Raw genomic sequence first — 117,154 nt, forward strand, 5'->3', positions numbered from 1 at the left:
CTAGACAATCTTTTGGCATTAGTAAATGTATGAAATTTAAGCAAAATTTTTGAAATTTTTTTTTTTTTGTTCACAAAAATCTTCATTTATTTAATCGCGTTTTTGGGTTCGTCTGTCGGGTGTTTGGGTGCGGTTAAAACGTGCGTCTGTCATGGGTGTTTTTGTAATCAGGGTGACGAGGGCGTCAGGATCCAATTATTTCTAGGTGGTTACCCTCACTAAATCAATTTTCAGAAAAAATGTACTTTTGATGCACTTTTTCTCAGCAAAGGCGCAGACACATGCTGGCAGACGTTCATTTTCGTCATCACCATGACCGGGACTTATTCTAATATTAATATGAATCGGTTACCTCTCACGCAAAAAATCTGCTCCCATCTCTCGGTCTATTAATAAGGAGTGAAGAACAAATTTTCGTATGCCAAAGCCATTCAATTAACAACTATTTTGAATTAGGCAAAACTATAGAACTTCATTATGCCATTAAAATAATTTTAATGGGCTTCATTTAGCTTTTATTCACTATCATAAAAATGAATAGATAAATGACAGTTTTTATATTCTTTTTTTTTAATTAAGCTAACCTACCACATATTTAGACCATCATTATTTCCCTCATTATCTTTAAAAAACCTTTTTGACCCCAAAAAATAAAGTTCCAACACTTTAGTGAATAATATTTTAATCAATCTCTCGTATAAAAAAAAAAAAAAAAAAACAATCAGGACATTCATCTGTTTTATATAAATTTAAGCCTTTGTTCACAACTTGTGTGTATGTAATTTTATTCATTTGTATCGTATTGTTATAATCCCCATTACCATCACCACCATCATCATCATCATCCATTCCATGATGGTATAGAAATATATTGCCCCGCACTTCGTATTGACATCAGAGCACGGACAACATGCCAACTTTCAGGGCCACAGAATTTATCATTTTTACCACCTACATTGAACGGACAGAGGCAACATCAACCATCATAGTCAGGCATAAGAGAGCTTCAAAGTTACCTTGTTTTTAAATTTAAGTTATTTCCTTTTTTTTGTTTTTGTTTTTTTTGTATTCATGGTGAAAAATCGATTTTCAATAAAACAAGAATCGAAAGATGATGGTGGTACACCTTAACTGTATTTTTATAACCATGATGGTTATATACGCTTTATTCACGGTGAATGCCTCCATGGAAGTCTTATTTTCAAGCCATGGCCTTAAGATACTCATTCAAATCTTGTGCGGAGATTCGGTAATGAAAAAATAAATTGTATTTCTTTCCGGGGAGTTTTGTTTATGCTTATTTACCTGTCATTGTATCAGGGGGCTAGTTACTCTATTACCCATCACTCTCAATAAGACATCTGTCAAAATTTCTATGATGGTTGAATGATATCCATCAAAAACCATTCTAAGATTTAGATACGGGAAATCATTTCAAAAAATCACTTTGTTTTTTTGAAAAATCTTCTTCTGTCCAGTTTTGTGTAACCTTTCACCTCTGACATCGATTTATAATTAATGTGCAGGCATTTGTTAACTACTCCGAATGGTCAATTTGTTATCATTAAGGGCCAAAGAGTGTGGAGATGTTGTATTAAAAAACGTTTAAATTCACATCGATTTATGTTTTAAAAAGTCATTTATCTGATTTTCGTTTTTGTTGTTGTTTTTTTAGACTACTTTGTTTAAAAAATTTTGACTCCCTTTGCTTTCAGTGATTTATTGGAAGGTGGTTTGTTATGGTGGTGAAAAATTAGGTAAATGAGGCACATGTGGTCGTCCTGAGGTATATTATAGCTTTAATTTATTTTCAACTTTAGGGCCTAAACAAAATGGAGCCTGCGGGTCGAGTCAGTAGATCGTATTAGCTTCTCATAATAATTTATTTTAGAGAACCATCAAATTTGATGGATTAAGCACATTAATTGATTGATGTCATAGATATTTTAATAGTTTTGCGTAAATTAGTGTATAATTATAGAGAAATAAAATTATGTAAAATATGACCATTGATTATAAAGCTTTGAGGTTTTTTGTCGAGACATTATCGACTTTAATTACTTTGTGGTATGAGGGTACATTACAAATCTTTGCGGATTTAATATTAAAACCAAATGCATCAGTTATAAGTCGTAGGTGTTTTTTTTTTTTCATTGGAAATTTGTACCTTGAACGATGAAAAGGTATTTTTTTTTTGTTATTATTAAAGAAATTATTGTTTTAGAGGCTGTAATTAAAATCAGTAATTTTTTTTTTGTGATTAATGTTGATGCTGTTTTGTATTTAGGAAACGAATTTGTGAATTGTGATTTAGTGTTAAGAAGAGTTTATAACACCTTAGTCTACTAATTAGGGAAAACTTGGGCGCGTAATTAATGAGAAATTAATATTGTGACTTCAATTGTTATTAAGTACTTTCATGACTATGACTTTTAGCCAATGTGTATGTAATTAAATTTTTTGTATAACGACATATTTTTTGTTATTTGAAAATAATAATGATAAATCAAGGTTTGTGTTTTGTATGGGCTTTACAAATTACTATTCGATTTTAAAGGTTGCTGTAAGCAAATGCGTTTTGATAACAAGTTGGAAAACGAAGTAGGTTCCCACCTAACATTTTGATTACAATATTGGGTTTTTGTAATCAAACAAGTTGATCAACTGATTTATTATTGGCTCCAATGAAGATGAAGAACTGTAATTTTCCTGTCCAGAAATATGCACATGAAATGAAACAGAGTAGAATGACCAACAGAAGAATAGAACAATATTCTATTGCTTTAATTATATCTTTAATGCCAAAAAATGTCCAAAGAAAGGTACACAAACCATCAAGATTGGAATGAAAAAAATTATGCCTTTTTGGCAAAAAATAACCCTCAATACAATGCCTAGATTGAATTGAATTGCCGTAACCAGAGTTGAATTTAAAGTATGGCATCGGTTGTTAACCCATTTCCGGCTAACGTTGAGTTTTTGCAACGTCATGTTTAAAGACTACTACTAGTTATATGATCTTTGGTGAAACCATAACGTTGCGTTTTCGCAACGCTCGCCGAAAGGTGTATCAAAATTTTTAAAATAATTTTTTTTTACATGGAGTATGAATAAATTTATTTGAGTATTTTTCGCAACGCTCGCCCTTTCACGCAACGTCAATTTTCAAAATCAAAAGGATTCCAAAAGAGGGGAACGAGAAAAATAAGGTATCCCAACTTAAAATTATAAAGAAAAAACAAATACAAAGTAAATATAAAAAAAAAAAAATATTCCACACAAAATATTAGGATATAATTGACGGTATTCACATTGGACGCAACATTTGAGGTAACATTTTTCCATGACATTACGATGGTAGAGAATGCCAAAAAAGTGGGTCCCGGACGTCCCACAGTGGGACAGAATAGATCGATTTGTGATATTAATTACTTCTACTAATAATAAGACATTTTTTGTCACTTTATTTGGTTTTGTAACTAAAGTTAACAGACTTCTTGAATTTTATGAACTTTTTTCCATTAAAATTTTTATTTTTCTCTAGGAAATTAAGTAAGGGGACAAAATATTAATACATTTGAAAAAACCTATAATTTTGAATTATGTTTTTTTCTGTATAAAAAGTGAACTTTATTTTAAGAAATAGTTCTTCAGTTTAACCTAAGAAAAACATTTTTGGGAAGGGCGCTGTATCACCCCTCGTTCCGGTGGGAGGGGCAATTTTCTGAAAATTTGACCTTAAATTAAAAAAAAAATACATAAAATCAAGAAAAAGACATAGAATACTGTGCAATAGCTTTTTTGAAAGCTTATTTTCCAGTCTTTCAAATGTTTTTTGATTAAAGTAGTTTTCGCGAATACTTTTTGTGAAATATAATTTCAAAGTCAAAACTTTGAAAAAAATTGTCAAATTTGATGTTCAAGTTATTTTTTTTTCAAATTTGCTTTGTAAGGTGGGACTTTTTTTTAAAAAACCTTATAGCCGCATCAATTTAATATGAAAAAAAATTAATAATAAATTAAATTAAAAAATATTAAAAAAAAAAAAAAAGTAAAAAACAAAAGCACTAACTTTATATAACAAATCACCCTGTTTCACGAAACTTCTTATTATAAAATAAAAATAAAACAACTTTTAAAAAGAAAAAAAACATTGTTTATAAGTTATCAGTGCATGATTGTCAAAAAAGAATGATTTTGTAATATATTTTAATAAAAAACAAAAAAGCACTTTCTTTAAAAAAAACCGTTTTTTGAAGTTCAAAATTTCATTAAAAATATTTTAGGCAAATATTTAGCAAAAGTGTTTATATGGGCTTATAGAAAAATTGCTTATCATGCTTTCTCCATTTTTAGACTTGCTAAATATTTGCCTAAACAGAAGATTTTGAGAAAAAACTTTAAGATGCGTTTCAAAAAATTCATTATTTTCTCATTCAATTTTATAATATAAGAAATTTTTTTAAATTTTTTTTGCAGAAGAATAGTATTTTACATACTTTTATCTATGCGAGAAATTTGTATTTTATTTTTTTTTCATATAATATTGAGTTTAAACAAAAAAACAAAAGAAACCCCTTTTTTTTATTACTTATTAAAAACTGAATTTTTGCTCTAAAACTCTCAACTTTAACCGCATGAATAAACATAAATCAAAGACTTTGAACAAAACAAATATGTTAATTTTATCAATTTTACTGTTAAGTTTAGAACTCGTGATCTTTTTTTTCGCATAGCTTTAGTTTAAAAAATAACCTTTATATCACCACACTATATGGGTCTGCCCCACTGTGGCGTCCGTCTGTCTGTCTGTCTGTCTGTCTGTCTGTCTGTCTGTCTGTATAAGGAGCTACAGCCTAAACGGTTGGACCGATTAATGTCAAACTTGGTATGTAGCGTTATTTGGCGACTTTCCAGAGGGGTTTTTGGAATTAATTTTTTTGGACCAAAAATAACTTTACTTGTCATATACCGATTTTAGTAAAATTGAAATATCTCAAAAACGGCTCTAACGATTTTGTTTAAAAAATTCAAATGTTAGTCTTAAGCTAAGGTCTATCTTCTAATGAAAAAATTGTTTTTTGAAAATCATTATTAACGGTACCTGTCATAGAACCGTTTTTTTTCAAATCCGATTATCTCCGAAACTACTTATTCGATTTCAACGAAACAAAAGTAAAATTTCCAAAAAAATAAATTTTGGATTTAAAAAAAAAATTTGAACATTTTTTTTTGAAAAATCAAATTTTCGAAAACGGGACATTGAATTTTTTTAAAATTTTGTTTTTTTAGTGTTGATTAGTGATTTCTACAAAATTTTATTTATTTTATTTTAAAACTTTTTTCCCAAAAAATTATTTATAAAAAATTAGTTTTTTAAAAAACGGCTCTTACGATTTTGAAATTTTTTTTTCTAAAAATGCATGTTAATATATCAATTAAAACTGCATACTTGTTTTGGAGGGCAATTTGATTTCAGATTTTATTTTATTTTTTTAAAAAACGAATTTTATTTTTTTTCCAAATTTCTAAATAAAAAGTCATAAACATTTAAGCAACTTTAACCCTAAGAGCAAGTTCGTGCGACCCAGTCGTGCATTTTATTTGACTTGCAGCAGGACATAACGGAATTGTAAGTCTATTTTGTACTGATGTAAGTTTCAAACAAACTTGCTTTGAAGCAAGGTATTGACAAAAAACTTGTACGGTTTTTCGAACATAAGTTTAGCCAAGTTATTTTTACAGATCCCGATAGGATGCAAAAATTCTTCATCAATCTCAATTTCTAAGCTGTTCGAAAATCATGGTGTGCAGATCTAGTATCGAACATATCTAAATTCTGGAAATGAGAAACTAAATCTTGTAGTTGAATTATTCCTTTTTTTTTATAATGGTAGGATTGAAAATTGCAGTGTTGTAAATATTTCTGGCTAGATTTTCATATTTAAAAATGTTGCTTTAAATAACAAAAGGGGCCATTTTGATTAATTTAAAGAAAGTTAAGTCCAGGGATCATGTCAATATAAATCAGTCAATATAAATGCGTTGCTCTAAAAGCCATGTGGCATGACTTCGGTGAAGGTTCGCGCAGTTTCATTTTTACTTGGGTTTGAGAGACTTAAAATATAACATACGAGTTAGATTCAATACTTTGCGTATTGTAAACTTTATATTGTTTTTAAAGATGGTTTAGTGTCAAAAATCAACTCAATTTTGAAACCTTGAAAATGCTAATAACTTTATTACCTCCATGTATCGAAAAGGCAGATTAGTTAACTTGAGTTTACACGGTAGAAGTGAATTAATTTTTTTTTTTTCAAAGGCCAGAAATATCAGAGAGTTGGGACGGCAAATACTGTAATATGGATTGTATGCAAAAAAAAGATTTCTTAACAATTTTCGTTTTTGGAAACAATAATATTTTGTAAACGATCAGTTGGTGGAAGTGTCAACGTATTTTGTATGGTTCGCATACGGTGAAAATTCCAGAATTGGTTTCAAGGCCAAAATATAAGATTTATGGAGTAGCCCGCACTTTGCCTGGATTGTTATCCAATTAAAAATCTTTGACGAGCCATTTCGTATTCATGTCCAAGTCCATATTTAATATTTTCTTTTAATAATATCGGATATAGGCACAACTCGCTTGAAGCCACATTTTCTAAATATGTACATATATTCTATATGTGACATTAAGAAGGCTTGCTAATGTCAAACAGGTCTTATGACTACTAGAACTATTGGGTTACCAATTCTTAGAAACTGCGACTTGATGACTCTGATAGCGTCATATAAAACCCAAACTGTGACAAATGCTAATCAAAAATATTAAAATTATTTCAACTTTATTTTTTTTTTTTTTTTTTAATTTCAATGTCAACCTCATAACCCAAAGGTTCCCTAAATCAATCATTTCTGAAACAAAAATCTTCAAACATGCCATTTCTAAATGCCCAGACGAAATTCTCGAAAAAGCGTTTCGCCCGAAAATCTTTACTCACATTCGACTCATTGTAACTGAAATGACAAAAAATTCCCTCTATCTTTAAAATTGAGGAAAAAATTTCCAACAAAGTCATCGTTCTCTGTCAAACTAATTAGGACAAATTTAAGCACCCAGAATAAAAGACCAACCTCATACCTGAACACTAACCCATTCATGTGCAGTCAACGCGACCAACAAGAGTTCTTAATTAAAAATCGATTTCCGATGATTGATCGCGGCGCAGCTCTGGCACCTGTTGGCTTCTGAATGCATGTTAAACATCAAAAACTCCACTGAGCCCACTCAAATGCAAATTATATCTACATACTCTCCTCGTATGAGACATGGAGCGTTCGTCATAGCTTGGTTCCCAGAAAGCTGAAAATGAAAAACTATCAAGCATGGGCCAACTAACAACGCCACCACTAAAAAGTGTCACTCACTGAGCTCCTATAATGTTATGACGACGACGATGGACGACGATTGCCTCAACGTTGACACTGTGACATTGGTGCTTGGCGGAAAAAAAAGTGTCACCATTTCAGGACCCAGGAGCAGAAAGGTGTGGGCTTCAGCGATTTGCAATTTAACTGGCAAAATGTCTTTCCAGCCACTGCGCATCACGTTAGCTGTGCCAGCGCAGAGCACATGGGCGAAATTAATAACGAGGGTCAGCACGGTGCGACGTTGGCAGTACCGAGCGACCAGCAGCATGTCACCGTGACAACTCAGGTATGAAAGAAACTTCTCTGACATATTCACAGATACAAGTTGCAATCAATCTCCCCTGTTGGATTGTGAACATGAAAACGCGCTTAGCCAGCAATTTATCATGACCCAGGATACCAGACGAATCACGCAGTGGCCAAAAATATTTTGCCAAAGTGTTTAAAGTGAAATGAATATAATTTGTTATAAATTTTTATTTAAATTTATTTCAGTTGAAAATAATTTTGGCATTTTACTGAGTTTGCGTTTATTTTGTTATACAAGTTGTTTTGTGGCGTAAAGTGGTAAATTTATTTTTCCATTAATCCAGTCAAATAAGGGTTTAACCTCGGAATGAATGTTAGTAGAAATTTTTTTTGCTCAATATCTTCCTTTTGTTATTCTATAACATATCTCAAAAGTCTAGAAAAATCTCATGTCCGCTTGTCGCGATTTCAAGGTCAAATCGCGAAAAGGAGATTTTCAAAATTAGCAAAAATAGGCTATGGTATTATATACACATATGATACATGATTTCAAGGTATTTTTTAATGCTGATTCCAAAAAATCTAAAATCAAGACAATCTGACGTCTCTGAAAAAAGTTATACCTGTTTTTCATCTTTCAACCCATATTATTATAACAGTTGCAAACTTACTACCGAAAAACCCTTAAAAGTAATGGTAGCGGAAAAATATTTTGCATGAGGGTTTTCATATCCATTATCATTAAGAATCAAAAAAATGCAATGCAAAAAAACATTTATATCTATGACAAAATGGTATTTTTTGAGAAAAGGGGAAATTTTGGAATGTGCATTAAAAAACACCCTGGTACAATTATGGAATCGGTGCTAATAGGCTAATTTTTTGTTTCTATCTTTGTTTGGATATTCTATAACTTATGTCAAAAATCTAAAAAAATCTCATGTCCGCAAGATCTAATTTTCCAGGTTAAACTAAGTTAGGTGCAGATTTAAAAAAAATAATAAGAAAACTTTAGATTCTTATATGTATACCAACATAACCCATATCATTTCAAGGTATTTTTTAACGCTGATTCCAACAAAACCCACAAACAAATAAATATGACCATCCCTGAAAAGTAATGTACCTTATTCATGTTGATCTGACACAAATATCTGAAGAGTACTTTTTCAATTTTTTCAAATCTGCACCTAAGTTCACACCAAGAAAATTAGGACTTGCGGACATGAGATTTTTTTAGATTTTTGAGGGTAGTTAAAGAATATCCAAACGAAGATTAAAATGAAAAAATTAGCCTATTAGCACTTATTCCTAAGATGAACAAGAATCTTCTTTAGTGCATATCCTAAAATTTGCCCCTCCATCAAAAAATACCATTATTTCGTAGGTATATATATTTTTTGTAATGGATTGTTTTGATTTTTAATAATGATGGATTCTAAAATCTTCATGCAAAATTTGGTTCATCTACCATAACTTTTAAGGGTTTTTCAGCAGTACGTTTGCATCTGTTATAATAATATGAGTTGACAGAGGAAAAGCAGGTATAACTTTTTCCAGAGACGTCAGATTGTCTTGATTTTAGATTTTTTGGAATCAGCATTAAAAAATACCTTGAAATCATGTATCATATGTGTATATAATACCATAGCCTATTTTTGCTAATTTTGAAAATCTCCATTTCGCGATTTGACCTTGAAATCGCGACAAGCGGACATGAGATTTTTCTAGACTTTTGAGATATGTTATAGAATGGCAAAAGGAAGATTTTGAGCAAAAAAAATTTCTACTAACATTCATTCCGAGATTTACCCCTTTTTTCTCCTTATTTTACTGTATTACATCAGTTAATCAATATTTTGTGAGAAGTATTATGAACAGTAGTAACTAGAAGGTATGTATAAAACAATGATGAGGTGGAGGGATAGAGCTATACTTTAAGAGAATTGTGACTTTGTATTTGCAATTTAGCACCTTTATGTGTCTGTCAATATTGTCAAAGGGGTTAAGTCAAAAAAATCGATTTTCGGATTTTTATTGCATTTCAATCAGTTTTTTTTTCTCTTTCGTTTGGTCCTATCGCCATAGCTCTAGCGTATCTCTTTCCGTTAGAAATGATTCGGTACAAAGGGTTTAAGTCAAATTTTTTTAAAAATTGTGTGGTACTAAGGGCGTAAGTTGACTTAACTCCTTTGTTTTTGCATTAATTTTTAATTTTTAAATAAAAAAATTGATCCAAAGGCGATAAGTCAAGAGGAAGACAGAAAACGAAAAGTCATTTTTCTACAAAATTATATTAATTCAAAAAGAATTCTCACATTTAAACTTCAATCTCATTTTTCTCAAAATTACCTTTTCTGACTTAACCCCTTTGTACCCGGCGGCGGCGGCGCCAAAGATAAATAGATGGATATTGGCAATGCGAATTTTGTACTTGATTTTAGTTTTTTTTTTATTTAACTTAACATAGGTACTTGGGTTTTTTAAAAACTTTTTTCATAATTGAGTTTTAAGCTCAGCTCTTTTGTTTAAATTTAGTTTTCATATGGATACAAAAATTTTTATAAGAAAAAACAAAGATTTTTGAATTGAAGAAGAAAAACAAAATATTTTTTTTTTTTACATTTTGCATCGAAAAACAAATTAAAAAAAATTTTTTAAGACAAGGTGCAACAGTTATAAAAACTTTTAACTTCTCTTTTAGTGAGTCAATTATTGTAGAAAATTATAAAAAAAAAAGAAATTTATAAAATTCATTCATTCGTGGTTGTGGTGAACAAAAACGTAAGATGATAAAATCTAAAATACACTGAACGAAAAAAAGTAAATATTTTGTTAACTGGTTGCGAAAGAAACTTTTTTTATTTGTTTTAAGAACAGTCATAAGTGTAGCTATTAGCCGTTTTAGGGTTATCCATTCTTTACCGGACATCCTGTGTGTGCTGTCTTAAGATATTTGTGGACAAACCATGTATAAAATAAAATGAAACTCAGTTTCAGGGATAAAATTTATCTACATTTACTATTTTTATTTTAATAAGGTGTTCAGGTGCCGCAGTAATTTTTTTGAAATTTAAATTCAGTAGCACAATGAAGTAATGAGAAATAGTAACCAAGTGAAGTTCATTTTTGCTGACAACAAAACTTGAGTTCATCATTATGACTATCATCGTGGACAAAAGTCCGATTCCGGGAAAGAAAAAAGGTTCAAGAACCCCGAAGAAATTTAGTGTTATATTTTTTGAAGAGTTTGACAAAACATATTTTTGAAGGCTTTAGTAATCTCAACTAGGGATGTTATAAATACATTAATGAAAGAAGATATTGTAGTAATAAATAAAACCAATTTCAACTGAGTTCACGATTTTGCTTGTATGAAGAACACACTTCATATTTACGTATGTGTATGAGTAGGTACAAGAACTAGTAGATCCTAAGAAATATATTATACAAAATATAAAATACCTTTTAACAAAATAAAATTCGTTTCAAAAAATTGGTAAAATAGATTATACCTATAACAATTTTATCAATTTTTCGAAAATAATTTGTTTCTCTGTATATTTGTTCAACTTTGTTACCAAATAAAATTCCATAAAAAAATCGTTCAATTTGGTTAAGGGGTATCTAAAAAATATCTTGTAGGCACTAAAGGAATAGTAAGAACATCATAAGTCACGTGTTGGGATTACAGGCATAGCATTTATGTGAATGAAAAGAAAATTGTTTTTCCAATAATAAAGCTTGGTCAAATTAGAAAGTTCAAATAGAGGTTCATTCGAATAGTTGCAATCGGTTTTAACGAAAAAGCTGATTTAACGAACGAGTTCTTTTTTATAAAAATTATTATCCTTTAAATCAATTTTTAGCCTTTTTTCTACATGTGTTTTTGAAATTCTTGAGTTTATGAAGTCTAGTTTTTTTTGCCAATGGAAAGCTTTGAATGTCTTGTTTCTAAATTGGGTACATTTTTAATCGGTTAAAAATTGACGCCGCTAGAATTTTTTTAATAACAGAAGGTTTTCTTTGCTTATCTTAAAAGTTATGTAATGTATTTTCAAGTAAGAAAATTAAATATTTCTAACATTAAGTGCTTAGTGTCATGTTATAAAACAGGATCTTCAAATCTTAAACAACATTACATCCAGTTAAACCTCACCAAAGTAGTATAATGATGTTATTAGGAAAAACAGCAGTATCTTATTGCAATTGCTAGGGCCAACGTAGAATGCTTTTTAAACCACTTCTGGTCTAGTCCATCTTCGGAATCAAAACTCCTAACCGAAAAAATTGTCCTAAATTAAAGATCAAAGTAGTGTGTTGATGCAGGCTTCAGATAGAACAATCCGTCCAGTGGGCTTGACATCATTAAACGTTCTTCAATTCAATATTAAAATAACACGTTTCACGCGACAAACAGCTATTCAAAAGTTTGTTTCTCAAGTCTCTTGTTTAAATAAAAAACAGTTTCTACTGCAACTCTTTTTGTCTTTTCTTGATAAACAAGTTTATCTTGATTACCTATGTAATGTATATCAAAATAATATAAGCAAGAAAAACATCCATTTTTACATTTTTATTAATAATTAGGTAGGTATATTTTGTCTCAATCTACAAATAATAAAATAAACTAATTATTTGGTATGGCACTTAACATAAGTGTGTGTTTGTGTGTGTAAGTAAGTATGTAATAATATTTAAAATTAAACAAAAGAGAAATTTATGTAGGTATCTTAAATCTATCCTGAACACCCTTACTCCAAAAATCACTTGGTTTTTTTTTGTTTTGTTTTTTTTTTTTGTTAATTATATTACAGTTTACAAATTTTTACAACTTATTTACTATTTTGAGTTCAGACAATAAAAACTAATGAGAGAAAAAAAAAAGTTAAAACCATTAACACCTACGCATATATAAATACAATTTTTACGTTTCTATTTTGACAAAAAATTAATCATCATCAATCATTTTTATTTTGTTTGTTTATTTTTTTCAATTTTATCGGAACATTATTTGCACTTTCGTGAGAGAAATAAAATGTTTACTTTTTTTTTTAATAAAATTTACAACAGAGTTACAAAAAGTTCAAAGAAAAGAGAAACAAACATTATGTTTTGTGTAGTTTACAATGCTAGAAATTCCTTATAAAACTCTCTTCAATGAATTTGACATCGTCCTACAGGGACGTCAGGTCATAATCCTGTTTTATATGACTGAGATTGGTCATCACAGGATGCTGATGCATTCCCGTGTGCATTTGATTATGTAGCGCTAGATTATTGTTATTATTGTTCGCTGTACTGGTATTATTGTTGTTGTTATTGTTACTAGGATGGTTTGTTTGATGTTGAGATCCTTGATAGGTTGGATGTTGTTGTTGTTGTGGAATTAAATTGGCAGCTTCACCACCAGCAGCCGGTATATATGGTGGATTCCCTAGAGATGAACTGACGTCGCCTATACTTTCAAGACTATCCGAACGGATGCACTGGAAATAAAAGAATCAAAATATTGCAGATTAGAAAAATGTGTAGGTTAAAAATCATAAATAAATATAATTCAAATAATTTTACATAATATATTCCCCAAGGATAGTTTTGAATGATTCTTCAAGAATATGTGATGGGTACACATTGATTAAACGCTCAATATAAAAAATAGTCCCTCATCTCACAAAGTGACAGAGAATACCGTTCATATAACAGATGAAAATTGCTTTTTTTTCAACTTGAGTGCCAGATTTGTATATTATTTGAGTAATTAACTTACTTATCAGGAATTTTTCTATTTTTGCAGAATCTAGATTTGGATACAAACAACGGTAGGCTATCATTTAATTTATTTTTTAAAGGGATACATTATGTAGTTGGAAAAAAGAAGAACAAAGTTTTCTAGCGACAGTTTTTTCCTGTTTCATTTAAGATTGCGAAGATTTAGGTTAAAGTATTTTTGTATTTTATTTTCAACTTAAAAAATAAATTTCAACTATACAATTTTTCAACAACATCATAATTTTTATAAAATCCAGTCTACGCTGAACGAGCTTTTTAACTAAAAAAAAATTACAAAGTTATAAGAATTTTTCTAACCAAAAGTATTTTCGATGTTTTTATTATGCTATGTATAACTTTTTATATTTCCTTTTTTTAATGCTTACCGCAAGTCGAAGAGACATAATCTAAACATAATCTTAGTTGCACTTTCAATCCTCTAAGACATCAAAGTTGTTTTTACAAAAACTCGAAATTCTTTTCTTTTTTTTGAGTTTTTAAAATGACCGCTAGGTCGCGCATTGTGAACATATTTTAAAAAAGAGTAAAAATAGTCTTTAAAACATAGCATTAGTTTTGTTGTTTTTTTTTGATTATTTTATAGATTTTTTCTTCTTTTAAAAGTCAAAGGATAGATGAATTTTTTAAATATCTTTCAATCCCAAATCAATTTTAAATAAAATATATTCCTAGTTTAAAAAAAAAAACTAAAAATACGCTTTTATCACGCACTAAAAACTACAAAATAATTTAATTGACTTATAAGAAATGGTTAGATCAGAAAGCGTATTTTTAGTTTTTTAATCTTTATGTATATTTTTTTTACTTTAGTTCTTTAATTTATTTTATATAATCTTTTAAGTATCAACCTTAAAATTAAAAACAATTAAAAAACAAGAAAACATAAGCTTTTACATTGCGATTTTACATTGTTTTTAGATTGTTATTGCAACTTTTGAGGGGGAGGGAGTATAATTAAATCGTTTATTTCAGAAACAACATAAGTCCATGAGCACTAACTTTTCAGGAGCAACAAAAATCTGTTTTTTTTTATGTTAAAGCTGCACATCACTTTAAATTTAGAGTATGCCGAGTTATAATCTAGCTAATTATAATCTCTTCATATATTTTGAACCTTTTCAGTTTTCGTATTTTCGGTGGTCTGACATACTTAACTTTTTTTCCAGAAGATGACTAACTATACATAAATGAGAAATTTCAAAAAAAAAATTGTTGGGAAAACTGGACTTATGTTGTTTATTTATTTATTTCGTCTATAAGTGGGGTACATGCATTCCCACCAGCAAGCCCTTCTTTCTTTTTACTTTTTCTAAAAATACTCCTCAAAACAAAAAATTCTTATAAAAACGACAAAAGCGTTTTTTTTTTTAAAACAAAATTAGTACTTTATTACATAAAATATTGAAAGAAACAAGTTCGTATTTTTTTTTTGCAAATTTTGAGTTAATCAAAAAAAAAAAAAAAAGTCAATTAAGAATTTCAAAGAATGTAGACACAAACACGTTTAGTTTAAAAACTTGTTTCGTAACATAGTTTAGAGAAAAATTGTTCACAGTGTTGATTACACTCTCACTTTTCCAAAAAGAAAAACAAAAAAAAAAAAACAAAAAAAACATTAAACCTCAACGAAGATTTATAAAGACGAAAATAAGCTGCGTGTTGCTCTCTGTTCTGAATTGTGTTGTAAAACTTCCCTTCCATCAAGCTAACTAACTGAAGAAATATAAAATAAATATATAACCTAAATAAGAGGCTGCTTCTGAAACTATGACTGAAAGTTTTCAACCCTTATTAATACAAATATATTAATTTTGTTCATTCGTGAAATAAATTTGTTTAAGAGTAGGTAAAGAATTGCAAAAAAAAAAATGTTGATCAAAAAATAAAGTTCGTTGCTCAGCTCTTTTGTTTAAAAAATGACAATTATGCTCGCTAAAAAGTGATTTTTTTTTCACTATTTTGTATCTTAAATCATAGATATTAAAGTAAAAGCATTGTTAAATGAAGTTAAAAGTTGGTTCGTTCATTTGTACACTAAATACCTACTGTGCGTCGGACTCACCATCGCATCGATTTCTTATTTTTTGCAAAGTTTAAAATCTACAATTCTTACAATTTATGAAGGTCACATGATGACGGTTCGAAGTAAGACCACCTCAACGTGAAGTTAAAAACCATCTCTGTGGGTAGTAAATTTTTTTTAATTTTAAAAGGCTCAATACAAGTCTTTCTAACTAGGATCAAATTTAGGATTTTTGTTGAAAACTTTTAAAGTTATATATAAAGTCGTAAGAAGCTATTAGTACAAATTTGGGATTTGTTGGATATATTTAAAAAATAAAATCTGTATGCAATTTCACCATTTTCTAATAACTAACTTCACAATGAAAAAAAAAAACACACACTAACCTCATTTTGCACAGCTTGTTGTTTCTTCGAATTACTCGTCCTTTTTGGTTTCTTATTCGGCACAGGCTGGCCATTTGCATCGGTAGTATTTTTCTTGCGAACATTCTTTGTGTTTGGCAATTTATTATCCTTTTTCCATTTCATTCGTCGATTCTGGAACCAGATTTTGATCTGCCGCTCCGACAGCACCAAAGTATGTGCGATTTCTATCCGCCTCCGTCTTGTCAAATATCGATTGTAATGGAATTCTTTTTCCAATTCAAGGATTTGATGGCGCGTGTAGGCGGTACGTTGACGTTTCGGTTCCATGCCCGGCTGAAATGATCCATTTGCTGCAAGAAAAACAAAATATACACATCATTAATTTTTATAAACATTTCCATTGTCCGAAATCGTTGTTGTTTTTTTTGTTTTGTAATATTTTTTTTTCTTGTGTCCCAATGCTTTCGACACTGAAATAGATTGATTTTTCTATTCTGATTGAAATATTGCTGGATGCTGCTGACTGGGGGGCAAGCTATACTACCATATAAAGTGTAGAAGGTTCTTTGAAACATGGGGGCAAGGATATAAATTCAATTTCACATAGACACAATCAAAGAAACAATGTTATTCAGCCTGAATGAACTGTCATCAGTTTGAGAAGTCCATTAATCTAAGAAAGCACAGCACTCTGCTGTCCAACTATTTTGGGATGGGAGGGGGTTGGCCTTGGGTGGCTCGAGGGCAGTTTTATTTGTAAAGGATATTTTATTTTTCTCTATTTTATAGAGGATTTTCTGAAAAAAAAACATGCGAAACTTGTAAAGTACAAATATTTTTCAAGAACCAGGTGTTTCATTTGGGGAGTTCATTTTTAAATTAATATACTTTTTGAAAAGTTAGAAGAACTGATGCCGTCGGTCGACGTCTTCGTCGTCTACATTTCGGTCTTTTCCTCTCACAAAACTGGTAGTTATCAACATTTTCATTTTGAGTTTGATTAATTGTCTCCTTTGAGCAGTTTAAACATCAGTCACCCTTTCCTATCTTATTCGTTCTGGCTTAGGTAGATGTATACGTGTAAGCGCGGCGGCCGGCGGCGGCGGTTAACATTCAATCGATTCTGGGATAACCCTTCTTTTAAGACAAACAACACAAAAAATATCCAACAACAAGTTGAATTTCCTTTCGATCCTAAAGGAACATGAAACAAACCCGGTTAAGAAAAAAAAAAATAAAAACGGAAAACTCCTAAAGTTGCAACATCTGCGGGAGCTATGTAAAATGTCCCTTCTGTGAACGCGTTTTGCTGCTTTCCCTCATTTTGACATTGACGGCTTGACATTGCGATGTGATTACAATTCCTCCTTTTTAATTGTATCTAAAATAAATTTTTTCTTTATAGTTTATCCGACCAAAAGAGTTGAAGAGGCAAAGTATTTATCCAATGAGATACAATTATAGAACTAAGAAGATACACTTTTTAGGATATAGTGTGACGGAAAAACGATTAATAATATTCATTTCGTGTAGTCGCGCGGGTGTCAGTGAGTTTTGCAAACTCGACCGAAAGCGATTGAGTTTGTTTCGAAGGAATAAAACTGACAGGACATCATATTTCAAGTAGAGCAGTTTTCCTCGCCTTATCTAAATAAAGTTTTTGAAGTTCTGTACAGAAAAAAAAATATGACAACCTAAAGCGAATGAAGAGATGGAGATTTTAAAACGAGGTGGCTATAGTAATTGAAGATGTATTTTATTTAAAGGAAGAATAGTTTTTAAGTTTGATGGTATTAAATCGTACAATTAGCAGAAAACTTGTCCGTGTTAGAATTTACAAATATACCTATATATTAGTAGAAGATCCGGCCATAGGACGACCTAACCTCATCGTTATACCAGTTGAGAGTTATATTTTCCTTAAAGTATAGCCTAAAGTTTTAATAAAGTGTTCGCAAAAAACAGTATATTTTTTTGGAATTGTGAATACAATATTCGAATTCCTTGGAAAATTCTACATCGATTTCATGCACGTATTATCTATAAAATATTTGACTTGAAAAGGTAAAAACCAAATTCGCACCCGTGTGCTTATCACGTTCTTTTTCTGCAGTAATTTGACTTCTTTTTTGAACACTTCGGTTGTGCGTCCAGCACTCACATGTACGGTTCACAATATTGAACGATGTACATAAATTATGAGAGGCAGCTGAGATGAAGATGCTTCATATGACAGCATGGAGTAACAAAGCTTGATCGAATTAGAAGTACGAAGATCCGAAGAAGATTTCATGTTAAAAATACCATCTTTCAAAATAAAGAAAACTACCGACTCAGTTGGTATTGCTATGTTGAAAGGAGAAAAAAAAAGTCAATATCATACAACGTTCTGATGTGGAATATGAAAAAAGGTAGGCCAACAAAATTCAGGTAGCCCTTCTCAATTTTAGTCGATTTTTTTAAACGTCTCTAACGATTTTGTTTAAAAGTTTTATTTGTAATGTAGCAAATAAGGTGGTACTTTTATTATACAACAAATATTTTTTGAACCGTTATTAACGGAAGCTGCCTTAGAACCATTATTTTTGTATTTTTTAGTTTCTCTCAAATTATGAAGCCGATTTCAACGTGACTTTTTATACAGAAGAGTTAAGGTATAAGAGTTTAAAAAAAAAATTAAAAAACTGGAAAAATGTTTTTGAAAAAACAATTTTTTGAAAATTTGTGGATAATTTTCTCATTTAATTTCGTTTTTAAGTGTTGATTAATATTTTCTTAAAAAGGTAGGGCTATTTTTTTTTTTTTTGAAAATGTTAGAACAAATTTTAGGTATTTTTAGGTATAAGAAAATATTAAAAAAAAGTCTCCAACGATTTTCGATTTTTTGTACAGGTACAAGAAACCAAATGGGATAGTTCGTTTTTTTTTTGTAAAAAATCATTTAAGACAGTGTTTAGGAAATTTTAAAAGCAAGTTTCACATATTTTGTATGCAATTCCTTATATAATTAAATTTTAATTATGCCTTAAATTTTCTCATAAATATCTATTTTTACCATAAGATCAAGAACGTGCGAGTCATTCGTGCATTTTATTTTCTTTATATATAAATACGTGACAAGACCCATCACTGCCAAATTCTAAGTTTCTAAGATAACTGGCAAGGTGCAGGGAAATAATTCCACGGGAATCTGCTCCACATGGGAATTTATTCCACTTCAAGTGGGAATCTATTACACTTTTTGAAGTGGAATAAATTCTCACCGTGGAAGGGAATTTATTACACCTATTTTTTTTGTGGAATTATTACCCACCAAAATTGTGGAAAATAGATTAATTTCTGAATATTTTAAGAACCATTTGAATTCATATTAATCAATACTTTATGTATACCTACGGAAATAGAAGGTTAAGTTTTGAAAAAAAAAAATATTTTATTTTTATAAAACGACGTTGTATTCTTTTTCAAAACAAACGATTATAGAGTTTTTCCTTCAACTGAAGTTGCTTGGACGGGATTCTTAATAAAATGTAACTACATCTTGTGGATGTAAGCAATTATATTGATAATGATGTTATGAAATAATGAAAATTAAAATAAGGCCAACATTAGAAGCGGAGCGGAAAAAAAATTTCTCACATGAGAATCTACTCAAATTTAACAACCCAAACGCCAAGCGGAGCGCATGGACAACAATGCTCCGGCCCGGAAAGTTTTCGACTCCAACCCAGAGGGACGGCGCAGTAGAGGAAGACCTCGTCTGAGGTGGCGCAACCAAGTGGAAGGGGACCTCAATCAACTTGGCGTGCGCAACTGGAAGCAGCGAGCTAAGGATAGAGCTGGCTGGCGAAGCTTGTTGGTTGAGGCCCAAATCCACAGCGGATTGTAGCCGCCTTACGGCGCTGGTTACCCTAAGTAAGTAAGTAAGTAAGTAAACGCCAAGCGGAAAAAAATTTTCACCATTTCAAAAAGTGGAACAGATTCCCACATGAGGTGGAATAAATTCTCATGTGGAGCAGATTCCCGTGGAATTATTTCCCTGCACCAATTAGCAATTCTCCATAATTTTGATGATCTGTCAATGAGTCAGCCAGTCAGTTAGTCATTTATGGTTTAAGTGACTTTTTTGAAGGCCTTATAAAAGAAACTAAAATATAAAGAATTGAAATTTGCTGAGGAGCTTGTTTTTGATTGGCTTCACAAATAAAGCGAGTTTCTATGAGTTGGAGAGGTGTCGAAAATGGTCTGAGTTGTCTGCTGTGAATAAGGGTGCAATGCCAAATTTGCTAAGGAACTTGGCTGAGCACTTACGTAACCCTTGATAAATTAAAAAACTTGTTCTGGTTTAGAAAGTATCAAGTTTCACCAGTTAAGCGGTATATCCCCATCACTAGTTTGCTTCAGGTTGCAAGTTTTTTCAAGTTAATTGAACCCAGTAGGCTTGTTGGTTGAGGCAGAGATCCATCCGACTTTGAGCACTATCTTAAGTAAGCATTATTTAAAATGCAGTCCGATGATCGTGTTGTTCCCGTGAAATATCTATAACTCGAGCCTCTAAACTTGGTTGTATATAGCAAACTCAAGTTGTTTTTTTTCATTCAAAATCTTATCAAAAACGTTGTTCTTCATTGGCTTTATGATCTTATCAGCTTAACAGCAAAATTATCAGAAGGAATTTAAGAGATTTTGAACAAAGCATACCTATCTTTATGCAAAATACTGGAATTCGCAATTTAATGGGTAGGTTTACAATTAATCCTCTTTTTCATAAATTTTGAATAAATTTAAACATGCAGCTTCCCTGCAAGTATGAAAAAGCCATACACAAAACCCTTCTAATTTTTCATAAATGTTTGAGTTTTCCCAAAAAAGTTAGTATAATAAAAAAAAAAAATCGTTTTTCATTCTTTGTAAATTATATAGCACTTCAATACCACTTAAAAAACAATTAATCATACGAAATTTTATAAAGATAAACTCAACTTAAAGCCCGGAAGTCGATTGATTTCAACTGTTCAACAATTAACCCGATTTAAAAGGGTGTTGCACACGCGTGTTATACCTACGAAACCAATCCATTTTGCCCACCAACCAAGTGCAGAAAGTGCAAGAGTAAACAAGAAAATAAAATTGATTAATCTGATATGGGCTACCTATAAAAAAAAAACAATCCCAAAGGAGCTCTATCAAAGCGGCTTTCACGATCTCCATCAGGCGCGACTACAGCGCGACAATGAAAAACTAAAAGTCACAAATGAATTATAAATCATTTTTCAGTCGGAATTGGACATGTGCTCACTGCACCAGAAATCCAACCAACTGATAGGACTGTATTGAATGAGTAGACCTGTCGGGGCAACCAGCCAGCCATGGAGTCCAGACCTCACCGGAGACTAATTCATGCCGAGTTGCCTCTGACCGTACCCACCACCGCTGATTGTCATCCCGCGCATTTAACCCGCCGAAGACGTTCAATTGTCCTTTTTACATTTCTCTCTAAGTAACAATTTTTGTAGTCCGCGATTGGTAGCCGTGATAAGATAAGTGCGGTGACAAAAGAAATTCATCATCAGTTGCACCGGGAAGTGCTTGTACAGCTCCAATAGTCAAAACAAGTTGGCCGGTAGTAGATATCTTGTTATGGAGTGGTGGAACACCCTTTATTTATTTACCATAATCGACAACAACAACAACAACAAAACTATCTTTTTCTTCTCGCTCGTGATCACACGGTTCACCTTGGCACATTTTATGAACCGGAAAGTGTAAATTTCAATTGAATAGCTCTCAAACACCTTCCAAACTGTGTGTGAGTGATTTTTTGTTTCTTTCATTTTTTGATTTTCATGGCAAGAAGGGGGTCGAAAAGTGGATAAACTCTCTATGAAGTTAATCTGTATCTTTACAAGAAACAAGAATATGTATTTATGGTTACTCAGCTGTTGTGTACAGCTAAGTTCGCCCAATGACTTGCGAGAAAAATAAAAACTGCTGGCTGGCTGAAGCTGGAACATGAGATCATATGGACCGAATTATATGCTCTGCGCAGTGCTTGTTCACAGTCTACACACAGCGTGTAGGTATTGTTGAATGACTTGTAATTTTTTTTTTCTTCAATATTTTGTTGTTAGTTATATTGTCAGCAATATGTTGCTTCTCTTTTGATTTTCAAATAAATATCGAATAAATAGGGAGGAACAGAAACTACAAGTCATTGCTCAGCTTTCTTTTATTTTTTTTTGCATATTCTGATAGAAGGGAGCAAAATAGAAAGAGATACACAAACACTTTATAATCCTATAGGTATGAAAAAAAAACACGATTTAGTCATGATTCGCTTTTTTTGTACCTACTTCCCCTTTTAAATAAGCAAACATTTTGGTAAAATTAAACAAAATTTGAGTCGATATAATACGTACCTAAACCTATCTTGATGATTTTTATTGAGTTTTTTTTAATAATTTCTTTGGTAAGACTAACATTGGAACGATATGACATTGATACAATTTCAACTTGCCATAAAGTGCATTTAGCGTGGAATTTTTGACAGTTGTGCTTTAAATTTTTTGAGAAATTTCAATTTGTATTCTAACTATTTTGCTCTCTGAAAATTTGTATCCCCCTCCTTTCAAAAATAGCGCGTGGAGAAAGAATACTCCGAAATTTGTGATTTTAAAACAATTTTTTTGAAAACACGAAAAAAAAAAGCAATAACAGACTATGTTTTACCTCTCATACTTGTTAATGCATTTATGTAACAAAGTGCAGTTTATTAAAGTACATAGGGGAAAGTGGCCTAAAATGGCACCCCAAGGTAAAATGGCCCCCTTGCTAGAAATCGTAGAATCGAAAATAATTAGAAAGTTTTATGAACGCGATTCTTTAATTTATCTGGCAAAACCAACATATACGAAATTTCAGGAACTTCAAGCCATTTTTTGAAATTTGACAGGTCAAACTGTCTCTATCCACATCAAAAAGTATACACTCGTTAAAATTTTGTGAAATTTTTTTTGCAAAAAAAAAGTATAAAAAACATTGTATTTTGGAAAAAGAAGTTAATGTGTGTACGCATGAAGTATTTCTTATTAATTTACTGAAATAAGTTTGTTTAAAACGATTTTAAATTTTTTGGTGTAAAAATTAAATTGAAAAAACTCAAAATGGGCAAAATGGCCTACTTAGTGCTCGGGTTAAATGGCATACCTATTTCACATGTGATTTTAAATTTTTTTTTCACATTTTCATTTTTTTAAAGTAAAAATAGTTGCTATTTATGAACGATGTACAGAGAGGAAGTCCTGAACTGAGGAAAGCCCTTGATTCCGTCAAAAACATGGAAAAAAGCATCCAAAACACTAAAAGTTGCATAAACTACAAAAACGAGACGAGCAACCAACATGAACTGGGTTTTGAATGACTCGATGAAAGATCTGGGGGGATTAAGCACCACCTGTTCCAAGAAAATGGAATTGCATTTAAAATCACGTATATGTTTGGACAGTGTGCCATTTTACCCGGGTAAATTTGATCAGTGAAATTTGTAGACGTCTTGAAAATTAAAAATTAAATACTTTTTGGAACTTTTTCAACTCGCAAATGAAAAAAATGTGAGAGTAATATATTAAACTTTGAAACGTATATAGCATTTAAGTTTGAATGCTACTGTTTTTCGAGATATAGGACATTTTCCTTAGGGGGGCCATTTTAGGCCACCTTCCCCTAAGTTTAACTTAAAAAAAAGCTAAATTTTCATGTTACCTACTTCTTAGGCTCAATTGACAAGTTTACCTTTATCTCTGACTTTTGATGTAGATCCAGTAGGTACAGTTGGTTTTATTTGAACAATATTTTTACAAAGTCTTTTTCAACTACATAAATGTCGTTTTCGAATGGAATCACTCAATGATTCACTCATTCTGAAATCCAATAAAAAAGTTCGAATCGCTTCCACTCAATACTGTTAGGTGAAAAATCAAAAAAAAAAAATGTTTTAGTTTTTTCACTAGGAGAATTTGTTTGACGTTTAATTATAATTTTGCTTTCAATTGGCTCTGCGGAAGCGTCCGGAATCATTCAGAAGCCTTCTGAAAGTCTTTTATTCGCACGAATATGGCAGACAGAACGCTATTCAGAATAAAAATCCTCTTCTTGAATTCAAAACAGAATTCACTCAAAACCACTAATATTTAAATAATAAAACCTCAGACCAAATTTCCTAGCAGAAAAGCAAAAAATATTTATTTGATTAGAGTCCCCGCACACTACAAACTTTCTATCGGCCAATAGTTTAGTCGGTCTCTTAATCAGTATGAAAATATATGAAAGTGCGCACACTACAACGATTAAATATCGGCGGATCAAAAAGTTTATTTGTCCGAAAAAAAAGTTTGTTTTGCTACACAATTGCCTCCAAACTAAAATATTTCCTACCTAACCGACTTTTTAGTCGCACACTAGGAGTACAACCCGACTAAACTATCGGCCGATAGAAAATCTGTAGTGTGCGGGGGCTCTTATTCAACAATACAGATATACAATTTCAGAATTGACTGGAAACGATTTAGACTGTTTTATTGGATTTAAGAATGAGTGAATCCTTGAGTGAAAGCACTCGAAAACGACATAAGTATGAGTGATTTTGAGTGAATTCTGTTTTGAAATCAAGAATAGAATTTATCTTCTGACAGGCGAGGAATTTTCGTGTGAATAAATAAATGCTTTCAGTAGGCTTCTAAAGCCATAACCATAATTGTTGTTGTTTTCTTTGTATTTTTCGATAAGTTTTCATCCGTCGAGTCCCGTTGCGATTGCAAGCGCTGTTCCCCTCCGTTTCATCCGACGCATCCGACAATTATAGTTCTGGCTTAACTATTTTTTTTATTCTTACACACAAACGTAGTTTTTATGAGAAATGGAAGAGCTGTCAATTTTTCAAGAGTTGGGAAATGAGCTCGGGAGTAGTAACTGCGTTTAGTTTCAAATAAATGAAAATAGTGGACAGTAAGAATAATAAAAACCGAAAGTTTTAGAGTGCAGTGCAGAGTGTTTTTGTTGCACCTACATATTTGCAACTATGTAAATCTTCATCTATTTAATTCTTTAAAGTACAATATTTTACAAATAACCCATTTTAATTTTGTTTTGACACATGTGATTACAGCTGAGCTGATTGATATCTATTCTTTTCGGTTCAGTTCTGTTTTTTTATTCATTACAGTCTGGATATCGTCGGTCTATTCTTTTCCATATCCGAAAAAAGAAACACACTCCATCTCCATACTACCAGCTAATATTAAGTAATTTAAATATAGGGGTGCCTTTGCAAAAATTAAATTGGTTGGATGAATATAAGCATTGCTTTAGTCTTTCAAAAGAAATTGGGGCGCCTTTTTCTTCAAAGATGAACGAAGATCAACTAAAAATTGGGGGGCGCCTTCATTCTTCTAAAAGTTTAGGACACAAAATAAGAACGCCTTTGAAAAAGTAAAATAGAAAAAATTGGGTCGCCTATGTGAAAGTAAATATATTTAAAACATCGATTGTATAGATTTCGTTATTTATATAGACTTTTGTAAAAATAGACTAAAACTAATAGCTGTCCGTCCATGCATTCGATCCGTATTTATAAAAATGCACATACACAAAATTGCACACAAAGCCATAAGGCTGCAATTAAAATTTATTGTTTGTGATATTTAGCAGATTATATTCAATTCCTCGAGGTCTGTTTACTTTAAAAGTCTAAAACTAACCAATTATTACGTTTTTATCGAGTTTTCAAATTTGGCTTACAACAAAAAAAGACATGAATAAAGAAATTTTATTTTATTGGGACAAAGTTTGGACGTGCCGGGTCCATGCCTTCTGATTTAGTTAAAAAAAAATAAAATCCTCAATTTTTTAACTTTTTTTTATTGATTAAAGGTTAGAATTTTGATCAAAAATAATTTTTAAAATTTGTTTACCACCTTAACTTGATAGAAAATTTAGGGTGATTTTGTTCACTAGAAGTTGAACATAACTTGGGGATTTTTATCTTCAACTTCTGAATTTTGTTTTGTTCACGCAAAGTTGACGTTTTTAACTTTCGATTTCAAACTCGAGAGTTGATAAGCTTTCGGTTTTCTCAACTTCCGGAAAAAGTAGAAGTTTGCCAACCAAACTTGAGATTTTGCTTCAAAATTATTTTTTTTTTTAATTTTCCTGTCAAAATTTAATTTTGCTGTTATTGTGAAAGCAAAATTAATGTTCCAAAGTAACGAAGTTTCGAAAAATAGGCCTATTCTTTTAAGAGAAATCGATACAAATGTTGCGCCGCTAATTTTAAGAGCAAATTCATAAACATTCTTTTTTAAACAAAACAAAAACCAAAACAATTTTTAAAAAATTGAGAGAATTGCATTATATATTTTCTTATGTATTTCAATAAAAAAACTTTAAATAAAAACATTCTATTCACGAAAATATACAAATATACAATATTTTCTGGTGGTATCGATCGATGCAATAAGGAATTTTTCAGGTTTTCTTTAATGATTTTTTGATAAAAATTTCTGTTTAAGATTACTGTCGACAAGGCGGACGCTAAAATGTTTTCACTTCCATCCAATTACATTTACTTCAGTTCAGTTAATTCGCATTTTATATTTTTTTTTTTAAATTAACCATGAATTCGAATGCTGAAATTAATTTGATTTGGATTTTAGACTTTTGAAAAATTCGTCATTTTGAACACTAGCAATGCAAAATAATACACAAACTTTAATAAAATTCTAACCGATGACGTAAAACATTCAAAATTTGATTATAAACTGTCAATATTTTTGTTTGTTGTCACAAATATCCCAGGGATATTTTAAAAACTAAAAGTTAGCCAACTTTTGTTTTTTAAACTCAAGAGTTAAGAAAAAAATAGTGAACAAAATAAACTCCTGCTCAAAATTAACGCACACATTTTTTTCTTTAGTTATACCCCTGCATCTTGTTTGAAATGGCTTTAAAATTATTTGTTGTATTTTTTTGTGTTTGCTTATTGTTTATCAAGTCAGAAAAATGCTAAATTGCAACAGTATTATTAACCAAAAAAAAGATAAACCAAATTTAGCAATTCAAGGTCTGAAAACTGATATTAAAATAATTTTTGTTTTTTAAGAAAAAAAATTTAAAAAAATGGAAACGCGTGACAGTTCTTTCCAATAATTTTTTTCAATACTTGGCACTGTCTCCTCTAGCGCATATGGTAATTTGGAGTCGTCTATTCATTCCACGAATTAAGTTTTGAAGGTTTTGTTGTAACTTTTCTTTTACTGCAGTTTTCTGTAAATCAAGAATGCTTGGAGGTGGATTTCGGCCGCAAATGCATTTTTTTCAACATTTCCTAGACATGTTCGATTGAATTTACATCCGGATATCTGTGTAGTCAATTCAAAGGTGGCACATTTTAATCATGAAGATATTCTCAAACCACTATAGCATGCATTATCGTGCATCAGACTGATTTGTGGACCAAGTCTAGGGGTGATTGGAACCGCATGCTGTTCGAGAATATCAGCCAAGTATCTTTGGGTACTTAAATTAGGTCTAGGAGATCTCACTAACTCCGTAGGTGTTGTGAGGCAGAGTTTACTCCATGAAAATTTATGACTCATCTCTAAAAGGTTCGCGGGTTGACAGATAGACTTCAGCATGCCTCTCCAAATCTTCCCCACAAACATTTTATTCCATACCTTCAATTTAAGCTAACTCCTGTCTTATTTGAGAAAATAACCACGATACTGTGAGATAAAGTAATAGTAGGACTTTTTTGTAAAATAAATATGATGTGCGTTAAATTTGAGCAGGAGTGTAGATTCTCAACTTTTGTTTTAACTCTCGAGTTTGAGTCAACTCTCAAGTTTGTTAACTTGAGAGTTTGCTTCAAATTGAGCAATAGTGAACAAAATCGCCCTTTGCTACGAAAAGTGTCCTTGTACTTGTACCATTTGAAAGTTATTCTTGGTTTTCGAGTTAAATAAAAAAAAATTGAAAACCGACCAGTGTTGCCGTTTTCTCAGAAATGCACCAATATATTTAGTAGCTCTTTTGGCTGAAGTATACTTTTATATGCCAAGGAACCATATTTACAATGAAAAGTCTTGAACGAATTTGTTCTATTTTTGCTCTGGTCTATTAAGGCCCATTTTCTTCACTATTGCTCAACTTGAAGCAAACTTGAGAGTTGGTGAACTTGAGATTTGACTTCAACTAGAGAGTTCAAACACAAGTTGAACATTTGTTTTCTTCACTTTTTTCTCAACTCTCGAGTTTAGAAAACAGAAGTTGGCCAACTCTCAGTTTAAAAAAATATCCCTAGGATATTTGTGACAGTTTATATTTGAAAAGCAATTTATGTGTCAGTTGAATGGAATCTTTGTGTTCAAAATGTCAGCTTTGTTTTGAAAATAATTAAAAATCTGTACTTCACATCGTTAAATTTTGTTTTTCGAGTGGTAAAATGATTTTTAAACAAATAAATTTATTTTAAAAATGTATGTGTGTCGCGTGACGTGTGATAGCAAACATTTTGTAAGTAATAGAAAAAAATCGGCGGGTCTTGTGTTTGATTTATTTATTGATAAATTCTTTATCTCTCTGCAATTGGAGAATCTGTTGCACATCCTCATTAATTAACTTTGAAGTGCAACAACAAGTGATTTGAATGTAATTAGTAATATAATATACTTGGATATATTTCTTTATACAAATGTCAAATCTTTTTGGAGCCATTTTTTTCATTTATTTTAATTAAATCCTAAATTTTAAGTAATTGTTCTTGTAAACCAGGCATGTCAAACCCAATGGTTAAGAGGGGCCAAAACAGCGAGATCAAAATTTGTATGGGCCGCAGAAAAATGTAAAATTAATGTAATGCTTTCCATTTACCATATTTTTCTCAGACCATCGTTAGTTAGGCTGGATCATATTATGTAGGTTACTTATTCCTCTTAATGACTGAAATATCTGCTTACATTGACAGGTACCGACTGTTAAATTCGCAAAAGATTTTACATACCTACATGGCAGTTTTCAAGTGTACAAAAATACTTAGCTAGTTTCATTTAAATGCCATAACTTGTTCACATATTCGTTATTTTATGAATTTTCCTTGCGGCTTTAAGTTTAACTCAGATAAATGTTTTGCTGCATCTAGGTATCATGAATTATAAACTCAGCAATCATTCTAAATAACAAAACATGCTGGTTTAAAAAATGTTATCATCAAAAACTAAAAAAAATCCCAAGACCCAGAATAGTTTGGTAGGTTAAATAGAATATTAACTTGCTAATTCACTTTAATAAATCACAGAACTAACCCTCATTTAAGCCACGTGATCTTACAAATTTGTACTTTTTAAGTAGGTACATGTTCTATATTGGTTAGAAAAAGAAGGAGGTGCATGGTGTCGAAAGCTGTGAACACAAAATCTAAATTGTAAACTTAAACTCAAACAGTGATATTTATTAGATTTTTGTGTACTTAAACACTGGGGAAAATTATAAAAAAATGTGGATAGGGCCACAAAGTTATTGGTTGTGGGCCGCATGCGGCCCGCGGGCCGCAAGTTTGACATGCCTGTTGTAAACGGATAGGCATTTCATTTTTCATCAAATTAAATGCTTTAAAAGGAAATAAAAAGAAAAAAAAACATTACATTTTAATGTAAAATCTCAAGTTTGCTCTCTCAACTTCTATTATTTCTCAAGTTGAGAAAATCTGAAGTTGATGAACTTGAGAGTTGAGAATCAAAAGTTGAAATGTCAACTTTGATTGAAGAAAAACAAAATCACAAGTTGAGGATAAAAATCCTCAACTTGAGTTCAACTTTTAGTGAAGAAAATGGCTCTAATTGCCATTTTTTTCACTATTGCTCAACTTGAAACAAACTCTCGAGTTTGCCAACTTGAGAGTTGACTATAACTCGACAGTTGAAACGCAAGTTGTGATTCCTTTTTATTCACTAATTATTTTCTCAACTCTCCAGTTGAAGATCTAAAGTTGGCCAGCTTCAAGTTTGAAAAATATCCCTGGGATATTTATGAAATATGGAAAAAAACCGTCATTTATTTAAATTAAAATTTTAATTTGTCATATCGTTAGCATATTTGTATTTTTTTTGTGTTTAATTTGTTAAATTGTGAAAAAAATATCAAATTATTATGACAAAACTAAAGAAGGGCACAAAATTTTGACAGAAAATAAAAAAAAATCTGAAGTTTGCTCGGCAAACTTCTACTTTTTAGGGAAGTTGAGAAAACTGGAAGTTGATCAACTCTAGAGTTTAAAATCGAAAGTTGAAAACGTCAACTTGGAGTGAATAAAACCGAATTCGGAAGTTGAGGATGAAAATCCTAAAGTTATGTTCAACTCCGAGTGAAAAAAATATAGATCTAAATAGACTATATAAAGAGTTTTCTACTAAAAATAAAATAGCTTTTTAGAACCCATCTTGAAAATTCCTTTTTCTCAATCATACAAATAACAAACCAAATCAGAACGAACAACTCACCACAAAATTAAATTCATCTCTTTAAATTTTAACTTCAGAAGGATGGCGTGTGAAATCGATCTTTAAAGCTTCCGGGCTTATAAATTTCTTGATGTATGGGTGTTAATTGGTTAAGATTTTCGTTCCTAAAGTTAAAAATATGCCCTCATTTGACCTTTGACAGTTCTCTTTTATTTTTACAAATTCTTTCGAAAAACCCGTCATAACACATGTATATGCATCAGGAATTCCAAGAACGGCAATTACATAAAATACGAGGACTTTAATTAGCATTTCCAATAAATCGCCATTGATGTTGACCGGTTGGCCGCTAATTACTCAAGCTGCGGGGTAATTCATTTCGATTGCACTTTTATTTTTTTTGTGTGTGAATTGTGTGAGTCTTGAGTTTGAGTCTTGACTGACACTGACCATGATGCATCATCGTGCCTCTTAACTTGAAGTTTAACATTTTTTTTTTGCCTCTGCTGTCTGTTCCTTCTCGTCGCGTTCACGAAACCTTTTTCAGTTTCTTTTTTCTTTCTACAATTTTATAAAGATGTGATTTTTCGCAAGTCATCCAATTGTAGTGTTTGTGAGTTAGTGTACATATGGACAGACTCTGTTGGAGTATGAATTAAGGCAGCAAAACATTTGCAACTATTCAAAATTAAAAAAAAAAATATATGCTTGTGGCAACGGTTTGTGTTATGATGAATAAATATACATCATGTTCGTGTGTCTATAGCTTAAGCGAGAGTTCGTCAACGGTAAGTGCTGCATATGCACATTATAAATTGCGTAAAATTTTATTTGAATTTACTTCAATTAATAAAAGCGAGAGTGTACTTAACTGAAGTTTAGCAAAGTGCTATGAAGACCTTGAAAATGTATATTTTTATGACTTTGGTATTTCAATATAACGTCGGTGATCAGAGAAACTAAAAGAACAAATAAGAGACTATAACAAAAAATATCAAAACGTTCAATGAATTAAGTCTTAAGGTCAAAATGCCATGAACACATTTTGAAGTGCACTTTTTGTTTGCACTTATGTTTTTTGTGTTCTTATATAGAGAAACTTTGGGAATTCTGCAGCGGTTCTAAGAAACTAAGAAGTTTCTTAGAAGCTATGTATTTTGTAGAAGTCATTGAAAGCCAACGTTCATTGCCAAACTATCCATAGGAACAATCCCATTTTATCTTTTTATTAAAACAAAATTCTTAAATCAATTTTTAACATCCCCACATTTTGATAATACCACCATTTTAAAGACCAAATTCTGAATGTTTCATTTTCCATATAGTAAACCTGTAAAAGTGAAACTTATGGAAGAAGAAAAACGCAAATGAAACAATAATTTTGAGAAATTAAATCAGAACACGCTATCAGTTCTTCATGTAATTTCTGATATTCTTTCATAAAAAGTGAAAACAGGCTGAAGTGTGAGAACAAAATCTGTGCCATATAGTTTTTTCATCGTTAAATACTTCGCAATAATTTTTTTGCGGTTTCGTTAAAACCAATTATTTCAAGATCTGCAACTATGTACTTGTACATATTTGATGCGTATGTTTTAATAAATCTCAGCATCCGAAGTATAATTGCTGCTCAAACCAGCATTAAATTATGTAACGTACAAATTTTGCATGTGGTTTCGTTCGGAAGAAAGTAAGTGGTATCTACCTACCGAAAAAAAGTAAGGAAAATATCGAAAGTAACCGCGAGAATCATAAATCAAGCTTATACTGCAGTGATTTAAGAATCTGACATGTATGGATTTTACTTTTTTTAAGCAAAACAATCTACTTCTTGTCATGGTCCAGAAATTTTGTAGGTATTTCAATTAAACAACCGCAATTTTTTTTTTTAATTTACCAAATTCTGCATAAACATTATATTTTCCTTACAAATTAATTTCACTTCTTGAAGTAATTTTACGCAAAAAATTATGTAATCACTCCTTTTTATGTCTTTTAAAAAATATTATTGCCATGGTAACAGTGCTTCTCATTTATTAAGGTCAAAAAAGTACAATTCGTTTACATACATAGTTTTCTAGCCTTTCCCCGTACATCGTCAAAAACATCGAAAATTTAGAAATTCATAATTAAAAAAAAAAAGTTTGCTAACTTTTTCAACGTTTTCTCAATACCTACATAACTAAAATTGTTATTTAAAAAATTCAAGTTCCGTTCCGAAAAATATCAAAATAAAATAAAAAAATAAAAAAAGAGTTCTCATTAGAGTTCGAGATAGCGCACAGTGTGTCGAGCCCATACAAAAGTTTATCATAAATACTTGCAGCTAAGTTTTTGGAGTTTTAATATCTTTTTTTGTGTTTTTATGGCAGGAATAGAAAAAAAAGTTACAAATTAACAAATTAAACAACCTATTACTTTTTTTTTTTAGTATAATTTATGAAATTAACATTTATTGAAGAAGACACTTGTGAGCAAAATTAATTTTTTTTTTTTATATATATAAACAATAATATACTTTTCGTAAGGTTTTTGGTGTGCTGAACTCGAATCCGAAGTCACAAAAATTCTATTATATCACGTTTTTGAAATATTCCCGTTACAAAATCTGAAATGTAGTTTTTTAACAGTTTTTGAGGTTATGTTCTTGAACGTGGTGATTTATTTTAAATAAATTTGTGACAGTTTCTAAAAGAACTAAATGTTTTCTTTTAAAGCCTGTTTAAATCTTTTCAATATTTTTTTTCTACTTTGAGAAATCTTAAGTTGAAGTCAACTTGTTTTGTTTATCTTCTCTATACAAAAAAATCGTATGTTTATTTGCGTTTCATAGCAAATCTCGAATAGTTTTTTGTCAATCGCTTTCAAATTTTGAAATAACGTTTTATTTGCATTTTCGTAAATTCTTATATCGGCGAGGTTGGTAAATACGCTATAATACACAGTAGAGCGTGGCCGGGTCAAGTAATTATATTAAAAATTTAGTATGCAGAAAAATATAATTTTTTTCTTGTTGAAAACAATATTTAAAATATTTTTAATTAAATGAACAGCTTTTTGTTACTTGTGTATGGCTAAAAATTATTAAAAACATCGATTTTTTCATTTTTGTGATCCCCTTGAAGATGTTTCTCAAAAAATGAATTATTTTGAGTACTTGACTCGTAGCACATAAATGTGATTATCTCTGGTAATCGCAAATAGAAGCAGACCAAACTTTGCCAATATTAAATATAGGCCTAAGGCAAAATAATATAAAATAAAATGCACGACTGGGGCCGCACGTACTTGCTCTTATGTTATCATACCTTTTATGTCAAAGCTTTTTTGTAAAAATATTTTGAATTGGTTATAATTTGATTTTTTAAGGAATTTCATAAGAAATGCAAAAATATGTAATTTTTTTTATAATTTCTTAAGCCATATTTCCGTTATCCGTATTTTTTGAGAAACACTAAAAACGCAATTATGTTAGATTTACGTACAACATTACGTGTGTTAAATTTAATCAAAATCGTTAGAGTCGTTTTCGAGAAAATTGGAATAACTCATTAACGATGCACGGGAAGAGCCGACATCGGTGATTTAAAAAAAATTTTAATATCATATTTTCACTATACGTATTTTTTGAGAAAAACTAAAAACGCAGTTTTGTTAGATTTACGTACAGTATTACGTGGGTCAAATTTAATCAAAATCGTTAGAGCCGTTTTCGAGAAAATTGCAATACCTCGAACATTTTGTATGGGAGGTATATGTTCTAAGCAAGATATTACAAAACAAAAAAAAACCAACCTTGGAAATTACGAAAAAATCATCTGTACCAAATTTCAAGAAAAACCGTTCACCCGTTTAGGCTGCAGCTTCATGTACACCTTTTTTTGACGACGCACAGACGCACAGACGCACAGACGCACCGACGCACAGACCGACGGACGTCATGACGAAAACCACTTTTTCGGACCTCTCCATCATCGTAATGTTAGTTTCAATTAAAACCTCGAATTTTTTTTTTGACACGAAACCAATACTTGCCCTATAGAGCAAGTAAAAATTATAGATATGATTTTATATGTTTTTTTTTTAATTAAGTTTAAATATTAAATTTTTTTTTTTGGCCATTTATCAAAGAAATTTTAATAACTCATATAATTTTATAAATTTAATTTTTTTTTGTTATACGTTTTACAACAACACTCAAATAAACAAAATAACATTAATAAAATTTTTCAAACAATTACCAAACGTGAAATATACACTCTCAAAGATTCCCATAAATTCCTGAAAATATTTTCGATTTCCGAGGTACTCATGTTTCGGAGCTTATTTTGAATACATAACCTGGGTTATTTTCTAAGATAAATATGTTTTCATATGAGTTGACACTTCTAAATTATATTTTAATAACAAAAATATTAATTTTTAACAAAAAAACAAGTGATTTATCATAAGGGGACGACACACTGAGTAACGTACTAAATGTATGAAAAAAGTGTTGGTCAAATTCGATGAAATTTTGCGATAACAACATTTGGTATTCTAATCGAAAAAGTATACCTACTATAAATATCTATATAATAGTGAAAATGAAAAAAAAAAATCGATTTTTCTACGCGTTAGGGTCTTTCCGATAATTTACTATGCGCTTTCTTTCAATATTCACGATAACAGTTTTTTTAACTGGGTTGCAAAAGTCGATACGATTGTACTTTATTCGATACAGTTGGCTTGGCTTAAGTACACAAATACCTACACTTTTACTAACTTCGATACAGTTTTGTCCTTCCGCTTATATCAACGTCAAAGGTATTCTGGATCAATTTTTTCTTTTCAATTTTTCTAAGATATTTTTAAAACTGCAATATTTAGTCAACTACACTTTTGATTTGAACAGAACATTCAACGATCAAGGGTGAATTTAAAGTCTCTATTTAATTTTCTTCGAAGAAATAAAATTTGCTCTTAAGGACATTACTTTTTTGTTAACATGTCAGATTTATTAAAAATAATTGCCACAGGTTAGGTTTTTTAATTTTTTTTTTTTTTTTTTTTTTTGAAAATTTACCTACATTTTTAAAATTTTTATAGCTATTGACAATAGGATTAAAGTCTTTATTTTGAAGTTTAATACATTTGCAATAAATCTGCATATTTATTCACGAAAGTTTAATTTATAAGACCAAAGTTTTGAGTTGTAATGAAACATCATTGTTTTGCAGTTGTAAACGACCCATTCCTTATCACAAAGAACAAATTCAAAAGTTTTTCCGAATTTTTTGAAAAAAAAAATTAATTTAGTTTTTGGTTTATCTTAAATAGTCCAGTAATTTTAGGGTTTATCTGCTGAATTATGTCTACGCTTGAAATCGCTCTATTCCGAAAACGGTTTATTTTACAGAAAAATGCATACCTAAGGCAAAATTTGTAGATAATTTTATGACGAACAATTTTTCTACAGACGTTTACTGACTTCCGAGCAACAGGTCGCGAGATATATGCGAAAAAGACCTTTTGACCTCTATAGCTTCTAATGCCCGGTGCGAATCAATGTCGATTTTTCACATCTTCATAACAACGCCGTAACGAAAGTCTATTCTATACCAAAATCGAGCCCAGTAGGAATTTTTCCGCAGATTGGTGTTAAAAATGCCTAAAATTACTGGGCTAAAAGTTATTCGTTCATTAAAAATAAATTTTTTGAATTGTTCTTTAAAAAAATTTGAAAGATTCAAAAAATACAATTCGATACACTTTTTATTTCACTTTAGATACAATACTCAAAGACGATTTTTCATTCCATAGAAACGTGCAGGTTGGGTTAAGACAAGATAATAATTGAATAGGACGGGGGTATTCCCCCACGTTTAACCGAGAGGTCAATTAATAAAAAACAATAGTTACACTTGTAATCACATTCTAAACCTTTCTGTAAAGCCAATATTTTTTCTTTTGTTATAAAATATAGCTGCTCTAAGGAATAGTTTTTGAAAATTTGATTTTCAAACTTAAAAAAAAAAAAAAAATAATGCACACAAAAATTTCGAACAGATTTTTTTAAAAATTTTATGTAAAAAGGTAAGCACTAATTTTATTTTCAAAATTCAATATTGTTATTAATTTTTCGTTTAAAACAGAAAACCGTATTTTATTATGTTTTGTCGTTTTCGAGGAAGTTAAAAAAAAAAAACCAAATCCAGTTTTTTCTTTATTTTTTATTTAATAAATTTTAAATACTCCTTTTTAAAAGTAACATGCTTTCAAGTTTACATTATCTAAATTTAAAGTAAGGTAAATTATCTTAAATTTTATACATGTCATCCTTTTCTAGTTTGGGTATTTGTATATAGCACGCACGTACCTAAAAAGTTGATGTAGTCCATGCTGTCATTCATTCTCTTACGTGACATTGTCATATTAATGTTATTTGTAGTAACGAAATAAATCCTTTATTGTCCTACCAAATCTAACAAAGGAAATGAAATTCTATTTGCAAATGTCTTACGAAATGTTACAAAACTGAAAAATTCTAAGATATTTCTCCCAAGGTATTATGTAAGGATACAGATTCCTAGAGAATATGTGCATTCCGACATGTTACCATTTCCCAAGAGAAATAAAATATAGATATCATTTGATTTCGCTTTAAAATGCTCTTTAAACCAAAAAAAAATTGAATTCTTTGTGTACATAGAATTTTAAAATATTTGCATGCAGACATGCAAACAGTAGGTATCTACTACTTTAACAGTACGTACACAGTTCAATTTGCATATTAAAGATGAAGACATAGACAAAAAGTCAAGCCCATCACTGATATTGAATGATTTGAATTTAACCCACGCAGATTATATTATAGGTTCTTTTATCAAAAAATTGGTGCAGAGTATTCGTATTAATCTGATGTCTTTACCTGTCAGCCGAGCCCCAATAACGTCTTTCATTCACAGGAAAAAATTATACACGAATTCGGTTATGTTCATTTTCGACACACCTTCCTTTTGCGCACCTCTCTTAACTGGAAGAATAACCTCACAACATGGCAACACACTAACATCTGACATAATAACGATTTTATCTATCTTTTATTTATAATTTTTTTTTTTTATTTTTTTTTTATCTTTGAGGTAGGTATTTTGAATTAAACTTCTGGAGGGCTTAACCTTTATGTATAAAAAACACATTTTGTATTGGTATAGGTTTGAAGAAGATATCAGATGATTAGCTTGATTAAAATATTTTAAGCAATGAGAAATACAAATTTGAAATATTTATTTTACTAACAAAACTTAAAGAAAAAATGAAATGACTGAAACTATTAAAGTTTTTTTTTGTTTACTTTAGTTAGAATAGGAAATGCCGAAAGTTATTAAAAGTCAAATAAGTTATTTTTGCTAAATAATTCAGAACTCACAAAAATTTAGTTCTTCATTTGTACGGAAATTCAAAGATCAAAAAAGTAAATAGTGTTTTATATCATTTTCATAAATCAATTGAAAAAATAATGCATTTGAAATAAAACAAAAAATTATTGCAACTGAAAAAATTTGCTTAAAACAAAATGTTATTGCATCTAAAAATATTTGCCTTGAAAAAAAATTTTTATTGGAAATGAAAACATTTTGCATAAAAAACAAATTTATTGCAGAGAAAAATTTTTCTATATTGAAAAAAAAAAAAGTCATTGTAAAATGTGCGTATTAAACATTTTTCTTTTTAAATATTCGATTTCTTACAATTTTGACATTTGGCCTTACATTAAATTCAATATTATAGTTGATAAATAGCTACTGAATGGTCGAATAGCCAAAATTGTACGAAAGTCGACGAATATTAAAAACAAAAATGTATGCACACTTTTGCATTGAAGTTTTTTTTTCAGTGCAAACAATTTTGTACTTGCAATAAAATTATGGCGAATAAATGCATTAAAAAATGATTTTTTACTACCCTCATAAAAGTTGGCAAAAATTTTACTTTTGGAATAAGAATCAAGGGTTTTTTTCGCGGGAGGGAGGGAGCTGGTGAAGGCGAAAAATAATGTTTATGCACGGTTAAAAATTCTGGAGTATTTTTTAATACAGCTCTTGTATTAAAGCAATTTCCAATACAAAAAATATTACATTTTAATACTTCCAAAATATTAAAACTATTTTAAATCTTTTTTGTATTAAATTTCAATATTTAAGTATTAAGTATACTACTTGTAATACAAAAATTATTAGAAAATAATCTCCGTGGGTTAAATTCTAATCTTGTATTGAATTTTAATACCGCTGTATTAGATTTTAATATTTTTGTATTATATTTGACTATATTGTATTACATTTTAATATAATTATATTACATTTAAATATAATTGTATTAAAATATAATAAAAATTTATTAAAAACTAATATAAAAAGTATTAAATTGTAGTACGAGAATATTAAATTTTAATCAAACGTCAGCAGCTACAGTACACATAATAAGGTAATATATTCCGAACGTTGTCACAATTTGTTTGCCAAAAATGGGAAGAATCTGTCAGGTCGCCCTTTAATTTTTATATTTCACAGTAAACAGAAAATTTGTTTTTTTTTTAATTTATAAAATATCATTTGAAAAAATTATAAATTAAAAAATAACAAATTTTCTTCGTGTTTTTTTCGCGGAAAATGGTGAATAATTGTTAACAAATTAGTGGTGTGCGTGGTTTTTCGTTTTTTGTGCGTTTTTCGTCGGTAAATAAAAGAAATAAGATTTACGGTAGCTGACATTGGTCGGCGAATTGTTATGTTTTTATTTGTACTGTGGTCAACAGCAGCCATTTTAAAAATGCAAAAAATCCATTGTTTGAGGTACCTTTTCTAAAAAAAAATTAAATTAAAATTTGTAAATTTGTACTAATTTGAAGGCGCTTTGTGTTTTTTCGAGGCAAAGTGCATACATTGCAGATGAATTTTGATCGGCAATAAGATTTTACATGCCACAGTTTGTGAAACAAATAAAATAGAGACAATATTATCACCATTATTATATTAGTTATGATAAATATTTATTTTCAATAATGAATTTAGGAAAAGAATACATATTATTGACTTTAAATACATTTGGTATTGAATTGAACTATTTTTGTATTATCTTTTAATCAAATACTTATTAGAAATTAATATAATAAGATTAAATTTTATTATGTAATACTTGAAATTTAATACATTTGGTATTAAATTCTAATATAAACTGTATTATTTTTTAATATTAAATTTTAATACATTTTCTATTGACCAAAAAATTTTAATATTTATCATGTATTAAATTCTAATACATTTCTGGTGTAGACCTATATGTAACCCAAAAAGTATTGAAAAATACTCCAGAGTTTTTAACCGTGTGGAATATAATCAAATGACACTTCTTTTTTAAATACTTTTAAATACATTTTAAGGAATACGAGTATTTAATTTCAATTCAACTAAATAAAGTTATAACTTAGGTGGCTTGGAATAAGTTTTTAATCCAATTTCCTTAAATAAAATTAAATAAATAAAATAAAATTGTTTAAGAAAACTGTGTGATAAATTGGCATTGTTACAAACTAGTTTTTTGTTGGTTTTTTTTTTTTTTAAAGGCCTAATTCTAAAGCTTGTTTTAAAAACAGAGTCTGCAAAATTATATTGAGAGAAACTGTGTTTTTTTTTCATACAATTCAGAATTAGTTGAGAAGAACTCTGACGAAAATGATACCCCAATGAAAATTGGTAAAATGTTTCTTTTACAAAAGACCAAGAATCTAAGCTGACTTTAAAAATATTTTAGGTAAAAGGATGTCTTCGCGATAAGTGCGATAAAACAATGATGTTCTTACGAATTTCATTAAAACTGTTGTCTATGCCATGGAAATGACTAAGAAAATAAGTCTATTATTTTTTTTCATGTGAAAGTGTGTTTTTTCGAGGTGTATTGGAAATGTGGGTTAAATGTTAAAACTATTGGTAGGATATAAAAAGTAATATAAAAACGGAGAACAAAGAATATGAGCTTAAAAAAAATCTCCAGAAAGAAGATAACACTGGTCGGTAACGAAAATGGAGCTACACAGAGAAAAATAGACCACATAAAATAGAACAAAAACAATAAGATTTCTCTATGGTTTTCATCCAAGAAGGAAACCTTATTAAAACAATGGGTTTTCCTTATTGTTTTAAAATCTGCACTTGTAGGGTTTTGAAAAGAAAAAAAAAGATGACCAGGCCGGGAATCGAACTGGAGAGTTCAAATCATTAGTCGCCCACCTTACCACCTGAACCAACCTGCCATGAAAATAATGATCACAATTTTTGTTCTAGTGCTAAGTTGCAACTTTTCAGTCAAATTTCAATAAGATTTTCTCTATAAAAATAATAAGAAATCTTCTTAAAAAAACCTTATTAATCGTTGATTTTAATAAGATTTCCTTATGAAATGTATGGACGGTAAAACAATATGGCAATCTGTTAGTTTTTAGCGGGTCATATTTTTCTCTGTGTAGAACAAAACCATACTTTTCTAAAGGATTGTGTGCTGAGTCCGAAGTTAAAATTTCACTGGCACGTCACGTTTTTGAAATACTTGAATACTGACAGGTCAAAAACAGTTTTTTTTGGGTACATTTGACTTCGAATTACACCACCGTAAAATATTTTCTTGCAAATCTTCTTATGCAATGTCAAAACGCAATATTTTTTCGTCCTAAATATATTTTTTTTTTCAAAATTAATTTTTTTCTCAAAGTTATTAGAAAAAGAAATTTATGATACTCGTATCTCAAAATGTTAGTATTTACATATCATAATTAATGGTTTTTTTTTATCAAAATTTCAGTTTGCGACTTATGATTTGGATTTTAAAAAGCAAAATATTAAGGAAAAATGTATTTTTTTGATTAAACATCAAAAAGAACTCAAAAACTAGACGTGATAGAACAAAACTGTAAACAGTTTTGAATTCAGCACACTTAAGTCAATTAGAATTACCTTACATAGTTCTTGCTACCGACTTTTTTTTTTTGTTTTTGCTGACTAGAGTAATTTAATAAAATTGCGAAAGAGAGCTATTTTGCACCAATTTTTGAAGCAGCTATTTTTAGCTCCAACATTTTTTAAATTGTGCTCCATTGTCTTATTTGGATTTGGTTTTCATCCATTTTTAAAGAAACAATTAAAAAAGTTATAATATTAACTGCTTCAAATTATTGTCATGTAAAAATTTGGTTCGTAAAAAAAAAATATTAGCGTTGTAGGTCATTCTAGTTTGTTTAATACTGTACACATCCACGATACATTAATATAAGCTTAAGATATGAGATTAAATATAGTGTGATTGATATGTATACGAGTTTTACCCAACAAACTACGACCAAGTACTGAGACTCAGTTGTGGAAATGGCATTAAATATTTAATTTTATTTAAGCAATCTTAAATGTATACTGGAAATTTGTATCAAATTTAAAAATCCGTCTTGACTACCTAGAACATTATTATGATGGTGTTACGGGTTAAAAGCCATCAGCCTCTAATTTAAGCATGTTCATTTTTAAAAGTCACTTACACATGTTTCTTATTTCATATTCACATAATTTTTTAATAAACTTGTTTCTGATACATTGACCACATCAACATACTGATGGTGGCATCAATCATTTAAATCAACTCCATAACACATATACACATTATTAAAACTTGTCCAATCTATCAAATTGGGTAAACATTTTGCATTTAATTCGAATGCAATTTTATAATAATTCCCATCATACATAACCTCTCCAATCAATACGACAACAAACAAATCACATCAAATCAATCAAAAAACCAACCGGTATAGCTCCAGCGTGCGAGGCGTATAGATCGAACTTTGAAATGCCGAAAATTCCTTTTCAATTTGATTGTGCCCTTGAGATTTCTCAAGAATCAACATCATCCAAGATAAGAGGTATAAGGTACTTGAGAGGAAACAATATTCTCATCGTCATTGTCGATTGCCGCCGACACCGACTGAAACTCCGACGACGCCAAACAAATAACGACAACGACCTACTGATGCGCTGATGCACTGAAGCCACACACTGATTGACAGGACATAAACATGGCATTGTCACTTTGAAGAGGCCTAATTAATAACAAACGAATCATGCAGTGCACACCGCATACCTCCTCAGTTCTTCGATTATAAATAGCCTCCTCATTACGGTCCACACTTATGTATATTGAACTAAAGTGTGCCAAGGAGTCATCTTCTTCATCATTTTACGTTCGGCCTCGTCAGTGCAATTATGCGAGATCCGAACGAAACAACAACCTTGACATTGATGGAATGCGTCCTTGTACCGGAGACAATAAAGTACCAATAAACACAAATTTAATATCCTTGCCAATAATCCTTCTTCTTCATTTGGCAAAGGTCACACTTTTGTGTTAGGAAGTTTTATAGTTTCGGGTGTTCCCAAAACTCAAGTCAAGTACCCTTAATCAAGTCCCACTGGGATAATGTCAAAGAGACGACTTTTGAATAATGCCTTTAGGCGAGCAAGCCACATGAAACATTTGCCTGATGTGTCCGTGTTCGTAGTCATCTCTTCGTTGACGGATGAGGCATGTCATCCAAAGTTAATGTTTTGACATTCATCATGTAACTGTGTCGCTGTGTCAGTATGATAGTTGGGCTAATGCCTGATGGCACATAGTGTCGTCTCCTGTGTTTCTGTGCGGTCTTGCTGTCTATTCTTCTATAACCATTGATGATGTCGCTATTGGAAGAATATACATCGAGAGGACCAGAGTTCGACAAGACCATCAAAACGGAGATCTGTTTAGTTGTTGTTGTTGTTGGTTGTGATGAATTACCATCAATTTGTTTCGAATCTTTATGTTTTTTTCCTCGTTATTGCTTTTTTAATCAACCAGAAACGACAACCAGCAACAACAACTTAGAGAATGTGCGTTTTGATCGTGCTGTTTAATAAATTGGACGTCTATAGATTTATATCGCTGTGCTATAGCAGCAATGCTTGTATACCTACTTTCGATTTCAAAGCCCAGAAGTAATAGCAATTTGTTTGCTCGCTTATCAGAGCATTGACAATAGTAGTTTTGTGTTACTTTATAAATAAAAGAAAATAATAGTTGTATCTTTTCTATGACAATCGAGTGAAGGTGTTGTTAAGTGGCTTTTGTTGAGTCGTATTGTAATAGCTTATGGTAGCATAACAAAATAAAGGAACGCCATTTAAAGGTATTCAAGGGCGTTTGTATAAAATGAGAGAATTCAAGTTGATATTGGTTCTCTAAAAAAACACTCACACTAATAAATAGAACATTCTAGAAATATGCATTATGTTTTCGCCTATATTAGGAAGTGGAAGTCTCTCGAGACATTCTAATACTGTGACAATCTTTATTATAAAATATATATTTCGTTAAAGTGCGGCCTAGGGCTCTCCGACGGCAAATGATAGCAGAACTATAGGCAAAAATGCTTTTTAATTGAGCGTTTAATTCGAAAACTTTTATTTTCTAGTTTATAGGCATGTTAAAAAGCTCAAAATACTGTTGGTAATTTAAATAATTATGTTTGTGCAATTCAACATAAATATGTTGAATTAAAAAAAAAATATTCCTTTATATCTTCAAGATAATTCAATTTTAAAGTTCAAGTGACCTCAACTCCAAAGCAAATATACCAGTCCAAATTAAGGGGTGAACCAACCACTTTTTGAAAATTGTATTAATTAAAGACGAAGATCGCGCTAAAATTGATCTCCCACTCCCATACAAAATTCTCTCCAAAATTTGAGTCGAACTAAAATCAAGCTGAGAATTTAAGCCGTAAGGTATGCAGTTCCAGCCAGTTATTAAATTTATGTTTCCATTGTCAAAGTTTAGTAAAATTCGAAGATGAAATTTCGCAAATGCAAACTTTTTAAATTCCTTTTATCCACAAAATTTCATATTTTAAAATTAAGCGGATGTTTTGAGAGAAAAAAAATTTATTGAAAATTTCTCGCAGTTTATTTTACACGTTTTTTATACCACCTTCACTTTTTCAATCACATAAAAATTAAATACATATTTTAATCCTAGTTTACGGCACGCAAAATAATGCAATAACCAAACTTGGGGTTCGCGCGAACCCCAGCTTTTATGCACCTCTAATTGTTCATTATCAACAATTTGATGAATTGTCTCTTTCTGTTATTGATTAAGGTGACAGTTGCGGTGTCTTTTTATGATAACACGTGTTTGGTTTTCCCAAAATATAATAAAAATTGTTGAAAATAGTCCATTTTAAGTCTTGGGGTTCGGATGAACCCCAAGTTTGGTTTGTGAATTTTTTTCAGAAAAAAATTCCAGAAAATTATATAAAACCGCTTTTATGGAAAAAACAAAATTAATTTCGTTCACTGAGTTTTCATCCCAGGTCAAAAAAACGATTTAGAAAAAAGTTATAACCATTTAAACATGCGTTGGGGTTTGCACGAACCCCAATCCGTAAACTAGGGTTAAGAATTAAACCTATTTAAGTTTTGACCAAAAACGAAACATTATTGTTTAAAATCCTCCATTTCATTTAAATTCTAGTTTAGGTATTCTTTTTCAAATATCGGAAATTGCGAATACCGAATGTGTTTTTTTTTTTCAGGCCATGACTAATTTGTCAATTTTTATATGTATTGTGAAATTCCGATTCATCACTTCTATTAGCCAAATATTATCTATGTTTTAAAAGTTTTTTTCAGATAATGCATCAAAACATTGTTTTTTCAGAAAATATAAAATATATACATACTACTTCCCAGTTTTTCACTGCCAGACTAATCTCTGAATCCAAAACTGCCCGTGACACTTGAAAATACCCTTTCTTTCAAAAAAAAAAAAAATAAAATCAAATACATAGTAGGTAGGTAAAAATAGGGAGCGTATCGGAATCCCGCTTTTTAAAATCCCGTTTTTCGAAAATCCCGAAAAAAAAGTTTCAAAATCCCGTTTACTAAAATACCGCTTTTTTAAATCCCGTTTTCTAAAATCCCCAATTTTAAAATCCCGAAAATCCCGATTTTTTTTACAAAATACATGCTTAATTCACAAATAAAAAAAAAGAGTGTGTGTACACATGTACACGCGACTGAAGTTATACTTCTCATTCAGTAGGTATATGTAAATGAATTTCATTTGATATTTTTAATTTCTATTATGAAGTAATTAATCCACACTTAGTTTTTTTTTTACATTTTTATCAAGTGAACAATAACACTGTGCAAGTCGAAATTCTTGACAGGCGCGCGAATAACTGTTTCGCCCTATTTCAGACCCTAGAAATCCACTGGCATCATTAGTTTTTCTATTTATCGGTACGACTTCGAACAAAATTTTTTTTGAAAGTTTTTTCAATTACATATTTTGAGAGCTTCCCACTGTTTTTAGTCATTTTTCAACCAAAAACAATATTTATATTGCTAATAATTCTGCTCAAACGTTATTTGCTACCAGTAGAAAGACATTATAAACAATTTTGAACAATTTATTTGAAATTTTAGTGATTTTTTTCTTGAAATTGAAAAAAAAATTGAAATTTTTTACTTTGTTTATCGTCTTTTTCGCTGTTTTTGTTCTCTTTGCACAAAAACATTGCATGTTTTCCATTAAAAATTAATTTAACTGTTAATTTAGTGTTGGTTAAACTTCAACAGTCTATCGATAGCATCCGGTACAATCCGGTTTTTCGACTTCTTTCAAAATTCCGAGAAAATCGCGTTTGAAAGTTGGGGTAAACTTTTTTTTCGAAAAATCCCCGAATCTTTGAACGCTCCTGGAAGCTTAACCGCTTGAGAGCAATTTTTGGGAGTGATGCCAAATGATAGCTTGTGTCATGGGCCTACGCTTTGCACATTGTCAGATTTTTAAAAAATCGCCTTCCATGTTAAACCGCCACATCATGCCTATTTTATCAGAATCGTGCCTAATTTTTTATTACTTTTAAGTTCTCCTGGTTTGAGAACGCGTGGACCTACAGAGATGGGAGTTGTACCCAAATGTAGGTGAGAGTCCTCGCTACCTTTTGGCATCAAACATTTTTATTTTCATTTTCTTCAAAATTCCGAGATATAGGCGTTGGAAGTTATGGGCGCTCACTTTCAGCTCAGCTCAAATGAGCTGAGCAATGGTACCTAGCTCAAAATTGAGCTAGCTCAAATTTGAGCTGAGCTGTGAGCTGAGCTGTGAGCTGAGCTGAAATGTGAGCTTTTTGCAAGCCTGGCAACTTGCCACATGGAAATTACCACATGCAACTTGTCACATGCAACTTCCCACATGCAACTTGCCACACGCAACTTGCTACATACAACTTGCCACATACAACTTGCCACATGCAACTTGCCACATGCAATTTGCCACATGCAACTTGCCACATGCAACTTGCCACATGCAATTTGCCACATGCAACTTGCCACATGCAACTTGCCACATGAAACATGTAACTTGCAAAGTGTTGTGTGTTTTATGTTTGCCGTACTGCGGCGTACTGCATTTTTAAATACTAAAGTACTGCCTACACTAAAGGTGAAACGACAGCCCTGCTACCCAGGGTGATCGCGTCATAATCCCTTTGACATTCTTGTCAAAAAGTAAATTTTCATACTCACCCTCCCATAAGAAGTATAACTTCAAAAATCATGAGAAATAGACAAAAAATTAGTAAAACTGATTTTTTGCGTTGTACGCCACACAATATGTACCTTCAACACATTCTGAAAACGGTATTTCTTTTATAAAAACATAAAATGATTAAAGCCTTAAATTGAGTTCACAAGTAAAAGAAATTTCATTTATTTAAATATCAAAATTGTTGAAATGCATCCAAATATAAGTTGAAATATATTTAAATGAAATTTCTTTTGATTATGTAGTGTGTACTTAATCTAAGGTGTTGTGATCATTTTAAGTTATTATTAATCTATGGGATTAGCACGATTTGATTGTTCTTCTGAAACTTCAAAGTAAATATTAGTTTGTTAATTGATTTCTTCATCACATTCCTTACTTTTTCTTTTTTTTTTATATATTATATTTTTTGTTAAAGGTTTTAATTAAATGCGTTTAGAAAAATCTCTCATTTTTTAATTTGTTTTAGTATCCCGATTTTGCAAGCAAAACTAGTTGTTTTATTTAAAAAAAGATTTTTTAAAATAAAACAACTAGTTTTGCTTGCAAAATCGGGATAGTAAAAAACGGGATTTTAAAAAGCGGGATTATAAAAAGCGGGATAATAAAAAACGGGATTTTAAAAGCGGGATTTTAAAAAACGGAAATATAAAAAGCGGGATATCGAACCCAACCCGTAAAAATATTTTGCTTTGACAAGTTTAATTGATCAACATTATTATAAAAGTCTACCTATTTAAAGTTTGTACAGTTAAATGAAGATTTTGAAAGGGGAACAAAAATTCACTGTACAAGTGTCCTACACGTATCGATGAAATGATCTATATGTATTAGGGTGGGTCAAAAAAATCGATTGCTAGACACCTCTAGAATATACACACCAAATATGAGCTCTTAATATTAATGGGAAGGTCATCCGATTCGCAATTTTCCATTTTTACATCAAGCTTCTACTAAAAAAAAATCATTATTTTTTAAATCGACTTTTTAGCAAATTTCTTTACATATTCTTGTAGGAAATTGAACGCTCGCTCTACAAAAAAGGCCCTAAACACTTTTTTCGTTTATCTAACAGTTTAATAGATATTTGAGGTCCAAAAATCAAGATTTCATGTAACATTGATTAATCTTACGTTTTTTGAGTAATTAAAGTGTAAATTTGAATAAATAGGCCAAAATTGTAAACAATGATAAAAATTTTTTTTTGAAATCAAGCTTTTTTCATTTTTTGAATTTTACTCGAACATGTTCTATAGTATACTAATGTAAAATTTTTTTTACACCATCAGAAAATAGACATTTTAACGAACGAAATGCCCACCGACTTTTTGAAAAAAGCTGATATTTTGACACGTGAATTTTCGATTGAAAATTAGGGTGTTTTTTTGGTATTAAGTCAAAATAAGGTGAAAAAATTAATATTTTAAATCAAATAAATTACAGTGTATTTGGGACATAATAAGGTAAGTTTTCACCAAATTTCGTAGAAAAATGTTTGTTTTTGAAAAAGATAAAAATAAAAAACCAAAAACTCGGTTTTTTGAAATTTTCACATAAATTTTGAGGTTATGTGAAAAATTGTTTACACAAAAGTTGTAGATCTTTTTATTACCTACAACTTTGCCATACAACTTTTTTCTATAGGATTTGTAGTTTTGCCGGAAATCGAGATATACCATTTTTTACCATTAAAAACTCAACCCACCCACTTCCCGAACTCGGCTCGCCCGTAATTTATTTTTCCTTTAATTTTCATCATATTCACCTCCTTTTCCAATGGGTTTCATTCTACTATGATTTTTTTTGGTTTCAAAAATTATCGACCCTGGTCTAATAATGTATTACAAAAAATCTGACCAATTCTTTTACAGAAATTATGATTTTAAATCCGAACTTTAATGATGAATGTTATGTTTGGTCATTTTTGATGAGTCCTCGAAGTTCCTCGAAGTGAGCAATCCTGAGATGAGCTTAATATTTGAGTTGGGTTGGCTAAAATGAGTTGTCCCAAAGTATTAATTTTGTTCTAAATCGGATATTAATGATCGCTGGACAAAATTTACTTTTTGTGGGCTTTTCTTTAAACTTAGTGTTTTAACAAGCTTTATTTACACTAATTTTATAATTAAAGACAATTTTTTATATAGCTCTTCAATAAAAACGAAATAACTTTTCGTTTGGGAGTTTTTGTCCACATTTAATACAGTTTCCTTTTTTTTTTTATTTTTGAGGGTCACTGCGGCGTATGCGCATTTTTTTTTTTTTTTTGAAAAATCTTTACGATAAATGAAAATTATTGTAGGTATTCTTGAAAGATTAATTTGATGAACTTTCGAATAATGTATTTGATCATATCAAGCTTCGCATATGGGATGCAGAACCAAGTGAACAGTTCAGGCAAGTTACATCATTAGGGTGCACATCGAAAATAGGTACTATATTTTTAATGTTCTACTAAAAAATATAAATTATAGAAAAATTAAGTTCTCCATCAAACACGTGCTTGGTTACATATCTCTAGTTTATATGACTTTTTTCTTGTAACAAAAACAAAGGATGGGTCAAACAAAAATAAAGCATTTATAACTGTTGCTATTATTTTGCTTTTCTTCGGCTTTGTGTATCTTGTTTAGTATTTAGTGCACCACTTAGCACGTGCAAAGCTAACTTATAAAAATAAGAAATCAAAAGGTTGCATCTCAAATTCTTTCAGTGTTGTTTGTTTTCCGACGAAATTTTGATCTCAAAAAATTTATTTTATGCTGTATGCTTTGACACAATTTGTTGTTTTGTAAAATGTATACTTATTGGTATTGAATTATTTGATGAAATGCAGTTTGTGAATCTTTGATTCAAAACAATTTATTGAACAGAAAGAACGAGTAAGAATCAATATTCAAGAAACATTCACAAAAACTGAAACGATATCACTGACTGACCTACGTGTGTTAAAACAGTATCACCGAAAAAAAAAATTGATAATAACAGCTATCAAATTAACATTTTTGAGTGACAAAAGTCGTAGAACAATTAAAATATCAATTTTGATATTTTATTATATCATTTTGACATTTTTTAATTTTAGATGGATAGTGAAAATTTCACTTTGACAATAAAAATATCATTTTGACATTTTTTAAGTTTAAGTGGGTGAAAATTTCACTTTGACAATTAAAATATCAATGTTGACTAGATTTTACGTTTTAGTTTATTATAATGAAACCTATTTCTTTTTTTTTCTTTTTTATTATTTTTATTATTTTAAGTATTTTCTTTCTTTTTTCAAAACATTACTGAAAGTGAATATTCTATACAAAATAGTGGTGATATTATTTTTTCTATTATAGGTGATATAATTGTTTTGTTATTTTCTCCCAAACTATGTGAAGTAAAATCTTACTGCCGATCAAATTTTCTCAGTAAATCATACATTTTACTTCGAAAAAACACAAAGCGCCTTTAAATTAGTACACATTAAGAATTTTTTATTTAATATTTTTCAACAATTTGGAATGAGAAATTGATATGAAAAATGATAATGAAATGTCAAAAAAAATTTCCAAAATGTGACATTTAAATATCATCCTGATAATAAAAATGTTGTTTTAACATTTTAAATATCATAAAACACATTTTATAGAGCATTTTTGGCTGATATTTAAAAAATGTTAATTTGATATTTAAAAAATGTTAAATTGATATTGTTTTTTTTTTCGGTGTAGGAACTACCTGACTAGACGCAAGTTCTTCTTTCAAAGGAAATTGTTGATGGATAAAAATATTGTTTTTTTTCTTCTTAATATTTAGTGATTTTAAGATTGAGTAGGTAATGGATTTTGAACTAAAAGCTTTAAAGATTTTGATTTTTCAGATTAAAATGGAAAAAAAAACAATGACGTTGCATTATTTTATTACTTTTTTTTATTTCTGATAATTTTATTGTTTTTTCTGTCACGACGTCATTATCAAGGAACTTAAATATGAAGGTTAGATCTCAATAGTTTAACAAAAAATTATAGATCTTAAAATATTTTTTTTGTCTGAATCTGTCAAAATTCGTTTTGCTTATGAAGATATCAATCAATATTTGGCACGAACAAAAAATTATAATCTTTTCACTTCAATTCATGGTCACTTTAAACTTAGCAGTGATTTTTGGCATATCGTTACTTTGTTTGACCTTAACTCATGAACTTCGAATAATGAATACAAATATTATAAAGGGTTTGCATTTATAACTATATGTAAAAAACTAAACTTACCAACTCCAGCAACATGAATCTTTTTCATCCAAGGATAAATAACTCTTTCGCCGTCTGTTGTTTCACAATTGAGATCATCGTCCGAATCGGTTTCACACAAATCATCGTCATTCTCATGTGAGCCCATCTCATCGGGTGATCTGTCCAACATCAAACGATCTTCCTCCAGCATATCGTCCTGCAACAACGCACAAAGTCAACCATAATAGATAACAATTATTCAAAAGTCAAAACATAACCACTGGATGAGCAGCACACCATAATACCATGTAACTACACAGTTCGCACATATCCTGCACGCGCATTATATAAATTGAAAAGATAAAAAATAAAAAAATTCATGCAACTTTGCTTCCGCGTTGCTCTTTTTGTGGCAAAAGAAGATACAAAGATACACCCTCCTTTGGATAAGTTCCACTCCTTTAAAGTGAATTCTATACTTTATTTTGACGCGGTGCATATAAATTTATGCAAAAGAACATAACGAATGAGATAAATGGTGTACTACAGGGGGCACTCGTCTCCCGGTTGCATTTGCAATGCATTTTTTTTTCAGTTTTTATCTCAGCTACATATGAGCATGCATTTTTTGCATCATGGATGTGTGAGCTCATGCAATGTGTCAGTTTGCGTTAGTATCATAAATAAATTTTTCAAAAAAACTTACATGCTCAGAACTGGTGTCATCACATCGCAATCGCATTCCCAATTCTTGGAGTTGTTGACCTGCGGGGACGGCTTCTTCTATTCGTTTTTCCAACTTTAAGCCTGTGGGTGGAAAGAAATAATATTATTGTCAATTTAAAGTGTCTTATGATTTTTTTTCAAATGAAATTGAGTTCATTTGTTTTTAGAAATTGAAAGTGTTTTTAAACAAGATGAACTTAATTAAAACTTAATTGATTAATGTCTGGGTTGTATCTTGTCAATTTTAATTATTCTATTTCTTAAAAGAGATTTCTATGACTGTGGGTTATTTTCTGGTCTAATCCTTAAATTCAATCTTATTTAAACTTTTAAGTTTTTGAAATTAGTAAGGTTAAATTTTATTTATTATTAATATGATTACTGAACTAGGAAAATTTGCCCAACCGCTTTTATTTTAGTTCCTATTTTTTTTTAATCATTTCACTCCCCTTACTTTGGTGGACACTTTGCAGTGAAATGGAAAAAATTTTAAACACAGATTTTGGAGCTAATAAATGCTTATTTGTTATACAAACGAAAAATTTATTGCTTGCATGGTTTTTGATTAATTGAATTACTGCAAAAATAAGTCTGAAGTTATGGACCGGATTGACATAAAAAAATAAAACGGTTTTTGGAATAAATTTTTGTGCAGCAAAAATTAATAACGGTGCCTGTCATATACAAATTTCGGAAAAGTTCAACTATCTTAAAAACATTTTTGGTAAAAAATATTAATTAATGAAAAATTTTATTTTTGAAAAGTCATAATTAACCGTAGGTACGTACACTGAGGGAAAAAATAAATTGAAGTTGAAACGTCTTTGTTTCAAAGATGAACTACTTTGATTTATGTGACTTTAAGAAACGAAACCATCAAAAATTAACCTTTTTTCCACGTTGATTTTAAAATGTTCATCTTCAAAATCATTCCGAATAATAGTTAAATCAATGTGGTTTTCATTGATTTTACGTTGTTTTATGGTGGCTTTTCCCTCAGTGTAGTTACCTACACCTGCTGTAAACCGTTTTTTTTTTTTGTTACAATTCTGATAGGGTGAGAAGTTATACTAGTGGTGCCCAAAAAAAGCATGTTTGTAACTTTTTTTTTAAATTTTATTTTTGGTCTACCTATTTACCCGAAAAAGATAGAGTGCTAAGTGTTTTTTTGTTATATGCAATTGTGTTTTGGCTCAAATTACGTGTATATGTTATGTCTATATCAGTTTCGCTTTTTTTTAAATTGATTTTGTTTGAAAAATTACATGCTGGGGCTAGTTGTAACATTTTTCCGGGGCAAGTTGTACCATGTAAAAACCTACCTATACTGAAAAATTGTTTACCTAATATAATAAACAATCCTGGATATGAATGCTTGTAATTGAATTTGTATTTATTTTGAAATTGGAAACACTTTTTGAACCACCACTTGAATTCATAAAGCTTATAAAACAATTTATGAATTCAAATAACTTTAATTTAAGACTACTGTTAAATTTTCTCTGGAAATCTTGGATTTGCTCCACTTTTTTTTTTAATTTGCACCAAAATTTCATGACTGAGGTTTGTTTTTATTGTTATTAATTAAAAATAAATAAATACAAACATAAATAAAGCTATTTTTCTCTTATTTTTAGTTCTTGGTACAACCTACCCCGGTATGTGTTACACTTTGCCCCGTATGTGGGGTAAGTTGAAACAACACGATTTTTTTTTGGAAGCTTTATTTTTCAACATTACCGTTATGTTTTTCTGAATTTTTGTGATGGATCATGCAGATAAAACATGGGTCTTTAATTTAAAAAAGGTCTGGTTGACACATTTTCAAATTTGTAGGAGAACCATCGGTTTTAGAAAAAAGTGTTACATTTGGCCCCACTCTCCCCTACAGAAAGCAAATTAAATGAATTTATGTAAAATGTATGGTTATTAGAAGGCTTGTATACATCCTCCTAGGTAAAATATTACGTGGCCCAATATCAAAAAATGATGGTTATATATTGTACAAAACAATCCTATTAATTTGATCCCATTATCACAAGTTGCACAATTATTTTTCATACTTTTACTTATGCACCTCACTCCTTCAAAACATTTAGGTATTTGTATGAAAATTCAATAATAAATAAAAGCAAGCTCATTAAGTTTTTCGTGAAAATTCAACATTGCAAGGAAAATACAATTCATTTTTTTTTTTAATTTTTGATTCTTATAGAATGTATAAAATATGTATGCGGTTAAAAAAAATGCATAAATTTCCATGTGGTGCAATGGTACCATTTCAAAAGTGTTCTTTCTCACTAAAAAAAAAGCACCCTTTACCCAGAAATATTTTGATAATTTTATTTTATAATTTTTTTAAATTTTTTTCTATGGTCTACCACTTGTTTTCAAGGAGTTCTTGGTAATATTTTGGCTCTGGTTCTTTAAGTTAATGACTATTTATAAAGAGTGCAATAACTTTTTAAATCATGGTCCAGACATTTTGGTACTGACTTTATTCGATCGGGCATTAAAAATTACCTCGAAATCATATGTATATCATATTAATAAAAATGTTTCATTGGCTATACTATGATATGCAACAATGCGGGTGCAACACAAAAAACCGCTTGTATCTACACTCCCGGATGGAATACAAAGTGGCCCAATATCTCACAATAACTCTTATATTGAGTACTACCAACGATATAAATTTCATGCTTTTATCAGTGCACGTTTTAGTTGCTAAGCCGCCCCACTAATATAAAAACTTTTACAAATTTTAGAAACTTGAACTATAGAGCAAGTTAGTTTGAACCAGTCGTCAATTTTCCAGAAAATCTCATCAGTAGTTTAGGTTGAAGATTACAGAGAAGGAGTCGCAGGACAAACTTTATGCGCTCATTGTATGATTGTTATCTCGAATTAAAATTTTTTTAAGAATCCTAAACTTGACCTACAAAATGTAGGTATTTTACTATGTTATGTAAAAATTAAGCATGTCTTTTTGATATAATTTATGATTATTAATAATATAATTCATAGTTGTTTATTTTATCTTTTCGATTAATTCAAAATGTTGCTTTTGAAATTATTATTTTTATTTGTATTTTGAAATTGGACAAATCGTTTGGAAGGTAGTAAAAAAATCATTGCAATTTAGGTCATAGGTATCGTTAAAAAAAATTCCTAGAAAATAATACATTGTGTTTTAAAATGTATTCATGCCTTTTTGTATCAGAATAGAAAAAGAGGAGCCGTTTTTGTGAAAATTAAACATTTACAAAATTGGTTTGAATAGTTTTCACAAACAAAATTAAAATTTTACTATAAAACGAAATAATTTTCAATGTGTGAAGAATTTTTAAACTTTGAATTTGCAGCTTCAAATATTTAATGAGTCTTAAACTTGCAACATAGAAAACAAAATAAATTAAATAAGCCCTTAATTTTTAATTTTATATTTATTGGCTCAAAGGTTTGAAAATTGCAAGTTATCAGATGAATTTCAGTAATTTTAAACATTGACATGCCTATTTAACTTACTAAATAAGTTTTTTTGACCAATTGAACATTTTTTTGCAAAAGTATACAAATATTTTACCACTTCTGATATCTGTTTTTATAATATTTCATACCTAGTTTTAGATCTAATATTGAAATTAAACTCGTTGCAATAAACTGTCCATATTTGGTTTTGAATAGAAAAAAAAAAACTTTGCATAACTATGAATGTATTCCCATTATACATCAAAAGAAAAACAATTTGTTTAATGAGTAAATACACGCAAAACGTTTAACCTTCCGCAGTAGTTGATCGAATACAAAAAAATAATAACGTACCTTAATGACAAGTGCCGTGGGCGTAATTTTTTGATCATAGATATGTTTATGATCATCATTATATTTTTTTTTACGTTACAAGTAATTAAAATACAGTTAGCACTGGAATAGTATTTAGTAAATATTACAATAGAAACTATTTATTATAATTTTTAAAATATGTATTTTTCACACTTGTAATTTATTCATAATTTTTCATTTGTTTTTTAGGAACACAATGGTGTAAAAGGGAAATACAAAATACAATATCTATTTATTACAAAAGGAAAATTGTGAATTGCTTTGAATTAGTTGCAATAAAGTAAAGAAATAAGACCATGATTTTGACCATTTAGGAACTGTTGATTTACAAAACTATTTAAAAATGTATTCCAATCGAAATTACGTGGTTGATTCAGATGAGGGCAGTGGCGTATTGAGGGGGGGGCTCAGGGGGCTCAAGCCCCCCCCAAGCCTTCAAGATCATGTTTGTATTTAGCTGATTTCATCATAATGTACATGATTAACTGAAACTTGTTCGTAAATCTTGGAGATTTAGAGGCAGCACAGATGCTCGAGCCCCCTCCAAATTCTGAAACGGCTGTTTGGGTTTGTTTGAGTAAGAGCCTAAGCTGACGATGAGGGTTGGGATAATTTTTGTTTTTCGGATTTTAGTCCAATTCAGAAATCCTTATATCATTTTTTAGTATTTTGACTTCCAATAACATCCCCGTTAAATTATTGCAAAACTTCTTATGCAATCTCAAAACGCCGTATTTGATAGTCTTAAGTATATTTACTTCTTTTTTTTAATAATATTTTTCTCAAAGATATTGGAAATAGAAATTTTTGATATCTCAAAATCTAAGTGGCAAACAGGTTTCTCTAAGAAAATTGCAGTTTGCGCTTCCGATTTGGATTAAAACAGCAACATATTACGAAAAAACATATATATGTATTTCGGATTAAACATCAAAAGGAATTTCATTCAAAATTGGTTTTTCAGACTTTCACGTTCTGCATTTCACTTTTTGCATATTCACTTGCCGAAAGTGAAATAGGTTTTCTGCATTTTTTCACTCATTTAGATTTTCTGATCGAATTCAATTCACTATGTTACTGTTCGTGAATTTGGGGGCCTTTTTCAATGAATCTGCAATTGCAGTAATTTCACTTTAGAAACAAAATAAAAACGGAAGATCCTTCAGTTTTGACAGTTAGAAGCAATTTCGAAGTTTTCGAATTCGATCGAAGTGAAGAATATTGATATTTCATTTCACGTGAAATTGAAAAGTGATTTGAATTCACTTTGGGTCGAATTGTGGAACATAGGCGTAATTAACGAAAATATTGATGAGTATAGCTCAAAAACTCTTGACGTGATAGGAATAAATTTGTTAACAGTTTTGGATTCAGCCCATGACAAAGTTCGAAGGAAATGAAGTGCTTTTTTTTAAGGATGACACAACTTCTTGCTGTTTGTGTAAAATGTTTGGGACACAAGAACTTTGAAAAACCACTAGGTACTCTGAATGTGAAAGGAGGAGACAGTAGTACGAATCTGTCGAGAGCAGTATAATGCTACTATACAACTTTCAGTACCGCAGCACAGCGTTTAACTCTCGATCAAAGACTAATAAAAAGAAATGAAAATTTTTTCGCACATTTACCCTCTAAACATTTTTGAAAAATTTTCCAGCCCCCTCCAAAAATTTTTCTGGATACGCCACTGGATGAGGGAATTACAAATAGATACAAATAAAGGTCAAATAGAATAAAAACTGAAAAAAGTTAATTTTCAGTTTTGCATGTTCGATCGTTAAAAAAAAATGTAATCCAGACTTCAGCCCAACCCATTTATGTATATTTATATAAAAGAAGGTCTTAAGCAACTTTTTTGAGTGACTCCGTTTATGAAAGGATTAAAGGTTTAAACTTACTATTAGAAGTCCATTTCGTTCAAATATTTTTAGAGATTGAAATTTCAAATTTTTGCTCGGTCGCTGAAGCGGCGCACATAGGAGTATTTCGATCAAAAACCTGTACAAAAAACCTTGAACAAAAAACATTTAATATTTCCATAACTACTCTTTAATTATTATTCAATACCTGCAATTGTATTTTTCATTTGAAAATTTTATGTTTAAAAGCACACTCGCACACAATCAATCTCCTAACAACACTCACCAAATCACCACAAATTACAAAAAAAATCCAGAAAATAAATAGATGACTTTGAACTTGTTTTGTCACACCACACACTTTACCACACAAAAAAAGAAGTGCATCATATGAGCCCATGTATATTTCCCATTCGCTTTGTAAAAAATTTAATTCAAAATTTTGATTTTTAGAAAATCGACTTTTGTCCAACTTTTCGACCAGAATACTCCTATGTGCGGCGGCGTCAATATCAAAAATTTCTAAAGCCCAAGCATATGACTTTCATTTTTTTATCAATCAAAGTCTGAAATAGGGCTTAGTTTTAGGACCCATAATAAATTCCCTCCAAAACTTAGCCGAGCAAAAATTTATTGATGAATTTTAACAGATTTGGGCGCAGCTGAAGTTAAAAAATCACTTACTTCAATTGTACATTTAAGAACTGTTGCAAAAAAAAAGCAAAATACCAACTAAAATTAGAGCGATCTGCGTACTAGGCTTAAAAGGGGAGTAATTTCCCATTAAAAAATGAAGTTGATGCACACTCAGGGAAAGAATAAAACCAATTCTTAAAATTGGAACCAATTTATACTTAATCCTCTACTCAGGGGCGTAAATGCCAATGGGGCAGGCCATGGGACCCCCAACAGATGCAAGATCGCTTTACGAAAGATTATGTCTTGAAGAAATCTATTAATATAAATAATATTACCAAGGAAACTATCAAAAATGTTCAACCAGTTTCCTTATTTTATGTTGGTTAGCCACACAACTACTGTGGGCCCCGTACCATTATTTGGATCCTAGAGTAATTAAATGTAAGTGTTGCCCTGAAAACTATAATAAAAAAACTTTAATAAAAACAGAAAATAAACCTTATTTCAAATTCGAAACCTCTACAAACCTGCCCATGTAAGCTTTTGGGGGCTTTTCTAAACAAGTCCAAAAAATTAATAAAAAATTAATAAAGTGTTTAGACAAATAGACATTTTTATATTTCTTGAAAATTTATGTTAATTGTTCTGTACTGTAGTAGGTGTATTGAAAATTCTGAAGTGTAAAAAAAAAAAACAAACAAATTTAAAAAAGAAAATCTGGTAACTCATACAGAATTTGATAAAAATCTTTATTTTTCAAGTAAACAAAACTAAGTAAGGCTTGTTTGAAGTTTTCGCAAGTTATTCCGCTTTTTTTATTTTTACTTGGTAAAGGGTTCCTAAATTTAGTTTTGCTCCGGGGCCCCCAGCAGCTCATTCTACGCCTCTGGAGGTTCAAAATAGGTGTCTCGCAGTCATCCCCACACAAGAATAATATTTGGCAACTGAAAGTAATATTAATTCGAAAAACTTGAACGGTAATTTTCTCGAGCTGATCGAAGCTCAAATTTAGAGATAGACATACATATATAAAACCAATTGCAATCGTTTATCCAAATCGAGTTTTCCTTACGCACCAAAAGTGTGATTTGTCCACTATGTATTACTTTGAAAAGCTCTGATTTTGATTTAGAAACTAAAGGAACTTTTGAAAAAAAAAAAATGTTTTACCGGCCAATAAACCTTGATCTTACCATGCCATTTTTATGGCATAAAATCATTGCATTATAAAAGGCGTTCAGGGTGCCTTAATACGACACGCCTTGTTAATGTAAGCAAGTTCTTATCTTGATTCACACACAAAATAGAAGAACAACATCCGTAAAGGTAACCGTGAGTTTTGGCTAAGCTGTTGTTATTGACTCCTGTGAAGTTAGCAAGCCAATTGCGAAAAAGTTTTAAGAAAATATAAGATCTACCTAGCAACCGGTTATCGGAGAGTTCTAAGGTTGCATTGCATATATTCTTGAAACAAATATTTTGTAAGATTAGAGTTCATAATTTGAAAAACAAATTGTACGGCAACTTCACGCAGCAAGTTGTTATTCGAAAACAAAAAACAGAATGATGTTTTCGCATTCTTATTTTAACATTTGCTGTTAATTTGAATAACACAATTCTAGTGAGATAGGGTGGAGACACTTTTACATGAAATTGTTGATTAAAAACCACATTTGTATTAGATCCTTATAAAAATATGTTTACATAATTATATAGTTTGAGCCCTGGACTTTTCTACAGAGCTGTCAGAAATCATGATTTTCATGTTTTTTGAACTAAAATCATGTTTTAATGTTTTCGTGCCCAAAATAATTTTTTTCTTAATCCAAGAGAAAAATCTTTACAATTTGTTTGTTAACCAACAACATTTTTCACTTGGTGAACTGTTATTTTTAATAAGTTACTGAATACATGAAGTATTTATAAAAAATTAATCTTAAATGCGTTCAAATTAGAAACTTAATTATGTTTTCAAGTTTTATTCCTGCCATCTTAGTAATTTAAGAACTACAACTACAACTTTTTGAAAAAAAGTGGGAAAATTACAAAAGCAAAAAACTATTTTTTCCTACAAAGTCCATTTTTTCGGAAAAATAAACTATACCTAAATAAAATGTTTGAAGCCAAGATCTAAGCTTTCTGCATCATATAATGAGTTTAAAATTGTTCACTTTTAGAATTTTTGCAAAACGGAGCCTATGTAGTTATTTAATAAAATAAACTCGAAATAATTTGTTATACTCCTCCCTAGTCACGATGTGGTTGTTCATTGTCTATCAGTTTTTTCTTCTTATTTTTATTAATCATGTTTTTACTTGCTCTATAGGGCAAGTATTGGTTTCGTGTCGAAAAAAAAAATTGAGGTTTTAATCAAAACCATTACGATGATGGAGAATTCCAAAAAAGTGGGTCTCGCAATTCCGTCCGTGCGTCTGTGCGTCTGTGCGGTTGTGCGTCCATCTGTTCACATTTCCACAGCCTAAACGGGTTAATGGATTTTCTTCAAATTTGGTACAGATGATTTTTATGGAATTCTGAAAGTTGGTTTTTTTTTGTTTTTTTTATATCTCGTTTAGAACGAGATATAAAAAAACTCGAAAACGGCTCTAACGATTTTGATTTAACTTTGTATACGTAATATTTAAAGCAGTGGCAATAAAATTGCATTTTTATTTTTTCTCAAAAAAGTCGAATAACAAAAAAAAATTTTTCATTTAACATAATTTTGGCCTAAATGCCGGCTCTTCCCCATTATCAATTTTTTTTTAAATTTAGATCCAGCTTTTAAAATATACAAGTAGACTACTATAAAAGTGCTTTGAGCTGCAAGAGCAAGTACGTGCGACCCCAGTCGTGCATTTTATTTGAACTGAAATCATGTTTTTTTCAAATTTCGAAATTGCAGCACTGCTTTTCTATAAAGTGCATATCTATAAAAATATTTCGGGAATACAAATGTGGATGGGGAATAGATTCTGGCCATTTCTAAGGGAACGTACGTTGAAATATCCTCAGACTTTAACAGTTCAAGTCATAAGTTTTATTTTTTAAGTGTAATATGGTTATAAAATAAAAAGCCTTTGTTATATGTGACGTATGTTAAACATAACACTGGTTTACAAGGGTTTTGTTGCCGAAACAAAAATATACTTTTCTGAAGGTTTTGGTTTTCGAAGTCAGAAACAACTAATCAGCTCCCGTTTTTGAGATATTACCGTTAGAAAATGCAAAAAACACGTTATTTTGAGTTCTTTCGACCTTATTCGTTTGTATAAGAAAATTATTAGATCATATTTAGTGACGGTTTCTATAAGAACTTTTTTCCATCTTTCGATACCTGTTTAAATCTTTTCAATATCGTTTGTATTGCCCGAGATATCTTAAAATGAAGTAAATGGGTTTGGCTTCATATATCATATAGGAGATAATAACGTTATAAAATGTATAAAATATGCCAAACAACTGAGGATATCTCGGGCAGTAAAAAAGATATTGGAAAGATTTAAACAGATTTAAAAAGGTGGAAAATAGTTCTTATAAAAACCGTTACTAAATATGCTCAAACAATTTTCCTTATATAAAAGAATAAGGCCCGAATTACTGCATTTTCTAACGGTAGTATTTCAAAAACGGCTGATTAAAAATTAAAGTTCAACACACCGAAAACATTCAGAAAAGTATATTTTTGTTTCGGCAACAAAAAAAAAAGTTTAATTTTGTTAACCAGTGTAATCAAACGAATAATAGTTCTGGACATTACGATTAACGAACACAAAATTTATAAACAAATAAACTGAATATTAATTTTACAAAAGAAAAAAGTGAAATGACTGAACTTATCTGTTTGTACTTTTTGGTACAAATTTTAACAGCCAATCACCATAATAAGTTCGAGAATCGCATTAGGCGAGTTTTTGAAGTGATAAATAAAGTGAAAAGTCTCTGTGAAAAGTCAAATGATAAATTTTTTATCACTTCAGAAGTTTCATAGATCGGAAATTGACCCCTTGGAAAGTTTCCAAAACAACAATTTAAATATTGTAAAACGTTGTCTTAGAACAATGTTAAGAACTCTTTGTTTAATATCGAAAACTTTAATCGGAACTAGGTATCTGATTCAAGGTATAGGAACATACTAACTTCACAGAATTCAACACGCTTGTGCTCAAATACATAGTTTTTAGGCATTCGAAGAATTGAGCTTGAAATTAACTTCGGGTGAATTCAAACAAGCAACGAACTCTTTGACGTTGAAAGATAAAAAAATAAGTTTTAACTTTCTTCCGTTATTGCTTACCTAATTCTTGTAATCCTAGGACGGTATTGGTCGGTTCTGTATTCGGACACTGAATAGGTAAATCCAGCATCTGATGGTGACCATTACTCGCACCATAATATCCACCATAATATCCGCCATTCGAATTGGAGTTCGCGTATCCATTATTCGCTATCGCTGCTTCCGTTCCCGCCGTTGCCGAAACAGGCGAATGCACCGAATGTGTTGAATAACCACTATGCGGGTGTGAATGCGGATGTGGATGATGATAATACCCGGCGGCACTTCCTATACTCTGGTGATGATGATGATGCGGTGAGTAGTTAAAGCTATTTGAACTCTGATGATGCAAGCTGCCACTATTGTGCCCATTCGACATGTAATCACTGCCAATGTGGCCCTGATGATGTCCAATTGGACCGGTTGACATACTATATCCATTGTACATGTGATAGTCATCAGCTGGAGGGAATTTGGGCTCTAGCCCCGAACCCATTGGGTTTTGAACGTGCGGCGCATGCGGGTAACCCATCAGAAATGAGCTCATTGTTTGTATTTTTCCAGGCGCAAATTAAAAAAATTATTGTATTCTTTCAAAAAAAACCCGTATTCAATAAAAAAAAATGTATCCAAAAATTAATAAAAAAAATTAAGCACAAATTCTCTCTCACTAACAAGAATGACCTTCAGATTTTTTGGGTAGGTAGGTATCTCTCTAAAAAATCATCAACAACAACACAATCACAATACACTTCATCAACAGTGACGGGTGCGGCAAGAACTGAAATCGAAATTAGACATCAAAAATCCGAAAAGAATTGCAAAGTCACTCCACACAATTTTTTTTTGGCCCTCTCATACCTATACACAATGCCATTCAACTTGAAGCTTAAAATTCAACAAAAAGACGTTATAAACGAAAAGATGGCGCGCGCGCGATATGATAAAGCCGTCAATGGAAGGCAGGAAATATACATAAAATAGAAGTTGGTATCCCCTGTTTTTTGTGTTCAACAAAAACTGGCTCAAGATTTCAAGTCAAATCATTAAGTACACGAAGTCTAAAGCTTCACCGTCTTTTCAATCCGAAAAGGCAAATCATTGATTAATCCAAAAAACTCAATACAAAACAAAAAATAAAAAATCAAGTAAAACACGAAACGAAAAATAAACAACGCAGAGCTTCGAATGCGAGACGAGCGAAAGAACTTGCCGTCGTGTTTTATACGAATTGAAATGTTTAATTAAAACCGCAAGTAAAAATATAAATTCTCGGAGTGTATCTTTCAGATACGTCCGTTCGTGACCAGTCGTTCTATTGTTGTGTTGTTGTGGCGGCTCACGAATGGAAGTTGTTGGTGCAGTTTTGTTGTTTCTATTTTTTTGTATCTCACAAAATTGTTGTTGTAGATTTTTACCTGACAGTCGTGTTTTGTAGGCCCAACCAATCATACTAACACACAAACAGTGAATTTATTAAGTATCTGCCCATTTTCATTTGGAAAACTGGATAATCTGGTTTGAGTTGATTCAGCTGTGATGACGATATGAGGCAAATAATAGCAAACCCACCCTCATTTGTGATTCATTCATTGTGAACGTGTACGTGTAAACAAGGAAGATGGCCATATCAAGTGAACCTAACAGCACGCCATTTTTTTATTGTTCAGATACAGTTACATGATGGTGGTGGAAATGTGAATGTATGTGAAGGAGAAATATGGTGGATGGTAAAGAGCGAGACTCCACCTTGATTGAAAGATGGAGCAGATGGGAATCTAGTACGATTTTTTACAGTAGTGTCAAAAAAATGTGTGCCATATTTTATTTTTAATAGCAAATAATGCAATTTTAATTTTGTGAGGAAAAGTACATGTAAAATAGGCATTTTAAAAAAAATGGCTACCCTCATGGAACATGGCAAAAAGTTTGCTTTTTTAATAAGAGTCTATTAATAAAATTTTGTGGAAAGGTGTTTTTTTTTCGAAGACCCAGTTAAATCTGTAATTGGTACCAAAAAGCTAATGATTCGTGGTTTAACGTTTAACGACTTAAGTATTAATGTTCAACAAAATAAATCATTTCCTTTTTGGGACCATTTACAGATTTTACTGTCTCTTCGAAAAAAACACCCTTTCACCAAAATTTTTGTTTATGAAAACTCTTTACAGCTTCCTATCCCAAATTCAACGTTCTTACCAAATTTCAATAAAGTGGCCCTCCTTTTTTTTATTTAAAAAAACACCCTTTCATACATTTTTTTTTTCTTATCTCAAAATTAACATAATTGCTGAATTTCAATGGGGTACAACTTTTATTACTTAGATTTTCTAATATACCAACATTTTCTCTACACCTACCAAAAAAAAACCTTTCACATGAAAAATATTTATAGATTCATTTAATTCGTAATTCCCATTTTCTCAAAATTTTTAATGAATTCCGTGAGTGTACCTTTCGTAAAATTAATTTTATCGGACTTAACGCGGATATTCCTTATTTCCCAAAAAACACCCTTTCACCTAAAATTGTTTTTATAAACTGTTTTTATCTGTTTGTTATAAATGAAATATTTTTACCAATTTCTTCAATAGGGTACCATTTTTGCCACAAATATATGGCATATATTCTGAATTTCATCATTTCTTAAAAACAAAAATACCCTTTCACTCAAGATAATTTTGGTTACTCCATAGATTCTTAGTTTTATAAAAAAAAATAAACGTTTTCACCATATAAAATGTTTTTAAGAACATTGTAGAGACTGCTAGAAGGAATTTTTCTCATAGAAGACTTTGGATTTTGAAATATTTAAAATAAAAAAGTATCAAATTCAAAACCCAAACAAATAATTTTAATAAAATTCTTAAAATTTAATGGATAACATACTAGTCAAAACAACGCAATTATAACCCAATACCCGATTAGATTTAAGATCTTCAAACAAATTATAACAGTTATTTTCTCTCATGCTCTCTCGTTTACCGAAAAATTAAAAAAAAAATACTTTTCTCTCCACTGTTTCGCTCGCATTGGTACTTTTTCTTTTTCCCCACTGAGTCACTTCACTCTGACAACTTCATAGATAGATTTTTGACGATTGTATATTAAAATACTATTATGTTTATTACACCTTAGTAACTTTACTTTAACATCAATTTCTGAAACACCCTGTAATAATTTTTTTTTCTGAAAGTCATAATTTTCATAGCTTTGGAAATTTCCTTCAAGATAAAAATATTGTGGCGAATAAAGATATTATTTATGCAACAGAAGAAGTCAAAATTGGCCATTGTGCGTGGACGAATAGTAAAAACAACTCAATACCGACCTAAAACCCGTTTAGGATTTAGGATAATTAAGAAAAAGGTCACGAAAATAGAAATAATTTTTTGGTACCCCTCATGTTGAGTTTGTGCACAAAATCTGAAATAAATATGTACTTTAATGACGTATATATGTAACTCGGAGCCAAACTACAGGGTGTCTCATATTTTTAGCATGTTTATTATTCTTTTGCTTGCCTTAGTTGTCAATTGTCTTCTTAAGGATTGGGAAAGTTTAGATTTAGAAAAACTAGCAAAATGGTCACCAAGGCGTATACGTATTTTTTTTTTATTTTCTTCTGTAAACATTTTTATTAATTTTCGTTGTTCAAAACTTTATCTCATCACCTTTAGACTCAAGATAATGTTGTATACTATTAATATTCCGAGTTCTTATAACAAACAAAACTTTTTTACTAGGTTTAAAAAATAAACAAAATTAATGCCAGCTATTATAAAACCTTTTTCGAACATAACGCAGCAAAAATATTTTTAAGAACTTTATAGGTCCTTTGTCCCTGATTGATCTTAAACCTTCATCCTGAACAACGGCGGATGCAGGGGGGGGGCGGCACGGGGGCACGTGCCCCCCCCCCCAGAACTGGTTCATACTTTAAGCAAATCAAATTAATAGAGTTGTTAAAATATATGAATAATAACAGAATGTACTTGAGTGAAACTCTTGTCTATTTCTGACTGGAAATACGAATTTTATTGTTTGTTGCATCCCTTTACCACCTCACAAATAAATAAACATATATTTTTTTTGTTGGGTAAACACGAATTTTTTTTCGATTTAAAAAAAGTGAATTTTCTAAGTGTTTTTTTTTTTAACTTCAAAGTGATTTTGGTGAAAAATTTTGATACCTATGGACATCAACAACCAAGGTATGAATGGTATTCTAAAAAAAAAATAATTGTATATGCAAATCTATTTTTTCATACAGAGGGGTTAAAGTGCACACTTAAAAAATTTGAATTTTTTTCGTTGTTTTTTTTTTAAACAGTAGTGTTTTTAAAATATAACGAAAATAAAGGCCCCTTGAAAAAAAAACTCTTCAAAAGCGACCCTTACTTATAGATTTTAATAAATATTATGTTTTCGAGAAAATTTCTCCAGGGATACCTTTAAAAATATGGAAAGAGTACTCCAAATTTTAAAAGTATCGGTGCAATAGTTATGAAGTTATGAGGTGAAGCGGGTTTGAAAACATTAGTTGTGGGGAGAACGATTTAAAGTTTTGAACTCTGGACTAGAACGATCGTAAGCAAAATATTTAAATACTCATAACTTGGTCAATTTGGCTCCAATAGACCAACAATTTGAACACAATATTTTTGAGATAGGTATATAAAATTTTAATGAAAAAAAAAAAAAAAAAAAAACTGGGTCTTCCGGGAAAAAAGTAGCTATGTTTCAGTTTTTTTTTTATTCTTTGGAATGTCTTTAGTAGTCTTTAGTATTTGACTAAAAACTACCAGGTCATTAAATAATGGTATAAATATGTCCATAATATTGCAAAATTTTATACAAAATCAATTAAAAAACGAAAACATTTTTTTTTTTAGAAAGGAGAATGGGCAAGTTTGTATGGAATGTGGACGTTGCGCGGCCAGGAATGAATTTGTTATTTTTTGATGTAATTAAGGTTTACATATATTGTGGAGAAGTTTTATCCTTGTGACGTACTCCAAAAACGGATAAAATGCATTTTTGCATATAACACTTTATGCAGATTGTCTCAAAGTTGTATTTTATGTGTGTATTTTAAATGCAAAATACGGTACTCTCTCATTTTCCCTAAATCTGAAGACCTCTATCTTGAATATCCAACCACTAGAACCCAAACTATAAGCATTTTAAAACAACAGTTTCAAGACTATTTTGAGAGTTTCGTTATTGAATTTTTTGTTAGTTTGAATTATTTGAAAACTTTCGAACAAAATCTTGAAGTGGTTGTCTTAAAAATCTTATATTATGAGTTCTATTGGTCGGATTTTCAAGAGTAATGACTTCAGACTCAGGGAAAATGACAGAGAATCATATTTTATGTTCCAAATAAAAATATAAACCAATTTGTCGTTCATACATTGAATAATGTATTAACGATACTAATACTGCATTTTTTTACATTCTTAACGCAATACTGCGAAACGTCCATAGTAAAAGTTTTTCCTAAGTTATAGTCCTTTCATTTGATACCAATTTTATTAATGGCCGCTCAACGTCCAAAATGCCCATTCTCCTTTCATCTTTAATATGTACTTATTTTCTCAAAAACTATTTATAAAAACAACTTGAGTCAAAAAATAAAATAAATAATAAATTACTTACTTTAAGAAAAGTTATAGCACAGGATTGTACGTGCGTTTTATGATTTTTAATATTTTTTTTTCTCCCGGCTAATCGGGAGGTAAGTGGGTAAGCACTTAAGTGGGTTTTACTGTACCAAGAAAATGAAAATTTTTCCTTCCGAATAACTTTTTTGTCATTTGGTACCTATTTCATGAAAATATGCCCAAAAATGTTTGGCTAGGTCTTAGACCAAAATACCGCATTGTGCGTCGTTAAAATTCGCTGCTTGTCAGTTAGTCGTATGGTACTTCACTTTATTTCTAACTGTTATTGCTGATTTTTTTTGCCAATCCGTCCCTTGTGCCCCCCCCCCCCCCCCCAGAAAAAAATCCTGGATCCGCCCTTGATCCTGTATATCATAAGTCTCATCATTTTTGAAGCCGTTAAACTTCATGAACTCTTTTTTATCACCTTTTCAAGACGGTTAACTTCATTAAGACTTTTTAATTTATGAAATCAGTCTTTTAAAACGGTTGACTTTATGAAGATTTTTTTTTTCATAAACTACCATACTATTAAGTTTAATCTTATGCGAATGGTCACTCCATAAGGCTGACAATAAGAAAGTATAAATGATATAAAACAAAATGTACTAGATCAATGCAATAAAATGTGCGTGACGTATGCTTACTTACTAACACATTTGTAATAAAGTAAAAGAAAAATAAAAGACAGAAATAAATTTGATTTATGTGGATTCACGCCATCTCTTTTTAGCTTTCACACTTTTGTTAAGAACCCATCAGCGCAGGATTCAATTTAAAATAAGAGGAAAAATGGAAGTCTCCGCCTTTCTATTACACTTTTGTGTTTGTCAGGGCATTTTATTGACATTTTCAATGCACCGTGTCAATGGCTTTCGTTTTTATAGATACACTTGGTCTCTTGTTCATATAAATGCAATTTTGTGTTTCGCATCGTGAAGAGACGTGGAGCTAAGGTTTTAAAAAAATATAACATCTAGTTACCTATACACATACACAAACATAGCGACAATATCGATCGAAGTTAGGAAACGTCCTTCGACAACCCTAATTGTGCATCAAGCGGAAACTGACTTGCAAAAACCTTTTATAAAACGAGAATACCTTTTTTCTCTTCGGAAGATGATATTAATGGCGGACCTGACCGCCCGGCCCGTTGTCGGTTGGGTTGTTGTTGGTCAGACACCTCGTCTTGGGAATCTTTCCCCTTTGGCACACATTTCTCGTCTTTATGCTTTGCAATTATTATTATTTTTTTTTTTTATTTATTTTTATAGGCAGACGAGACAGCACCCTTTGACGTAGTCTACACTGAGTGTTGGTCAGTTTTAATATTAACTGTTGATGGTTCTGTGGTGGACATACCCAATGTACCTAGGTATAGCTGAACTGAATCAACTGTCGAGTAAAAGTTTAAACGGTTTTTGATGACGATGACGGCCTAATTGCTGGGCAATTAAATTGAATTCAATCATCACAACCGAGTTGAAGCTTGAAGGAATATATTGCTAATTAATTGAGTAACGCGTGGTCTTTGAGTACCTTCTAAATGCGTGTGGTTGAGTGCTAATGGGATGCTGGAAGCTGGAACATCAGGTGGTTACAAGTTTTGAGTTTGAAAGAACATCGAATGGAGCTGTAGAATAGTTTATCTAGTTATATGGTAAATCAATTACATTCGAATTGGTTTTTTATTCTGTTTTTATCTGGCCTATGTGTTAGCCTGCGCCATAGTTCAAAGTTTGTAACATTTATAATTTTTAATTAATGTAAATTATCTTTTTTTTTATCTAGAATGAAACTGTTGGTTATATTTTTACGTTCAATTAGCAACAAACAAAATGATTAAGTTGTTAATACACCCAGGTAATGTGGTTATAGTGGTCAATTGATATTGATTAAAGTTTTAATTCAATTGCAATTATTTGATATTTTTTTTAAATAATAGATAATGCAAGAGTGTGATAATTAATTTATTGTTATCTAAGTTAATAGAGTAAATATTTTGATAGTATTTATGATGTGTGACATATTTTGATAAATGAATTTTTCTTGTAAAAATAGGAAGATTAATGCGTTATTAAGTTACTTTATTTAAATGGGCTGTTCTTACTGATACTTACACAAAATTAGAAAGTTGAGAAAGATATGCAGGTAACTAATACCTGTTGATGATATCGTCAGCGAATCTGCATTTTTGTGAAATTTTCAGTTTAATGCGTTATTTAACTTGTTATCCGGTCCCACTATTCACTGTGTCGACCCCAATCTTCTATCTGTTGTCTACAATCAACGTTTGACGAGTTTCGATGAGTTTGCACGAGTTTCCAAAACTTTGAAGATGTTTTTCTCAAAAGTTCGTGGTTTTGTAGCCACGATACTTATAGGCAGGGGGTGCCGTGAAATAACGCCGAGCGAAATAACGCCGAATTCCAAAATTCGGCGTTATTTCACTTTACAAAAGCGAAATAACGCCGAATTTCAACATTCGGCCTTATTTCACAATGATAAAGTGAAATTACGCCGATTCGGCGTTATTTCACTTTTTCAGTGAGGCAAATCCTGCTAAGTGGAGCATAGGAAAAATTTCTATGTAACCACCTGCAGTAAGTTTGGTATTGAAATGCCATATTTTTGGCACAGGGACATAAGGCCCATGGAATAACAGCCACTATTTATTTGTGGGGCTTACGTCCCGCTTGAGTGAGACATAAGTTCCAAATTAAATGTGGGGCTTATGTCAAACTCAGGTTGGACAAAAGACCCACAAATAAAGGATGGGCGTTATGTCTTACTAACAAAGAATTTATAAAATTATCTCCCAACTGAATAACTGTATTTGGGATAGTTACATAATTCGATTTTGCACTTATGTTCCACCTTATTGTCAAATAAGCCGATTCAATAGTGTATCCAATCAAGGGGATTGCAGCAGAGCAGCATGCTCTCAGCCTCCAAACATATTTCACTGTTTATAAACCTAAGTATCCTGGGTTTTATTGTTTTATTTATGTGTATACCAAACAACAAAGATATGTTTGTGTTATAACTTGGCAAACGCGAAGCGAAAAATGAATTCTTACATAAGAATCTATTTAATTTTTGGAACCCAAACGCGAAGCGGAAAAAAATTTGCCCACGGGAGAATCAATTTTGAGGTGTGAAAATAAAAATTCGCGCGAATTTTTATTTTCACACCTCAAAATTGATTCTCCCGTGGGCAAATTTTTTTCCGCTTCGCGTTTGGGTTCCAAAAATTAAATAGATTCTTATGTAAGAATTTATTTTTCGCTTTGCTTTCCACCAATTAAAACAGGTGGGATCTATTTGTTTCTTATCATTATCTTATTCAAAGTTTCTTTTGCATTTAAAGAATCTGGAACAAAACGCGAATAAAATATAACAAAAGTTATAATTGTTCATTATTGTTTTATATTTCGAAAAGCGTGGGGCTTATGTCCCACTTGAATGAAAAATATATGGAGCTTATGTCCCACTCAAGTGGGATATAATTCTTAAATTAAATGTCAACCCACTCAAGTGGAACATAACTCCCTTAAATAAAAAGTGGGTGCTATATCCCTGGGCCTTTTGTCCCTGCGATATGTTTTTGTACCTTCTTGAGACTAATCTGTTAATGAATAAATAAGAGGGACATAAGACAAAAAACTTTTTTGGAACATATACCTCGATTGGATGGACATAAGTCCCAAATTGGTATTGGGGCCATTCTGCCTTAATAAATTAGGGCCCTATATGCCTTTGAAAATAAAAAAGGTTAGCATTTTAATATACGGGTTAACTTAGGTCCACTTCTATGCTCACTTTTCTAGCATTCGGCCTTATTTCTCACTTGGGACTCGGCGTTATTTCACTTTGACAAAGCGCAATAAGGCCGAATGTTGAAATTCGGCGTTATTTCGCTTTTGTAAAGTGAAATAACGCCGAATTTTGGAATTCGGCGTTATTTCGCTCGGCGTTATTTCACGGCACCTAGGCAGGGTCATGTTTTTTTGGTTCAATTTTCTTTTTTCAGTTCAAAGTTTTTGAAAACGCATTTTATGAAATGCTCTTTATGTATTGATGCTGAACTTGCAGGAAATTTAAGTTAAGTACCTATATTTTTTTTAATTGTCCCTGGTTTTTTTGACAAGGTTGAAGAAACTTAAAGTTAGGTATTTTTTTTTAATACAAAATTAAAGATATGTTGTTTCCCCACGAATAATTCACTTAAAAGCATAGGCAAGTCAATCAGCCAATCATTGCACTGAGATGTGTTAAGTTATAGATGAATTTACCTTCAGTATTGCATATTAAAGGCAATGAAATATGTATATTCAGTGCAAAATCAAATTTTACAGTAGAGTTACTTTTTAAAAAGTTATTGTCATAACATGGTATAAAAAGACAAGGTATGATTATATTAGAGCCGCCATCTTACAAAATGGGGTAATAAGGTTTTGACGTTTGGCATTTGGCAAAGTCAAAAGCAACAACAATTTCCAAGACAAATTTGTTTACAACAACAATTTCAATGGGCTGGGCTGCCAAACCTTAAGTAGCCATAAGTTTTGACAGTTCTCGATACTGAGTTTTTTCTAATGATCATACCTTCTCTTTTTATACCATGTTGTCATAAGTCATAGTGTCTCACTTTTAATTTGAAAAAAATTGTTGACATTACTCGAAATAAAAAAGTTTCTTTAAACAACGTTTCGAAAATTATCTATCCAATTTTGCTTAACAAAAAGCTAAATGAAAAAAAAAAAAACATGGAAATTATTTTATAGAAAGTGATTTTAAGCTTTGAAGGCTTCAGATTTTTAAGTTTTTTTTGTTTTATTAAACGTCCATGTTTTTTTTTTTTTTACATATTCTATTCTTCTTACATTTTTCTGAATATGAAAAACTTCAACTTTGACCACAGTGTGATATGAAGGCACCATTTGATAAGGAGGATATTTAAAAAAATTTTTTGAAAAATTAATACAAATTGAGTTCTTTAAATTAAATTAAATAATTCTTAAATACTCATCACAAACAATACTCCTGAGAAATTAATTTTTTAATTTGAAAACAAGATAACTTCAGTTCTAGCTTTTTACAACGTTATATCAATAAAAATTACTTTGAAAATTAATATTTTAATATTTTCGTGGAGAAAAAAATTGATTTTTAGTGGTTTCCTACATTAAAGCAACAATAATCAAATTATTTATGTGCTACATATATATTTGAAAGAAAGATGTTTAAAGTTCAATTTTTTTTTCTCTGGGTAGAATTGATTGATAACACTGGTCGGCAACGAAAAAACGACCATACGTTTTCGAAATATTTGAATAGATATTAACGGGTCAAAAACGCGTTTTTTTTTTGGTAGGTACTTTTGGCGTTGAATTTAATCACCGTTAAATTTTTCTTTGCAAAACTACTTATGTAATCTCCAAAAGCCATATTTTATCCTTTTTAAAATGTTAATTTTTTTTTTTATTATTTTTTCTAAAAGATATTTGATATAGAAGTGTGTGATACACTGCGATTCACTTGAATAAAGGCACACATTTTAGGAAAGAAAAAAGCGATTGGAGATTTGCTAAGGTAACTTACCAGATTCTAGGTTTCGGTACAAACAATATTGCAAAAACAAAAAGCCAAAACAGTAACCGTGTGGCTACAAGTTGCGTTATTTCGCAACTCTTCAAAAAAACACAGTGATTCACTAGAATAAAGGCAAGCTATCTGCGGATCTTAATGGTAGCTTTTAACGCAGAGTTTGTTAAAATACACAAATTATTACAAAGTTTCACTTTTTTATACTAAAACTAATTTTTTCCACGCCTTTTCATCATTTTTACAAGATTTAAAAGCCTGCCTTTATTCTAGTGACTCAAAAAAAAAAAAACACAGTGTTTTGTAACGACATGCGAAAAAACTCTACTAGTAGCCAAACGGTTTCTGGTTTTGTTTTTTTTTTTTTTTGCTTTTACATAATTGTTTGTAATAAGTTACTCTTTGAAAACCCAAAACCGAAAATCTGTTAAGTTACCAAACCACAGCACCAATCGCTTTTATATTTTGTAGGTGCCTTTATTCAAGTGAACCGCAGTGTATCTCAAAATCTTGGTGGTTAAGGTAACATATGGTTTTTTGAAGCAGATTTAAAGTAAATTATAGTTTTCGACTTTTGACTTGGATGAAAAAAGCAAAATATTACAGAAAAATATATATTTTAGATCAAACGTCAAAAAATATTTCATCCAAAATTATTTTTTGGGGAGTTTATAGCGAAAATAGTGATGAGCATAGCTTAAAAACTAGACGTGATGGCATAAATCTGTAAACAGTTTTGAATTCAGCACACTCAAATTAATTAAAATCATCTTACAAAGTTCTTGCTGCCGACTTTTTTTTATTTTTTTGCCAACCAGTGTAACCACTCAGTCAATCAAGTCAAAAACTGCCATGAAATCGGATTTTTCGTATAACAACTATTTTTTTATGGAATGTCAACTACTTTTTTTAAAAGAAAAAAAAAAGAAAAACAATTTATTGACAAAAAATTAAAAAATTGAAAAACTACATTTTTAACTTTAATCTTATCACATTTTTACTTTTTAGCTATTTACGATAACTCTGGCATTAACAGTGCCACACCAATTATTTATTTACCCAGATTACAGCTGGTGATCTAAAGTTTAAAGTTTTTAGTCTTAAAATAAAATATAATTTATTTTAACTTTGTTACATGTGCTTAAGCGAGTATGTACCTACTATTTTTTAGTGGTGAATATAAAACAGAAGTTCTTGGCAAAAACGACTTATAAAATTCTCGAGATTTGTGGTTTTTCAAATAATTAACAAGTAAAACCGAGATATATCGGTTCATCGATTTCTAATATATGTAAATTTCTTACACATCAGCCAATGTTTTCAAAAAAATTACAACCAAAATGATTTTATCTAAGAATTTGTATCTCCGAATTTCTATTTCCAAATAATTCGTTGCATGGCTTTCACACAGAAATGAAATGAAGCTTGCAGGCAAATATCTATAATTCTAGGTACAAAAAAAAAATAGACCCACCACATCATAAATCAAAACAATTTTTTTGTCCTTTCAAATCCCACCATATTAAATAACACAATAACTTGTACTAAATAGCCTTAATAATAACAAAGATCTACACCATATTGTCCAACAAACCATATATCATCCACTTTACCTACTCATCATTAGCTCTGTATAAGAGTTGTAGCTCCAAGATACACTTCAAACGTTAAATTATCCAACAAAATGAGTACTACCTGTCCTCACAACACCAAATCTATTCCCATCAAGGTTAATTTATTATCTCTAAAAATGCTCAACTCTTTAATTATTCAATATTCTGACCATTTTGAAAGCCATTAGAGTTAATAAATTGTAGAAGGTATCTTTAAGTTTTTTTTTGTTTTTTTTTTTTTGTTTTCGTGATGGGCCTAAAATGATTGAAATTGCCATCGGCAATAGTGTTAAAAAAAACACCTCCTTTTTCTATCTCTTTTAATAGGATGATAGTTTGAATAACTTTTATATATCTTTGAAGCTTAAGCCAAGGGCAATGGAGACATGAAAAATTCCATAAAACCCAGAAAATTAGCTGTGGGGAAAATTAAATACAATCTAATTAGAAAGGAAATTATTTGCAAAACAAAAAGTTTAACAAAATATGTAGTTAACTATGAGGAATAAATTAAAATTGACAAAACTTTAACAGGAAGAGTAAAAAGTGTGAAGGATACAAAAGCAAAAGTGTTAAATAGCTGTGTTGTTACTCATTCCCTTTCCTTGAGTAAATGGATTGGAGTTGTTTTATTTTTTTTTTCTTTCAAATTCTAATGTTCTTGCGTGGGTGAGATTGTGAAATAAGGACGGCAACTACTAAAATTGAAGTCACGAAGGAGGGTGCGTTCCGTTATAGTATGCGATGTTAAGCTGTGAATCATTTTATGTAACTTTGAAGAAGAAAAAAAAACTACATCCCATTTGCATAAACATAAAAAAAAGATTTATTGAAAATAATAAAAATTTGCATTAAAAAAAAATTTGTATTGCAACTGAAAAATATTTGCATTAAAAAAAATATTTATTGCATATAAAAATATTTTGTATAAAAAAAAAAATGTTATTGAATTCAAAAACTATATTTCATAAATTCAACAAATATTAAGAAAAAATATGTAGGTATTTAATGCACACATTTTGCGTTAAATTTGTTTTCAATGCAAAATAGTTTTACCTATTTGCAATTTGCAGTAAAAATTTTATTTTCAATTTTTTAATTTTTTAATTTTTTAATTTGCAAAAAATATTTATTTTAATGCAAACATTTTTTAGTTGCATTAAAAATTTTTTATATTTCTTTTTTTTCAGTTGCAATAAACATTTTTTTAACGCAATTTTTTTTTTAATTTGTATTGGAAAGCAAATGCATTAAAAAAACGATTTCTTAAAACCCAGGATCAATTGACTCCGCTTTACTGCACTACGCTTAACTGAAAAATTAGGTTAAACAATGAATTTATTACGGGGATTTATGCAAACTACTTCGGATTATTGAGTTTTACTCAGCTAATAATATCTTTAAATTGAAATAAACAACTTTGACTCAAATTAATGTTTTCACCTAATCAGCTATGATCAATTGAAACTATCACTGAATGCTGCCACTGCGACTAACGCAAATATTTTAAAGGACGTATAAAAGTTTTATTAGTACGTCCCGTATCTGATACAGACAAAAGAACAAGTCATCTGAAAAGCTTTTTCATAATTAAAAATAAGTTTTTCTCCTAACAAATTATATTAATACAATACTTCTTATTTGACCGTTCAGCCTTTTCTTATCGGTTCAAATGAAGAAAAAAATTAAACTCCCAGTATTTGTTTGCGTTAGGTATGCCATCGTAAAACAGTCATTATTTTATCATTTAAAAAAAAAGATCAAATTTTACAAAGCCCAGCAGGAGCAAACTCAATTTACAAAGTCCAATCGAAAACGGTCACTGTGGTGTATGCGTAACTTTTTTTAAAAACATTTTTGATGGATAAGAAAAATTTTTATTTCCGCGAATTAATTACAAAACTAGTATTCTTTTTCAGCTTTCAATTTCGTAAGTCTCAATATCTCAAGAACGACTTGTCATACAAAAAATTTTTCAGGAAATATAAGATAGGAAATATAAGAGTCTTTATTTTTCTTACACATCATTTTTCTATAACAATTCACTGCCCAACACACAACATTTTTCCAGACCTTTGTTTATCATTCCTTACTAATTTTAGGGTGCTGATTCCGAAAACAACTCTAGTTTTTTTCTAGCAGCACTAGTTTTTAAATTATTCATACATGAAAAGGCATACAATTCATACAATTTTTTTTTTGCTAAATTTTTTTTATTTAAATTTTTTTTTTGTATTTTTATTTTACTTACTGAACCGAAATACATTACATTCGAAGCCAATTTTTTCAACGAAACTTTAAAAACACTTGTAAAAATAAAATCTAAAAAAAAAAATAGTATGAAATTACCCCAAAAATGTGAATAATTAAAATATCTAAAAAAAAAAATAGAGCTCCCAGAAAGCAGCCAGTGTGATTTTTAGGTTAAGTGAACCCAAATGCATTAGGTTCGATAAGAAAGAAGAAAATAAGTACGAAATTATAACCTCCAAAATGTGGAAAACTAAAATATTTAAAAAAATAGAGCTCCTAGAAAAAATGAATGTGATTTTTCGGTTTACTGACCCCCAAATACATTCCGTTAAATATAAATTTTTCTGTAAAATAAGAAAAACTTAAAAATTAAATTTGTATGAATATTTCCCCAAATATGAAAAATTAAATATTTCAAAAACTAGAGCTGCTAGAAAAAAAAACCAATATTATTTTTGAGTTTACTGAACCCAAATCTATAAATTTTGATATAAATCTTTCTGGAAAATTTTAAAAAGTTGAAATTGTTGGCCAGTGTTATACTTTAAGAGTTAGATCACCGAAAAGTACCTAATTTTCAGTCATTTTTTTTTAATAAATCCAATGTTTATTAAAAACTTCTTAAAAACTTAAAAAATAGTTCATATGCGGTGCTTTAACTAAGAAAATATTAATTTCATAAGGAAATGATTTACCAACCAGAAAAGTCCTTACAAAATTTCTATGCGATAAGTCACTCTCGAGATTTTGAGTTATACGAGTCATTCAAAATGGCGGATGTCCCACACTTCCAATCAATATGCAAACTGAGATTTATATTCAAAATAAAGAAAACAAAATGTAAGTCGGTATGTAACCTCATCAACATTACATTCATCAACTTTACATCACAGATTATTTTCGTATCTACATAAAAGTCTTTAAACTCAAAAACCATTATTCGTTTCTTTTGTTTGGGTTTGAAAAAAAAAATGAAAAATTGAATGAAAGTCTATAAGTCACTCCCGTCGGCAGTTTAGTGCGGCAAGTGTATGATGGCATTGGGTCGAAGTCGTCGGTCGTCGTCATCACTAATGTTGACCACCAACATTCGTATTTGATAGCGATGACGTACTCAGATTTTGTCTTGTCATGTTAAGGTTCAAACGAATTGTACTCTTATGTATGAAACATTTTTAACAGTTTTTGGGGTCTTTCAATTTTTTGAGTCCTCCACCTTTTATGTTCAAAAAAAAGGTGAATGGAAAAAAATTCAACTTCCGGACGAAGCTATATTAGATACCTATACCGAGTTAAAAGGGAAAATGTGTAGACACACGAATATATAGGAACTGAGTGAGGCATGATGTGAGCAAAAAAAAAAATAAACTGTGTTAACACATTCTGTATAATGTAATGACAGTGCATTTTATTTCTGTTAAAAACTTGTTCCGAAAAAAGTTGTTGTCCATTAACAAATTATTTTAGTCATTCCTTCAATACTGTTTCTGTTGATGGTTTTAAGAATCTTCCATTGTCTTTATTGTTCAGGAAATTCTTTATCTACCGTAAAAGTAACTTTAAAAAAATTTTTTTTTTAAGTGAAAACTTCTTTAGTAGCTATTGTACTGATTTGAAACATGATGAAACGAAAAAGCGACACAAAAAATCAATTGATTATAACTTTTTTGTCTTAATAGATAGATAATTGGCTTTAAAAAAATTCTTACTTTTTTTGTAGGCATGGTAGAAATATAATTGAAACATCATATAAAGGGTGAAGTAATAGGCTTTCAGATGATATAGAATTTATTATAGGTTGTCATTTAAAAAAATGGATTTAATGGTGTTAGAAGAGAAAAAAGATTGATTTTTTAGCTTTTTTGATGCAGTTTTCATCGAGTTCAAAAAAATCTAGTTCTTTTTGTAGATGTTGCATAGACATGGTCGATATAAATATTTTGAGCTGATACAAACGCTTTCAGATGATGTAAAATCTATTATAGGTTGTCATATACAAAAAAAAAAGGATTTAAAAGTGATGGAATAAAAAAGGTAGATTTTTGGATTGTTTTTACAAGAAAAATGATTTTTTAAGGTTTCACTTCTACCATTTAAGAAATTTCCGATAGCGTTTGATTTAAGGATTTTTTTTATAAAGTTTTACGATAAACCTAATAAAACTTATTCGATTCATACTTTTTTTTTTACTTCTTTTTAAAGCCCCTTTTTTTAGCAAAAATATTAAATCTTTTATCCATTATTTCAATTCTTAATACCATTTTGTTTGTTATGTTTTTTTGCGTTCTTCTTGTTTTCTGGGGATATTTTTCTTTGTGTTGTTTTTTTTCGTTTTTTTTTTTTTTTGTTGTGTTTTATTTCTCATTTCAGCGGCCTCAAAATAATTTCCAAGTCTACATTGGCGCTCGTTCTGTCTCCCTGTTTTTTTGCGTGTGTCCCACGGAAAACATCATTAATCAAAGTGAAGCTCTATACCGTTCGAGTGTATCTAACAGCAGCCTCGTAATTTCATTTTTTTTTTCTTCTTCTTCTTCTTTTACCCAACTCTCTATATAGTTGTAGGTATATGTATTTAGATGGCTGGGTATATATTTTTTTTCTGAGCTGTCATTGTTTCAGTTTTCCTGGTTGGGTTTTGTTGTTGCCGAAACGATGTCGGCGGCAGCCAGGCTTCGCATAATTTCAAAAAAACAACAACAACAACAAAAAGAAACAACAGAAACATCTTATATATGATTATATGTGGGGTGGTGTATTATTCTATTGCAATGGCAATCAACTCCGCAGGACAAAACTGCCATGAAGAAGAAGAAGAAATGGGTTGGTTTAATAGGCTCTGATGAAGAGTAGACATAACGCTGATGCTGACACCACGTACAGCATGAGCTCTTAGTCGGCATTGAAATGGAATATAAGCAAAAAACAGAACTGACTGACGGTTTCATCCTATCATCATCGAGAAGATCTTTTTGTATCTTTTTTTTTTTGCTTTTCCTTTACATTTGGATTCAGTTTAATACGACTGTCAATCAAATTGCTCTTTGCAAAGCCTTCATCGTAAATATGTATACGAATATTGTAGTTGGAGTTGCCTTCATTTGCTGATTGATCCTGATATGCGCCTTTCAACAAATTTACTTGAAATTTGCGTTGGATAAAATTAATTGCTATCGCGAAATTAACTTTGAGTACTTGAAAAAATATTTGCTACAAAGCAGGTTAAAAAGGCTACTTTTAAAGGTAGGTAGGAAGGCCATATGTAAGGTGTTTTTAAGTTAATGTGAATTTAGTACCTCTACCTAACCCTAATTTTAATAATTTATTTTTTTAATGTTACTCCGAGTTTTAAAAATGTTTCCATACATTTTAAGGTAAATATGGTTATAGGTCTATAATAATTCTCAGTTCCACACTCTTACTTTCGATTTCTTTATTTCTGTTTGTAATATTTGAAATAGTTTTCTAGCCCTTTCCATGAAAAATTAGGTCTTTTTAGATTCCGCCTTAGATTTTTGAGACAACTTATGGAATTAGGACTTTTTATAAATTTTTTTTTTTTAATATTTCGACTTTATTTAACAGTTGCAAGTTCATTTTTTATCAAAATTATAAGGGAACCTTGCCGTACAGCTCCGATTTTGATGAACTTTTTTTTTTAACATAGGTTATGAAAAGTACACAGAGAAAAATATGACCCGCTAAAAACTAACAGATTGCCATATTGTTTTACCTTCCATACATTTCATAAGGAAATCTTATTAAAATCAACGATTAATAAGGTTTTTTTAAGGAGATTTCTTATTATTTTTATAGAGAAAATCTTATTAAAATTTGACTGAAAAGTTGTTTTTTTTTTGCAACTTAGCACTAGAACAAAAATCGCGATCAATATTTTCATGGCAGGTTGGTCCAGGTGGTAAGGTGGGCGACTAACGATTTGAAGTCTCCAGTTCGATTCCCAGCCTGGTCATCGTTTTTTTTATTTTTTTGCAGATTTTAAAACAATAAGGAAAACCCGATTGTTTTAATAAGGTTTCCTTCTTGGATGAAAACCATAGAGAAATCTTATTGTTTTTGTTCTATTTTATGTGGTCTATTTTTCTCTGTGTAGGTATTTTAACCTACATATCGGTTAAAAATTTCCTATGTTACACCGCATTGTTTATATTAAGTTTTTGTGAACAAAAACAATTTTTTAATTTCATAAAAATCTTAATAACTAATAAAATTAAAAAAAATTTCTTTTATATAAGGAAAATTGTTTGAGCGTATTTAGCAACGGTTTTTATAAGAACTATTTTCCACCTTTTTAAATCTGTTTAAATCTTTCCGATATCTTGTTTACTGCCAGAGATATCCTCAGTTGTTTGGCATATTTTATAACGTCATTATCTCCTTTATGATATATGAAGCCAAACCCACTTACTTCATTTTAAGATATCTCGGGCAATACAAATGATATTGAAAAGATTTAAACAGATATCGAAAGATGGAAAACAGTTCTTATAGAAACCGTCACTAAATATGCTCTAACAATATCCTTATCCTATCCTTATACAAAAGAATAAGGTCCGAAGAACTCAAAAAAGCGTTTTTTTGCATTTTCTAACGGTAATATCTCAAAAACGGGAGCTGATTAGTTGTTTCTGACTTCGGATTTGAGTTCAGCACACCGAAAACTATCAGAAAAGTATATTTTGTTTTGGCAACAAAACCCTTGTTAACCAGTCTAGTTGATAAAAATTAAATTTCAATATCTTATTACTTAATTCACAAAGGCTTTGAAAACAAAGATATAAATTGAAAAATAAAAATAAAGGAATATGAAATGTTTTGCAAATATGCAAATTAAAAAATGCCATTTTTTTTGATTTTAGGGTCGCACGTCGAAGGGGTAACCACTTAAATTTATATAAACAATAGAGGATAATCCACTGATGCCAGAAAAGTGTGTCCACGTGGCCACCAAAATCCGCGAAAATCAACTTTTTGGGTAGAAGTGATAACCAAATAAGTGACGATACATCAAAAAATCTATTCAAAAAGTTTTTGAGCTACAAACGTGAAGTTTTCACAATAAATTCACTGACAAAAGAAAAATTTAATAAAAATTTAAAAAAAAAGTTATTTTTTCAAAGAATCTTCACAAGGCTAAGCGAACCGAAAGTTAACTTTCTGAACTTTAAATTGAAATAAAAAAAATACCGATTAGAGTTACAAAATTAATTTTTTTTTATTCAATTTTGGACGTTATAAAGTTTCTTATTCCCCACTTCAGTCCTATTTTAGAGGAATCTGGAAAAAAGAAAGAAAATGTTGAGGCTATAAAAATAAAAACGAAGTTTAAAGAGTTTAAAAGCATTTAAAATGTTAAAAATTTGGAAGCCAACCGAAATTATATGTTTTAAACCATTTCAGATTTCCGCTAAATTTAAACACATTATTGCGGAAAATTCAATAACTGAAGAACCATGTTAGCTTAAAATTTTAAGTTTATGCATTTAGCACTTAATTGACTACAATTTCTGAGAGCTGCAAAGTGTTCGCCAAAGTAAGGGACATGTAAATCGATGATTGCTAAGTATTTTTTTTTTCTAACGTGAGACTAAAACCGCTATAATTTTGAATACGCTGCTGATTTGTATATTATGATTTTATAATAAAATCCATTTTAAATCTTGCAATGTCAATTGGGGTATTAAAATTGTCAAACCATTGTAAATTTGACCAAATCACGGAAAATAGTGGGGCTTTTGTCCCTAGTACGAAAAAATAAAAATTTCACTTACCTATGTTGTTTTAACAATCACCAATTCATGTCAAAGTCTTACTCTTAAAACATTATTGACTAAATTGACTTCATGTCTCAAAAACAGCAAACTAATCATATCTTACACTAAAAACTTTATACAACATGTTTTTTATTTATATTTTGGTATTTAATAACCTTTCAGTTTTGTTTCCCAAATTTAAGTTACATTCACTCTGATTAATTTTTTTTTTTTTTTCAATGAAATATTCGGCGGAAGTAATTTTTCTAATTATACTCACGAGAAATGAATCATAAATAGTTCCCATTATGTTCATTTAAAGCGTAAATATCCCCGAAGGCCATATCAGCTCCACATTTCTGTAGTTAGGTAGGTATAGTATAATGCGTGTTTCGTTCTAAATCTTCCAATTAGTACCATGGAATTATAAGTTTAGCGCGCTTCAAACTGTCAGTGTGATAGATTAACGCGTTCAAAATTCTCTCATACAAATGGAAAAGAAAAAAACAATGTTTTTTTTTTCAATTTTGAAAAATTCTTCTAAAAAAAAATGATGCATTTTCCCGCAGTTCCCACATCAACACCACATCATATTATTCCAAAATCAAGAACCACACAGAATCTCACATATACTTTCGCCAGCGGGCTCTGTGTTATGATTGTAGCTAATTAAATTGAAAATTTTCAAAAAACTTATCAATCTTAATGAGGCCCCATCGACAGACCGCAATTATTCAAAAAATCAAAATGAAAAATTTATAAAAGTCCGAACGATTGCAATGATTAATGATGCTAGCCAATGGCCGTCGTCGTTGTTATGCGTCGACTTCGTCGTCCGTCGTCGTGGTGGGCTTTTTTTTTTCTTCATATAGCAGCGAATAGTATATACCTTTCCTGAAACCTGCTGTTGCATTATAATACATCAGATATACACTCATAAAAAGATACACTAACTACTTTATTTTTGTGAACGGCGCACTTACAATCCTACAATGAGACTGCATGTCCTCGACAATCATGGCGGTCTAAATGCATCTATATTGCTGAAAGAAACACCTTTCCCTGTCCATTGGGGGCTCTAGCTGGGTATCTCTTCCTTTTCTTCCCGCCACCATTACCTCTGCTGCCGATGAATTTTTTAATTGAATTTGTGGAGCGTGGAAAATTGAAACCCCCTGCCACGGTTCGGCACTGCTCAGACCAAAGCTTGCTTCAAGTGAGCGCGTACGCTATTAATAATGTTGTTTTGACACAGTTCAACCACATGTAATGGTTTTGTTCGCTATAAGGCCTTATAGAAGGTAACTGTAAGTGTGCACACGGCTTAGTAGTGAGTATATTTACGTGTGTGTTGAAACAAATGCGGCTCAAATGTAGTACTGCTATGAGAAATATGTCAAAAATCAGCAAAGGACCTTAAGGTCGCTCCTCCGTTCTCCTTGCTTCAGGATAAAAATGTCCCGACACGTAGCCATCAATCACTCCATCAATGCTATCCCCATGGTGTCGAATCGCTAGATTATGAAGTTGATCTAGATATAGGCTCTGGCTGCTTTATTTTCCTTTTTCTTCTTCCATGTTCATAAATATTGTTTATTTTCTTGTTTTTGTTTTTGACATCTTCTCAGGCATTAAAATAAACTACCTACTTATACTTTCCAATATTTTATCACCCACCCATTCACCTTATTCAACTCGCACTTGACACAATATATAAAATTCCCAAGTTTGTTTGTTCTTCTTTTGGGGTTTTTTTTTGTAATTTTTATTTTATACCCTCGTTTAGTGGGTAGTATAGCTACACCCTTGCACCCCTTGAATTTTTAGCTGGAAAGTTTTCCAATTACTGCTCAGGGATGTAAAATGGGCTTTTATCGTGTGCGAGCTCACTGTATGGCAGGTTACTCCATCACACTTGTCAACATGTCACTTGTCAAATTTGCATGAATGTCAAGGAAATGGCTAATGGCAATAGGAGAGTGAAGTAGGTAGAGTTTTTTTTTACTCGCGAGGGCTGTTTATCGCTTTGGGGTTACATTTGGTTTGTTAGAGAAAATTTTTTTTATTTTTATTTGAATACACCATGATGTTTATCTACTGGGAAATAAAAGAAAGAAGAAAACAAAGATGAACATTATACCTACTCGAAGTGGGTTGACAAAAAGAGAAAAATGCGTAATTTGAGCACAATAGATACTTATGATTTTTCTTTGTGGGAATAAGAAGCCTCTGGAGGGTGGAAAATGGAGCAGAATTTTTTTTCGAAACATTTTTGTCATTTAAGTTAAAGCGATTTTATAATAGGTAGGTTAGGTATATGTACATAAAATTCCCTCCAATATTCAAAATACTATCTCCAATTTTATTAGAGTTCCAAATCATCACGTGATGGCACTTAGCTAAATGCTGCTGTTTGAAGCTGTTAACTTTATTAATTTTAGATAAACCGAAGAAAATTTAAAGTTTTCAAAAAAATATAAATTTTGAAAAAAAAAAAAACGGTAAACGGTATGAACGTTTTTGGATATTTTTCCATTTTTAGAAAATTTTGGATTTTTCTTTGGTTTATCTAAAATTTAAGTAGTATTTATTAATAAAATGTTCAAATACACTCAAAAGAATTTGATTTTGCTCATTAGAAAGTGATTAGAAATAAATCATTTACAGCTGCAATGTGGTGTTTTAAATTATCTCAAAAATTCAAACCCTCACAACAGAAAAACTGTTTGATGAATAAATCTGAAACTTTGCAAATTAATTTCAGGTCTATTAAGCTTCAATAATTAAGCCTAAGTTTAATCTAATCACCCATAGTTATGAAAAAGCGGCGCATTTTCTAAAAAACCGCAAAAAGGCCTATTTTGATAGCTTTTCTAAAATGATATAAAATGTACGAAAACATTTTTTTTAACAAAGCAAACTTTACTTTTTTGTAGAGAATTAAATGAAATTTTCAAATGTATCCTTAAATTTTCTGTGGAATGATCCGTTGTTGAGGTATTGATAGTCAAAGTCAAAAGTATTGTTTTTGGTTCGAGGACTGATATTGTAGTTTAAAAAAAGTCGTAGAAGTATAAAACAAAAAGAATCTTGAAGCCAAATAAATAGCTTTTCTAAAAATTACTATCATTTTATCACAAAAAATTTTGAAACTTTTTTATGAAAAAAGTAAAAACAAAACAAAATTTGAAAATGCTGGTTTTTGAACAGTTCCAACGATTAACCTATTTTACCGTTAGAAATAAAATATTTAGTCATAAAATCCTAAAACTAGAAGAATGTAGCTTTAACATGCTTTTTGATTTGTCATGATGTCATTATTTTATACTGAGAAACAGCCTATCGAAAATCACTAAAAAAATTACAATTTTTTTTTGTTCCCTTAATTTTTTTGACTAGTGTATTTTATAATGCTATTTAATTTAAGTTCAAAAAATTGTTTTTTATTTTTAACCCGCGGAACTTATGGTATTTTTTTATCTTTGGCAACTGCAAATATAATCTCCCAACATATTTCTAATTTTGACATCAGAATACTTAAAGTGGAACATGTTATTTTTAGTTAATTTACCTTTTTAAAAAATATTTATTTTCGCATCCAACGATGTATTTTTCATGAAAATCGGTTGAAAATTGATTGAGAAATATTTTTTAATAAATTTCAACGTTCAACCCAAATAAAATGCCGAATTTCATCCAAAAACTACCCATTCATAGGTTGAGAGAAATGAATGTTTGTTTTTTTTACCCAAATGGTAGAATTTCTTGGTTGCAATCGTTAAAAATTTTTTTTTTAATTAAAAATAACAAATATCGGTTGTAAATTGCCATAAGCCATAACCAAAGATAAAAAACCCGACGGCACACAAGTTTTACAAAATATGCGATATCACGGTTAATTAAGGTTTTTTTTTATTTCGTTAGGATAATGTTAATAGAAATATTACAAAATAACATAAAACACCTTTTAACATGCATTTACTAAAAAATGAGTTTTTTTTGCTGTTTCCATTTTCACAATCTTGGTCGTTCGTATATTGTTATGAATTCTCTTAATCATTTTTTAAAGCTTTGGTATTCATATGTAGGTAGCTCTGATTTTTCATAACTTTGGTTTTTCATATTTTTGACGCGCATAACTCTGTCACACATAGGTATTCTCTTGTTTTAATTTTTCCTTTTCTATTTCTTCTTTCATTAACTTTAAATATTGATAAATCGGTAATTTTTTCAAAAAAAAATTTTTTTTTAAATAAAACAGAAATTAATATTTTGCTTAAAACAAAATTTTATTTTTGACATTTTCTCAATGTTTTTGAGGAAATTTATGTAAAATAATCTTTATAAATTAATGTAATATATCTTTTAATTACCTATAAGCTATAACTTTTACATACCTACATACTTGTAAGTTTTTACGACAAGAGGGGTGCCATTGCTAGAAATTGTTAAAAACGACATTTTTTATATTCCCCTTCTCACTCCACTTCCGGCCAAATCTCCCTTAATTTCCGAATCACCAAATTTTTAAAATACAAATTTAATTTTAGATTTTTAAAATATAATCGTATTTCAAATTTCATATGTACATAATTACATCAAGTTAAATGCTCTGCACCTATTTTTTTTTTTTGAAAAATCAATTTCTTAAAAACGAATTTATACATACGTAGGGGAAGGGTGCGAACAGTGAGACAATCCATTTTTCTCTTTTCTGAAAATAAGCACAGTAACGCTAGTTTGGGTCAAAACGTTTATTTCCCCGTCTGCGTCATTTAATTTTGTCCCGACTAAATTAAAGCTGTCCATTTTCCCACGCCGCACGGTTGTCCAAAATGACTTATCTCGTTGCAAAAATCATAACTTTTGAACGGATTGAGTTAGCGGTACAATTTTTTTTTTTATTTGAAGGACATTTCTAGGGCTGTTATACCAATGAATTTCAATAAAATTATTTCACAGGGTGTTTCGGAATCATCGGCCAAAAACAGATTTTCTTTAAAAAAAAAGTTTAAATTAAAATTGGTATGCCATTTTGTAGAAATCACTAATCCACATTTAAAAACAAAATTTCAAAAAAATACAATGTCCCGTTTTCGAAAATTTTATTTTTCAAAAAAAAATTTCAAAATTTTTTTAAAAATCCAAAATTAATTTTTTTTTAAAGTTTTATTTTTGGCTTATATTTGAGTTATATAAGTGCTTCTTCGCAAAAAGTTTCGTTGAAATCGAATAAGCCGTTTCGGAGAATATCGGATTTGAAAAAAAACGGTTTTATGGCAGGTACCGTAAAAAATCCATTCGGTTCCATGCATTAAGCCGAATAGGGTATGTGTACCAATCAATTGTTGATCCAAAATAAAAATATTTAGCTGCGCATGCTTGCGCACTGCCGAGATTTTGTACTTTGAAAAAAAATGAAGGCAGAAGGAACAGATTTTCTTTAAAAAAAATGTTTAAATTAAAATTGGTATGCCATTTTGTAGAAATCACTAATCCGCATCTAAAAACAAAATTTCAAAAAAATACAATGTCGCGTTTTCGAAAATTTTATTTTTCAAAAAAAAATTTCAAAATTTTTTTAAAAATCCAAAAATTATTTTTTTTGAAATTTTATTTTTGGCCTATATTTGAGTTACATAAGTGCTTCTTCAAAAAAAGTTTCGTTGAAATCGAATAAGCCGTTTCGGAGAATATCGGATTTAAAAAAAACCGTTCTATGGCAGGTACCGTTAATAATGATTTTCCAAAAAAATTTTTTTCATTTGAAGATAGACCTTGTTTTCAAACTTACATTTGAATTTTTTAAACAAAATCGTTGGAGCCGTTTTTGAGCAATTACAGCTTTACTGAAATTGGTGTATGACAAGTACCGTTATTTTTGGCCCAAAAAAATTAATTCCAAAAACCCCTCTGGAGGGTCTCCAAAAAATGCTACATACCAAATTTGAAGTCAATCGGTCCATCCGTTTAGGCTGTAGATCCTTATACAGACAGACAGACAGACGGACTTCCGGGACCAACTTTTTTGGCATTCTCTATAATCGTAATATCATGGAAAAGTGTAATCTGAACTTTTTTTAGATGTGAATTAGTGATTTCTACAAAATGGCATACCAATTTTAATTTAAATATTTTTTTTTTTAAGAAAATCGGTTTTCGGCCGATGATTCCTAAACACCCTGTAAAACAATTTTCTTGAAATTCATTGGTGTAACAGCCCTGGAAATTTCCTTCAAATTAAAAAAAAAAACTGTACCGCTACCTCAATCCGTTCAAAAGTTATGATTTTTGCAACGAGATAAGTCATTTTGGACAACAGTGCGCCGTAAAATATCACACAAAATCAGGTGAAAGTAGTTTTTGGAGTGTTATAAAAAGAGTGTATAACACAAAAAAATCTGGTTAGTGGACAGAACTTTTTTTTACATATGTATTATATTTATATGTTCTTTCATAAAAAAATATCATTGAATTAGAATTCCTTCTCGTTTTTTGTAATTTTATATTTTTCCGAAAAATGACAAAAAGTAAACAGTGAGACATTATTAAAAAGCAAACAGTGAGACATATAGATTTTTAAAAAATCTATTATTTTAGCATGACTTCAAAATGATTTCGTATTGTTTTTTCTTTCGTTTTTTTTTGGCTTTTTGTTATTTTTTTTTTTAATAAATGGGTTAAAGTAACATAAATTAAATAAGTATATACTTGTCAATTACCTAATTATTTGACGTTTTCGTTAATTTTTTTTTTCACCTAAGAATGTCTCACTGATCGCACCCCTTTCAAACAGTGAGACGTTTCGACTTTTTCTACATTTTAGTCCAATGTGATGCCCTCATTCATTCTTTAACTATAAGTTTTTTTGCAACATTAAGATAAAATATGTCTTAAACTCACTTCAAAGTTTCGTTAAGCTATCTTGAAAACATTCTAAGATATACCAATTTAAAAAAGGGTGTCTCACTGTCCGCACATCTCCCCTACCTATAAGACTTTATTATGGAAAATATATTTATAAAAAAATAATACAAAAAAATGTATGTTTGCTGAATTTTTTTCTCCATATATCTTAAGTATTCTCTTTTGAAATTACATTCAAACTCTAACTCTTACAATATTGAATCCTAAGCCTGCTTTAGGTCTTTATTGAATCTAGATTATAGATTATTTATCGACGTTTATAATATATAATCTAGATTCAATAAAGACCTAAAGCCCGCTTAGAATTCAATATTATAAGAAAAAGGTCACGAAGATAGAAATTATTCTAACTCTTACATACAATTTTATCTGAAATTTAGCCAATCAATGGATTTTGGGGAGTATGGGACCTAAAGTTTAGCTTAAACTGCATATAAGGCTTTAATTTTATCAAAACATTTAATCTTTTTGTATATTATTTACAACTTCTGGCTTTGTCTACCATCTTGGAAAAATTCTTATGTGTAAAATGCATAATTTATGAGTAATTTAATTTATAAAAATTAACCTGCAAATTTGTTCATAGTTTGTTTCTCAAAATAACATTAGATTAGGTACTTAACTAAACCAAATCTTCTGATGAACAAAACTATTGGGCTGGGATCTAGGTATGTTACTTTTTGGCACTGAAATTAAATCATTGTAGGTAAAATAATGAATATTTAAAAAATAATGAAAGAGTACATACATGGGCGTAGCTAGAGATTTTATCTAGGGTGGGCCAGATGAAATCGTCGACCTGAAACCATAACCATGAGTGTGCAATTTTTTTTACTAGGTCTATATAAGGTAAGTATTGGTTTCGAATCGAAAAAAAATTTGAGGTGTTAATCAAAATCAACATTACGATGGTGGAGAATTCTGAAAAAGTGGATCTAGGAATTCTTTCCGTGCGTCTTTACGTCCATCTGTACCCATTTCAACAGCCATAAACGCGTGGACGGATTTTCTTCAAATTTGGTACAGATGATTTTTATAGAATTCTGAAAATTGTTTTTTTTTTTTGTTCTTTTTCTACCTTAATTAGAACGTGTACCTCCCATTAAAATTTTTGAAGTTATACCAAATAACTGGAAAACGGCTCTAACGATTTTGATTAAACTTTGAAGACGTAAAACTGCATTTTTAGTTTTTCTCAAAAAAGTCAAATAACAAAAACAAAAATAATTTAACAAAACTTTGCCCTAAATGTCGACTCTTCCCCAACATCAACAAAATTTCCTTGAAATTTAGGCTAGGCTCATACATGCGATTTTGATCGAGCGATTATTCAGTCGCAAATTAGATGACAACAATTTCAATGACTGTAGACACAATTTTCAAATTTTTAATCGCGAGAAGCATGTGTGTTCACAGCCATTGAAATCCTTGTGATCCATTTTTGCGACTGAATAATCGCGCGACTAAAATCACATGCGTGCGCCTAGCCTTATATAAATGAAGCCCTTAAAATCTGTAAACTAACATAAAAGTGTTTTGAACTACCAGCAAGTACATGACACAGTCGTGCATTTTATTTACTTTGCTCCTTTAATTGGCAAATAATTCACCAATCTCTGTTGTTTTTAATAACTTAAAATTTGCCAAAAGTTAATTTTTAATAATATATTTGATCGGTAAATGTGGTGTTTAAAATAATAGTGGTTTAACTAATTTTTTTTAAATGTGTGTTTTTTGCTCAATGGTATCGTATTTTGTTAATTTCTTTCAATATAAAAAGGAACCAACTCCAAATACCTACGCAATATATTTTTGATAGTTACTGGTTTTTCTTTTTATATTGTGTAGTGTAATATGGTATTCCGTTTTTTAAAAGCTTGCTATATCGAAATGCAATTGGATGGAGTTACATCACTTTTATTTTGAGCGACACAAATGTTGAATTCAGTCACAATGTATGACAGCGATTGCCGATTGGCTTTAAAAACTGACCTTATTTAAGGTGCTCTTGAAACTTAAACCAGAAGTGTAGGTACATATAAAAATTTGTAAATAAAAGTTGTTGTATGAGGGTGACTATATGTTAAATATTTAGCAAAGGATACATTTTTGACATTTAAATGTATTTTGAATAAAAAATTATATTTGGCTTAATTAAGCTGTGTGAATTTGGATACATTTTTAACGTAGATTATTTTTCTGCAAATCGAAAGAATTAAAGTTTTTAACCCTTTCGAACCCAAGCTATCAAAATCAATATTGAAAAATGTTTTTTCAGTATCATCGTATCAAAACATCACAACTAAGAAATATGAATAGCAAAAAGTTATTTTCCAAAATAATAAATAGCAAAACTAATGTGTAACTCTCATGTTACATGTAAGTAACATGCACTGCCTATGACCACCAAAAAAAGTCGCACAACTGAGAAAATAACATTTTATGGAACAATAATGTATGCTAATTCTTCTAAACCAAAAAACAAAATACTTTCTGGATTAACATTTCTTATATCTTTTTTTCAAAATTATGACCATATATAAAAAAAAATTGAAAAAAAAATGTGAATTTCAGTCCCTTTTTTGATAAAAAAAAAAAATAAAAGTATAATATTCGACTTTATCTTTCAATTAAGCCATTGAAACATAAAAAAATTATTTACTGGAATATTTTTTACGAATTTTTAAAAATAAGTTACATGAGAGTAACGCTGGGTCCGAAAAGGTTAAAAAAAATGTATAAATATTAACAATTTTCAAACTTCCAACACGCGTTGTCATGTGAATTTTATTTTTGTGTTGCCATTAATGGGTAACTAACAATTTTTTTCATCATCAATAAAATGAAACATATTGAAAAATATAAATTTTTCCTAATACACACTCATAATGTTGTACTGCTTTCTTAATTTTCTTTCTTTATTTTCAGTTTTTGATTAGTAATTCAAAAAAATACACACAAAATTCTGCAAAGAATGTATTCTCTGAAAATAAAAATCTAACCGGCCCCCAGAGCAGGATAAATTTTTGACAACTGAAATTAAAAAGTGTGAAAAATGTATTCTCGGCTAAGTATTTAACCCGATTCACACTCGGTCTAAATATCGAAATAAAGTCTTGTGCAAAAATTTTAAATTGAAAAAGCTAATTACACGGTGTAACACTCAAAATATACGCGGGCGGAGACCTATCAGGTTTTGTAGAGCTAGTCGCACTGAATACGAAACGGTATTTGAAAATCCCCTAACACCCCCAAAATCTGAAGTTACGGGCAAAAAACGGTTTTTTGGACCTTCACCCATTGAAAAAATTCTAGCTTCGACAATTTTTTACCCATTTTACCTTTTCAACAATGTATAAAACATGTAACTCGGTTAAACCACTTAGAATTTATAAGCTGTCGAAGTTCAAAAATTCCATTTTTTTCGTCATTTGCCCAACTTCGGCATCAATTTAAAGTATATGTTTTCAAAACAACATGCTATTTAAAAAATATATTCATAATAATATCTATTTCCCAATCAATCGAGGTATTTTTTATGAAAATCACTCCAAAATTGGCTGAGAAAAAAATTTTTTTCGATTTCAACCCAGATACAGAAATTCGAACTTTTAGGTATAGAACAAAAATGTTGTTTCGGCACGTAGTAGGATAACCTGGGCGCCAGGATTTGATAACGGATTTTTGTAGAGGAGCTCAATACAAACATTTTTTTTCTTTGGAAGTGCGGCAAAAAATTTAAATTCAAAATTAAAAATAAACTATCAGATATACAAAAATCTCCTAAAGCTTATTTGAAAGATAATAATCTAAAGCCTAATCCAAATGAAGGATTTTAAAAATTCCGTCATTTAATAGGGTAAACAGGGGTAAAACGGAAAGATGAAATTTGGGCTAAAATCTAAACGCGTGGTCGTAGAGAGTTGATTCTTTTTGTTATAGATAGAGGAGACTGATTTAAGGATAACTGCATTTAAGAAAAAATTCTAAAAATTCTGAAACTCCGCTATAACCTTTTGTTTGAATGTTGATAAGGTGTTGTGGGTATGACAAAATTTTGATTTTTTTGACAATTCTAAGGGTGCCAAGTGAAAGATGAAGGAAAAAAAATTAGGCGTCTCATACGGATTTTTTCCAACACTCTGCATTTCGAAATATGAATTTTTGAAAAATACCTACTTTTTTAGGGGTATTTTCGGGTAGTTTTTGATTATTAGCTTTTTTTGGAGAGTTCGAAAAATCTCAAGTTATATGGGCATTTAGGGCTGATAAATGCGCATACATGTGCGTCGGGATTTATCGAAATTTCACAAAAACTGCATTAAATCGAAAACCGTAAAGATTTGGGATAAAAAAGTTATCAAATTCTGAGAGCCCTAAAGTTGGCCTATCAGCATACTTCGTTTGATCCATTACTTTTGGGACACCCTGTATATATTTTTAGCTAAGACAATAAGCTTTCAGATGGTGTAAAAATTTTTATAGATTGTTAAAAAAATAAAATGCACGACTGGGGCCGCACGTACTTGCTCTTGTAGTTCAAAGTATCTATATCTTAGATAACTATGGGAAATTAAAGATTTTCGTTAAATTTTGAAAAAAAAAAAAATAAAAGTAAAAAAATTCCATTTAAATTTTTTTTTCAAAACTTTTTAGATTTTTTTTTACATTTTACACTTCTAAATGACAAGAAATATCTGTCTGCAAATTTTGAATAAAATTGGCTTAGCCTTTGATGAAATATACAACATTAACTAAAAAATACATCAATTTGGCAGAAAACGGCAACGCCATACCGTTCTAGGAAATTTTTGTGAAAAACTAAAAACGCAGTTTTGTTAGACTCATTAAGACTATAACGAATACCAAATTTAATCGAAATCGTTAGAGTCGTTTTCGAGAAAATTGCAATAACTCATTAACGATACACGGGAAGAGCCGACATTAGCGATTAAAAAAAAAGAAATTGTCATATTTCTACTATCCGTATTTTTTGAGAAAAACTAAAAACGCAGTTATATTAGATATACGTACAGCATTACTTGTGTCAAATTTAATCAAAATCGTTAGAGCCGTTTTCGAGAAAATTATAATACCTCGAAAAGTTTGTATGGGAGGTATACGTTCTAGGCGAGATATTAAAAAACAAAAAAAAACAAACCTTGGAAATTACGAAATAATCATCTGTACCAAATTTCAAGAAAATTCGTCCACCTGTTTAGGCTGCAGCTTCTTGTACACCTTTTTTTGACGACGCACAGACGCACAGACGCACAGACGCACCGACGCACAGACCGACGGACGTCATGACGAAAACCACTTTTTTAGACTTTTCCATTATCGTAATGTTAGTTTTGATTAAAACCTCGAATTATTTTTTTGACACGAAACCAATACTTGCCCTATAGAGCAAGTAAAAATGGATTTAATAGCGTGAGAAGATAAAATTACATGTTTTCTTTGATTTTTTGATGACAATAATTGTTTTAAATAAATTATTTTAATACTTTTTGCTCATTGTAGAAATTTAAAAACGGTTTTATTAGTTAGAAGAAATATTTGACTTTTTAATGGTAAAAATTTTTTTGTGAGCTTTTAAAATAAAAAAAATTAATAGGTATAATGAGAAAAGAAAAAAGGTATTTTTTTTAGCTTTTTCTTGTAAATTATGATTGTTTGAAATAAATAAACGCTTCAAATGGCTCATTTTAAAAGAATACAACCTGTTTTCTTACGACGTTATTACGTAAAATCATCGTCCGTAAACCGGCTCTACAGACAACCTCTTTTATTCTTAATAAAGAAATCTTAAAAAAGCAATCGAATTACTTATTAAAGATAGTTTTTAAAACTCCATTTTTGTTTATACAAAACATAAATAATCGGCATCATTTGAATTACTCAAGTTAATAATAAAATTGTAGGTAATAGTTCTGAAAACAAAACAAAAAATATGAAATATGAATCTACATTTCTTCAACTTCTATATATGTTACTTATGTACATATTTCCCACTTAACTACACATATAACTAAACACAGGAGCCTCTTTTGACATGTGAAGCCATAAGACTTCAAGTAACTAATTAAACCTATGGGGAACCACTGTACACGACGTGTGTATATTCTCAATGTGTTCCTTCACAGAAGCTAAAAGATTATTTCTTATTGATAAGCCAATAAAGTTCCATCCAGCCAACGAGAATGGCAAAAGCGAGGAGCCTTCTGTGTGCGCGCCATCATAATATACAATGTCTATCTCTACACTAACAAAACAACACCAGGATAAGAGAGATGTTCGATTGGAGATATTGTCAATCAAATGAATTTTTAAACAATAATTCAATTCGAGTGTAAACACGCGATATGTCGTTAACGAAAAATAAGAATAACATTGGAATTATGCATTTCTCATTAATTATCTGCTGTCAACGTAACAACGTTTCGATGATTAGTTTATTTATGACACATCTTGGTTTATAGTTACCTATAATAATAATAATTGTGTAAACCCGGGTAGGTACTGTTTGCAAGCATACAAAAAATATCTTTTTCTTGATATGAAGATTTAAAATTCATTTTGAATAAGTAGAATTTTATTCTCTTTGTTGTTTGCAGTGCCATCTAGAGTTGACTGGCAACTTTTTAACGAATAAGTAGTCAGAGTTAGAACCATCATAGTTTTGAACCTTTTGTGTCTAGAATAATTTTTGCTTTTTTTTTGTTTTGTTTAGTTTTTGGCACACCTCTGTCAGAGGTGAGAACAGTTCACAATAGATGGATACATACTATTTACTATTTTTTAAGTGTAAAAAGTATTCAATCTGAAACAGTACCTATACTACAGGCATTAGGGAATCATCTGAGAATTTTTGGAAAGGATTTGAATTTGATATTTCATATAAAGAGGCGCATTAAGACGAACATAAAAGTATATTTTGTTTGTCTCAAAAACGTGTGGTTTGGCCGCCATTTTGAAAAATGCGTTTTTGCGATTTTCTCGGCTTCTGTTTATTGTAGAATGGATTTTTTTGTCTTGTTTTGTAGAAGAACATATTCTTAAATTTTTTTATTAAAGAATTTTTTTTTTAAAGTTTCTCTATAAAAAGTTATCGACGAAAACATGTAAAATTTTCGGTGATGATAGTGGTTTTTACACTTCTATTCATTTTAGGTTCATCTAAGCGAAATAGTTCTCATAATAACATTGAAACAACTTTAAATTTCCTACATTTTGGTACATTAAGTTTTCTTGTATGTCCAAAACTATTTCAGTTATAACCTGACGAAATCAATATTTTGGTTGGCTACAATGAAATTCTTTTGAAAAAAATTAAACTTTTTTTTTGCAGAAGAACCAAAATATACTTTTCTGAATGTTTTTGGGGGTGCTGATTTTGAATCCGAAGTCAGAAAAAATTTATTAACCTTAGTTTTTGAAATATTACCGTTATAAAACGCAAAAAAAACGTTATTTTTATAGTTCAGGTTGAGCTATTGCTACACATTTTATTTCAGAATTATTTGTAATTATGTCTGTAAGAACTGCTTTTTTTCTTCCAAAAACTATTTAAATCTTTCCGATATCTCTTTTATTGACTGAGATATCTTAAGTTTAAGCTTACCTATAAGATAAATTTGAGTTAGTCTTTGGCTTTTATAACGGTAATATTTCAAAAACTAAGGCCAATAAATTTTTTCTGACTTCGGATTCAACATCAGCACCCCCAAAAACATATAAAAGTATATTTTGGTTCTTCTGCAAAAAAAAAAAGTTTAATTTTTTTCAACAGAATTTCATTGTAGATAACCAAAATATTGATTTCGTCAGGTTATAACTGAAATAGTTTTGGACATACAAGAAAACTTAATGTACCAAAATGTAGGAAATTTAGAGTTGTTTCAATGTTATTATGAGAACTATTTCCCTTAGATGAACCTAAACTGAAGAAAAGTGTAAAAATCACGATCATCACCGAAAATTTTACATGTTTTCGTCGATAACTTTTTATAGAGAAACTTTAAAAAAAAAATTCTTGAATAAAAAAATTTAAGAATACGTTCTTCTACAAAACAAGACAAAAAAATCCATTCCAAGATAAACAGAAGCCGAGAAAATCGCAAAAACGCATTTTTCAAAATGGCGGCCAAACCACACGTTTTTGAGACAGACAAAATATACTTTTATGTTCGTCTTAATGCTCCTCTTTATATGAAATATCAAATTCAAATCCTTTCCAAAAATTCTCAGATGATTCCCTAATGCCTGTAGTACCATTTGTTAACTATCAACACATACAAATACATGTTTACTGGGGCACCTGAAAAAAAAAATGATAGAACATTATTTGCCAGGCCTGTAAATATGTCTGTTTGTCTAACAATTGGGAAATTGCAATTGGGAAAATCACCAAATTTTTATAATCGAAATCTAATCATCTAGTGAAAACCAGCATTCAAATCAAAATTTCACTTTTTTGAAGCACAGTGATACTGAACAAGTTTAAGATTGACCTAAAATGACGACAAAAAATGAGGTCTTGTTCCCGAATATCTGAGCAATAATAATCCGTTTTTACCAAAATCGGATTAGATTTTCTAAAAAAAAATAATTTAAATCATACAAAAATAATTAAAAAACAACGGCAATACTTGCAATTATAAATTATACTTTTTTCATTTTGTGCAATTAATTAAAATTTTTAAATCAAGTTATTTCAATCAGTTATTTTTGAAATAATCGATTTCAAATTCAATATTTTTGAAAAATAAGTTTAAAAAAATACATTAAATACTATTTTTGTCAAGACTGTGGATTTCAATACGGAATGAATCGATGAAATAAATTGCCTCAGTCAAATTCCTTATCAAATATCTACTGAAAACCATATGTTCCTATTCATTCTAGTTTTCGAGAAAATTGAAAAATAGGAAAACTATACTTTATCAGATTTTAATTTTCTTGGATGTTTTGCATTACCATTATTAAAAATTGAAAACTAAAAAGTATTTTGTCCTTTATCTACTTCAACTCCATGAATGGGTTTTATTTCCATGTAAACATGGATCTTAAAAATAAAATATCTTGGTACCAGTGCCGTACGCTCATTAGTAAGCCTGATAAAGAAAGTAGTTTTCCTATTTTTCAATTTTCTCCAAAAACTAGAAGGCATGAAGATGAAGAAGTTTAACTTCAATCGCGTGTTGATGTGTCAACAAAATCGAATATAATTTTTTTGGATTTATACTCGAAAGAATCGATCGCAATACATCTCTAGAACATACTCACCAAATATGAGCTCTTAATAAAAATGGGAAGATCCTCCGCCTCGCAGTTTTCTATTTTTACATCAATCTCATATATAAAAAAAATCAAATTTCTTTACATATTCTTGTAGGAAATTGAACGTTCTACAAAAAAGGGAAAGGTATTCGAGGTTAAAGTTTAAAAATTTGTAAAAGCAAAAGTTTAATCGATTGATGATTAAACCGTTAGATATACGTATCCAAACCCTATTGCCCACTGGTTTAAACAGTTTTTTTTTTTTCATTGATCAAACTATAAGTCCTCATTCAAAAAATGCATTTAAATTGATAAAAACACCAAAAAATTAACTTTCCGTCAGCGTTTGTAATTCTGTCTGCCTGTATCTATCTTAATTGAACTAGAGTCTTTACTCTTTACTACTAATAGATTTTCAGTATAGAGTTTTCTGAGGTTCTCTAGATGCGAAATTTAGAAAATTTCTTAGGACCAATATTAACTATCTACCTTGCCTGCCATAAAAAACTTACTTTTCTCAAAAATATTTTTATGTGCATTATCGCAAATAAGGTGGTACTTTTAACGTAAACAAATAGGTATTCTTTGAACCGTTACTAACTGTACCGATCATAAAACCATTTTCATCATTTCTGTAGGTAATACTTGTAAACGATTTCATCGATTTCAACGAAAATTTTTATTTAAAAGCATTTTAGTAACCATAAGTAAATTGATAAATTGAAAATCAAGTAAAATTTTCGAAACATACATACATACATTTTTAATTTTTTTTAATATTCAAAAATTCAAGTTTTAATTTAAAAATGGCATAGATACCAGCTTGTTTCTTGAATTTATTTTATACAAACAAAATGTTTAAAAAACATTTTTATTCTCGGCTAACTTTGGTTTTGTGTAATTTGTTTCTAAAAAAATAATTATGGCTAAAGATTCAAAATATTGAATCGAGTTTCTGAACCTAAAACTGTGCAGTTCACTGACTTGCATAAACTTTCAATTTCCGCCGTTATTTTGCGTCACGACTCTGAAAATTTTAAACTTTGCTGTATTCTTTTATTTTTTTATGAATTCAAATTTAATAAATAAATAAATTTGTTGTCTGTTGTGTAAGGATAATATTTGCATTCAGAGGCGGCGGAAGGGGTGTGCGGAGTGTGCCCCCGCACACGGCCCCGCGCTAGGAGGGGCCCCGCGGCCGCCAAATGAAAATGTCTCGGTAATAATAAAATCCGAAAAACCATGTCTCTTTTCTTTATTTATAACAATCAAACAAAAATAAATAATTGAAATTGGCTTGTTTTCACTCGATAGAAAAAGAAAATTAAACAATTTAAGATTATTGTTTAACTTTTTTTTTCTAAAGTGAAGCACATATTTAATTTGCCAAGCACCTTGGATTATCTAAAATGTTTGCCTTAAGATTCCCAATTTAATTTAAAACATGAAATGTATACATTTTTTCTTAGAAAATCTCAGTGATAAAAACTTTTTTCTATTTTTCAATTTTGTAAAGGTATTTAAAATTGGATGAAATAATTTTTGTATAGAGCTTAAGAATGGGTAAACTTTATTTTCTGTAAAATAATTGTTTTCTCGCTAACGCTCGCAATTTATATAGACTGATTTTTCACACTTTGTACCAATTTAAACAATACGGAGGGATTCACAATCCACCAAACTTTTCCCGTTTTAAATTAACAATTTTGCTCAAAAAAAAAAATGTGAATAATTTATGTATTTATTAGTTATTTTATAAAAAACAAATATTTATTGATAAGTATATCTAACAGAGGAAAGCAAACATCAACAAAGACAATTCCCATTAGTCATTATAACTTCATTGAAAAACTTCCAACTAGATGATGGATAAAAACAAACGTAGAATAGTCGCACAACTTTTTTATACAGAGTGATTCAGGAGTAATGTGCTAAAAAGCTAGAGCGTGTAGGTTAGGTCGAGACAAGAAAAAAATCTTATGGGAGGGGGCTATTCCCCGTCGTTTAGCGGGGAGGGGCAATTTAAAAAAAATTGACTTACTTTGGAAAAAAAATTATTAAAAATTAAAATCAATAATAACGTGCTATACCTTTTTGTAAAGCCAAAACCCTATTCTCTTACAAAAATTTTAAAAAAAGCCATAAAATGGCACAGTTTTTGAAAAATTAATTTTTAAAATCAAAATTTTGAAAAAAAGATTGGGAAAAAAAATTTCAAACTAATTCTTTTCAAAATTGTATGTAATTAAGTACTAATTTAGTTTTTAAAATTCGATGCTCTTATTTATTTTAAAACAAGAACAGAAAACCAGATTCAAAAATATCTTGTCATATTCGAGAAATTAACAAAAACCCAAAAATTGTTTTTTCTAAAAAAACCTCTTCATTTTCTGTTTTTACGTGGCTGGACTTGTTGATAAATTAACTTACGAAACATTAACCATTAGCCTATTATTTTTTAAACATTCAGACTTTAATAAGGATACAATAAAGTGATACAGTATCGGATTCACCCTGAGTTGATCAACTTTTTTCATTGATAACACCTGAAAACTTACCTGAGAATTTTTCTTTCTATGTCTGGGGTGCTCGCCACCCCATACGATTTTTTCCTTGTCTCGACCTAACCTACACGCTCTAGCTTTTTGGCACGTTACTCCTAAATCACCCTGTATATCTTCCTGCATCTAGCAGGGAAAGCCCCTTGGTTTTTTCCGGCCTCTTTTTTTTAATGGAAATCATAAGCAAGTGATTTTAAAAAACAATAGTTTAAAGAAAAGAAACAATTTCCTTTTTCCTACTGATAAATTTTAATGTTGTATGTCAATATAGCAATGGCACTCAGCGATATTACAGGTTGTTTGAAAAGTGTCAATTTTCAAATTTTAAGACTAACGTGAGACTAGCCTAACCACATTCTTAGAACCGTCAAATAAAGAAGTTATGCAGTTATTTGCGTTTTGCCAACAATAAATTGAGATGGATTTATTCCCTTTTTCCAATTGGTGATTCAATTGATATTTTTATATTCTAAAAAAGAAGCCGAGACCCGAGAACAAACTGACAAAAACAAGAATTTTTACATTATAAAATGAATATCCAATTTTAGAAAAGTAGAATTTACTCAAAAATGACTAACGATTTTATGAAAAAAGCAATCAACTGTTAGTTTTTATTAGTTTGTATATTTTGATGAAGAAAGTTTGATTTTTATTTTTTATTTAAATAGTCAAATTTTAGAAAATGTTACATTTAAATTTTTCTTAAATTTGGAATGTAGATAAATAATTTCTGCAAAATTTCATACACATTTCACTCAAAATAGTTTTTTTCCGAAAAATGTTTATAACGGTTTCTAACGATTTTCATTTTTTTTCAACAAATGCGCCTTAATAAATCAAATTGTTCAAATTCATTCAAGATTTTGTTAGGAAGGCAAACACTGCAGAAACGTGGTAAAGTGCATTGTGCTTAAAGACGACATTGGTGTCAAATTAAAAGTAATGCCATCTTCTTCTCAAATTCAGATGTTTTTCGGGTCAAAGGTTGTCAGTTTCATAAAGCAGCATGCTTTAAGGTTAGAAGCGATGGAAGTGCGTTTTTGGGTATGTTGGTCGACAGTTAAGGAATTAGCATTAAAATACAAAATGGTGTTTTGGAAAAAGTTTGATAGATTCTTAACAACGACCCAAAGTATATGCAAAACTACGAATAATTCAGGAAAAAGTTTCATATAATACGCTGCGCCCCGTTGAACTTATGGAGTTAAAAGGCAAATTTAATTTCGAATTAAAGCTAATAATGTCTACTTTTGAAAACCAGAGGTCTTTGAAGTCAGAAATTGGAACTTAGGTCATGCAGCCTGTTTTAAAGTTAGGAGCGTTTTTCACTTCTAACGTTCCCACAGGCTTGAGGGTGAAATGCCAAGCTTCGATCCGGCAAACCTCTCAATTTTGAAAGAAGATGTTAAAACCTTTATTTTGACATCACTAAGTCATTAATTCCTATATTAATAACATTTGCATAACACCTTTTGTCTAATTTTTCCTTGTATTGTAAAGGCTTAACTACATACATATTGCCCTTTTTGAAAAAGTACAAAAGTGAAAATATTTTTTTTCTGGCTAGCGCAATTGTTTTGTGAAAAAGAGTATACAAATTGTTTATTAGACCAAAAAATAAGCTTTCTGCATCATTTGTTTTGATTTTTCACGCCGAAAAACTATACAAAAATGCGTTTGAAAATTTTCACTTTTGTACTTTTTCATACTTTTTGAGCCAATGTAGTTAAGGCTTAATGATTTTAAAAATACTTTGTATGGATACAAAATTTTTTTTCTGATATCTACATACGTATATTTAACAAATCTTATTTATATTAAAAGTTTAAAAAATTAAAGCAATTTGAAATTTAAGAACAAGTTCGTGAGATCGAGTCGTGCATTTTGTTTTTCATTTACATTGAAATGAAACACCTATAAGTTTACTATAACAATTTTGTACTTGAATTTGGACGGAATATTTGATCCTTTTTACAAAATGATAGTCCAAAATCATTTTCCTAGGGGCCCCGCAAATTTACTCTCGCACACGCCTCATTTTGGTCTAGCGCCGCCTCTGTTTGCATTTAAAGTAAAAATCATACTTATTAAATATAAAAAATACATATTTTGTCAGAAACTTTTTTTGATGAAATGGACTTAATGTTTTAAATAAACGATTCAATTTATTGGAGACATAAATATGTTGGATGATTTTTTGTTTCTATGTGTTTTCAGTGTCTTTTCAGAGTTCAGACCCATATTGAAGAAGTTTTGTTTCTTTTTTTTATCTCAGTAAATTTCCGCGTTCAGAATATGAACACAAAAAGTTGTCAAGCTAACCCTGCCGTATTATGGCGTATTATGAAGTCAAAAAAAAAAAAAATTTTTTTTTTTAGTTGTCTCAAAAAAGTTTAACATTTTTTTTCTTTTTAACCGCATTCAATATAAAGTTAGCATGACACATCCTGTATTTTTAAATTGGCGGACAGAAGAAAATTTGTTTTGCCAATTAATTTCCGTATTGGGTTTAGGTATATAGGTATATTCATTTAAAAAAAATTGCAGCGATGTTTTTTATTTAAAAATATAAAAAAAAAAATGTTTTTGAACCACACCTCATAATAAAGTACCCATTTCTTGAAATGGTAACGGAGTTACGAATAACAGAGTTACGGGCGACAGAGTTACGAGCGTCAAAGTTACGCGAAACCGAAGTTACGAAAAACTAGAGTTACGAATTCTAAAGTTATGTTAAGCTATGACATGTGATTTTTGGGTTGGCAACAATTGCGAGGAACGATATGCAATTATGGAAATACAAACAAGAGATTAACATTTTTCTCATATATGGTTTTGTTTTTGTGAGAAGATCGCAAAAACGTTGAAATAGAAAAAAACATAAGTATACTTATGTAAGTTTGGGGGACATAATTGAAATTAACTTCTTATTTGTCCAACTAATATTGCACCTACGTATTTTTTTTTTTCTATTAATTAATATAATTATTCATAGCGTATTTTGTAATACCCACTTTGTATATCTATACCTATCCAATCAAAATTTTACAAGATTAAATAACACCCATTTTCGCTTAACTCATTTAGTTCTGACCAATGAGAAAAATGTTAATCTGTTGTTTGTATTTCCATAATTGCATATCGTTCCTCGCAATTGTTGCCAACCCAAAAATCACATGTCATAGCTTAACATAACTTTAGAATTCGTAACTCTAGTTTTTCGTAACTTCGGTTTCGAAGCTCGTAACTCTATCGCCCGTAACTCTGGTATTCGTAACTTCGTCGGTTTCCACCATTTCTTGTATTTCTTGAATAACGATATCGCACATCTACATAATTTGAATTTCAAATGACTTAAGAACGGATAACATTTTTTCAATATTATTTGAAAAAAAAAAAAAAATAACATCGATGAATAAAATATTGTTAAGAATCTAAGCTTAAATTTAAACTCTAAATTAGTTTAAAAATTGTTTACAAAAAAAAAAAAACAAAAATACAATATTGTAGCAATTAAAACAACCCTTTTGTCTTAATCTTACTTTCTTTATTTACTGCATATTCATTATTCGTTTTCTATTTTAGAATTTTAAATCTTTTTATTTTCATGGATTAATTAAACCCCAAATTAATAGTTAATTAGATCAAATAAATTATGTTTTTTATTTATTTTTTTATTAATAAATGAGTTTTTACAGAAATGGGGTATGAATATACTTATGAGTCTAAATAAAAATAAATACAAATAAGATTTTTTTATTTAAACACAAAATTTTAAAATAAAATTCAACTGACTTAAATCATATACGAGTAGTGTGCACTTAAACTTTAATAAATTAAATTTATCTGCAAATTTCTTCTAACAAATTCGTTTATCTCTGAAAGTAAGAAAGAAAAAAAGTAAAATAATTTCAAAATCCAGCAGAGCATAGAATTGAACACATTTGAACACAACCCCTGTGTCCAACAGTTGGGATATTCCATATATCCTTAATATCCTATCCATGGGCGGTGCATTGCATTCATTGTTAAGGATTTTCGGCATTGGACAAATATGTGCATATGGCTGCATATGGAAACAATACCCATAGACAAAACAATGCGTCTTCCTTCGTCATGATGGTGAATATAAAACATGGCCATGGACATACCACCAGTATACAAATGTAAATTTGTACAAACACATTCACATAACACAATCTCTCCGAAGTGTATCTTTGTATATTAATTTTGCCAGTTGATTGTTGAATTTCTGTCCAAAGTCCTTCCTGCTGGCAGAAATTGCAATTGTCCTTCTTCTCACAGCAAAAAAAAGAAAGAGTCTTTTGGTTTTTATTTGCATAATATTGTAGGACTCCAATGGTCCTTCGATTGGCGTCGTCGGTCGTCCTCGTCGTCGCAGTATTGACCCAAATGTTTTTCTTGTGCAAAACAGGACATATCTACGATGTGAAACCAAGTACATATTTCGGAGGTGGTTTGGGGTGTATCGTAAAGCTCGAGGCTGCCAGATCTATATATAGTATAGCAACCAAAAGACAATGGCTAAAGGATACAATACAAGGCCTATTTGCATTTACAAAGACAGCAGGTGACATTCTGTTTGTCCTGTGTGACTGTGGCATTGCCGAGTGTGGTATTGTCGATTTATTCAACTGCATCGTGATATGAAGGAAGAAGGAGCCTTGTGCATAATTCTTTGGGCTGAAGATACAACCCCACACAATTGTTCATAAAACACCAGGCAAACGGACAAGGCGCATATACAAGTAGAGCAAATATATTGACCATTGTTGGTATGTACATTGTTGCTATACACACAAATAGCTGCTGCTATATATGCAATAACGAGTATACTTCATTTTGATGACATGGCTTCAAAAGTTTTGTTTTCCATTTTCCTGAAAAAAAAAAGAAGTAGGTACCTAAAAAAAAAATAATTCCGATGCATGCAAAATGCTCATATCTATCTGTAAAAAAAAAAACGGATATGAATTGTATCTGTGTAAGTGTGTTTTATATGTATTTTTTGTTTTTTTTTTTTTTTTGATAAAAAACTTTTGTGTTTTTTGTGCCAATGAAGGATGTTGAAGCCTTGAGTTTGATTTTAAATTGGTTTTCACTGTGATAAATGACGATTTTATTTTGACATAAAATTGATGCATGGGCAAAAAAAGTTTTGTATTTCCGATGATAAAATGCGAAATATTTATATTTTTTTTTTGTTTTTATTAATTTTATAATTTTTTTAGATTAAATGCTGTTGTTTTTAAGTTGTTTACAATTATTTTGTTTACAATAGATCCTACACTTTTATATGTGACATTTTTGGTCAGAAAAACGAGTAAAAAAAAAAGAGGCAGCTTAAACGTTTGGAACATAAATAAATCTATTTATGGCTTAAAATTGCGGTCATAAGTGATGAATTTATGTTTCAAAATTTTTATTTTTAATGTCAAGTAAAATAAAATTTATATATATTTATACTCATATATACATTTATGAGAATTTTATAAATTTGTATTTAGGCTTGTTAACAAATTTATTCGTAAACATAATAAAATAAAATGAAACAAATTTAAAACCGCTGATGACAGGTATGAATATTTAATTACACTTTTTTATCCACCAATTTTTTTCTGTGTATCTAGTGTTCTGAATGCTTTATTCCATTTAAACAGTTTTTTAGACAAAATTAATAAACGTAAACCTATAGGGCGAAGTGGGCTTTAAGCTGATTTCGTTAGGTATTACATGCACCCTTATCAACAGTAAACAACTCAGTCCATTTTTGACCCCCCTCTAACTTTTGAACTATATATATGTATGTGCCAGAAATTTCAAACTCTCTTCATTTGTTGAGCTTTTCAAAAACATAGGTACTCCTAGTTTGGACGAGTATATTTTCGGAGATATAGGCCTTGAAAAATTGCAAAACCGTAACTGATTGACTCACTCAATCACTAACTCACATATCATCAAAATTATGGAGCACTTCCAGTAATAATAGGAACTTGAAATTTCGCACGACAAAAAAAAATCGAAAATTTGAGGTTTTCAATTCAGAGGGCGTGGTAACCACTCATTTTCGCTGAATTTTTATCAATTGTCTTAGAGCATTTCTGGTTATTGTAGAATCTTGAAACTTGGTAGAATTATATAGCTGGTAGTTTATGCAAATGAAAAAGTTTAAAATATTCGAATTTTAGCCAGGGGACGTGGTAACCTCCCATTTTCGCTGAATTTTCATCCAATATTATAGAGCTTTCCTTTCAAAAAGTAATGAAATCAAAACAAAAATATAACTGTTAAAAAAGCCAAGTTCTCCTATGTCAAAAATCATGCTGTCACAAAAAGTACTGAGATGTAAATGTGTATCAAGTTTGGTATTAAATTTGTATCAATTAAATTTTGATTGTTCTATTGACAACTTTTGTTTTAATCACTTTTTTTAAGTTATTTATTGCCAAGTAAGCAATCAATCAGTACTTTTTGTGCCAGCATAGTTTTGACAAAAAAGAACTTGGCTTTTTTTTAAAGTTACTTATGTTTTTTTTGTGATTCTTTTTACATAATTAGGTATACCTATGTATAAAAGTACCTAATGGCTAAGCTATACTACATTTAAGAGCAGTGTTTTTTTCGTATGAATTTATATTTAAATTGACAAAAAATATCTATTTACATACATATCGTCACCGTAAAGCAAAATTGTTCTAAATCACAAAAAGCAAATTTTACAGGGAACGATTTTTAAGATTTAAATTGGTTTAAAGCGAAAATTTTTTGCTCGTTTGCCATTCAAGTTATGTTTTTTATAAAGTTTGTTCTTTTCTCTTGAATAAACCATACAAGTTTACCTCATTAGTAGGTGCATACTATTTTTAAATATTTTTTAAAACTAAAAACCCAATCTTGGACATAGAACAATTCATATACAAGTTAGTTTTTTCCTTAAATAAAAAGTGGACTTATAACAAAATATGATGGGACTTAGAACAATCAAGAATACTCGGGCTCATTTTCAAAAGGCTACTTCCCTGTTTTTATTGTTCTATGTCCCATTAAATTGTATTATCTGCGGAATGAAATTTTTTTCACAAAAATTCGGAAAGAGCACCCTCAAATTGGTAAAACTTTATCATTAACTCATTTTCGGTAAAAAGTGGATTTAGAATAATTTTGCTTTACTCTGACGATATGTATTGAAACATTTTCTGAATGCAATGGGAGTTGCTATGGAATTGTTGTACAAGTAATTAAGAATTATTGATTTCTCAATTTGTTTTCTTCCGGTAAACCGTATAAACAATGCACCAATGGGAATAGGTTTTAAATATCCTATTTGATTAGATTATATGAAAAAAGCGGTAAAACTGATAAAAGCACGTGGAATTTCCAAAAATAGAAACACTGAAATCACATGATGATACTATGCAGAAAAATGCGTAACTTGGAAAATGGAGTTTAACAAGTAAGGTATTACAAACGAACCGCAGAGATTGCAAAGGTTGGTTTGGTTTTATAAATCCAAATTGAAGTTTGATGATGATGATGAGTTCTTGTGTTGTGGTGTTTCATTTTTTTATATCAGTAAAATGTCCATTTATCACAGCAAAAATTGCTTGTTCCATTGCCTTTTGGTTTGATTTAATCATTTCACCGGTTTTGCACATTTTGCAAATGAATCTCTGTATAATTGTTAGCTTTATCAATGTACTTTACGTAGATATAAATTTTATAGATAAGTAATGTCTAATGTGGTATACCTACTATATCACAAAAGACTGTATAACATTTCCCTAAATTACTCTATATTATTATGACGTAACTTTTGGAAAATGTTTAATTACTGAAAAACAGAGATAAGCTGCGTTTCTTTGGGAACATTTATCTACTGCTTAGTACTTAATACTACTTTGAACTACTTTTGCTATACTCCAGCAATATTTCATTTTTATGTTTTGCAATGTCATGAAAGCAAACCTGATATGATCTAATGATCATAAATGAATATCTTAACCTTTTATTAAAATAATTTTAAGTTAGAAACTAGCGCAGGCGGGTCATTCTAGTGGCAAATTGAAAGATTTCTGGGTCACTGTGGTGTATGTGTAACTTTTTTTCTATAGAAAAACTGAAATATTTAAAATTAAATTTCTATCTATCGGTGATAAAAAAATCTAACCAATTGGTTTTTGTATAAATATAGATCATCATCGTATCTGGTTATTCAAATTTTTTTTTGTGCTAATCGATTAACTGTGTGTAGTGTTGTCGATCGGTTACCGAAGTACAGAAATTATATAAGTATCGCAAGTAAAAATGAAAATTAAAGTTAGAGGGATCTGCGTATTAGTCTAGTTGTTTACTGAAAATATGATTGAGGTGGATAATATAGAAGAAGAGTCCAGTTGCTTACATTGTTCAAATGTGCGTCCTTTATTTTTACTAAAACGAGTGCCAATTTCTACAATGACAGCATTTAGAAACAACCCCAAACTGAAAAATATTGAGAGTTTTATTAATTTTTCTCACAATTTTAAGAACTTTTAATAATGCTTTCCGCTCTATAAATTAATATTTACATAAATATATTTTAAAATTACGTTTTAATTAAACATTTCAATATAACAAATATAAGAACTGTATATAAATATAAATACATTCATATCAAAAAATAAATATTATATAAAGAAAAAACATTTTACTCAGCATCTCATTGTTGAATATTGAACCACACAAACCTCTCTAGAACCGAATTTGTCACTTAAAATTAAAACAAATTCGGATCTACAGGGTGGATGTAGAACAGACGTATAATGTCTTCATTAATTTTAATTGCAAGCTATATTGTTTTAAAATCTGAAATGAGAAGAAAAAAGTAAATAAAATAATTCAACCTTTTTACAATCAATAATTTAATTTATATCACATGGCAAAACAAATTCCTACACATAAATGAACATTCAAAACACTTTTATTTATTTATATGAAGACGAAGCGGTGTGAAAAGTCCATCGCGACAATTTAATCCTCCATAAAAAAAAAAAATTACAAAACCCTCGCACAAACCACTCCAACGAGACTAGAAGACGACCTGCAAAATAGGGATTGTAGAAATACTAATAATAATAATGATTATTGTAATAATGTCGTGCCACACGTTTCAAGCAGTGCAAGACATAAAATTGGTTCTAAACCATGAAGAAGCCGAAGCTCGAAGGACACTTAAACTTGGTCATTTTCTTCTTGTACCGTACATAGATGTATAGCTTCATTTTTCACTTTTCCACTCTAAGCACACAATATTGCATGTTTACCTTCTGTTTATTTTATCGCTAGCTATATGCGGGCTAGAAATACACACAAGAAACAAGAGTGACTTTGTTGACGAAAGAAAAGGACTTATGTAAGGTTCACTTAACGAAATAACCAATAATTCTTCAAATTAAAAAGAAAATAAAACAACAACAACGAAAAGAATGAAGAACGTTAAATAAAATGGTCAACTTCATGCAGGATTCTTTCTTTTTCAGGCTATAAAACGAGAGTAAGGTAAAAAGGGCAACAATAAAGTTTCATGTTTCGCTCTTACACTAACGCTAACGGTTATTAGGTCATTCTCAGACTTTGCGGAAATATCTTAATTATTATGATTTACTTTATGTTCACGTGTATATGGGCAAAAAAAAAACTTTGAGGATAATTAATATGCAAAACAGAATAAAACATGGACAGCAGCACTTAGTTCCCCATATCACTGCAGTCCTAATACAAAGCAATTTATGTGTTGGAATTTTTATGACCAGCAAAAATTAGTTATTTTTTTCGAAACACATTTAATATTAAATTTGACAGATAATCTATTTAAAAGTAGACTCCAAATAAGACAGAACATTAACTGTTGTTATTACGAACACAAAAATCCAATGAGTCAAGTTGAAATTTTTTTTAAACAAACAAAGCGGCTTCGTTTTTTTTCTTTGTTTTTTTTTCGGCACGCCTTTCAAGAAAAAAAACCTACTTTCTGATAACAAATTGGAAGACAAATGTGTTGCTTATCAATCAATTGCTAAAAATAATGTGCTATACATGACTTAACTTTTTGACCCGAAAATGAAAATGACAAAGCTATAACAAAGCACGTTACCTATTCTATACTTCGTTTTATATTGTTGGTTCATTAATTACCCATTAATCAAGTCTGGGAGGGATATTACCCAAAATAAGGAAAGGCTTTGATCTTCTTTATGTGTCTAGACATATAAAGGTGTACTTAATATAGGGTGGGTTTATTTGTTTGTAGGCAGCGTGTCAATTCAGTTGACAAAAGACTAACTATCAGGTGAATTAAGGTCGGCATTATCTGTTTCCGGTAAGTACTTTTGGGTAAATATTAGCTTCTGAAGTAAAGAGAGTTGAAATTTAGAAGTTATGGATATTTTACACTTTTTTATGGTGTTAAAAAAAAAACTAGTTCTTAACAATGGAACATTGGAACAATGGAAAATTTCGAATTTTATTGTAAAGGAAAACTATTTCGTTTGCTTGATTTTTTTTTTCACGCGAAAGAAAAGAAACTTCAATTTATAAGTTCAAGTGACCTTAACTCCAAAAATTTATAAAGCTCCACTTAAAATTAAAATAATTTTAATATTTTTTATTATTTTAGTTATTTTTTCTTAGTTATGAAAAGAAACTTCGTTATCCGCTGTACACAATTATTATTTTGTTGGAAAATATTTTGAGTTTGGTTTATTGTGGTGTTTTCTTGAATAATTAGCATATCGCATATTAGAGATACAAAAATCTTCTATAGCTTATTTGAAAGCTTAATACAAATGAAGGATTTTTAAAAATTCCGTCATTTAATAGGGTAAAAAGGGGTAAAACTAAATTGCAAAAAATTGGCTATTTCCTAAACGCGACAATGTAAAGAGTTGAATTTTTTTTTCAAATCGATAGATAAATTTATTGCAAGACTAACAATGGTATTGAAAAAATTTTTTTAATTTTAAAACTAAGTAATAAATGGTTTTCTAAAACTAAAACATGAGATAGACCTTTGACAAAGTAGTGATTATAGGTAGGGGAAATTTTTTTGACAATTTGAAAAACGTCATTCAAAAGATTATAAAAAAAAAGTTAGGGGCCTAATACGGATTTTTTTTAAGTCTCTGGTGAGTTTTAATTTTTAAAAATTTTTCGTAGTGTTCAAAAAATCTCAAACTTATAGAACATGTAGTTTATGACCGTGGGCATACATGTACAAAAAATTGGTATTTTAAAATCATTTTTGACCGAATAACGAAAAAAACAAGTTTTTTTGTCCCAAGTTTTTTGACCGTTTTTAACCGTTTTGTATTTTTATCGTTTTTTCTTCAACACATAAATGAATGAAATTTATGCTGTCGATAGATAATAGACAGGACTATATTTGTGCAAAATATAAATCTATTTTTTAACAAGTTATATCTTTTGATCTAGAGCAGATACAAATTTGATTTAACGTTACTGAGCATCCTGGTAATATTACCTTCCATTTGATATATCACACATAACTGTACATTTACTACAAGCTACACAATGTTAAATTAAAAAAACTTGCGAAATACCTCAAAACACCTGTAAAGATCTGTTGATCATGAACAGCCACCAGTGTGGGAAGTACCTACCGAAATCTCAGTTTGGAGTTTCGACATGGTTGACTTTAAAAAATTCTAACTTTTTTTCTAGGCACCACAGAAATAAGATTGAAACGTCAAATGAAAGGTGAAATAATGAGCTTTCACATGAAAAAAAATTTTTATAGGTTGTCATTGAAAAAAATTGATTCAATAGCGTGAGAAGATAAAATTATGTGTTTTTTTGCCTTTTTTTGAAGAAAATTGATCGAGTTCAAAAAATTCTAGCTCTTTTTTTAGATGTCTAATAGACATTTAGCTGAAGCAATAAGCTTTCAGGTGGTATAAAATTTATTATAGGTTTTTCACTTTTTTCATAAAAAATGATTGTTTTTAATAAATTATTTTAATACTTTTTGCGCATTGTAAAAATTTAAAAATAGTTTTATTCTTTAGAAGAAATACTTGGCTTTTTAATGGCATAATTTTTTTTGTAAGCTTTTTAAATAAAAAATTATTATAATGAGAAAATAAAAAAAAGGTAATTTTGTTTAGCTTTTTCTTGTAAATTATGATTGTTTGAAATACAAATACACACAACCTGTTTTCTTACGACGTTATCACGTAAAATCATCGTCCGTAAACCGGCTTTACAGACAACCTCTTTTTTTTTTTAGTTACAACAGTCTTGTTATACTAATGCGATATTTCAATCGAATTCTATCGATTCTGATTTTGAGCAAAGTTACTTAAATTTATTGCCCAAGGAATATTTATCTTATCGATCTAGATTGCCAAACTCAACATTGTCAAAAATACAAAGCTAATAAAGAAACCAAATATTTCAGTTCTTGGTGATTTAAAATAAAGTAAGGACTTTTTTTTCTCTTTAATTAAGTTAAAAATAGTCTAATTGACCCTTGACCCTTGCCTACCTTACAAAACACAAAATTCTGTGTGTAACGTCCATAGTTGCAATGCAATTGTTTGAAATCCCATGAGACGAGATCATCCAAAAATGAGCATGCAAAAAAAGCTTAGAGAATAAGATAAATAGATAAAATTAACTCTAAAAGTATTAAAGGTTCTTTTGATGTAGAAAAGGAATAGAAAAAATAACTCAAGTTTTGGATGGTATCTCCAAGTTGTAACATTAACATAACGTATCAAGGGATTTGGTGTCTTTTAGTATTTTAAATTTAACTTGTGTTTAGTAGAATACATGTTAAATCTTAAATCGAAAGGAATAATGAATTAAAAAAAAAAAACAACAAAAGAATAAAATAAAACAAAACAAAAACATTGAAGAGATTTCAAACTTTATATTGAATAACAAAATTCAAGCGGCATTTGACATAGGTATAATGAGGTTTCAGATGCCTAACTTTTTTACTTGTGGTATATATAAAATCGAACTCGAGATAACAATGAGGCATGACATAACGATGATGGAGAATGCCAAAAAAGTGCGCCTGGCAATTTGTCTGATTGTCACTATCTCAAACTACAGCCAACAAAACTGGAGCTATTTGCTTCAAATTTAAGAACTAGTATCAATTATTATGCCTTTTAAAAAATCAATTTTTTCAAAACAGATTGTTGAATTTTCTTGGAACTTTCATGCAATATGTGGAGTTATAATTTCGGGATCGGGTCAAAATTCTGGCTTCAAAATTCTGCTTTTTTAACGAAAATTCAGTTTTTCAAAATTCTGCTTTTTTTCTATTCTGCTTTTCAAAATTCTGCTTTTTAAAATTCTGCTTTTCAAAATTCTACCAGCATTATACTTGAACAACAAAATTCTGCCAATTCTGTTTTTTTTTTTAGCATATGCGCTGACTAAAAAAAAAATACACCTCATTAATGTAATTCAACATTGGTACTTTCCTAAATTTTTTTGTTTAAGTGTCGCAAATATTTTTTAAAATGCATAGACTGACTTTCTTTCAAATAAAATCTATAACTTATTGGAACCGATGTTGTTTGATACAAAATATTCCTTTTCTTATTCAAATTTTTGAATATTCATATTTATTTGATAAATTAAAAAAAAAATTAAATTATTTTCGGAAATGTTTAGTATTAAAAAAAAAACCTATTCTTAATATTTTCAAATTTATTCATTTGAAAGAAAATTTTTCAAAAAGATGATTTTACAGAATTTTGCAAAAAATTTAAAAAAGGGTTTGGAATTTTTTTTTAATTTCTTGCAGAATTTTGAAAAACAGAATCTTGAAAGCAGAATTTTGACAAAAGAATTTTGACCCCAACCCTATAATTTCATCAGGATGGCATAATATATATTTTCTTTTTGAAAAATTTCTGAAAATTTTTATATGTAGCTATTCAAAATTATTTTCTTATAGGTAAAGCACTTCCTACAAATTTAAAAAAAAAACTCCAATTTTGTTATACAATTAACCATTTGAAATCTTAATGGTTTATTAAAATTTAAAAACAACTTTTGATACTTTTTTGCATTTCTTTGAAAATTTATTATAACATTGAATTAAAATTTCTCTTTTTTTTATTCTTTTTTACCGAAAACGAGGAGGTTATCAATTGAATCATTTATTTGCAAAACATGATAAGTCCATGATTTTAAATTTTTCAGGAGAAGAAAAAAACGTTCTATTTTCTTTTGATATGCGTAGAAAAATTTATAAAAAATATATTCTGTAGAACTCTTGCCTAGCTACAAAATACCGTTTCGTTTTTAATTTTTGGAGCGATAGCTCAAAAGATAAAAAATAAAAACGCTTTTGGACTTATCATACTTTGAAAATAAACGGATGTGAAATTAGTTTTTAAATGGATATGCAATTTTGCTTTTAGCCCCAGTCTATTAAACAATTGTATTTGAGAATAAAATACAATGTCCGGACTGCTAATTTAACTTTAAAGTAGCTTTAAACTTAAGATTTTCAGCCATTAATCTAATATACCATTTACACAAAAAAAAGAAGCTGTTGTTTATTTTCAAAAGATGATAAGTCCGGGACTTATTCTGTTTTTGATACTAAAAAAATATTTCGCGTAGCTGTAAAATCGGATATAGATGGAGTAGATAGTTGATATTTTAAAGACAGACGTGGTTATCCCTGGAGTACAAATTTAGTCAAAAAAACGAATTTTGAAAAAAAGTGGACTTATCATGTTTTGCAAATAAATGATTCAATTCGTCTGTATTTTTTTTTTTTTGTAAGATTGGTACCTCATAACTTTGCACT

General features: G+C 30.0%; 1 protein-coding gene and 2 long non-coding RNA genes across 3 annotated transcripts; all 3 read right to left on the bottom strand.

Annotated features, from left to right (window-relative positions):
• Positions 1–768: 768 nt before the first annotated feature.
• Positions 769–1,761, bottom strand: LOC129914665 (uncharacterized). Its single transcript, XR_008772229.1, has 2 exons — positions 1,306–1,761; positions 769–1,233 (listed from the first exon to the last, which is right to left on the bottom strand). It is a non-coding gene; the product is annotated as an uncharacterized LOC129914665 (long non-coding RNA).
• A 5,124-nt stretch (positions 1,762–6,885) lies between these two features.
• On the bottom strand, positions 6,886–7,940 carry LOC129914664 (uncharacterized). The gene is made up of 3 exons (XR_008772228.1): positions 7,429–7,940; positions 7,142–7,363; positions 6,886–7,017 (listed from the first exon to the last, which is right to left on the bottom strand). It is a non-coding gene; the product is annotated as an uncharacterized LOC129914664 (long non-coding RNA).
• Positions 7,941–12,574: 4,634 nt separating this feature from the next.
• Positions 12,575–63,748, bottom strand: LOC129915262 (homeotic protein deformed). Its single transcript, XM_055994747.1, has 5 exons — positions 62,636–63,748; positions 51,975–52,075; positions 51,308–51,485; positions 15,883–16,214; positions 12,575–13,169 (listed from the first exon to the last, which is right to left on the bottom strand). The coding sequence occupies exons 1-5, from the start codon at positions 63,159–63,161 to the stop codon at positions 12,858–12,860; spliced, it is 1,449 nt and encodes a 482-aa protein (XP_055850722.1). The 5' UTR covers positions 63,162–63,748; the 3' UTR covers positions 12,575–12,857.
• Between the last annotated feature and the right edge of the window lie 53,406 nt (positions 63,749–117,154).

Source organism: Episyrphus balteatus, chromosome 3 (assembly GCF_945859705.1).
Source record: "Episyrphus balteatus chromosome 3, idEpiBalt1.1, whole genome shotgun sequence".
Taxonomy (NCBI): domain Eukaryota; kingdom Metazoa; phylum Arthropoda; class Insecta; order Diptera; family Syrphidae; genus Episyrphus; species Episyrphus balteatus.

What these genes read in the sequence shown, in the direction of transcription:
- LOC129915262 (XM_055994747.1), bottom strand. Translation starts at nt 63,161, where the DNA reads ATGAGCTCATTTCTGATGGGTTACCCGCATGCGCCGCACGTTCAAAAC. An exon ending in CCTAGGATTACAAGAATTAG is followed by an intron (nt 52,076 to 62,635) that starts GTAAGCAATAAC and finishes TTCCACCCACAG; the next exon opens with GCTTAAAGTTGGAAAAACGA. An exon ending in ATGACACCAGTTCTGAGCAT is followed by an intron (nt 51,486 to 51,974) that starts GTAAGTTTTTTT and finishes GCGTTGTTGCAG; the next exon opens with GACGATATGCTGGAGGAAGA.